The sequence below is a fragment of the Vidua chalybeata genome, chromosome 6 (genome assembly GCF_026979565.1).
Source record: "Vidua chalybeata isolate OUT-0048 chromosome 6, bVidCha1 merged haplotype, whole genome shotgun sequence".
Taxonomy (NCBI): domain Eukaryota; kingdom Metazoa; phylum Chordata; class Aves; order Passeriformes; family Viduidae; genus Vidua; species Vidua chalybeata.
In genome coordinates, this window is record NC_071535.1 from 34,776,366 (window position 1) to 34,914,235 (window position 137,870).

General features: G+C 39.4%; 1 protein-coding gene across 11 annotated transcripts; it reads left to right on the forward strand.

Annotated features, from left to right (window-relative positions):
* The first annotated feature begins 15,944 nt into the window (after nucleotides 1-15,944).
* Nucleotides 15,945-105,458, forward strand: PCNX1 (pecanex 1). 11 transcript variants are annotated; one of them, XR_008431659.1, is made up of 38 exons: nucleotides 15,945-16,211; nucleotides 23,935-24,143; nucleotides 30,047-30,152; nucleotides 32,791-32,836; nucleotides 33,682-33,771; nucleotides 35,174-36,874; nucleotides 47,341-47,473; nucleotides 52,031-52,215; nucleotides 59,329-59,419; nucleotides 61,087-61,144; nucleotides 63,300-63,517; nucleotides 64,599-64,752; nucleotides 65,500-65,532; nucleotides 66,581-66,752; nucleotides 70,289-70,399; nucleotides 70,884-70,975; nucleotides 72,248-72,357; nucleotides 74,006-74,111; nucleotides 75,911-76,003; nucleotides 77,524-77,674; nucleotides 79,270-79,411; nucleotides 80,764-80,941; nucleotides 81,337-81,445; nucleotides 82,040-82,169; nucleotides 83,245-83,303; nucleotides 84,102-84,317; nucleotides 84,702-84,955; nucleotides 85,926-86,156; nucleotides 87,110-87,210; nucleotides 88,424-88,574; nucleotides 90,264-90,494; nucleotides 90,868-91,142; nucleotides 93,299-93,540; nucleotides 94,530-94,966; nucleotides 95,797-95,862; nucleotides 96,334-96,474; nucleotides 99,868-101,750; nucleotides 102,372-105,458. XR_008431659.1 is itself a non-coding variant. In XM_053946763.1 (37 exons), exons 1-37 carry the CDS (start codon nucleotides 16,059-16,061, stop codon nucleotides 100,006-100,008), a joined length of 7,116 nt encoding a protein of 2,371 aa, XP_053802738.1. In that variant the 5' UTR covers nucleotides 15,945-16,058; the 3' UTR covers nucleotides 100,009-105,458. The 11 variants fall into 11 exon arrangements, 8 of the variants coding, with proteins under 8 accessions (XP_053802738.1, XP_053802739.1, XP_053802740.1 ...); XR_008431660.1 differs by having other exon boundaries at nucleotides 102,692-105,458; XR_008431661.1 differs by lacking the exon at nucleotides 102,372-105,458 and adding an exon at nucleotides 97,133-97,366 and having other exon boundaries at nucleotides 99,868-99,952.
* Nucleotides 105,459-137,870: the final 32,412 nt, after the last annotated feature.

A 137,870-nucleotide genomic window follows, 5' to 3' on the forward strand; every position in this document is an offset into this window, starting at 1 on the left:
AAAAATTTCAGGTGAGAAATTATAATGCTTTACATGTTGTAATACAAAAAAAATGTGAGTGAAATAAGAAAATAGAGGCCTCCTATCTTTCAGCTGTTCACCACTTATTTTGATCACTGCTATAGAGCACTGATAGGTTTAAAGTAGAGAGTTATATTACTGATTGTGAAAACTATGACAGGAAAAAATTTGCTACTGCAGAGGCTCAGGTTGCTTACTGTAGTGACCTGCCAAGACAGAACCCTGCCATCTTGTGGAATGCTATGATATCAAAATACACTGCTTTGCTTCTCAAAAGACACCTTCTTTTTATTTTTTTCTTTTCTTTTCTTTATTTTTTATTTCCTGTGATTATATGTTTGTTTCTACAGAAGTGGTGTGACTAGCTCAGGAAGCTGTTTGTGCCTGGAGTGTCCAGGGAAATACTCTGAAGATCCATCATAGGATTTTCCCACTCTCATAGACTTCTCTTGGCATCTTTTACCAGTCATGTCAGAGACTGGTTCTGAATTAAAAGATCTGGCCAGATTGAGTAGGCTGTTCTTAACATCAAGGTAAATAGAACTGTCAGTAAATGTTAAATTCATATTCCAGTAACTGGCAAAAGATGAAAAGAACGTTAAAGACTGTCTGCATGCAGTCTTTGAAGGATGACATTCTAGCATTGGCAAGATACAGACAGATTTTTGAAATGGTGCGTGCCTCTCTGGTGAACATATAGCCCAAATGCTACATTGAAAGTTTTTTCTCATGCATTTTCTAATAAGACTGTATCTGTTCCCGTTATTATTCAGCAGATCTGAATAATGGGAATTAGATTATAGATATTACCAATCCGGTTCCTAAAGTCTGTATTTGAATACACACTCTGTGCTTCTTAAAGTTTGGACATGGATTTTGCTATAATGTGTTTCAAAGGAATAGTCTAACCAGCAAAATGCAGATGATACTCTGATTTTAGTTCAAACTTTCTTCAAACTGAGAACTTTGAACCAAAGTTTTTAATGCAGGTTCATTTTTGCATCTACATTTTAAAAGTACCAACAAATTATAAGATGGCAAACAAAAAGGCCAGTCTATTCCCAGTCTTGGTTTTAAGAAGCAATGGAAATTATTCTGCTTATTCCGTATCATTATCAATACAAATTTAGGATTATGATCTCAGCTTTTGTCCTGTGTTTTCTAGAGGCTTGTGCAGACTACCACTGGACTTAGCAGCTCTATAACATATGAAAACATGGCAGTCCATAGTTATAAATCTAACTGGATATCAAAATATTGGCAGTCTAGGCTCCTAGTATCTGTGTTCTGTAAAGGAAAAAAAAAAAAACAGAATAGTATTAAAAAACAAAAGGAAGAGGAATGTCCAGAAAAGAAGGAAAGACTGCGGGCACAGTCCAACTACACTGCAGTACTAGAAACATACTGTAATTCCAACTATAGCTACAATGACAGCACGTCTCTCTCCACACAGTAAGAAAGTATAAAAGATTAAGAAGAAGCCCCTTGGCACATCTTATTGCAGCTCGCTCCTTTTACATCCTGTGGTAATTTATATTGCATAATAAATTAACACAGCACTCTCATTTGGCTTTTATACATTTCAGAGGATATACCACAGATCTTTTCCATGCCTATATCCCCAGATATAACCATATATACCACTCTGGAGATGAATCTCACTCCAGTAGCCAGATTTGTTTGATCAATTGCTGATAATTTCTACTCAAACAATGTAAACTTTACTGACAAATGGATTTTTCTATCATTAAAAATTGCCTCACTACATGGCTGTAAAGCTGGACTGGAGGTTTTTTCCCCACTTCAGAACAGTACTGCTTTTCCAACATCACTTTAGTGTAGGTTTGTTCTTGACTTGATGAGGGGGAGAGGGGTAAGCCACTGGCAACAGAAGCTTTATGAACTGTGCTGTGCTAGCTAGGAGGCAGGATGCAAATCTGGGTCTTGAGCATCTGAGTCAGTAGAGAGAGCTCTACTCTGCTTCATAAAATATATATGCTAATCTCCCAGATGGCTATATGTTCTTTCTCCATAAAACAGATGACCTGGAAAAATAAAAGATAAAAACACTGGAGAGTGGGAATTCTGGGCCAAAATCTGGAAGTTTGCAGTAGATTTTACAGACAGACTTGGATTTTAAATTTAGTTTGGACCTGGTTTCATAACAAAATATAGCAATGGCTATTATTATAGGTCACAGCATAATTTCACATACAACATGAATCATTCATACATCTGCATCCCTCTAAGAAAAATATAACAAAGGAACAGTTTCAAGTGAGATTTCTGTCTGCACTAGAAGATATACACATAACAGAAATAATGGTTAACTTTGGCTTAGTAATGATTAACATTTGCACACTGTGTATTACCTCAATCCAAGCCACACATACAGCTCTCGTTTGATTAGTCAGAGGTTGAGTTGCTGCTCCTGTAAGGGAATATCAAAACCATGCTGCCACACTGGCAACATTGTGCCACAGTTTCGCAAATGTGTGGAACAAATATTTAACTTATTTGCAGAACTGTGATTAGCGCAATGCAAATGCTCTCACCAGAGTTCAGGAGAGACACTACAGAAAACTTTTCAGGTTTCTGAAATCTTCATAGGTGCTGGTAGCCTTGATCTTTGTTTTCATGCTTCATGTGAAAAATAAAGCAGCAGCAGCAGACTACCCTGCAGTGTCACGGCCAGCATATGGTGCAGCACTTACTCAGAGCACTCTGTACTGCCTCCAGCACCTCGTCTCCTATTCAAGGCTTTATGCCCATGTCTCTTTGTTTGTGAGGGAAAATAAGATTTTGTTTGGAAATAACAAAACCAAGAAGGAAAACAAGGTATTTTGTTTAGGTTTTAAGTTTGTCAAACAAAGCCTTTGAGACAGTTTTCAGATCACCAAAGCCATCCTTGAATAGCTTCAGAAAGACAACACAAAAAATGAAGCATCTGAGTTCAAACCATACAGATGCAAACTTCATTTCTAAACATACAGAGACACAACATTCATTAGATAACAACATTCATATGCAAACCATAGCCTCATAGCCAAATCATCACTCTGCTAAATCTGCTATTATAAAGTTATGGATATAGAATAGATAACCTTTCATTTGGAGTAGCATAATCCTTTTGTTGATTGGGGCTGATGTATTTTTTCTCTTAATTTGTATTTACTGAGTTAACATACTATTCAGAATAATAAACCTCAATCTAAAATGAGACCAACTAGGTCAGTGCAGTAGTAATTATCATAGAATTATATAATGGCTTGGGTGGGAAGAGACTTTAAAGATACTCTCATTTCAACCCCCTGCCTTGTTCCAGCCCCCCTGTCCCCTGTCCCAAGGGTAGGGACATCTTTCACTAGACCAGATGACTCAGAGCCCCATCCAACCTGGTGCTGAACACTTCCAGGGATGGAGCAGCCACAGCTTTCCTGAGCAACCTGTTCCAGTGTCTTATCACCCTCACCTTCCTAGGAAATTCCTACTAAAGAATTTCTTCCTAATATCTAATCCAGACATACCCTTTGTCAGTTTAAAGCCATTACCCCTTGTCCTGTCACTACTTGCCCTTGTCAATTGACCCTCTGATGCTCTCCTGAAGCCCCCTTTATGTACTAGAAGGCTTCAAGAATGTCCATCCCCCAGCCTTCTCTTCTGTCTCAGTCTTCATTGTAATTTTTTTGACACATTGTCTTGAGATAATAGGTGACATTTGCCTGGTGTTTACTTTTATTTACAATCCCAGTTTAAATCCTTAGCATGATTAGTTAGAGGAGCCTCTTTTAAAAAATGGATTACTACTGGAAAATTTTCTGTCTTGATTTCCCCTTACAGTGTCTACTCTATGCCTGGTGACTAAGCTCAGATATGATACTGTATCCATTCTATATTTTGTGAGGCAACTAGAACGAGATTTCCTCATACTTATATGAAAATAGACTTAAGTCTGTTTTGATCTTTTAGTTAAGTGTGGGCAGAGAGACACATCATGTTTTTATTGTGATGTTATCTCAGTACTGGCAGCACCAGATCCACAGACAGCCAAAGACATGCACTGAGCAGGGATTTCATGTTACAGGGTTGAAGCCATGTCAAGAACTCTGCCTTTACAATCCAGAATTAATTCGTGTTATCTCTTTACATTATTTCCTTTCTCAAATTGGTGATCTTAATTAGTGGGCTTGGTCGTGCGCACCATCAAGGCACTGTACAGTTCACTGTACAGCTGAAGCTTTTGTAGGACAAGGGAAACGTAATTAATGGAGTGAGCCTAGACAGTCCAGTCCCGGACTACAGACTGGTCAGTGTCATTGAGTCTAATTGGTACCTGAGCAGTTTTCAAAAGATTACATTAAACATAACTAACTTACGAGGGATACATGCCGCCTTCTTTCTCGTGGTGTCATATTTCCCATTCAAATGATGCTGCTAAAAGAGCCGGTAAGAATAAGATTGGTTAGCGGATGAATGACAGAATTTTTGCACGTAGGTGTTGCTTGACCATAACTCTTCCTGCTCCGCTGCTGGTAGGACCTAAAATTTTGCCCGGTGTGGTGGCGGTGAAGCCCCTGGAGCCCTGCGGGGGGCGCCGGGAGCCCGCGGTCCCTCCCGCCGTCGCCCCGCAGCGTCTCCGGCCGCTCCGCGCTACAAAACGGAGGGATTCTCGTCCGGTCTATTTTTGGCCCTGCTGGAGCCTTGCGCTGTTTCCTCAGCGCTCAGAGCTCATTGTTTTTGTTCACTTAGATGAACCAATTGTAGTCTACAGGGGATGTATTTGTTTTTCAGCTCCTCAAACCATTATTACCTTTTTCCTGATCCTCTTGAGAAAATGTACTTTTGACACCCTGCCAGGCTGCATTACTGAATTCCCTTGCCTGTTTCAGGGTGAAATCGTGATAAAGGCAGGAACTTTTACTGAAAGAAAAAAAAAATCACATTTAAAAAATGTGGAAGAAAACCTTACTGTGGGAAAAAAAGCAAGTTGTGTAATAGTGAAGAAATGCGGTAGTGTGAGTCATCCCGCTCATGAGCACTTCATCTGGTGAAGTTAGCACCATCCAGGAGGGAATTTGCCAGGCCCTGCTTACATCCCACAACCAGTAAGCCTTGCCAGAGGTACAGCACTGGAAATAGAACTGTATCAAGTAATTCCCTAGCATATATGAGAAACCATATCACAGTTGTCTTCAGTAGAAGCATCAACTCTCCTTACCTTCATTTTATTATGAATAACACCACCAGGCTCATCTGGGTCCACAAGGTATTCTGGAAGACTTAGGTCCACAGGCTCCCCTAAACACCCATTTTGTCCTTGGAAGACCCCTTTTTATGCTCCATGCTTCATATTACTCTTATTATATTTTTCTCCAGCTTCACCCTCAAACAAGGTCTTTTATGTTCAGAAACGGGTTGATTTCAGTTCTTTTCTGTTCTCCAGTTTATCCCTTTTAACCTTCTGTGGATTTTAGGGCTGCCATTGCAAATACTAAGAGTGATGTAAGAGTGAGAGGAAAGAAAGAAACACATGCATTTTGGATGTAATCTTGTTTCCATTTCTTAAAAACTCTGCAGGAGGTAAGGCAGGTTAACTAACTTTCACTTGAGCTTTGAATAGTCTTAATTAAATTGTAACTGTACATGCACAGCTAGGACTTCTGTCTTTTTCCTCAGCTCTGCTACTGATGGATTCAGAGAGTGTGACAGGTGTTCAGGTTTGTACACTCAAAGACTGACTAATTCTCGGCTCACTTCTATCCATTATATTGTATAGAGAGTGTTAGAAAGAAAAATGAGTCACAAACACAATGGCCATTGCTATCTCATTGGTGGGGAAAAGATGAGGTGTTACTATAAAAGACAAGATTTCAGTAATAAAATCTCTCCTTTTCCTGAAGACTACACAAGGCCACACATGCAGACTGTGCAGCCACTTCCTACTGAATTTCTTTGAAGGTCGCTCTAGTTAATTGAATTTGATGCATTTTCTGGAGGCATCAGTCCCCTTCCTTCTAAACATTTCTAGCCTGGAGCTGATATTCATCCATCACTCCATTAAACTCAGTCCCTCATAATTTCTCTGTTGTATTTATGAGCAAATCTGACAACTTAATCACTTGTCTCAAAGTTTGTGATATGATGAGGTACACAGAACCAGGAGATGAAATTAGCTAGTGAGAATAGCATCTGACAGAAGATCCTACCAGGCCTGCCAGTCACAAAAAGTATTTTTGAGAAAGTATGTGTTGTTTAGACAGTTCTAAGAAGTAATACAGAAGGGAGGCCAGTGAAAAGCTGGATAATTGTAAGTTCTAAATCCTCTACTTGAAAGATTCACATCCTAGGCACTTTCTGCATTAAAAGAAAAACAGAGATATGCACAGTTTTCCTGATGTCAGTAGAAGTAATTGTTGTGAATAAAGATGTTTTTCAATCTAGAGCATTCAAAATTACACCTGAAGCTTTGACTTTAAAAAAATCTAAAATGTTTTGCTTGTTTTCCATCATATGTCATTTAAAGATTTACAAGAAAGCATTTAGTTGCATTGCTACAAGCTAACTGTGAAAAAAATTCAAAATGCAGTCCAAGAGTCAAATTACTTTAGCTACCTGTACTTCTCTTGTTACACAGTGAAACTAGTTTTCCTATGATTTATGTAATGCTCAATAGTGAATAAATCTTTGGAACACTTGTCCTACTGCAAAATATCTTTTTGTGGTTAAAATATTTTTTGTAACAAAACTTCCTCTTTTCATGTCACAGCACATGCTGAAACAATGGCAAAAAGATAAATTACTGCAAAACTAATTTTAACTGTTGTAAATTTTGTAATGGGTTGTAATAGGGATGCTGCAACAGCAGCCTTAATTTCTATAACATTTAGAACACTACGTAACAGCTATAGGCATATGGCTTACAGATTTCTGACACAACCTTCACTGGCATTTCTGGGTTCTGTGAGGAGCACAAAACAGAGTATAAGTCTCTCCAAAAGGGTTGCTTACTCCACCCTTCCTTTGTTTCAAAGCAGCTTCTGATTTTTTTTTTTTTTCTTTTTGCCTCTAGAGTTATTTTTAATGTTAGATCATTTCCATTGTTTTTCTCCAGAAAAGTGTTTCCAGACCATTTTGCAGTCACCACTGTTCTGGAAAGTCCTATGAAAAACGGAAAGTTATATGTTTCCCTGGCAGATGTGGTCAGAAATATACAACTACCATCAGCATCCTACACCTACAACTAATTCCTTTGCTTTCTAATAGTTTTCTCCCTGACAATTTTTCATTGCTTAATCCATCAAACATTTCCCAAAGGATTGAATATATCTTTCCATGCTGCAGACCAATAAAGAATGCACCAAGAGTAGTGCTATTAATATGGACTGTGTTCTGGAGTGAAGAACACAGCAGCTGCACAAGGCAGCCATGCAAGCGGTGTTGGGAAATACAGGCATCTCTGGATGCCTGTGGATTCCTAAGGATCTGTCATGAGGGCTGCTCCATGATGGGTAAATTCCCTCATTTCTGAGCAAAAGATCATGAAGAAACTCTTCAAAGGCTTGCACCTTCTCACAGAGTATCCTGTGGGTTTTTCCACAGAAGGGATGGACATATGAGCAATGTTTGTAGAAAACTCTTTAGACTGGCTGAGAGCTGGAATTCATCCACCTGCAATTCCCTGACCTATGAACTTCACCACTTCTGTGCTGGTCATTATCTATTCTTGATACGAGCTAGGGAACACTCTTATGGGATTAATAGGTATAGGGGAAAGAATGGCCTTACTTTCGTCCCACTGCCTTTCTCTGAACCAAGAAAAATCTCACTTGTCTACCACTGACTTTGCAGAAGCTGTGACAGTTTGTGAAGATTTTATGTAAAACCTAACTCTGTTTAATGGATCAGGAGATCTACATGCTGGATTTGCCTATGATTTACATCATGAGCCAGAGCAGATTACTCTATTTGTAACAGTATTAACATCTGTACAAAGCAATTAAGGATACCTTCTTTGCAGGTTGCCTTCATCCAGATTTAAAAAATATATCCAACATGCATTAGTATCAGTGCCACTTAACAGATAACTTTGAGTTGCAAAGAGTTCATCTATTTCTAAGTCCACTTTTCTTGGCTGCACATAGTTCTCTAATCAATCTGGTGCTACCATGACACTGCTCATGATGAGTATCATCAGGCTTTACTTGTGTGGCAAAGAATTCTGATATCAGACCTCATGGACACAAGGATAAATATAAAAAGTGAAACCCAGTGTGATGTAAGAAGAGGGTGAAGAATATCAGGTCATGCAGCTGAAAGAAGATTCACATGAAAAATTATGCTGTCTCAGAACCTGTGGTGTAAATACACCTGTGCATGAACACACGGGTCCATATATACAGGTACATGTGCTCTGAGTTACAGGGATTGCTTTATTGGGTTACAGCAGAGAGCTGGCTGAAGGCAGAGGCTGCAAAGAGGGACAAGTCAAACGTGCAGGTGCTTCTCTATAGCTATGGGTTTCTTTTGCACTAAGAGCTCCCTCCCACATCAGTTTAACATGAAAGGCTGTTTTTGGAGGCCGGCCAAAACCAGTTGCCCATTGAATGGCTGTAACAAACATAGTCAATCAGCTGAGGAAGGAGAAGACCTTTGTTGCTGCTGTTTCCTTGATGAATACTTGTGCCATCTCCAACTGGCTGCCAAAGGCCCTTTCTTTAGAGGCTGTATGTCTCCTCTAAGAAATCTCTAATCACACCTCCTTCAGGCTTCCATCATTCTGCTGTACTTATGCTTGATTACATTAATTCATGAAGCAATGCAACTGTAGGAAGGATGGTGGCTTTCTTCAGCTTGTGCTCAGAGAGAACATGGCCTAGGGAAGAAGAAACAATTGTCTGGTAGCAAATGTTACTGGTAGCTCATATGGATTTTCTTTCTAAATAGCTCTTTAAAGGGCTACTGGAACACAAGTTATTTTAGTTCTGCAATAAAGTGGCAGTGTTTCGGGGCACCCCCCCCCCGATTAATAATTTTCACATTCTGAAATCTGTCAACTATACCTCCAGGCACTGCCAATTCAAGCAAATACAAAAAAGAGTATTCAGAACACCTCAGGGCATATTTCATCTGTTCTTCTACACTAAGCAGGTCTGACCTGCTCAGAATTATCTGGGAGACCTCCAGAGAACAGAAAGAAGAGTACAGGAATGGGCAGACCTTGTGAGGCAGCTGAGATTTCTTGCCAATATAAATCATGCAACATCTCTGGGAATTCAAACCTTGGTTGTTTAAAAAATAGCACAGTTTCTTCTGCGATCAACCTATATTGGCACTGAAGCACTGTATGACTAGAGATACTACCTTCCAAAAGGGATTTAAAACTGAGATTCTGCAGTTCTTTGCTCAAATTCAGGTTGTTAACTATGGCCACATTCCATCTCAAGGCAATGAATTACATACTGTTTCCAATAGTCTTGAATGTCAAAATTATTCTTCACACCTCCTACTGAAGCACACAGTCACTGCCATGTTCCACTTCAGACAAGGCTGTATTCAGTGAGGAGTCTTGCATACACACTTAGCAAAGGAGTTGAAATCAGACAGAAGTATGAAGTTACTTTTCTAATTATTCAGAATGAACTTAAAATCCAAGAAAGTTCTAGGGAAACTGTTAAGACTTGCAGGACCTCTCAACTAATTTTCCCAAGCAAATCCTTGTAAGAAATGCAATTACATGAAATTGTAACTTATATTCACTTCCACACTCTCACCTTGCACCTTGCCACTAGTTATTCCACAAATTTCCACAGCTCCCTGTTGACAAGCCAGTTGTCTTAACACTATTCTACAAATTCTGCCCATATTTCCTCCTCAGAGTTTGTAATTCTTGCCTCTTTTCAGTACAGTATTTCAAGTGAAATTGATAAGCATTTAATATATGTTGTAATTCTGCCTCTGGCAGTGTACTTTAAACCAGAACAGTTTCCTAGGTAGGGGCTGACAAATACAAAAGGCTGAACTTTCTTAGAAAAATGGCTAAGAGGAACCATAACAGAGAGAAAATCCTTCAAAACTGAGAAGATGCTCTTGGGGGCTCATTATCATACTATGGGAGATTTGTACTTCAGACAGAGAGTTTTAACTGCAAAGATCTTAAATTGCAATTTATCCCAGTGACATCATGAATCATTGTTTTGTAGAAATCTCTTACAGTGAGGCACCACTCTGCTGTACTTTAAAGAATGTGGTATAAATGCTGCTAAAATACTGTCAGCTGAGTGTTTGGATATTCTAATTTTAGCCTTGTTTATTATGTTTCATCTCCATGGCATTTTTAGGCAATTCATGTACCAGCAATGCTAGCAAATTCTTCTTTTTCAGAGAGACCTCATGGTCAGTAGGACATTGAGGATGCTTCTCGTGATTTCTGTATGGACACATTCAGACAATTAGGTCCTTTAATGTAAAAGTGCATGATGCCCTTACAATTTTCTTGTAAGAAACACTGACAGAAGTATTTTTAGGAGGAAAATCCATGTTAAAACTCCACTCTTCCTCCAGCAATGGGACTATTAAGCCATTCTGATTGATTTTTCAACCATGCTGAAGCAGCTACAAGAAGTTAGGACAGGGAGACTGTGGCCTACATAGCTGTTAAAACTGTGGAGCAGAAAGATGCATAAATACAAATTCTAACATTAAATAAAAGGAATGGAATTGAAGATACTATTGTTCCAGTGGCAACTTACAGAAAGCTGCTATCAACACATTGGTAAGAATTTGTTTTTATTAGCTGTCACGGGACTTCTTTGTCTGTGTGGATCTATTTTAAACAGTTTTCCCCTTTCAGCACTCCCTGATAATAAGAAACTTATGTAAGTGCTCTTATTTGGAAAGACTCTTGCTTTGGTCTTCTTATTTTGTCTTGTGAAAACCAAAGGGCTCAGACAGTGTAGGAACAGAGCTTACATACTCAAAAGGTGCAGCAGGCAGCTGAAATAAACTGCAAGGGCAGGATTAGTGGGACTGTAGACGCCACAGTTCAGCTGTTTGCAGATGAGTAATTAGAATCCTCCACCCAGTAGCACCAGTATCTCCTCCTCAGGAGCACTCTGAGGTAATTTGAAGAGTTGCATTAGTCATAGTGATAGTTGAAAAAAACAAACAAACAAACAAAAAACCCAAAACCAAACGTAAACCTTTTTATCCCTTTCTTCTATTGTGACAGTAAGAACAATATCCTCCCACACTGAGAGGGAATAGTTTGGCCTTTCCTACAAGGTGCTGGGAAGGGTGTATCCTGAGAGCACAGGTGGATCTGGGAATGTGATTGGTGGTGTGGCTTTCTGCAATAAAGGTGGGTGTGGAGAGTAGCCTGCTATATAGCTGGGGCTGCTGGATGCAACGTTTGTGGCAAGCCTGCTAACACAGTATGGAGAGGCTGTCTCCTAATCTCGGAGCTTTCTGCTAGTAAATCCCTTTCTGGTCTGTACTAAAACACTAAAGGCTAAGCTTATTATTTGTGTTGTTTCTAAAGGCTGTAATCTAGTTGGGAGTCAGGATAGTATATAAGGCTAGATTTTGTGAGGTAATTTCATAACAATCTCTTAATGTGCAAGGCTGAATCTGCTGTGACTTCTAGAAATGAAGTGGGGTCTGTGAGAGGATCTGGTTTATGCTTAGAAGTTTGTTTAAAACCTGTGCAAATAGCAGTCAGCTGCTGATGTCATGGCAACATGTTAAGTCCTGTAGTTGCTAAAAACCACTCTACTGTAATTAAAAGTTAACCTAGAACAACTTCCTGATAGGCTTTATAAGAAAATTAGCTATCTTACAGAGAAGCTAGGTTAGCAAATATGATTGTAGAATGACTTCCTGCTTTCTCTCACCCTTGGAAATAAGTTTGCTTCTTAACTCTCATAAAAGATCAGAGAATAAAACGTATTGCTGCTCTTTATGGCAATGTTTCAAATTCAGATAAAACATTTTCTAACTTGGTTGCAATTATAGGGAATGGTGGGGGGAAAAAAAGTGAAGACATAAAATTACACAAAGGTTTAATTCCTTAGTAGCAAGTATACATTTTACTACTGTTTCTTCAGAAAAGCAAAAAGTAGGTGCACTTTTCTCCTAGCCTAATCAATTAGATACAAAACTGACTTTTGCCTTTTTTTTTTTTTTTTTTTTTTGAGCCAAAGTTGTTGCTTTGGGTACTGTATGCAATTCACATAGAGTAGTCTGTGTCAGCAGGATGCAAAAACTGGGGTTGAAATGCTTCTGCTGCCTCATTACAGATCCCAAGTCAAGAATCAATAGGAAGACATATATAAAAGTTGGCAGTGAGCTACCAAGGTTTAGTTTGTCAGGCTTCATCTGAGAATAAATACTTTATCCAGCACTGAGACAAGTGCTAGCCCTTAGATCTATAAAGAGAGTAAATTGGTGTTTTTCTTGTTTTCTGCTGACTATGTTATTAGCTGTTCACAGTTTGGTATTATACAGTGATGATTTACTGTAACAAAAATTTCCAAGTCATAAGCTTTTTTCCTGGACATTAATAAGTTTTGTCCAATTTAGGCAAAATATTCTTTTAAATTTTCTGTTTCACTTCTTGTCCTAATTATAAGTTATGTTCTCATAAAACTTAGTAATTCTCTTGATAATTAATTTAAAAATTATAACTTTGGGTATACCGTGAAAGATGTCTGGAGGGAAAGTGTAGAACCTCGTTCCCCTGAATGAGAAGATGAGAGAATAATGTACATCTAATGGTGCAAAGCATGCCGCAATATTATTCTTAGAAATAGCAATGTGTTGAAGCATTTTTGTGACAAGTTTCAGTGTTTTATTACTATTTTGGATAACTTCCTCTTGTTGCAATAGCACACATTGGTTGGCCTCCAATCACTTGATTTAATGCCCACTCTCTGTTTTTTCTAGAGCAAACTATTTTTCCTGTACTGATCCTGAAGAAAAACTGTAAGGCACAGTGCAGACAATTAGCTCCCTATTCGTATGTCTACAACTGGAATTGTTATCAATTTAACCTTTGGGCATGGATGGATTCAAAAATATTATTTCCCCCTCTTGTGTCCTAATGTTTTCAGTCTGTCTGCATTTAAATAGCTAAACAATGAAATCTCAATTTTCCTCTCAAGCATGTGATAATCTCTTCCTTATTTTACTGGTTGCAGACTAGATTCTCCCATGATGAATCATGCATTTGAACATAGGTTATGCTGGTTTGGATCAGGGTTGTGTCTATAATTTTACTTGTATTTGATGTAAAAAAAAAAAATATATATATACACATACACATGTATTAATTATGTTTTGTTTCTTATGTATATTTTTTGTTTTTAACTTCCACACCCCTGTGTGCCCCTGCCCCTCCCCATACAATACCCCCCAAGCCTTTATAACATCATGGCTGGCCTCATGGTCCAACAACTTCTAGGAGTGGGGCTGGAGAAACAGCTAGAATCTTCTATAACATTCAGCTTCTTGCACAGGGGCACTGTTTAATATGAATCATTACTAGGACGCTGAGGCTAATCTGTCCAGATTTAATCAAAGGCTCCTAAACAGGAGCATAAAGGTTTCTAAAGCATTTACTGTAGCCTTCAGACATGTTATTAATGAATGTTATCCCTCTTGCCTCCCTTTGTGAAGGGAGCTGAAAGCTGCTGAAAGAACTAACACTTCATAATCCTGATCATCACAGTATCAAAGTATATGTATGGATAACACAATCTAACAAGTACATATTTTAACAACTGTATTTATAATTTTAGTTTTTTAATGGTATTTTGGCAAATATTGCAGTTGAAACAGTTTGGGTTTTTTTTCTGAGCGTACTATAACTGGTGAGGCTTGGCTTTAATGCATAAAGAAAAAGGGAATCCCCCCTCCTCATCCATGATAATCCTCTGTAGTTTTTCACTGTTGGCCTTTTCCCTTCCCCCATCTTTATTTCCTTTAATATCTCAATCCTGTTTGACAGAGTGAAAAAAATGCTCTTTTGTAAAATACTGCTCCTAGTTTTGTATTTGAAAATGCACTATCCTAAAAAGGTTTATTTTTTTATACTGGGGAGAAAGCCATTGTGTTTGAGGCTTTGTGTCCATCCCTTTTCCCTACTTTCTCACTGAGGAAACAAAAAATACATGAAATACATTTGCTTTGAGTCAGTAACTTCTGTCTTCTGGTTTTCCAAGAATAGCCAAATGCTGCCATTGGCTCACTAACTGTCAGGGAGACAGTGGAGACTGAGAAATTAATGCAGCCTCTTGAAAATACCAGCCCAAATGCATGCTCATCATGACTCATGGCTGAGTGCTTGGGTTATTTCACTCCTGCAGTTTTTCTGCAGCAGAGACCCAGAGTCACAGAATGGGGCAGGTTGGAAGGGACCCCTGTAATGGGTCATCTGGTCCAACCTCCCTGCTCAATCAGGGACCTCCTAGAGCATGTGGCAGAGGATTGCATCCAGACATATCTTGAATATCACCTATCAGGGAGACTCTGCAACCTCTCTGGACAGTGTGTTCCAGTGTGTTGTGACCTGTACAGTAAAGAAGTTCTTCCTCACGTTCCACTGGAACTTCCTGTACATTGTTGCCTCTTGTCCTATTGCTTGGCACTGCAGAGAAGAACCTGATTCTTTTCTCTGACATTCTCCCTTCAGATACTTACGGAAAATACTCTCCCCTCTCAGTCATCTCTTCTCAAGGCTGAACAGGCTCAGTTCCCTCACCCTTTCCTTGAGAGATGCTCCAGTCCCCTCATCATCTTTGGAGCCCATAGCATTTGTAGGAAATGGACTCTTCTTGACCCTTCTTGAGAGCACTGTCTGAACTCCCTCCCTAATCTGTCCCTTTCTAATTAACGTGCGACTTTTGGGATGTGCATGTCAAAGGGGAAAGCTTGAAAAGCCAGCACTTGATGAGAACCGATGACCTATAAAAATAGGTGAATGTAGAAGTCAAAATTTAAATCTGTGCGAGATTCGTGGTGCACCAATGGCTTGCTGTGTTGTTTTCTCTCTGTAAACCCCAATGGTTCTTGGTTTTCGGGTGTTGCAACCTATAACAAATCCTGTGGTGGGGATAGACATGCCAGGGGTTGGGTAACAATGTATTGAAAGTAAATGGGGGGTGGGGGCGGCTCAATAAATGGTGAGGTTGTTATCTTGCTGTAAGTTTGGAGCCTTAAAAAAAGTGTATGCTGGACAAATTTCTTCCTGTCCCGCTGCAAGGAGAGGATGCAGCACTTCGCTAGGAGTCAGGCGCTGGGAGAAGGGAAGAAAGGAGGTTGGAAGGGGAAAGGACCTTGGACCAGGCTCCTTAGAGGTGAGCCTGGAGATGGCATGCCCGAGTCAGGAGCAGTGTCGGTAGCCCAGCAGAAGTGCCTCTACACCACTGCCTGGGGCATTTAGGTTCAGGTTGGGCATCAGGAAGAGTTTCTTCACAGAAAGGGCGATTAGACATTGGAATGGGGCGCCCAGGGCGGTGGTGGAGTCACCACGCCTGGAGGCCTTCAAGGAAAGACTGGATGTGGTAGTGCCATGGTGTGGTTGATACGGTGGTGTTTGGTCATAGCTTGGACTCGATGATCTCGGAGCGTTTTCTACCCAGACGGAACAACCCCTTTGCGAGGGCCGCGTCCCCACGCTCCACAGCACCCGCAGCGGGCGGCAGCCCCGCGCGCCGCTGGGGGCGGGACCTACGCGCGGGGCCGAGCCGGGCCGCCAGGGGGCGCCGTGCCGTGCAGGCGGGGGCGGGGCTGCGGGCAGGCCGCGCGCAGGCGCAGCGCTGCCCCCCCGGCGGCGGCGGCGCGCGTCCCCTGCCGCAAGGGCCGCCGGTCCGTCGGCGGCGCGGGGGCGGGCGGGCGGCCCGGGCCCGGACATAAGATGGCGGCGGCGTTGCTGGGGCGGCGGCGGCGGCGGTTGCGGCTGTCGCGGAGCGCGGGCGGTGCGCGGCTCTGCCCGGGCTCGCAGGGCGGATAGAGCGGGGCCGGCGCGGCGGAGCGGGGCCGCCATGGGCTCCCAGGTGCTGCAGATCCTGCGCCAGGGCGTGTGGGCGGCGCTGAGCGGCGGCTGGTACCAGGACCCGCACCAGGGCGCGGGGGTCAACGCGCTGCACCTCTACCTGTGGCTCTTCCTGCTCGGCTTCCCCTTCACCCTGTACATGGTGAGCGCAGACCCGGCCTGTGCCGGGGGTCGGCCGGCCCTTGCGGGGCCCGGAGCGGGGGGGAGGGCCGGGAGGGGCCGCCGCGCGCGCGCCCCCTGCCCGCGGCGCGGCCCCGGGAACGGCCCCGGGCCCCTGCGGCCGGGCCCCCTCCGCTGGGAGCGGGCCCGCACCCCGCCATCGGGGCTGCGGCCTTTCGGGAGCATCGACCCGTTACTGGCGATCTGTGGGTGGGCGCTATCGGAGCGCGGCGGGGCTATACGCGCTGGCACTTTGCCTTCGTTTTTCTGTTTACTTTCCTTCAAAATTGGAAATACCTCTGTCAGCTTCCGCTGCTGATCTCCTGGTAGGTCAGTAAAAAGCAGTTTCTACAGGAGCTGTCAGATTTAGCCAGTGTTTCTGGCTGGCAGCAGTATCAGTTTCTGACTTTTGAGTCTGATGGAGGGATGTGGTTCCATAACCTAGAAGTTTTGTTTGGATGTAGTGTGGTGTGTTGGCTGGCAGTGTATCTGGATTGTGTGTTATCGACAAGAAGTTAGTCTGGCTTTTTTGTTTGTGTCCAGATTTCAGTGTACTGGGTTTGTAAGAATTCCTGTCCTATATATCTTCGTAACTGGTGCTTCAGTCAAAGCTGTTAAAATACTAACCTTTAAACCTAGAAACTTTCTTGACATTTGGACTTGAGAGCACGTAGAGGAGAGGTGTGATCAGATGCAAGAAAAGGGGGCGGTTTCCTGTTGGCCAGTAGTTTTTTTCCCTGTGTAAGCTCTGTTTAACTTATGAAATGCTAACATTTTACTTCGGATTTTTCAATAGAAGGGTGTGATCATAATAGTGTGTTGTGACCAATTTTGTTCAGATGAGGTAGAACATCATTTGCAAGACTGCCAGATGCTGCGACAACCTAAAGTGGATGCTGCCTTGTAAAAATGTAGTTAGTGAATAAAATGTTGGAGATAAAATCATATGCAAGTGCAGTTGCAGAAATTGAGAGCTCTGAGGTCAGGCATTTGCTTTGTTTAAAAGCAATTTGTAAGGTTGCAGTATGAGATACTTCATACTAAGAAATAGCTAGTGTGGAAAAGGAGGTTACGCCTCTATGGTTTTTAATTCATATTACAGTGTCTTGAAAAAGGCAGCTCTAACGCTTTTTGTTTGAAAACTTCTGGGCTGCTGGCAGGGAAACAAAAGGCTGAGACAAATTGCATTTAAAACTGAAGTTACATGAGAACAGCTAGATAAAACTTTTAACTAAGCAGATATTTTGTATGAGAACTATGAATCTGTATCTATTGAAAGTTCTGCACAATATGGGAAGAGGAGACACCTTTTGGTTTCAAATATAGCTTTACAATTTTTAAAATAAAACTACTGCATTTCTGATTTGACAAAAGTCTATTTAATTAGTACTGCCTTGCTGAGAAAGCTGACCACACCTCTAAGAACAGCTTTATCCTGCATGCACAGGAGGCTTTTGAAAGGGGACTGATCTATATTGCGCATAGGTCTTTTGACAAATGGTAAATCTGGGCCAGCATTTGAGTCTCCTGCTGCTCTTAAAGCAGTAGGTAAGCTTCAGTTACTCGTACAAAGGGGTAAACTTCAGTATTGCCTAAACACTTTTTCCTGTGTAAAGGGAAAAGACAGACAGCAGCAAGCTGCTTTGGGTTTTGTTGAGGTCAGAGAAATTCTCTTGCTTCATAGCTCTGGACAAGTTAAAGATGCAACAAGTGCCAACTTCCCTGAGAATAAGTAGGGAGATTAGTCACAAGTTAAAGGAGGTTGAATCATATTTGGCCATTTTCCCTCTTTCCACCCTCTACCGTTTAAGTGTTGTCTAGACATAAACTAAACAGGCAGAACTGTGTTGGTCACCTTAGCTCTTTAGCATCTCGTAAGCTCTTTTTCAGAATAAAAAACAGTAAGTGTTGCATTGCTGTAGGACATACATAAATAAGCAGAACTTGCTTAAAAAGTCTTAGGTAATTGTAATCTGAATTCTGAGCATGGCTCACTGGTGTGTAGGAGGGAGTTTCTAAGCTGGCTTCAAGTGACTTGTTGCTGGCAGACAACCCTGTGTGTTTAAAAAATCAAGGTGTATAGAAAGACTGCTGACAGGCTTTATATTACTTATAAAACTTCCCCGTGTAAAGAATTACAAGATTATAGCATTGCTTTTATACATTGGATCAGTAATAACTGTAGTTATTTCCAAGCTGTTTTTTAGCAACAAAGACAAAAGTATCCCCTAAGAACTTTGCTTGTAGCTGGCTCTCAAGGCTGAATGCATTTAACAGTAGGCTAATCACTTTTCCCCCCCAAATGTTATTTAACCTCCAACAGAAATAATAATAAGTAATTCCTAGGATATGGGAATTCAGGTGCACTTACTGCTTTAAGACTTGGTTTAGTGCACCCAACATTGCTGCTCTTTTTTCTGTGCATTTGTTTTGTTGATCTGGTATTTTCAGAATGGAATCTGGTAATGGTTGTGGTCAGTAAGTAATGCCATAAATCTGTGTGTTCCTTTGTATGTGTATGCCTGTGCTGTTAGGGTTGATGGATTTAATGTGTGGTACAAACCTACTTTAAAAAATTAACATTAGAATTCACTAACCAAACTTTCTTCCTTGGTCCCTCATCTGCCTTCTGAGCTTAAGCAGGTGCAAGTGAGTGTTGTACTTGTGTGAAGATACCTAAATGTATCTATTTTGCCAATCTGGATACTTTTTTCTTGTGTATTTATACAGTTAAACTGCACTTGTTGGAAGTGTGGCAAAAATAAACATGTAGATAATGAAGGAACTGGGGTCTAGAGTAAGATGTGCCTGCTTTAGGGAAGCTGCTTGAATCTGTGTTCTTGCATTTGTGGCTTGGCAGTACATGTACAAAAATTCTGCTTTCTAGACTAGTTAAGTCTATCCTGTTTGTGTACTTGTATTCAGTAACAGACTCAACTGTGCTTCTTGATGTGCCTTTCCATTGTAAGAGCTGATCCCTGCTTTTACTCTAATGCAAAATTGAAACTGGGAGAAGAAAATGTGCTTTTTATATGGGGAAGCTGTCCAATCACTTTGTAAAATCTAGTGGTAGAGTTGAAAAAAATACCCTGAATGCAGAGGCCAATGTGATGCATCAGTGTTGCAGGGGGGAGGGGAAAGAGAGGAGGCTGCCAAAGCACTTCCCCTAGTCGGAATGCTGTTTCAGCCCCACCACGTGTGCATGAGGGGGTGAAGTCTTGGCTCTGGCAGTTGTGGAATTTTGCCAGTGACTGAAGAGGAGCCAGGACTGTACCTTGCTTGGGGTGATGGGCTCACGTGTACCTACAGAACTTGTCTGTCAAAGTCGAGCTCGTTTAGTCAACAGTTCACTTAATTTCATGACTTGTGTACATAGTTATAGAAGTAGGTCATATAAATGTAGCTTCACATGGAAGTTTGTTCCACTGAAGTTTTTTAAATATGTCCTGTTACTTAAACTAAGATGTTAAATAATTGAAATCCAATTTGTGATAGTGATCCCTGGTATGCCATATTGTACTAAAACACTTGTAGTTTCTTGGCTACTCAAGTTTTGGTTGTATGCTTTGAGGTTTTGGTCAAAAACTAGATAATGTGTAACTGAACTTTCTTCCAGATAATGGCAGTTCTTAAGGGCTCTGTCCCTAAACAAGAATTGAGGACAAAACAGTGTCTGTTTCCTAATTTTTCTTCTTTTCCAGGAAAACTCTTTCTATAAAATACTGGATTCAAAATACTTGTACTTTCAAGTCTTTTTACCAGATGACTTACTTCTTAATGTTTAGGTGGTAACACCTTTTTTGTAGGGATCTGCAATCTGGTTTGATTTTGAAGACTTAGCTGTTAAAAACACTCATACTAATGCATTTCTTTTTTGAAAATAATATGGAATTTTTGTTACAACTTTGGGGCCTAGCTAAAGCTAGGTAATCAGATTAGGTGGGATCCACATAGTATTAGTTTCTTCATAAGGATGTTGTACAGCCTGTGATCAATGAAGTTTTCTCTGGTTCCTGGCACATATGTGCTGGAAACATTCGAGATACAGTGACCTTCTGTAGTTTGAATGGAAATATTTTAGTGCTGGAACTGATGGTGGGAGGTTTCTTTTCTAATTTGATCATTGGAATCTAGGGGTGCTTAAACCTTTCTCTAACTACTCTTTTAGAAGAGGTGTGTTGTGATACAAGTGAGCTAATTTTACAGCCAGGAGGTTTCAGAAGAGATAGTCCTCCTTAACTATGCTTTGCTGTATCTTACCTTTGTCCATATGTATACCTTGCATTTGTTAAGTTGACTTGAAAGATTTAAATTTGGAAAGTGACTTGTGGGAAGAGTGGTAGAAAACCAGTGTCCTTCCCTCTTCCCCCCATATTTGAGACAACTACTTAGCTTCTCTTTAAGACTCGGAGAAATAATCTCGGGTAGGAGTTTATCTAATAGTTGGGTTTGTTCACTCATTAGATAACTGAAGTTTTCTACAGAACATAATTAAAAGCACACAGTTTTTATTTGGTTCTGTGTAGCTCTTTATATTGTACAAGAGCTTCTGTTGTGATGACTGCTGTGGAGTATGTGTTCTTTTGGTGCTAATGCAAGTGAGTAGAAATGTGCAGTAAAAATGAGTGTTCTCTGAAATACTGTTCCATCTGTAGCCTTGTGGCCAAGTGGTGTCTAGTAACAACTCTAGCCTGAGGGTTTTAGTGTGCTGGGCTCAATTAAAATACTTTAGTATCTGAAATTATTTAGATTTTAAGATGTAATCTAGTGGGGAATTTGTATGACTTAGATTTGTATTCCAGTCTTGAAGGTGGTATCACATGGGATGCTGGTATGAAACATGTCTCTCCTCCAATGTGGTAAAATGCTGAGCACAGTTGGAAATGGTAATCTCACTTTAATTTGCTTTGTTTTGTGGGGAGAAGACCCCAAATTTATGTTGAATGCTTCTAAGTTTGGCTAAGAAAAACAGAAGTTGCAAGTGGTTTAGCTTAGGCTGCAGTAAGTTTCCTCTTGAAGCTTTGCTGCAGACAAGTTGCTGGTACCATGGGTGGCAGTGCTGCACCACAGCATGATAGATGATGTCATGTGTGTTCATATGGTAGACTAAGCTAGCTAAAGTGTCTTCTATTCCCAGAATATATACCCTATTCTGAGATGAGGACCTACTACAAATATGAAGAAGAAAAGGTAGTCAGTTACCTTAGCTTTTTTTAAATTTTTCTGCAATCCTGTGAAAACAGGATATGAGGAAAAAGTTTGAATTCCCTGTTAGGTTTGCTGCAAGTTACGTGAGGTGTTTTGCTTTTTTTCTTGTGCTTGTTCTTAAAGCTTTCATTTGAAAAACTGGATGTGTAGATGCAAGATAAACTGGATATACTGTGACCTCACTGCTGACGGAGTAGAGGGGAGAAATTGATGAGCTCTCTAGACAGAAGAGTACAGGCATGTGTTTTATGGAGTAACTCTAGCTTTTGTTATCTAGCGTTAGTCTGATGCTTCTGAACACTGAGTATTGTAAAGGAGAGGAAAGGTGAAGCTGTGTGTGATGGGGTAGCAGACTGCCTAGCAGGTACAGGAGGCTCATGTGTTTTTCCAAAATTAACAGGCTAGCCCTTGCCTGCAGGGAGCCGACTGAAATTTTTGGAAGTAGAAGCACCTCATTTCTTGAGGAAACCATCCTAGCATGGCTTCAGGGGTTGTAGGGATGCCATATCATTGTGGATCCTGTTTGCTTATTGATGCTGGTTTTAAGTAGCTTGTTTCCTCTTTCTCCTCCTTAGCTGGTGCTTGGTGAGTGAATCTCTGTTCATCATGATGATGTCCAGCTCAGCATACAAAATGAAACTTAGCAAACTTCAGCTTAGTTTGCCTGGCCTACTTCAAATGTTATATTCAGTATTGACTTAACTTGTTTTGGAGGAAAAGGTAGGTGTTGATGATAATTGTCAGACTTGACTTGTTTTGGAGGAATACCTTGCTAGGTTATAAAGAGTCATCGTGGTGATCAAAGTTCCAGGGGGCATCTTGAAGAGTCAAAGGGGAAAATGAGTAGAGAAAAGGAAAAGGAGGCCTCTCTATTCAGCACATATGACCAGGTTGAGTCCTGTAAAATTGTTTGACTGCCTACTGTGGTTAAGTTATGCTACTTAAAATCCTTCTAAGACTCAGGGGAATAGTTTGAAGTAAGAGATTGTTACATTGCCTAATGTTATGCTATGTTGTCAGCCAGTCAATTTAAAATAGCTCAAAATGTTTCTATGCACTGGTTAGAGAGGCATTGCTGTCTTCTACTCTGAGCATTGTTTTGACTCTGCAAGATGTTCCTGAGGCTTTTTTATCAATGATGACTCCTCTTTTCCCATGGTCTCTCTACTGAGGTATGAAAATAAGCTGGAATTGTCCTTCAGCCATGAGGTCTAAAAAGACAGTTCATTTGTTCTACTCATTTACTGCATTAATGTTCAAGCTGGATATCAGATGTTTAATTCTGATTGTCATCTGTCTGTGTGTATTTTTATATTTTGGAGGCATATGTCAAACTACACCGTGAGCAGGGTGAAGTGGTGCAGTGAAATACTTCACAACCTAAACTTTTGTTGCTTTTGTAAATGAAATTGTCAATTTTGGGATGAATACTGAGACTTAATATCTCATTTTGTTTAATCACTGCCTAGGGAAATGGCAAAATTTAAAAACACAAGTACAGCATGTTTTAGAAGGATAAATACATTGAAGTGAAATCTGAAGTTTAACCAGTACTTCGAACACGTCTCCTGAATAGCTGTCAGGCTGGACTTCATCAGTACCTATTGCTGAAGTGATTGATTTGCAAAAGCCTTATTTACCTCTGCAAGAGCTGCATGCATTCCACTCTTAGCTTTGAGTGGAATTTCAAGTGTTGCATTCAGGACTGAGGGTTTTTTTTAATGTGGCTTCTGGTGGCCTTTCATACAGATGAAAAATTTTCTTCAGAACATGTGTTGGCTACCTTTTCATGGGTGTACAATGATCTAGTACAAATCTTTGCTGCCTGTGGTCTTGCAGGTTGTGTTCTGCTGTGCAGTGTGTGAGTCACACATGTGAGCAACCTCTTTATGTATGCAAGTAGGAAACAGTTTGGCTTTTATGACTGATCAGTGTCTTGTCATGCAGCAGTAGCTGTTGGAAGCTGACAAGTGAAGTCAAAACACCAATGTTTGATATCTAAGCAGGTTTTCTGCCATCCAGCCATGCTGTCAAACTTGCATCAAGTTTTTCTGAAATGGACTTGGTGCTGTGTACTAGCCCTGAAATAAGATCTCACCCCATGCTTGGTTGGTTTTTCATGTGCTTAAAGTCTTCCCTTTTTTTTCTACTCATAACAATGAAAAATATTTGTCTCACACCTGCTAGCTCTAAGTTTCCTAGTCTAGGTCTTCCATTGCAAAAGCATGGAAGAAGAGAGTGAGAGTTGAACTTGGTTCTCAAGGTTCAGTCAAACAAGTTTATTTAGTGCAATGCTGTGGTGGTTTAGTATCTTTGGTAGTGCAACCGTTTCTTCTGTGTTGCTAGACTTCTAACATTTTTCACATGAAGACTGGCTGTAGGTGGTGTAACTTTCAGAATTATCATATTTTCTCCATTAAACAGTTATAATCTAGGGAGTGTTCTTATGGCTATCCAACCTTGTGTTCATTAACTTTTTCTTACTCTTTTTTTGAAAGGCTCTTCCTTCTTCCATGATGATAGTAGCTGTCTACTGCCCAGTGATAGCAGCTCTCTTTATCGTTTTGAAGATGGTGAATTACCGTTTGCACAGGGCGCTGGATGAGGGAGAAATTGTGGAGAGGAATGCCAATGACCATATGGACAGAGGTGCAAAAACAGAACAAAGCATTGTTTCAGCCAAGAGGAAAGACAGCAATGGGCCCAGGTAAGTTGTCTGCTGAATTTTGCATACTGCTTCAAATGACTAACAGTCCTGTCTTCATCAGCTGTGTAACTGGAATGGTGATTGAGAGTAAACACTGGGGCATATAGATACAGACCTCTGGTTCTGAAAGATGGTTTTAAGTCTGGTCTTGAAAAGTAGACTTATTTATGTGTTAGGTTTGAAATTATGCATTCACAATAGTTTCCTAGTTCCTTCCCCAAAGGAGTTCAAGAACAGTATTGAACATGCTGGAAACAATAGCATGGGAAATGTAAGCTGATTAGGTCACTAAATACTTAATGAGCATAATTAGTACAAGTAATCTAATTTCAGTAGTAGATGTAGTATTAAAAATCTAGCTGTCAAAGACCACATACTACATGCTAATTATTTCCTCACTAGGAGGAGCCTCTGATTGTGTTTCAATTTTAGTGTTGCAAAACCAGGAGTTGGATACAATGCTTGACTCCAGTCATAGTCTTTTCAAGGAGAATGCTGTCCTGTGAATTTGGAAATTCTGGAATTGCTCTGCTCAGAAATGACAATAATGATTCTGAAGTACTGTCAATAGGAGATGATTCCTTTCCAGAGATCTCCTTTGTAGCCAGAGGAAACCAGTGCCAGAGGTTTTTCTCCTCTGACCAGACTATTTGGAGAAAGAAGAGTAAAAGATGACTCATCAGCAAGGCCAGCATAACCAGTTTGATCAGACTGTGGATGTTACAAGCTCTAATATCAAAGCCTCTGCCTGCCTTAGATAATTGTGACCATCTTAAAAGTTAAACTGCATTAAATAAATCAACCTTGAATTGTTAGCTTTTAGCGATGACCTTTCTCTTGTCTTTGAGTTTCCGGTACTAGTAGCCTGAGTAGTTTTCAAAGTGAGATGATTTGTATGCTGTCCTGACTCTTAAAAGATTGTGTGTCTTACTAAGGAAGCGTGGTTGAAAGAAGCCTCTTGAGTGTGTTTATTGTGATGCTTTTAAAGAAAGGAAGTGTTAAGCTGCTGCTCTTTAGAATGATAAGCCTAGAAGTTAAAGGACATTCCTGTGCATATATGGGGTAGCTTCTCATGGTCCTGAGTTCTTGTGTATCTTCTCTCAGCTCAGGTATTGTTGGCAAAAACGGTGTCTTAGATTCCTCTAAAGCTGATATACAGTGACTTCTTGTATCAATCTTTTATAAACCTGACCCGTTTTCCATGATGTGTTTGGCAACTGAAGCTGCTGATTTTAATTGTGACTCTGTTTAGATCACCCTATACCTTACCAACACTGTACTGAGGTATTTTGGCAGACTGCTTCCCTAATTGTATCTTAATGCTTACTCTGCTTAATAAAATTCATGAAAGTAAACTAGTGGTCTGTTCTTTCTCATGCAACCTTGGTAATGCATATTTTAGGTGTGACCTATAGGTGTTTTGTCTGAGTTGTTTTTGGTGGGGTTTTTCTTTTTGTTTGGTGTTTTTGCCATGTAGCTTTTGCTTCCAAAACAGGGGCCCAAAGTTGGTAAGGGAATTTCTACTAGTGTTGTAAATTACTTCTGGGTGTTTCAGTTCTGTTTTGTCTACGGAGCAGTTGACATGGGACGAGATACTACATTATAAGCATTGTGAGCTCAGAAGTAGAGGTTAGTTTAATGCTGTGTGTCCTCCTTGCCAACTAAAGTTTCATTAACTTTTATATGATCCTTGTTCCCACTTTCAGGTCTCTTAACTAGAACTGGGAACAAGGTCAATGCAGAAATTACGGAGTTACTTTTTGGTAAGTGGGATGTACAGTATACACTAATCTTTGCCTGGAAGCTTACAAGAACTCTGGGGTAGCATTCAAACCAGTAGATGGGATGTAGAATGAGTATTTAATATTGAGCTGTAACCTTTTTAGTAAGTTAAATTGGAACACTAATAAAAACCCAAACTGGTCTGGGAAGAGAACGTATGTGTAGGGTTTTCTGATTTTTACACTATGCTCCCCTAAAACAAGGTGGATATAGGGGAGATCTGAGCAGAGATACTATCTTAAATATTTGCAGAATCAGAATATTAGTTTTGGTAGCTTAGGCTACAGGATGTGATACTGAGTAAACATGCATATAGTATAGTTTGCAAAGCCATCCTTGAGTTTTTACCCTGCCACGTAAACAGTCACGGAGAGCACTTCAGATACAAATCCTAGTATATTTTTTTGCAGGATTAAGCAGTGGTTGTGTTCAGGATTCTGTTTAGCTTCTAAAAACTGCTGCTCTTTTTTTCTGAAGATGTTTTATCATCCAAGTGGTGCTTTCAGGTATCTAACAAATTATATGCTGTCATTTGTGTGCTTGCTCAAACTGCTTATTTATCTTCAGTTAATTGTGGTTTGTGGATGGGGGTTTCTTTCCATGAAACTTCAGCATGTTTGAGCAAAGAACAACTTACCATTCCTTTAGAAATGCCTTGTTTATTTTTTTGCTGTCCTCTTTCTAAAGCTGAAATTCTCTAGTTCATGTTTTTGAAAGAAAGTCTTAATTTAGAGAAAGGAATGTGAGTTGCTGTTTTCATACTTCAGGTGTTAGTATAGTAATGTTCGTGTGAGGTTTCATGAAAGCAAGTAAAGGGGATACAGGCTCCTGGTCTTGTAGAAATACAGAAGAAGCAGTGCAAGCATGATCTTTGCTGGGTATCAGTGTACCCACATAAATAATTTAAAACATTTAAGTTAATTCTTCTTTTGGATACATGAATATAGCTTCTTGCCAGTGGCTGTTATGGTTCAAAGTATCATAAGGTGTTCATCTAGTGACATTGCTGTTTCTCATCTCCATCAGCATGGGGGAACTGTAATAATGATGCTACATAAATTTCACATTTTCTTCTACCAAGTAAAGCTAGTAGCTGGAGAATGTTGCATCTTTGAAATATTTACAATCTACTTAAATATGAGCAAATATTAAAAAATATGATCTCTAAGACTGTTACCTTGCCTTTACTGTTTATTCTCCTTGCAGTTTTCTGTGGCTGGCAGACCTGTTCTTGAGTTTGGAGTTAGTTTTTATTTTTGACTATCATTAGTGACTCAAACTTGGAAGAAAATTTCTCTTAATACTTGAATCTGTTGTGATCTAGGATTTGCAGTACATGCAGTGGTTCTTATGTATTTTGACAGCAGCCTCCTGACTAGTTATCCTACTCTTTTATTGGACACTAAGGACAGATGATGATTTTGAAAAGAAAACAATAAAACTCTTCCTCTGCTTTGTCCAGAAATCAAAGTAACTTATTTCTGATTACCCCTTGAAGTTCTGGTCTGAATGCCAGATTTCTGTAGTCAGTCAGCCTAAGTCAGATTTTAAACTTGAATTCATGTAGACTTAATGCTTCTTCATGCTTTTGATTAGTCTCTGACATGAGATATACCTGCAGATAGTAATTTTTGTTCAGAGTTACTAATAATTAGAAATAGTAGTTTTAATTTGCTTTATGTAATTTTTGAGTGCCTCTTTCACAGCAGTCTCTTGCTGGATGTAATTTTTTCAATCTTCTTGATTTGTGTTGTAACTTCACTGCAGTTACTTTGTTTGCAAACTGTAAAGTGTAACACTTGTCCAAGGAATGAAAACAGGAAACTGTAAGAAACAGATTGTAGAATTTCTTATCAGGAAGGCCTGGCTACAGCACTAGCGTCATGTAACTCCTAAAGAGCTCTGGATGTTGAGAAAGTCCAGGTACTTAGGCGTAAAGTGGTCAATCCTAGAAATCTGTTTCCTGCTTCTTCCTATAGACTTTATTTGCTGATGGTTGTTACTAGCTTTTGTTCATCCATTCATTTGTGTGTGCTGTCACAGAATATAGAAGCTGTGAATAGAACGGTGATGGATTTTGTTGTTGCTTATGCTGTATCCGATGGTTCCATTTTAGACAAAATTGCCACCTTCTTTGGCTAACTACCTGGTTCTATGCATGAAAGCTTATTTGCAATGACTTATTTTTCTACTTCATAGGATGTACTTCAATCACATACAGTGTTTCTCAATGAATTATTCAATCAGGAAAGGAATTCCATCTTTTTGTGAAAGGCATTCTTTGTTATATCTTCAGTTAACATTGTAATATATGCTGAACTTAAGCATTGTGAGAATTTTTCAGTTTAGTCTTCAAATTCATGTTATGTACTTACGTATTCTTAAAATGCTTACAGAAGGAATGCTTTGGCTGAAGCTGGTGCTGTATCTTTTAAAATTCATTTTCCTTACCTGCCCTAGTGTAGTTGATAATACTAGGTCAGAGAGGGCTCTGTAAACAGCCATCTCTATGAGTATGCCTGTCTCATTGCTGAACTGTAACAAAATGATGGCTTCTCACTTATTTTTTTAATTTGCTGGAGTTGGACCACAGTTGTTCTGCTAACTAATGGCTGGTTGTCTTTTAACTTATTTTAACTGAAGGAATATATTCATAACTTCAAACTGTACTTTTTTGTCACCTCTAATGCAGGAAGAATCACGTGCTTCTTATATTATCTAGAGTGATTCTCAAGGTTGTGCCTTTACACCTCTCCAAGATGACAACAGCTTAATATGTCATGCTGTAGGATGAATCATGTGTCTGGTCCTTTAGTGTATAGACAGTTTGTTTACAATATCCTTGATTGATGTCAATGTATTTCAAAAACTATTAGAATCGTAGAATATACTGAGATGCAAGAGACCCATCAGGATCATCGATTTCAATTCCTGGCCCTGTGCAGGCCACCCTATTAAGTGTTGTTCTTCTTGCATAAGACTTTCCTATAGGACTAGTGGTCTATTAAGTCTCGCAGTGCTTCTGTCCACTTCCGTTCCCTTCCTCAGAGGGCCTTTGTCTTGGTGTGTATTTGGTCTGGCTGGACGAGCGGTGTGCGTGTGTACTTTGTTAAGCAAAACACTGGAATCTGATTGTTGAGAAGCTGTTGTTCATATTTGGGAAGAAGCAGAGAGGATCAGTGTCAAATTACCCTGCAGATACTTCTGTTTATAAGTCTCCTGGATCAAGGTGCTTGAAGAGAACTTTAATGGGATAGGAAAAAGAGTGCCTCAACTGCTTCCTCTTCACAATTAACAATCAGTGCTAGGTTGGATCCTTGTGTTCTGGTCCTCAACTGACTTCAGACCCCATTGTCTAATGGACAAATCCAACTTGCTTTTGTTTCATAAAATATCTGCCTTTGACAAGCTGAATTCTGTGGAATTGCAATTTGATGCTGTTGCTCTAGGAAATACTTTCAAACCAATAGTTATGAATCCTGAAAGGGTGAAATCACTAGGATGCAATGGTGTATATGTTGTACCTCAAAATATTTCTTGGTAGGGACTGTAAAGTATCTGAAGGGAAGTTATTTTTGAGTAGAAAGATGTGGTTTGCATCCCTGGGAGAGATACTATGGCCCTATATGTCTTTGCATGTGTAAAAGCATGTGGCTTTCTTCATTAGTCATCCTTGCTTTTGCTCCCAGATTCAGTCTAAGGAAAGGACCAGGAGTCCTTTCCATGCTCTCAGTTCTATGTAGTATTTTTTTCTATTGGTAAATTTCTGGGTGTTATAGTTGAACAGCTGATCCAAAAGTAACATGTGTGCTCATAAAGACAGGGAGAATTTAATATGTCAGCATTTTGGAATGCCTTGTAGGGCCTAAGTCTTCACAGTTTATGTTGGCTGGTGACAGTAGACTTGTAGCAGCAGTTTCTGTGATGAGTTATGGAGTGCTCTGGCTCGGACTTGAGCTTCCTGTGTCAAACAGCCAGTGTTCATCCAAGATATTGGGATGTATTTGAGCCCCTGATTTTTGAGAAGGGAAAACTTGTTTTGAATATGCGCTCAACATAGAAAAAATTTCGTTTAACTGATGGGGATAATGTGTTGATTTTTTTTTTAATGTTTCTCTCAGTGACCCTGGTGGAGGGATTGAGATGTCAGAGTTCATACGAGAAGCAACTCCCCCTGTTGGCTGTAGTTCACGCAATTCTTATGCTGGGATAGATCCAAACAACCAGGTAAGAATTAAAGCTACAGTTGTTGCTTTAGTATTGCTGGCTTTGCAGTCCATAGACAACCTCTTCCTATTATTTTATGGGGTTTTGGGGTAATTTTTATTAGATAAAACATCTTTCTTTTCTGTATGTAACTGCTTTTTTAGGAAGGTATTGCATTCTCCCAGCAGTGTACCTCTCAACCCATCTTGTATTTAAATTAGGAATAGCTGGATTTTGAAAGGGAACCTACTGTCCCATCAGAAAGTATTCCCTCTTCCTCAGTTAGCTTTCTTCTGATTTAAGAAATCAAAATGGCTCAGAGTATGGTGAGCTAAGTACTAAGAACGCACTGTGGTGGGATTCCCCTGTCTCTTTGGGTAGCTCAAGCTGTATCTTCATGCTTATGTTCTAACTTCGTCTTCTTCCCTTACTTTTGTTTGCTCTGCCATTTAAAGCTTAATTGGTAAATTTAAATGCTGTATTTGAGGAGGCTTCTGTTAAGTTATCTTAGAATGTTTCCACTGTTGATTATCTCTTGCAGCTGTGAATGGCTTTCTGCAGGTTATGATTCTTGATAGGTCAGATTTTGCTGTCAAAAAAGTTAGTTTGCTAAAAAGTATAAAGATAAACTGCTAGGAATGGGAAGACTAACACTGTTTTTTTTTTTTTTTTTTGATGTCCTCTGCAAAATCTTCACTTCCTTGATTGTTCAGCATGGTTGGGAAGAAAGCAATAAATAGGGCATCTTGCTAGATGGAAGTGCTGAAGAACATGGCTTTATTACATTTTAATGTAACTTCATTATGTTCTAGTTGCCTTGTATTTCACTGGGGAAGTTGCTCAGTTCCTGTATTATGTCTGCTACATTTATGTGTTCAAATTCCATAGCATTGGATTTGCTATTCCTTCCGTTTGGCTTGTGACATTTAGCTGGTTGTGGCTAGTTTTTATCAACCCTTCATGAGTACAAGTAGATGAAGTGGTCAGGCTGTACAATTATGTTGATAATGAACAATGCAGGATCATGGTAAAGACACAGAACCTGTCTTCAAATGACATGGAAGTCCTTGGCATGGTATTACAGTATCGTGTTCTTCTAATTAGCTCTCTGAGCAAGCAGTAGATAATAAAGTGCAGTGGTATGCTAATGTTGGTGTTTTTATCTGAATCATGCTCAGTTATGCAGCATAGATACTCTTAAGAGATTTTTCTTCAAGAGAGAAGGCTTTTGCTGGTGCAAAGGAATAGGAAGTAATGGGCCATGTAGGAAGGTAGAACCATGATGCCCAGACTAGTTCTTTGACTGGTCTTTGGAAAAAATATGTTCCAAACATAACAGTTTTAATATTAAAGCATGTGAAGAAGTTCAAGCTACTGCGAAAGAAAGTATAGTGTTCAGAATCTATTTGTCCTAATAAAATTAGTATTCACTGGTCCTCTGTGATTGAATGTGCAGCATCAAAAGGGAACATGAACAGTAAGCATCTGAGTTCTGTTCAATTTTTCTGTGTGAAATAGCTTTCCTGTGATTATGCATTTGTATTCACTGACAGCCTTCATCAAAGCATATTATTGAATGGAAAAATGTTGAAGCATGACAAAATGTGTAACTAAAAGTGTGTGTGACAATGTTGTAAAGAAAATGTATTGAACAAGCTCTTAGCTGCTTTTTCAGACTATAAACCCATTGTTCTTCTCTACTATGGCTGAATAGGATCTGCATACATCTTCAGGTTACCTGAAATTGCTGTGCTTACAGAAAATAATTAGTAGAATTATGCTCTTTTCCCCAGAGTAATTTTAACTAGGAATTTTTTTGAAAACAGCATTCCAGTAAGTATACATCTACCAATCAAATGGCCATCATATTTATGTATTATAGGTTCATATTTTGTCTGAGTGCTCTTCCTCTATCTTATTTCTGAGTGATTTAATTATCTGACACCTGCATCGTTGTATGCTATTTATAGTTGAGAGGTTGTATTGAAAATGTTATTAAAGGTAAGACCAAATTCTCTTTAGCATTTCTGCAAAGTAATCTCCAATGGATTATAGGATATATTTAGAAAGGTAGATTGCAAACCTAAATGGTGAAATTTTTTGTATGAGCAGATACCATGCCTGCTGGTTTGCCATTGAATGTGAAATTAACTGGAAAAATATGTATCTTTTCACATGGGAGCAGTTTTTGGATTTAGCTTGGTGTTTACTGTGTTGAACAGATAAGTTTTATACTAAAATTGAGACATTTTATACTAAGATGGTGTTTTCTTTAAGCATTTTAGACAACCAAAATCACAGCATTAAATGTTAAGTTTTACAGCAGCAGTTATTAGTGTAGCTCTGCACTTGTACTTTGTTGCCACATTAAGTAAGGAGAATTCCTAGATTAGGAACTTTTTAAAATCAGCATAGTAAAGTCTCCATGAACACTGGCTTTTGAATGGAATAGCGCTGTGATGTAGTTGGATGCTTAATTACATGACTTTTCATCTCTTTGCAGTGGAAACATAGTCAGAATTTTACAGCACTGTGCTGCTGGATTCTTTTGTGCCTTTAAAAACCTCTCCTAGGCAAATGCTTGTGTTGGAGTAATAGGAAATAACAGTTGTTTATTTTCTGAAAGTGTACAGCTTTTTACATAATTTCCTGTTTCTAGGTTGGATCTGGGTTATCTCGTCTGGGAACAGCAGCAACCATCAAAGGTGAGATTTTTAGCTACTTAAATTACCTTGCAGGAGCACTTCAAATCACTATTGTTTACTGTGTTTCCAAATACTGTCTACTTTAGTCATCTTGACTTTTTTTTTTTTTTTTCTTTTTTTGAGTGAAATACAGCATTTTCTAGTTGGGGGAAGTCTTCTTTGGACATGCAAATGATATGACCAAAACATGAGGAGAGAATATTCTGGGGCCTGTATTCTACTTCCCATGGAATGACAGGTTTTCCATTTGCCTATAAAATACAAAGCCAAAGACTTGGTTAGAGTAGACTTCTCTCTACTATTTTGAGTTTAGTGCAACCAATTACCCTTCTGGTATTGTATATCAATGACTTGATTACTTCTTGTTGTTTGACTTTTGGCTGAAGTAATTTCCAGCCCTTGTGAACTCCTCTAAGATGAAAAGATAACAATTTTGCATATTATGAGTATTTTCTTATAAATTTATCCAGCCAATAATAAGGCAAAAAAATTGAATGCAAATTTTTGTCATCTTGATTTTGTTTTTTTCCTTGCTTTTCTGACTATTACAGGTATTTTCTTAGTCTACTCCTCTTTTTTTATGGACAAGCATGCAAAAAGAAATATTCCAATAGATACACCTTTAAGGGGGAAAAAAAAAAATCTTGATTGCCATTGAGTTCTGTGGAAGATAATAGAAATAGAGTAGACAATACTAGTATCTAAAAGAAAGCTTGTGTTATTGTAGTTATGTAACTATTGTTACTTACCTATAAATGAAGAAAGACAAGTAACACTTTCATGACAATTAAGAATGTAGGTGTAATACTTTGAGCACTAGTACTCTTTTTTCTTAAAACTTGCAGGTGATACTGACACTGCCAAGACCTCTGATGATATCAGTTTAAGTCTTGGCCAGAGTTCTAGCCTATGTAAAGAAGGGAGTGAAGAACAAGGTAAAATTTCTTCTTCTCCATATTTAAACATGGTATTTTGTTACTGAAGACCCTTTGCTTAATATGCTAAATAAATTCCTGGAGTTTATTGATACCCTTTCTTAGAGTCTATCTTGAAGTTCCCTGTTTCCTTTCTTAATTACTCAAGCTTCTGAGAAGTGTAATTTGAATGCTTATAACTTTATTTTTTGAATGTGTGTTCCTTGTTCTGACATCTTCCAGCAGGTAATAAATATTTACTGTCACCTTGCTGCTGAAAGGTAGCTAACTTACATTTCTTTAGACAGTGTCTCTTCGACTACAGGTAGCCTGTGGTTAATGGACTTCATTGTAGATTAATTTGCTTTCCTTGTGAGTACAGACAAATGTAAATGTGGCAGGCTTTACTATAAAGTAAATAACCCTATACAGAGCTCTATGTTCTTAGAGCTATAGGCCGCTTCCAAGATGCAAGTTACCAGAGCTTGGTGAATTTTTAAGTTTTTTTCTACTATGTAAGGAAACTGTTAGCTTGTGTTCTTAAACTAAACAGGACAATTTTTTATTTGGCTTCATTGCCAGGAAAAGACCTGCTCAGACTAAAACAGAGCATAAAACCAAAGGGAAATCCTTGTTGATTTTGCTGGTTTGTTTGCTGGTGATTAGGAGGAAGTTAACTCTGATAATACCACCATTCATTTTTGCCAGTCTAATCACTAATGGGTGATTAGAGCTATTAGATGGATGATTCAATCATTACCGTGTGATTCAGTGCAAAAAGTGTGTTTGAAATGGAGCATCATAGGTGGCCATGCTGTTGTAATAGGCAGCAGGGTTCTGCGACTTTCAGCTGAGTAATGTAACTGTGAAGTCTCTTAAGGTGCATGCATTCAAATATACTCTACGGGAATTTAACAACTGTAGAAACTTAACTTGGCCTCCAGATCTTCTATTTTTAGTGTCAGTAGCAAAAGGGAAAGTAGCCTGACTTTTAGTACTGCCTGCAGATGGACACTTACAGGAGACTGCTTGTGATGGGTAACAGGAATGATTGTTTTAACCAAGCGCTAACAGTAAATCTTCATGATTTGCTTTAACAGCAAAAAACAACTTTGGGATATGTGAAAATATTAAGTCTGAGACACATAAGCAGTAGAGGAGGTTGGAGTCTTGTCAGAATTGCCTTATCTTGTAGTTGCTAGGGATAAACTGGTATTGATGGTTTCTTTTTTTATTAAAAAAAGGCCTGTCAGATTTGCCCAAATGTAATAATATATTTTTAAATGGAAATGTGATGAATTCATAGTACTTGCCATTGGATTTTTAAGTTCATTTACTTTGTCTGATATAAACAGTTTTAAAGCAAGTTGTATAACTTACATGAACATTCTACATGAATATTTCTAAATATGTACTTAAACAGATCTGGCAACTGATCGGAAGCTTTTTCGTCTGGTGTCGAACGACTCATTTGTCTCCATCCAACCATCATTGTCCTCTGGACAGGATTTGCAAAGGGACAGCGGTGACAAAGTGTGCCTCTCGAACAACCAGCTTGTGGACCAGTCTAAAAACAGTGCATGTGACACAGAAGTAGCTTCACTGGTAACTCTGCATTCTCACTCCTATAGGAAGGATCATAGACCTCGAGGTGTACCAAGGACTTCTAGCTCTGCTGTTGCTTTTCCAGATGCTTCACTAAATGACTTCCCCCTCTATCAGCAAAAACGAGGACTAGATCCTGTCAGTGAGTTAGAAGCTTCCAAGCCCCCTTCTGGATCCCGAGAGTCTTTGGGTGAGAACTCTTGCATTTCAGGAGTTTTTCAGTTAGATGACATTCTGAAAAGTAGCAGCCCTCAACCATTGACTAAGAGTGGGAAGAGCAAATCCTTGAAAGCAGACAAAAGTATGGACAGTCTGAGAAGCCTGAGTACTAGAAGCAGTGGTTCAACGGAAAGCTACTGCAGCGGGACTGATCGTGACACCAACAGTACCATCAGTAGCTATAAAAGTGAACATACTAGCTCAACGCATATAGAAAGTGTATTGTCAGAGCATGAGGAGGAGTCTCCAAGAGAAGAGAAAAAGGATGGTAAGAAAAAAGACTGTGGTGTCGACTCAGAGGATGACAGTAGTTCCACTACTGACAAAAGGACTAGTAGTGAAAGGACTGCTGTGGAAGTGAGTCCTCTGGGTGGTGTTCAAGAGGTAAAGGGTTCTAATGCATCTGATGAGATGCACAGCCAGAAAGGTCTTGGTGCCTCTGCATCAGAAGAGGCCAATAAGAACCCACATGCCAATGAATTGACTACACAAGCTGACAGGCCGCATGGGAAGCCTGCTGAACAAAGAGATGAGCAGAGTGAGAAACTAGCTGTGTTAGTAGATTCAAGAGCTGCTAAAGAAACTAGTGGAAAACAAAAAGAAGGAGATGTTCGACCAAAATCTTCTAGTTTAATACATCGAACAGCCTCTACCCACAAGTCCAGCCGGAGAAGGACAGGAAAAAAGCGGGCTAGTAGTTTTGATTCAAGTCGGCACAGGGAATATGTTTCCTTCCGAGGTGTATCTGGTACTAAACCTCACAGTGCTGTGTTTTGTCATGATGAGGACTCCAGTGATCAAAGTGACTTGAGCAGGACATCAAGCATGCAGTCAGCTCACCAGTTCAGCAGTGATAGCTCTTCCAGCACCACCTCCCATTCATGCCAGTCTCCTGAGGGAAAATACAGTGCTTTAAAGACCAAATATGTTTCTAAAGACCGTGGGGGCACAGACTCTGAAAATGCTCACAAAACCCACGTAAGCTCTGAAGGAATTAGCAAAAAAAGATCTACACGACGGACTTCTAGCACAAACAGTGCCAAGAATCGTGCCAGAGTATTAAGCCTGGACAGTGGTACTGTAGCTTGTTTAAATGACCCAAATAGTTTAATGGCACCAGGTAACATAAAACAGTTAACCACTTCAAAATCTGATTTGGAAGCCAAAGAAGGAGAGGTGCTAGATGAGCTATCTCTGTTGGGAAGGGCTTCACACTTAGAGTCAGTCACTCGTTCTAGGAATAGCTTACCAAGCCAGGCTACATTTCCTGAAGGGGAAGAGCAAGAATCAGCAAGTGGAGGTAAGTAAATGACCTACCAGAAGTACCTTGTCATATTTTGTTAATGAGACTGGTATCTATGACTTAAATTAAAACTATACTTAAGCATCCTCCCTTCTCTACTCTTGCCCAGTAAAACTGAAAAACCGTTTCTTTCGTAATATCTTGAAAGATCTACTGAAATGGGTTTGAATCCAAGCAGGTTTTACAAAATCTATAAGTAGAGATGTTAGGGGTTTGTTACCAGCAGTCCTCATTAATTAAAGCTGTATCTTAAAACTACTATTTGTGATCAAATCAAACCTGCTCTATTATATTGAGTAATACAAATGACTGCAGCCTCTCTGGCATGGCTTGAGGTAGTATCGAGAAATAAAACCAGTCCCAGATTCTTACCATGCTGCCTTTAATTGTGGATTCTTATAATGGTCTTGTTACTAACCTTAATTCTCCTAGGGATTTAATTTTTGCTTAGTCTTGTTGCTGCTGGCTAGACAGTCTTGTTTACTTTGGGTTTTTCGGTTTTTTTGTCTTCATTATGTGAACACAATAGCCTTCCAGTGCTGGAGAGGAATGTAGTTTCCTCTTATTTTCCCTAACTATTGTTTTGCTTGGTGTATTGTGAAAAATAAGCTACCTGGAGTAGCTGTTATTAAATGCCACTACTCATCTGTATTAAAACAAAATTTGGAGCTCTTAATATTTTTTTGTTTATTGCTTATTATAATGTTTATTTCTTTTCTTGGTTAACTATATTGGCTGCCTTAACTGGAAGGCTTTTTGTGTCAAGGTAGATAAGTGTCTTTACAATACATTTTCAGAACAGTATGAGGTTGGTAATTAACTCCGTCTGACTTCTGGAATTTTCAAAGGCCAACACCTACCAGATAATCTGGATCTTTACAGCTAGGTGGACAAACCCTTCATAAAATAGTATTTTAGATAAAGACAGGTATTTTTAACAAACTATAGCAAATTTGACTGTTCCTAATATGTAGACTGCCTAAACAGAATATAGTGATTTGTCTTAAAAAGAGGTTTCCAGCCCACCGTGAGATAAGATGTATGACCAATAGTGGGGTTTTCTTTTGGTTTTGTTTGGGGCTTTTCATGGAGTTGTTTTTGTGGTGTGTCCCCCACTATTAACAAAACAGCAATAAAAATCAATACAATTGATTTCTGGGGAGGAAAAGAAAGCGTGCCACACTGAAGTTCAGCTGTGTATTGATTACTGATGAATTTTGACTGGTTTACAATTAGTTCAGACCTATTTATATGGCTTTATTTTACCAGTGTATGCTGTTCTTGGTTTGTCTTTTTTTTTTTTTTTTTTTTACTTTCTCTGTTATTCCTAGTTACAGATTTTTGCAGAGGCTTTTATTAAAGAGTCAGGCTTGCTCTTCTAGTACTGACTGTAGAAGCTAAACACTTAACACATATTCTTCCTAAGATCTTGTTAAAGTGACAGCTCTTCATGTCCACTGAGAGTAATTTGACTAATAAAAGGTCTCCTTTATGTATTTACCATTTTGACTCTATGCCTTCTTTAGCACAAAACTTGATTTCATTTTGTGTTATTACTGCTTAAAGCTAATAGGATTCTCCCTTTATGTGCAAAGGAGGATTAACATAGCTTACATTCTAGAACATGTCAGACTTTGTATGTGCTTACTACTTGTTAGTAGTCTGAAAGAATTGATGGAACATAGATGCTGAATATTGTGGAATATTTTGATTGCTCTTTTGAAAAAGTTTGTCTTCCCCACCATTTCACTCCACACATTTCAAAGCAATCTTAAAGGTACAAATCTGTAGCAGCTTGAGCAGGAAAGGCATGCTGTCATTCTTGCTGGCCTGATTCATTTCCAGTTTAAAATTTTACATGAGGGTCGTTTGAAGTTGATAGTGTTTTTAATCAGAGGCAAATACCCAAGCAGTACTTCTCTGTGGATTGCAGAAGAAGCAATCTGGAATCGAGTTCTCCAGATCTGGTGACATGATATGGTTAATAACACTGGCTGTATATTGTTTCTTCCTACCAAGAGAAAAGGAAGTATTTGCTTTATGATTGTAAGAAATGAATGCTATTCTGCCCTTTTTTTTTTTTTTAAGCAGAACAAAATTATGACTTAATTTTTCTTTAGCACTACTTAAACATTTATTCAGTCTTGTCTAGCACCAAGGCAGTAATTACATTGCATTTATCTGTTCATGATCAATCTGACTAATTCTTTCATAGTGTCCTTCTTTACTGGTTTTTCTCTTGTGTGGGTTTGTTGGGTTGTTTTACCCACAATTTATAGCTTATATTACAAGTTTTGTAACATCTCTATCTTTAATTGTGGATTTCTTCTTTAGGCTTACCCATGACTAATATTGATGAGAGAAAATGTTTTAACTCTTTAGAATCTAAGTGCTTTATAGCCAGTATTTCTTACTACTGAGATGTATTCACCTTTTGGGAGGTTTTTTAAAGACATACATGTGTAATATTAATACATGTCATGTGTATATATGTATAGCATTTTTTGGAGAAAATTAAGAAATTATTTTATTGTTGCAAATGAATTACAGAATCAACTTGGTTTGGATTTTCATGAGATCAAGGAATATTGGTTGGATGTGATTTTTAGAAGTAGTCTGATTCAGCCTCCTGCTGAAAGGATTATTTTATAATTTTATATAAATATTTTTAAATGTCTGTGATTGCTTATGATAACTTTCTGAAACAACTAATTAACAGAAGCACACAAGATAACTAAAAGACTGATATTAATACCACCTGCTCTTTTCCAGTCAGCAGCTTTTAGTTCCTGTTTTTCAAATATTATTTAAATCAGTAATTATAACTTCATTTTATCCTTCAATCTTCAGAGACTAGAACTACATTCTTGTTTGTGTAACTGCTAAAATGTGTATCTTAATGGATATATTCTTTACTAATCTTCTACTAAGCAGGATGTTGTACAAACTTGTACATATTTCACTTCTGCAGATACAACTTAGTAGTTTCATTTCTGTATTATTATGCCAGGAAGTGGTGAATGACTCACTTGCTGTGAGATAGTATGTGCATTTGAATAGAATTTGCAATTCATTAAAATGAAGAGAAACAGCATGTGAAAATTCTGAAATCAAGTGTATGTGGTGAATGTATAATAAAAAAATGGAAGGCGTCTTATGGTAGTTGTTATCCTTGTTCAACTATTCAGACTCCAAAAGTAGCTAGTGAATTGATGAGTCATGGGTTAGTTGTAGTTGCTCCACTGTCTAGTGATATTCTGGAAATACCCTCTTTGCACTGTCTTGTGCCTGGTTTCTGTCAGATGTGTTTCTGGATTGCTGTTTGTAACCATTTAAATAACCACCATAATGCTGTATGTAACACAGTGATGTTTTGTAAAACTTGAGCTGGCCTGAAAAGTCAAGTGTTCTCTCCAGTTCTATATTAATTGTAAAAGATGTGCTCTTTAAGTTGCTGCTCTGTTTTACAGCTTGCTGCAATTTAAGGTTTATTTACTTTAAGTTTTTGAGATGCATACCCTTTTGTAAATAAAACTGCATGCAGTGTGACACATTTTTCCTTCTGTACATTGCAGTGTGACACATTTTTCCTTCTGTACATTGCAATATTGAAGTAACAGCTCATACTGTTTCTGTCTTTTGAGGTCTGCAGTACATCTCTATAGGCAGGCAAAATAGTGCTTTGTGAATTTGGATTAGTCTTGTGTTTCGTATGACACACAGAAACCTGTTCACCTCTTCAGTCTGTATGTATTTGTACATATATATTTAGCGTGTCTGCCTGCAATTATTACAATGCAGTTCTCTGTTACTCAGCCAATGGTCATGGCAGCTGCCAGCAGCATATAACTTTTCCCTTCTATGCTGATGTTGCACATGGTCTATGTCATGACTTGATTTGCCTGTTTTGCAGAGCTGTTCCATGCTTCTGATGGCTTTAGTTCTTGCTACTTTTTCCTGCAGATGGAATGAATGTAATTACAGAAGATGGGGCTTCTGATCTTGTTTTCTGTGCGTCTGCCAGTTCATGCTCAAACTACTAAACCAAACAGTTCTGCATGAGAAAGTGGAGTTTAGAAATGGTAGAAAGTGAAAAATGTGTAAAGTTCCTGTGATTGGGTTGTGTGTATGTTGGCTGTCTCTATTCATGTATTCAGCAGAACCGTGCTGTAACTGGACCCAGGTAAGCAGATCAGCAGTAGAAAGGGCTCTCTTATAAGCATGTTACTGTACAGCTTTTGTGTGTGAAGGTTGAGTTTTACAGAATTCCCTCTGATGTTGGATATCTTGTCATCTCAGTAGAGATCAGATTGCTACCTTTAAGAACTTAAAGATGTAGACAGTGTTAGGAATGATATATGAGGCTACTGTAGAATTTCTGCAGTTTTGGAACTTACCAATGAAATAACATTTGGAATGTGTCTTGCATCTATTAATTGTTAACCACTTCCTAGTAAAGCAGAATTTTAGTATGTTTTGTGGGGACTCAGCCTGTGTTTTTTGCCTTTATGGATAATACGGAGGCTTTCGTTAGATGACTTTTGCTTGACTTGGGAAAAGTGGTTCCATTTTGTTGACGTGTGTTGTTCATATATTTGCTTAACAGGAGTTGAATAGGAATTTTTGGTATTAGATAAAAATGAAGCTGCATCTTCATGCTGGCTTGTAGAGAGTTACCTGGGTTCATTGGTATGCATATAAGCAAGAAAGTTCTAAAAGCTCTATCAGCTGTGATGGAATTGCTCACATAGCTGCAATATGTAGCTGTGAGATAAAACCCATTCATTTATTGAAGTTGGCCACTAATTAATGTTTGGGGGTTTAGTTAAGGCTATGTAATGCAAACATGACTTTCTGTGTATGATACGCTAACATAGTATGCCGCATATGCTGGTAACGCTGTATTTTGAAAATTTACAGCATCTTTTCCTTAAGGTGAATAAATCTAAACACAAAGTCAGAACTAACTTTATTGAAGATTAATGTCAATTATGAACATTTGTCTGCTACATGAATATAATACTAGGTATTGATACCTGAACCCTGGGATATAAGGTCTGTATTGGGCAGGGGGTCAGATGGGGTTTAGCTTTAGTTCTTTGACCCAAAATACATCAGCATTATATTCAAGAGGTCTATCTGAGTAGCCGAATGTTTTTAAAAGTGGAATAATTCAAGTAGGAAGTTCAATGAAGTAGAATAATTAAGACTCCTGGTTTTATCTTTGGCCTTAATATAAAAATTTTACTGTCAAGCTGGTCTGTAAAAATGTTTGGTTCAGTATTCAAACCAGATGGTTTTATTGTCCTGCTTTGTTCCCTCCTTGATAGTGTTTTGCTTTTCAGGTTGTTGGAGTGACTGTTTTGACATAATTGTAAATATTTCTTAAGGCTAGTTTCAGACTTATTTTTTTCTTTTTTATAAATGCAACCACAAAATTGAAGTCCTGGGCTTTACTTTCTTTCCTGAATTGTGTGTTGTTTTCTTCTGCACTATTTTCTGGCAAAAGTTTGTAACTTGGAGATAGCACGCTGTTCTTCATTGTTTCTCCTTTGCTATGCACATGTCTGTTCTTCAGAAATAGTCATTAGTGATCTTTTTCATTAAATATCCACAGTAAGCTATAATACTTTGAACCAATATTTTGATTTTTTTATCAGAGAAGTATAAGTAATCCCTGCAGCTGTAGGTTTTATTAAGGTGCATAATAATATGGTGATTAACAATTGCATACTGAAGATATGGACTGAACACGTTGCTTCTTTCTACTTGGGTATCTTTCAAGTATGGTTTTTAACATAGTGCTAGGGCATGGTGAAATAAACTATAAATGCCTCAACCATGAGGAGAACGGTAGTGCTAACTCATAAAGGCATGTGAAATACATCTCTCAGGTTTTGAACACAAATGAGATATAGATGCTTAATAGAGAAGAATAGCATTTCAGTTTTTTGGTTTGGCAAAGTACATCCTGCCTTTGAAGAATTTAATTGCTCACTTGCATTTGCAAATTTCATTGCTTATGTGAGTACATGAGCCATAAACTATTCATTCCAGCTCTTGCTGAGAACGTGTAGGCTTAGTAATTAGTGATTGAAAATAAATCTGTTTCCCATTTGATTGGGTGAGAAAGGGCATGTCCAAGCATCACTCAGGTTCGGTGCACACCTTAACCTGACTAATGTTCAAAACCATCTAGGCTTAACCTGACTAATGTTCAAAACCATCTAGGCTTTAAGTGATGGGGGAGGGGTGTTGGATTTTTTTTTTTTTTTTAGCTGTGTTTTTTTTCTTTTTTTCCTTTTTTTCTTAAGAGTGAGGGAGACTTTTTGCTTTGATAGGTTTTTTTCTTGCTTGCTTTCTAGTTAGACTGATTGCAATTTTTATCCTAAAAACTTTATGGTTTTCCACATGGATGTTTCACCCTTCTATTAGTTTCATACCACATTTTTCCAGGAATCTTCTTATGAAAAAATTTCTGTCTTTCAGAATTTATCTAAGGCACTGGGTTCAGCATTTGTTTGTAGCAAAATGAAATGGTCTTCTTGATGCAATAAAATTTTGTCAGTTCTGCTTTTTCATGTTGTTCTTAAGCTTCTGTCTTCTAAGGTTTGGTTAAAAGCAGTGTTAAGTAGGTGCAGGGAGATGTTGTAAATGTTCTGGCTTGTTTTTATATAAATGGTCCTGTTCAAAGGAAAATATTTGTACTTTGTTTCTTAAAGCTAGGTGTCTTATACAACAGTTGCATAGTTGTAGAGTAAAACTGAGTCTTCGGGTTCTGTTGAAAACTTAGTAAAACTACAGAAGTGAGTGTAAAAAGCATCTTTCCAAGATGATGAGATGTTAAGCATCTTTCTAAGTGTCTGATGACAAAATGATACCCTCATGATGTTTTAAGAGTGTAGCTGCTTATTTGGCTCTTTTCCAATCAGAAGTGTTAAACAAGTTAATTTTAATGCAACTGTGTGTGCAAACACATATTCCTTAACAGATACAAGTGTCATTATTTCTTCTTTGAAAATAGTTGTATTATATTTGGGAATAGGCATATGAGGGGTTAAGTTGGCTACAAGGTTGTCACTAGGTCTCCACTTCCTATATTAATGATCTCTAGGGTGTAGGCTTGCATTTTTAATTTGTGCATCTTGAATTTCAAACATGGTTTTTGTGTTCTTGAGGATAGATAGTGCTGGGGATTTACATGCAAATGGCAACATGAAGAGGAAATGCTTGAATTTCTTGATATTAAATGTAGTGATTCCGCATGGAAGCATAGAATAAAAAAACATAGAGCACCTTTTAACAAACATTGTGTAAGCTGAAAAGCTTGTCTTCCTCTACTGATTAAACTGAAGTAAGCATGAACTTCAGAAGTATTACTTGTGTTATCTCTTCCTGTTACATCTAGACTTTGTACATGACTAGATGTTGGATCTTACATTTCTGGAGTCTAGGATAAGTTGTAAGCAGTATTGGAGAAGTGTAAGTGACATTGTAAATATTAAAGCTTATTTATATTCAAGCGTGGTAGAACTGCTCTCAGATCATGGTAGAGGGTAAGTTAGGAACTTTGTGGTACTTCCTACTGGTGAACTCACATGCAATTGCACTGCTCCTTCTCATTAAAGGCAAGTAGAAACACAAACAATACAAAGTAACATAAAGAGCTTTCCATACTGATATGTGTATTTTAAATTGTATGTCTTCTGTAAAATTATATTAAAAACAATAACTCGCTAAAAAGTCTTCCCCAAGACTGAGCAAACCCAAGGGGCCAGTACAATAAACAAAACCAAACCCCTCTGGTTTTCCTTTTCAACCAAAAGCAAACTTCGAGCCGTTTGGCTTTCCACACTTTATGCTAATCCTCTCTGCTCAGCTAGCATTTTTTAAACTTTGGTCATGTTTTCCACATGTAGCTTCTTGCAGTGTTGCATAATGTTAGGAGACTTGGAGCTTGTTGGTCTGAACAGCCCTGCAGTCTTTTCAAAAGAACTTGTAGACTTGTGTAGTGACCCTGAATGGCACCATCTGTATTCACGAAGAATATGTATAAAAGATGTGCATTGAACAAAAGTTTCAAGATCATAAATCAAGAATCTCGTGGTACAACAGGTAGAAAGCTACGCCAAAATCTACTTTGACTTTTAAAAGTTTAAAATGAAATAATAAATGGTTAGAAAATGCCAAAGCTGTTTGCCTGTACAGCTTTGAATTTAATCCCCAAGTATATATTAGGTTTTTTAATTTTCTTTTTTTCTTATTTTCAAGCATGTTTGTATATCTAGTTTGCTCACAGGACACTGCCTCTGTTATTTCTTGAGACTTGCTTTAGTGTTAAATTGGAGCCATATAGGGAGGACCTATTGTGTTTTCATAGTCTGTTTTAGTTATTGCAGAACATGATGGGTAATCTGTCAGTGTTAAGTATGCTACCTTAAAGAATTGCACTTGAATGGTGCTTTTGCTAAGTAGTTGCAAGTGGTAATTAAGATACAATGCTGATGTCTACCATCTTAATGGTAATTCAGATATTTACATTTCAGTTAAGACTAGTCACTGTTCCTTATTTTGTGGTGCTTAGCTATGGTCTGATTACCAGAATTGCTTTTGCATCTGAACTCAGTGGAAGCTGTGTTGTAAATATGAATTTTTATATGCTGATGTGTATCCTAGAAAAATGAGCTTTATAAATTGTAATGGGTGGTTTTGACCTTGTGTGTTCAGGATTCAGTCTGTCTTGTTTAGTGTGGTTCACTTGCTTTGTACTTCAAGTGTGAGAGCTGCAAAGAAATGCTTAAAGAAATTAGGCAGTGTATTAAAATAAAGCTGTATATTAAACCACAGGAGAAACTTACTGAATTCTTGCTCAAATACCCTGAAAAGGTAGTATAATCTATTGATGTTTAGAATTGTAAAAACACTTGTGGAGGAATGAGGAGAGAATGAGCAAACCTCTGGTTTTTCTGAAAGTACAGGAAAAGACTGAATTAGTGTTGCCCTTGAAATCTGTAGTTTTGATAATGAAATACTTGTAGTTTGAATGTTGGTGTTAAAGTAAATCTCTTTATGTAGCTTCTTTTGTTTTAAAGCAAGCTATAAAAGCTATAAATTGAAGCTTCAGAGAGAGAATTCATTTGGTAACCTGTGGTTCATGAGTGAATTAAACTCTTGTTTCAGCCTTTTTTGCTTGAGCTATGGCAGTAGTACACAGCAGTAGTAGGTTGCTATAGGTTGTTGTTCCCTGTAGACCAGCTTTAGAGTCTTTGCTGGTAAGTGTTGAAAACTTAATAGCAGCAGTGTTGTAACTTGAAATGTGCTGAAGTGCATATGGGCTGCTCTGCCTATTCCTGCCATTGCTCTGTGTTTTGTATTTTTTTTTTTTTTTTTTTGCGGGGGGGGGGGAGAGGGAGTGTTTGTTTTTTGTTTGATACAATTCTTGGTTTTCTCACTGTAGTAACAGGCTTCTTGGCCACCAAATTGTGACTTCCCTGTCAGGATTGTGATTTTCCTCTTGCACTGACTTCATGTCAATTTTTTTTTCTCCTCCACTTGCCTGCCAAGCCCTATTTTCTCTGCGGCCCATTCATTTGAGCTCTTTAGTGCTCTGCATTCAAATTGGCTAGGAGCTTCCTTGGCTCAGGAGGAAGACTTGTCAGATTGTAGACACACCATGAAGCAGTCCAAATCTGAAATTGTTCAGATTATAGAGTTTAAGGAGCACAGGTGGATTTTGGGGGATAATGTATGGATAAATATTTTTATCCCTTGAGTACATACAAACTGCTTTTACAATATTGGTTTATAAATTTGAACCAAACGTTTTGTTTGGAAGCCTGAAATAACAAAACCATCAGTCCTTAAAAATAAATTATTCTCTTACTTATTCTCAACCTCCTGCCTCTGTAAATGACATTGTAATGAGTTTAGAAGGAGCAACATGTAACCCTTGATGCTTATGAGAAAAATAAAGCTACTCTTGTTTTGTCCCCTTAAAGAGTTGTGATGAGGTTAACCTCAACCCTATTTGGCAGAAGTTAGAAAATTGAGAAAATTATGGTGAGAAGTAGTAGACAACTTTGCTAGGTAGCTCTTAAGGCTTCTTAATTTATCTGTTCAGATAAAGGGGGAGATCAAACATCTCTTCCTGCCATGCCTAAACGGAAAGCGTTTGGGATATCTGACTTCTTTTGCAACCTGGCTATTTGGATCTGGGGGTAAAAAAAAGTAAGCTGTATATTCAAGAGCATTCCCCCAGCCACCCAGGTTTTTGCTAATAACTGTGTGTTGTGATCCTGTCTTGAAGCAGCTTGTTTGAACGGTTAGGAGGACATAAGCTACTTTTGTTGTTGTGAGTCAAGTTCGTTAACTTGGGGAGGGTCAGAGGGAAGAAAGGAGTCTTAAGTTACTGTTTACGTAACTAGGATGGGTTCTTATTTGACCTAAAGTCTGTCTTGATGCAGCAGCACAAGCCAGCGAGGAGACTGTCACATTTCGCCGTGAACGCAGCACATTTAGGCGTCAGGCAGTACGACGCCGGCACAATGCAGGGAGTAACCCTACCCCTCCTACATTGCTCATCGGATCACCCCTCAGGTAGGGTATCTAAATGTTCCACCATATTTAGCATGCATGCAGCAGACCACTTCCCCACACCCACCAGTGTTGCCAGAAAAGCACTTTTTACTTCCTTCCCCACCATAACCTCCTTGAGCTGTCACTGCATGTCACTGTGGGCTTGTTGAATTGTGCATGTATATGTGGCACTATTTTAAAAAAGGTCAGGATAGCCAGTCTCTAACATGTTATAGCTGTTTTCAGATTGATATAAAAATTAACTAATGCTAACAAACTTAGCCTCGGTAGTTTTTATCAAAAGTTTAGAAACTTTTACTTTGAATCAAGAAGAGAAACCCAAAAAAATAATATCAGTACTCCCCATTTTGGTTTTCATCTCTTGAAGAATGTAAGCATTAGGGACTAGTACTGTGATCACTTTTCACATGTGTAGATCGTGAGAGATAAGCAAAATGACAAAACTTGTATAAAGACCCAAATACATACTCCAAAAGAGACTCCAAATCTAAAATACAGGTAAACCTTCATGAAGATCTTGCAGCTTTTTACAGCAAAAGAGAAATAATGAAGTGAATAGAATGCCCACTATTGCTTAGTATTAAATCCAATTGTGTGGCACTTTGCATGCCTTGGCGATGTTTAAAATGTACTGTGTACATGTGTCTCAGGAGTCCCCCAACCTTTACTGGCCCTTTGTTTACAATGCTGAGCCTAGTGATTTGTTACATACAGCAGCTCTGATTAATCCATCAGCCTGAACAGTAGAAACAGCAGCCACAATAAGTTTTTGAATGTGTGTTTTAAGTCTTTCAATTTCTTGGTTGCTTATGGAATTGGAGAATCTAGTGAGGAGAACGTGGCCTGTAGAAGAAGGAACAGTCCCCTATAAGTATGGAAGTAATTCTTCCTTCAGTTACATGATAAATATGTAGGAGTAATTGCATATGTTATATATTCTTAGTGATCTTCCTTCATATGCTAAACTGTTGTTGTGTTTTGGGAATATTTATGTAATTTTTTGAACTAGGAAAACCTGTAGAAATGGAACAAATAAAAAGAAAATACCTTACAATAGAGGATGGCGGAGGAATTGTGCCATTTTTGTCACACCACTAAAATATTTGAGGACTACTTTTGCAAATTTTCCTCATGCAGGGGGAGTGCAAGAATGGTACCTAGAAATCTAACAGGTTTGACTTCTAACAGATTGACTTCTATCATCAAGGACTGAAACTATTTGTGTGTGGTTTTAGTGGCTAGTGCAGTATGATGTAGTAATCATGTAATTTTAGATTTTTCTGTGTTAAGCTTTTGGTCTTCCTGAATGTAGGGTGTTCAGCTTCAAGCCAGTGATTTACTTCATAGTGAAGGATGATAAAACTTTGTCTTCTTTCAGATCACTTTTGCTTTACCTGGTTGCTTTCACTTGCCTCTGAGTTTGTTTTCCTTTTTTCTTTTTTTTTTTTTGTAAAGGAGGGTAGTGCAGTTTTGTATATTGCAGCATAAGAGGCTGTGCAGACTAATGAAAGCTCCTTAACTGTGTATTAGTTAGAAAACAGTGTTTTCTTTCTTGTAGGTATAGAGTAAGGAAACTTTTGTTCTAAACTATGGTTGACAGCAGACTCGTTTCCATATGCTAGTGCAGCCATTAAGGTTCCCATGTCTCAAGCTTGACTTCTGTGAGAGACTATGAAGTAACTTTGTGAATCATGAATTTTGCATTGTGAAGTGGGAGTAACTCTTTAATCAGACAAGATTTTCAAGGGTAAAAAAGCAGATTAAACATTCTTGCCTTGTATTTCCTCTAAGCATCTTTATCTAAATTTGTTCCATTCTAAATTAAAAACCACCCAAAACTGCTCGCTGTACTTTGTCTAACATAGTGACATACATTATCAAAAATGCTTTATAATATAAACATATTTAAACATATTCAGAATTGAATACTTTTTGAGGATAATTTACTCAAAGTACTTTTCATGATGCTAAATGACTGTCCCTTGGAGTGGAATTAAATTGCCAGCCAAACACCAAAGTTCTTTCATATTTGTTTGACACAAATTCCATTTGAGCTGTCAACTCTGGAATGTGTCTGGAAAAAAAACCAAGTATTAATGTTCTAATTTCTAGGTGAACAGTCTAAAAATACCCTTTCCTTTACATGGGTAGCTTAATTTTAGTGTAAATTCTGTGTTACTGGAAAGAGGCAACCCTTAAGAAATATTTAAAAGAAATCATGCCTAAGGGGCAAATGTGAAGAAATATAAAGACATTTTTAGCCAGTTACCACTAAGAAGTTTTCAAAATATCGCTGCAGTTGTACTGATATAACGCCTGTATGCTGTTGGTGAGCTGCCCCAGTCTAGATTCTGATATTGCTAATCCATGACTTCAGATACTAAACTTCTAAGAGTATTATATTTACTAATCTTTAGTTGCCCTGATGTTGTGTGTTTCTTATTCTTGCCAGCAAACCTTTAATCTCTAATCTTCTAACTTTGTCATAAAATTGGATGTTGGGGGAATATTCTCTAGGACCTGTTGAATTAAACCTGATTTCTTTTTCAATTTTCTATCCATGATTGCGATTAGTTTTCGCTTCCTCTGTGAAATACTTAGTAAAAGAGACAATGGCATTATATATGTGTGTCTTTGGCAATGGTAGACAAGTCAAATCTGGTCTAGTTAAGTTCTGCTAGTTTGGTGCTAAGTTAGACACAAGATTATTTTGCCCTGTAACCTAAAAAAAACAAAACCAAAATGCACCATAAAACACCATCCTTTTTGTCCTGCTTTTTGTCCTGTCTAAATGTCAGTAGTGTTTTGGGCACTTCAAAAATAAATGTTCATTGGTATCCCATGTAGTCAATCATGTATGCATGTATGTAAGTGACTGTATGAAGCAGAATTTTATTCTTATAATAATCAGGGAGAGAATAAGCCTGTTTGTTTTGCAATTGGTTGACATCAATATTTTGGTAGGATTTTTTAATTGTGACAGATGTGGATAACTATTCAAAGGGCAGCTGTGTCTATACCTCTTGAGATGTACCTGCTGTTTATGGAAAAGCAGTATTGTTTAGCATTGGTTTGGTGTTGCTTAAGGAAGGCAGTGAAAGTTGGCACATCCCTGAACTTCCCTAGGGCTTTTTTGTTGCTGCATAGCTCACTGAAAGCCTTGTGTACTGCAGAAAAACACTGAATTTAAATTTCAGATTAAAATGTTAGAACACAGTAAATAATGTGTTGCAGTTCTTTACTTCTGAGCTGTGTGCATGTCTTCATTATTTTGCATGAGCTTTTCTTAATACCTATTCTTATATCCATATTTTGTTTTCCAGTGATGCTCTAACAAAAGAACTGAAAATTAGATGATGTAGAAAATACTGTTAAAAGCAAGTACATCAGATATAACCCTTCAACTCTTAGTAAGATCTTGTTTTTTTAGTTGCCTCATTTGCCAACTCTAGCATGATGCTGTAAACAGTGAGGTGTTAAAAGCAACAGATGATACATATTGTTTTTCAAAAGAGAGTGTTAAAGCTATTTTCCAGTCTTTAAAATACAAAATCTTTTATCTAAGATAATGCATCTGCTAGTGACTGTATAATGTAACTTCTTTAAATCCACAAAATGAAAGATGATAAAACCACAGCTCTTGCAAAGATGGTATGATATCAACTGTAAACATAATGTACTCTGACACTTCATCATACCTAATATTAAACAAATTATTAAAAAAATCTAACTTTTGTAAATAGCTTTATAAAATTAATTTTGCAGTTTAAGTCTGTGAAGAGGAGAATTAACATTTTCAAACATTGTCTTGTCATGGCTATGAGAAATGTACAAATTTCTCTGAAAGCCAAGTTGACTTTTAAAACCTCTGTTTTGGTGAGTAATAAAGCTTTTGCTGTAACTTCAGAATAACTTGAGAATCAACTTAACTTTTGCCAATTAATAACTTTGTATAGAGAGTCTTAATATGTTCAAAATAATTCCAAATCCAAACATATTACTTCAGTTATCTACAAGGTCTGTGGTATCATATCGCTATTAACAAAGCTTGAAGACATTTTCTCGTTACCGTGGATTAATAATAAGAAAGGTGATGTTTCTGTGACTAAGAAAAAAGCCCTAAACAGTTGATCAGGTCATACTTGAATAATAAAAAAGGACCCCAGTGATTGTGAGAAGACTGGAATAGTCGGTAGTAAATATAGGTGATACCTCAGGTTAATCTGTAGTTAAACTAACTGCCAGTAATTTGCTTTTACACCCACAAATTAAGACACGGAAGACTATACCTGTTGGGTGACTTGGGGAAATCTTAGAAAGTAATACTACTTCTAAGAAGTTGACATGAACAGTGTCTCTAGATTACTGCTGTTACTAGGGCCTAAATACTCGCTTACACAGAACGTAGGGGTTACTTTAACCCTAACTGTTGGCTGCTTAATGCTACTATTTTAAAAAAAGTTTTCCTCTTTAAACTGAAAAATCTTGTTTTGCTTCACTTCTGGCTCTTTTTCACTTCTTCTTGGTAATGTGTCCCCAATGCGTGTTTTCTCGTAGCCTTCAAGATGGTCAGCAAGGCCAGCAGTGCTCCTCCCAGGTCAGAGTGCAGTCCTGCCCCCCTTCCCAGGCAGCTGTGCCCGGCGCTAGCGCCTCCTTGCTGGTGAGAAATGGGAGTGTCCACTTAGAAGCATCACATGCCACTGCATCTGCTGTAGGCGGTAGCAGTTTGCACGATGAACTTGGTATGCAGGCCTTATGTAACCTTGGTAACATGGAAGTTTTAATAGGGCAGATTTATTGGTAATAATGCAGTGAAAATCAGCTAACCTGAGTGTTGTTTCTCAATCTAATAGGTGTGTTTCTAGGAAGGCTATATTGCTCAATCACCTTGCCAGGCAGTTTCTCTAACAAATGTGTGATGGGAAATAAGGAGTCGTAGATACAAGTAATGATGGCATGAGAGCTTTCTTGATTTGAACAATGTAACACATTTAATAAATCCTTCCTACGGTCCTACAGGCAGTTGAGCAGAGATGGAGACTTTGGGGATCTTCTGGTTCCTAAAAAAAAAACCCAACTTGTTATGGCTTCTAAGAATTCTTGATCTCACCTTTTTTAGATGAATTGTTTCTTTGCTTTGACTGTACAAATTCAGTGTTAATTTAGGAGCTTGGTATTGGAAGTAAATCTGGACTCTTTTGTATATCAAATGTCATGATTTTACAGAGCTTTATAGTATCTTCTTAGTTCTTCATGGTCCATTTTATGTGGTATTCTTGATTATTAACTTCTTAATTAACTTCTGTGCAGCTAATAAAATTGCTAGGAAGAAGTTAAGATGGTCTTAATAAATGACTGATCTGCCACATAGTGAAGGGGCTGGTTTGGAAAAATTCCCGGCAGGGCTCTTTACAGCTATCTATACATGGCCTGAATTACTTATGGCTTCATCATTAATATGTAACTCTTCCTTGAATTATTAAAATGGCCATCTTGAGCACTGACAATTATTAGTGATGGAATTTTGAGCAGCAGTCAGCTCTAATAACCTAAAAGTACAGTTTTGATCAGAACACTGACAAAACATGTGTTTCAGACCTTTGTGTAATCCAGGACTAAAAGATAAATGAGTTGTCTCTTACCCCACTAGAGGGGAAGACTCCATGAATTGAGAGTCTGTGGTAACCCTTTAAATGTGAATTTGACTGAGTCTTAATTCTTCTGCATCATCTAGTGCAGTATAAGGAAAAATGGAATATAAGCAAAACTGAAAACCACCTTTACCTACTCTGAGATGTTTTATAAGACTTAACTACAAATGTAACAAATACACATGATCTAGTTATCTAATAATTTTTGTTGTAGATTCTGTTCCATTACTGTTTTCTAGATAGAAGTGTTATTGTTTCAATCTCCGTGCTTGTGTCTCTCAACTATGAAAGCTTGTTACATGAAACCCATTTTTTAATTTAATTTGGACTCTTTATTTCATATTTGAAAAGAAGATATTTGAAATATAACTCTGAAATTGTTATACTGCTTATTTCTATCCAAGTTTAACGTTGAGCTATATTCTTGTGGCTGCCATTATTTATTTGAAGGATTTGGTTCATCTTACCCAAAAGATGGTGAGTGGTGGTTGAGTTCTGTAGGATTTGTCATTTAATATGCAATCTAGGTCTATGTTATTTAAGAGCTTTTATTATTTGCTCTAGCAGCAATCAAAGTAGATCATATATAAAATTCAACATGGCATTGACTCTCTAAAAAGGCATATTCATTGTATTTTTTTGAGCACTGGAGTCTTCAGAAATTAATGAGACTTAATTTTTCTGAAACTTTACCTGTACTGTGCTTACAATTATATGGCACATCACGTTGCCTTTGGGAGGCACAAAACTTCTGGCATCTGCTGTATAGAAATCTGATGTATAACAGGGATTTCTTTCCTGCTGTGAGACTCCGAGCATCTAGTTTAGAATCCTTTGAAAGAAAACAGCTATTGTGGGCAGGATCTTCTTATGTTATTTTAGGAAAATCAAATTTTCTAGTTTGTGTAGCAGGTTTTGTGGAACAGGTGCTATCTTTTGTTAAGAGTAAAATAGTTGGCAAAATGGTGCAAGCTTTTGTGTTTGTGATTCCTTTATTGGGCGTGACAAGAAAGTCTCTTTCCTTATAAGTGGTATGTAGTTAGTTTGTTTGGGTTTTTTCTGGTGTTTTGTTTTTGTTTTTTTTTTAACCCTCAGTCAGGTATGAAGTAACACTATTTTTCTCTTTCCATTGAGTCTAAAGCTCTTGGTTTTGCTATGCCATCCCAAAATATCTTACAGTGAAAAATGACCCTGTACTTTAGTTTGTCTGTGGTTTGGGTTGGGAGAAGGTTGTAGTTTGTTTTTTCTTTGATCAGCATCAGAATAAAAATAAAAGCGATAAAGGAGCTATGACCAATTCTTTGTTGCTGTGGAAATCATTGTGACTGCCCAGGGCAAAAAGGAAAAAATAGTGGCTGGGGAAATACATGGGAGCAAAACCTGGTTTACTCCAACTGCAAATACCAGTGCCAAACATAGATGGGGTTATATATCTCTGTACAGTGCATAGAAGAGTTTCTTTTCTTAATTCAAATCCTCTTGGAAAGGCAAACAGGGCACATATTTATTTACTGTAAAAGTCCTTACATATAGGGCTCATGTTTTCATTTACCAGTACACTATCTACTTCTACTTTTTTTTCTGTTTGTGTTGATGTCAAGCTGCAGCACTTAACAAGACACACAGTTTTTGGTTTCGTTTACTTTGATGTTTCTGGTCTGTTAATTTGATTCTGGTGGCTTATTTTACCTAGGATGAGCCTCACTCTATTATACCTGCCCCACACCCAGTCTGGTGATGATACAGTTATCTTTAACTGGGCATTGCCCTGGGAGTAAGGCAAGAGATGCTTTGAGGCATTATCTTCAGTCTTCCAGGTTCAAAGTAGGAAGATTTTTATCAGTTACACTGTTGTAAGGTTGAGGAAGGACTAACTTGAAAGGATGGAAAAAGGGCTTGATGTGGAGTGATAACCATTAAGTAAATCATAGAAGGAGTGTAAAATGGAAAGGTGGCAAACTAAATGCCATGATTGATGCAGGATTGATATAATACAAATATCAAAAGCAACAAAACACGTGCCATGACTTAAGTGAATGACAGTTTTCAGAGCAGAGTGTGGCAATACTGATTATTTTTGTTTGCACTAATAACTGATTATTTAGACAGGTAGGTGGGATTTTTCAGCCCTTGCAGTGAAGATTGATTAAATTCAAATTAGAATTTGTCAAGTAGTTAGGAATCCAAGTACTGAGTTAGTAGAACAGATGCCCAGTGTCTGAAGCTGGGGTGAAATAACAGACTCTTGTCCTTGGCTAGACGATTTTTTAAAATTGCTTTTGTGCTTAAAGAGAACTGCTCATCTAGAACTTTACAAGACAATTATGGTGGTATGGTGGACCTCTGGTTGTATTGTTTATATAAAAAGCAATAATCTTTCAGATTAAAATATTATAATTTATGAAGGCAGTTGAATGGTTTTGAATATCAAAACTTTTATGTAAGGATAGACATATACACTGGTTACTTACTAGATTAAAACCAATTTAGAAGCAGTTGCTCAGTACCTTTTGATAATTAAACAGATGTCATTTATTTGGGATGGATATGGGAGCATGTTCAAAGGTCTATGTAGAAAATAAATATTCACTTTCCATTATTTCTATGGAAAATATCCATGCTGTAGTCTGGAATTTGGGGTAATAGGTAAGTTACTATTTTGACAAACTTCATATAGGAACAAAAAATTAACTACTTTGAAGTGTTCTAACTGAAAACATGTACACCTTCATACCATAGCTAATGGTAAAATTTTGCCCTTTGGCAATAAATCTCCTAGCAGTCTACCAAGTAGTCAAATTCTGATGATGTTTTGCTAACTGGGATTTTAAAAATCCTGACTGAAGCAGTAACAAATATATCTTGATCTAATGATGATGTAATTTCATCATGTTGGTAAGCCTTTGCATGTGAACTACTCTGAGCGGTTTGAAAAAAAGTTGTATGTATTGGATGTAAAACTGGGAAGCACACTGAAGATAACTTAGCTGAGGAAACCATCAGAGCACCATTTTAGTTAAATCCTGAGCCACTTAAGTTTTCCAAGTTTTGTCTGTGTAAGCTCATCAGCCTGTTGCTGTTGTCTGTTGATTCCCTTAACTACTGTGGGAATATGAGTTTGTACAGTGTGAACTGTTACATGGTTGTCTCTGGATGTGGTGATGAGATATTTTGGTCTTTTGGAACAGGGAAACTTGCTTCAAAGAACACACATTTATCTTCTCTCCATGTCAGAATGAAGATGTATTTTGGATTTGTGTGCTTGAGTATCACTGTGTCTTTGTTTGTTACTGTAACCTGGTCCAAATAGAATATTTGGGTGACTTTATTTTGTGAAGAACTTACTAGTCTCTTTTTGTGTGTGTGTGCAGAGAAGTTAGACATTTATGTTGAGTGGGCAGACATGCTATTGATCATATTTCTTGATTTGCAGCATAATCTTTGGAGTCTCCCATTTGTTCACAGCTTGATAAAACTGCAGGTTTTAGAGAGAGCAAATACATTCTTAAGCTTATTCAATGTGGTGCTGTTCCAAGTATCCCACAGAGAATGCTGTGGGAGACAGGAATGGGAGAGAGTCACTGGAGTAAATAAAAATGCTAGGTATATACATATGTATTGAATCTTGAGTATTGAAATTCTTTGTTAGCATTTATGTACTGTGAGGAAGCTGTTCCTGTCTCGCAGAGTTTAAAAATTAGGATTTTGGAGTTCAGACGTATTATCTCCAGTCACACTTTGGAGTTTGTGTCACCAACAGCAATGAACAGTTCTGTCAAGTTTTCTACTGAGATGAGTTGAGGCTTTTCTGAAAGATTTTTTAATTTAAACCAACCAACCAAAAAAACCCAACAAAAAAGACAACAACAAAACCAAATCAAATCAAAAACTGCAAAAGAAAAAGAAAAGAAGGGGGCAGAAAAAGATTTTGTATTAATGAGAAGCTGTGCTGTGCTTGCCAGGGAGCTAACTTTCAATGGAGACCCTCTTTAAATAAGTGGGTGAATTGCAAGCATGACGTATCCTGTGTCCATTTTGTAGTTTGTGTATAAACAATGGGAATTAAGTGTTCTGTTTGTTTGCAACCTCTGTTAATCAGTTTTGTTGTATCCCACTGCAGCAGTGCAGTACTTACAGCAGCAATATAAATGCAGTAAGTTTTGATAGATTCAACGATAAGTTGGGTGGCAGGGAACTGTAGATATGAAAAAGTGTAGTAGTTCAGTAAACTTCCCCTGAAATAAATTCCTGATGTGTTTTCCTCAGCCCAAGGAAGCAGAAGTTGTATGTCCAAGTAGTATATTTTAACTTCTGTGACTAGAATTTCGTAAGTTAAAAATTAAAAAGTTTAGTTTCCAGGATCTCTATTCAGTAATGCAAAACCATGAAGAATTTAACCCATTTAATTTTTTTTTTTAAGAGCTGCTTGCCCAGGAGATTTTTCCCTAATAGTTAATGCACATTTTTTTCCTGAATAGAACCTGAAGTGTATTTGTATTGTCCAGTATCTCCATGCTTGCTCCTGAAACTTTTTTATTGATGCAGTTAATAAATACACCTTTAACCAAGGGTTTTTATTAGTTGTGGGAAGATTCCCCGTGTTATCTACTAGTTTAAATTTTAAGCTTCAGTATTAACTGTGTACTACACATTGCATTGAAAAACCAAAAGATAATCAGCTAAAGCACTTCATTAAAATCTTATCCAGTGAGGAAAAAGCCCTGACAAGTGAGCTTTGTACTTAAGCCTGGGGCAGATGTAAATGAGTATTGAGAGAGAGCTGCTGTGCATGCTGTTTGTGCCTCCTGAGCTATGTTGGGGACTGTCTTGTCACAATGGTGGCTCTCAGCACAGCTGTGGTATTTCCCTGGATGGTCTGAAGTGGTTCCTCTGAGGGTAGAGAGCTTTGTGAAGATATTTTCAACATACCAGTTTTTTTTTTTTTTTCTTTGTTTCACTAGTTTTAAGCATCTAGTTTGAGGGATTTAACTTGCGAAGATCCAAATGCAGTCAAACTTAAAGTTCTGTGAGTCTGAAGAGAAGCTGCTGCAGGATTATATTGTGTTAAAAAAATATCAAAATCCATGGTATTAGCAGGTTGTGCTCTCACAGAAATGGCAAAGTTTGGAAGCTCTGATCTTGTTAGTTATTTCTGAGGGGATTGCTTGTTACCTTGTATCAGCAGAAAGCAAAGCTGCAAGACATACAGCTGAGAGGTGTATATAGTTTTTCTTCACATGCTCCAAAGTGGGATTTTTCTTTTGTTTCTATAAGCTAATATTGGAATATTGCATGTTTTGCATCATGACTTAAGAAGGGTTATAAGCTAGAAGAGATGGAGAAAACTGACAGATCATTTCATATGAGATCAGTTTCAAAATCAGGTTCCTTGCATTCAGAGCTGAAATATATTGAACCTGGCCTTCAGGAAAAATTACAATGCTTATCTCTCTGATCAGGCCAATGTTGGGAGGAGGGTATGTGAAAACATCTTATATTAGTATCATTTGAATTATAATCTTTGGCTACTTTTTAAAATTATGTATTTTGGAAGTAAGTCCAAATGGTTTATCTAAGAAGTTAGTTTGCAGTCCTTTGTTCTTACACTGAAGCATTTGTTTCTAGCTTGTAGAATAAATCTCTGCCTCACATTCCTTTTTTGAGTTTCCTAAGTTAACTTAGAAGTTTCCTTAGTTAACTCTGGCCACTTCTTTCAGTCTTTGTGTTTCTTTTCAAATAGACATGGGCGTCTCAAAATAATTTTATTCCGATACTTGGGTTCTCTCTGCTGTAGCTAAATGTTCTTAGATGCTGATAGTGAGTGATTTACTGATGGTTCTGTTGGGGGTGGGGAAGAACTGAAGAAGCTGGTCACTGCAAATTTTTCATGTGGTTATTCTCTAAGGGGAAAAAAGGCTTACACTGTCCTTCTGTTGTGTCAATGGTGGCATCTTGTAAATACAGACTCTTTAATTCAGTACTCCAGTTACAGTATATATGCTATGTAAAATGGTACTAAAGACAGCTGTGTAGCTAATGTCTGCACTGGTGACACATTCATGAGTAATCACGTTTTATATTTTGACACTGATGTCAATTCAGATGTCTGAATTGATCTCTATGATAAGTTAATGAATAGAAGCTGCTGCCAATGGGATGAAACATGAGGAAATTTTGACCTGCTTTTGACCTTTTCTTTAATAGGTAAGTTCAGTTCTACACTCTACGAGACAGGGGGCTGCGACATGTCGCTTGTGAACTTTGAGCCAGCTGCAAGAAGAGCATCCAACATCTGGTGTGTGTGAAGGCCAGTCAAGAGTGATGATTCTTGTCTTACTGCAATCCAATATTTTATTTTAATTTTAAAAGCTTATTTAGTATGGACTACCAAAAAAATCAATGCCGTCTATTAATCATATACTTTTACTTTTGTGACCCAAGTGATTTTTACTAGAAGATGACATTAAGTTAAATATTATCTCAGAAAATGAGTACTACTATTAGCTTAAGCAATACACTTCCAAACTGAGAACTTGACAAATGTATTTTTTGTTGGCTTACAGAAAGTCTTTGTTAAAGAATTTAACCCATTTTTGAGAAAGTTAGGTGGCTGTTGACCATAATGGCTATTGAACTTCCAGTTGTGAAGCCATTGTAAACTGATAAATTTATTCTCAAGTTCATAGATGGCATCAAACAGTAAATGGAAGTGTGAACATGCCTGAGATTAAAATTTGACTTGCAGCTGAAATAGCCAGCTACATACTGGAAAGTTCATCTGCTGTTGGAAAGATGCCCTTTCTTTCTCTGAAGGGATAGGCGGCAGAAGAAAGAAAAGCAACCCAAAACCTCCTGTGGCTTCCCACCTGCCCCCAATCTACTTCACTATGTAGAATTTCTCTGAAGCTATTGCGCCATGCTGAATGCTGTAATTCCTACCACATGTAGGTGGAATAGCTCTTGGAATTGTGGAGTAATGAATATGAAACATCCCATCTTCAAATCTTTCTTGCAAATGCCTTTCGTAGAATTGAACTTTGACAAAAAGTTCTGCATTCCTTCCACAAAGCTGCCAATCCCTGCCTTTACTGCTTGCATGTTCCAGATGCAGTGGCTTTTCTGATGGCTGCTGTTTTGAAGTTGAATGTGCTAATGGAAGGAACAAACTGGACACTTCAGATAATCAGATCTCGGCTGTAGAGAATACTTGAGTTTGAGTAAAGTAAAGTTGATAACAAAGAATGTTTTTATCTTAAGGCAAGGATCTGAAGGAAAGTTGCATAAATTTGATACAAGTCTTACAACCATGTGATTTACATGGAAAACAAACATCCAAAAGCTATCCAAAATTGGGGAAAAAAGCAATGGTTGGATATGGACTCTCATACAGTAAGAGAAATTTCTCTTCATCTCTAATGAATGGAAATTGCAAAGTAATTTTGCTCATCTTACCAGAAGTTTAAGTTAAGTTTTTCAAAAGTAGTTTAAGTAGCTCACTTTACTTGTGCTAAGTATGTACTGTTTTTGGCAGTTTTGGGATCTTGATAAAAACAGTATAGAATTATGCAAAACTGCATGTGAGCACCTAACGGCCTCTGCACTTCTTTAGAGAGGTGATGTATCTTTACAAATCACTAGCTAACAGCTTATAAAATTTTTGTTTTTCAAGTGGAATGATGGCTATCATTGTAGTTCTTTTTAGATGATTTAGGCACTGAGTGTTGAGAAAATGTTAAGTGTAAGATTAAACAGTCTCCTGGCTTACTATAGCTGTGGAATATACCACAATACATGAGACTAAGTAAATACTTGCATTTATAGTAAGTGACTGAAAGAAAAACTGAAAGATATTTAGATAAGATTCACAAGGTATCAAAATTAATTTGGGACACTAGAAAATTAGAGTGACCTGATGAAATAAAATGTAGTTTATAATCTGAAGTATTTTCCCTATTCTTATAGTGACACGGACTCTCACGTATCGAGTTCTACCTCAGTTCGCTTTTATCCACATGATCTAGTAAGTTTTTCTTACTTACTTTTAAAGCATGCAAAGAATCAGAAGACTAGCCAACTTCATAGCACTGATTAATCATTTGTGTGGTAGTTCTCTGTTCTTATGAAAGAATTTTGTCTGGATTAATGAAGAGAAAGTATTTCGTATTGTAGTGTCTTCATATATACATGCAAATTAATTTTCTTGCATAACACTTTAAAACTTAGTTGGTTTCCTCTGGTCTAAAACCCAGTGATTTAAAAACACTCATAGAAATTGTTCTAAGATACCTTGTAGAAGTTTCCAAAGATAGTGTGTACAATTTGGACAGTTTTCCTTCTGTGCGTTACTGAGGTACCTGCTACTGCAGGTAGCAGAAAGACTAAATATTCTGACCAAAAGGAACTTCACTTGAGTAATCTCCCTGAAAGGAATTTAGAAATCTGTCATTGTAGTCTGCTGTACAAAATTTAAATTTATATGCAAGGAGTGACTTGGAAAACAAGGCAGAAACTTACACTTACTGTTTAGTAAGTGCAAATAGCTTTATAATTCCTTAGTTTTATGTTCTGAAACCTTTGGTGTTATTGTCAAGTCCAGACATACCTGTACTTTTAATTCTGAAGTCATATATTATGTTCTGAAAACAGTGCAAATGGTCATGATTCTTAAGCTGGCAAACCAAAGAGAAGTATGTTGAAGTACCTAGTGATAGGTATCACGAGGGAATAGAGGTAGAAGAATCACTAGGGAAAATGAAATACAGCTTTAGGATTTGGCAGAGGAGCAAGAGACTTCCGTTTGCCTGACCATGCTTTTGATCAAGAACGTGCTTTTTAAACATGATGTCTCCTAGAGGAACTTGCTTTGCTTTTCACAGTCCCCCTCAAGCAAGTAGCCTTTAGAAAAGAGGCTGCATTACCTCTTCGGTACTTTTGGTTTGCCAGTGTAGTTCCATTGGAGGGAATGGCAAATTTGTGACTGTAAAAGCTCAGCCCGCACACCTAAATGGAAATTTCCACTGAAATTTATTATTAGTGCCATGAATGTTATGCTGATTCTACCTTTGAAGAAACAAAGTTTTAAAAAAAATTGTCAAAAAAGGATCTGTTTTCTGACACAGCTTACCTTAAATAGTATGGTTTATGTTTTTGAAATGCCTTTAGAAAGGGAGTGTTCCTCATTGTTTTTTCATTAGTATTTTTCTAGGAAAGAGAAGCTGGCTAAGCATAGTTAAGTACACTGATGATTTAAGGAGTGATGAATAAAATTTTCTAAATCAAGAAATTGAATGTTAAACTTAGATGATTGTAGGGAAAAAGCCCCTTTAAACACTAAATCTGTAGTTTTGACACTTGAAGGTGGCATGAGTATTGAAATTTTACTCTTTGCCTTACACATTTGTGAAACTTTTTCATTAAAGGACATTTTAACAATTATATTGCCTAAGAATAAAGGGCAGTAGATCAAGATGTTTCTCAGCCTGTTAGAAACTGGATTAGACTATACATAGGTACTATAGTATCTTATTAGCATCGAGTACTCTCCTTTAGTATCTTTCATGGTTGTTAGGATTACTGTGATTTTCATGAGAACGCTAAACAAACGACAAAATAAGTAATAGTCGTAAATAGTACTTGACTGTTTAGGGCACAGCTTCATTTCTGAGTGTATTCTGGATTCAGTGAGTTTGAATTTGACTGCTGGTGCACAAGTATATTGCTTTCTCATGCAAAAAGAACCATTCAGCATGGGTTTGCATGCAGATTAGCTGACTGTAAGAAATGTGTTGTAATTTATTTAAATTAATAATTGAATTATTCTTGTAGTGTATGTTGTCCATGTATCAGTTTACTTGTCTTCAAATCTGAAGTTTTCAGAGTAAATGGGATGATGTGCTTGGAAGATGCTTTCATTTGAAATAAGGCATATGCTGAAATGCCAAAGAGTTGTATGCAAACTGTTATTGCTGCTAGTGCTATTCATGTGCTGTGATAAGGACAGAAAAAGTAAAGCCTGTGACAGTGCTTAACATGTAATTCCTCAAAAGTGAAACTGAAAAGTTCTAGCAATTTTCTTCAAAGCAATTTTCAGTATCTATACAGTGTATACAGTGTATACAGTATCTATACTCCTTTTTATATAAAGGAGTTTTTTGTTAATACTAACTTTCTTTTAGCTTTCTCTTCCCCAGATCAGGTTGAACAGGCTGCTAACAATGGATACAGATCTGTTGGAGCAGCAAGATATTGACCTGAGCCCTGACCTTCAGGACCACATGCAGCCTCAAGAGGAAGCAGCTCAAAAAGTCAAGCAGTACTATCGCTTTTGGATCTTGCCTAAACTTTGGATTAGCATCAATTTTGATAGATTAACTCTTCTGGCTTTATTTGATAGGTGAGATCCTTGTGTGTTGCCAGACCTCAGAAAGCAAAGATGAAAACAGTTATTAAACTGTAATATAGATAAAACTATCCTTAGAGAACTATACTTATTTACTGTACTCTGAAAAATGAAAGAATAATACCGAATGTAGTTTTTCTAAAATCATGGAGGCTACTCTCATTTTTTTCCTGTAGCAAAAAAAAAAAAAAAAGGAAACAGACCCTCACTTTGCCTGTGTGGGGCAGTAACATATTTGAATGATCAAGTAGAAAGATTCATTGCCAATGTTTAAAGCTAGAGTATAGCCTTCTCCAAAAATGAATTGAAAGGTTCTGCAACCTGGCATGCACTTAGTCTTTTGGTAAACAGAAAGAATTTGCCTGCTGTTCCAAAGCTTTTTTTCAAAGAGTCGTTTAATACTGTGACTTCTTGTCCTTGCTACGTTGACCTAGAAGAATAAAATTAAGGTTATCCCCCTGTTGCCAGCTTTTGGAATATGTAGAGTATTTATATTTTGGTAATGAACATCCTTGAAATAAACAGGATAGTAGTGATTCTGTCCAGGGAGGAATACTCATAACTCTGTTCCAAAGCACAGGCAATATCGTAGGGAATTATCTGTATTCCACTTGGCATATCTTACTCAAGCGAGAGTAATTTTAGTTTCTTCATTAGAAAATCATGAGTGACAGATTATATACACAGGTAAGTTATCATGCTTGTGTTTTTTTCTTAGGCTTATCATCATTTTGGATGGCTTTGAATATAGATTTCTGTTACAGACCGTGCTTCTGGTGGAACATTTGAATTATTTCTAAAATTATCTGCTGAAGTTATCTTCTGCTGTTTAAAGTAAAATTCCATACAATACTAACTGCTTTCAGCTGTAATTGAAATTCTGGTAGCTCCTAGCTTTGATAAAGGACAGTGTGCTAGTAGACTATAGAAGTTCAAATTTATTCTTAGCTACTTTGCTACCAGTAGCATAATCCTTGTTGATTTTTGACTCTAACTGCTCTTTTGCAGCATTTTCTAGACATAGTTAGCTTTAAATTCCTTTTTTTTTTCTTTTTTTTCTCTCCCTTTAAAACAGGAATCGTGAGATCCTTGAAAATGTATTAGCTGTCATCCTAGCTATTCTAGTTGCATTTCTGGGCTCTGTACTTCTTATAGAGGGCTTTTTCAAGGATATTTGGGTCTTCCAGTTCTGCCTGGTAATAGCCAGTTGCCAGTATTCACTGTTAAAGGTACTTTAATTTCTCTTTACTTTCTACAAACAACAGATAAAAGTCCAGTTGGGTGTTACAGGTTAGTTAGGGCTTTAATGTGCATGCTTATCATTTATAAAGAAATTAGTAAACTTGGCCTCATGGGAAGTTTGATAGATAGTAATGCAAGGTCACATCAATAGAATTCTTCTGCATATGCTTGTTAAACAATCCTTTATTTATTGTTCTCATGCATTTTTTTGATTCACGAAGAGGAGCACATTCTTACTTGTTGAAAACCAACTACAACCTGAACTTGAAGTTTTAATGGTTTGGGTTTTAATTTTCTGTAGTGTCTACACCTCAGAGCATTCATATGGGGCAATTATATCTAAACATCTTTTTAATCAGATAATTAATTTTTGTTAGACTGATAATGATTTATTGTAATCTAAGAATGACTGATTATTTTTTGATTTGACTATTCGGATGGAAATTTGATTTAAAATTAAAGCTCCTAAGTTTTCCTGTTGAAAAACAGTAAAAGTCCTGAAAATAAGGGGCTTCGGGATTTTTTTTAGAGTTTTGGTTTTAGACATCTACTCTTTAAGTAGATTTAATGTTTTACAACATTGTTCTATTTAAAGGCTGTAATGTGGCTTGACAACTGTAAAGTTAATAATAGATATTGTTAAAAGAACCTCGACCAAGAAGGTGTGTGTGTAGGGAGGTAAACACACTTATCTGTAGATTGGGTAACTTTCCTTTTTTTTATTTTGGTTTCAGAGCGTTCAGCCAGATTCTTCTTCCCCCCGACATGTAAGTCATGGGCATGTGCCACTGTACTAACCCTGCAGATGCAGAACTCCACAGAGAATTGATCATTTTGGTTTGATTTTTCTGGCATTTCTCCTATGTTCCTTCTTACAGGGCACAATAGGCTTGTAGTTGTCTTAGTGTGTGAGAAGGGAATTGATATTGTTTCCCCCCGCTGTACTCTTTGTATTTTGCAAATCATGTCCTCCTGTTCTGAGCCTAGCTTTTGCTAGGGAGCCATGTCATGATAAGCTTTTTGAAGAATCTTTATTATTCTAGCAGTTATACTGAGAAGTATTCTTAATGTTGTAATTTGCTCTGCTAGTGTGAACTGACACAGCTTTGATGTTCTGTTTTAGTCATGTAGATCATTCAGTTGTCCTAGTGTGCACACTGCTTTATTTTTTCACTCTAATAAGCTGAGTTTGCAATGCTGTAGTGAAGACTAATGTTTGAGCATGGAAATGTTAATTTCTAGTATTTAACAATATGTTTGTGCATCTGCTAGATTGCAAAGACAAAGTACTGCCTTTATGTCCTAGATAAGATGTAGAAAAGCATTATTCCTCTGCAGCAAGTCATTAATTTTGTGTAAGAAGTTGTATTTTGATAAACACTGATAGAGATTCTGTCCTCCCATCCAGCAGAAGCAGTATCTTGAGTAATAAACTTTAATCCCTTTTTCCTTAAAATTGATTTATTCTCAGTTGCTTACATAGCCTAGTCAGAGCTTCTCTAGCATTTAGTACTGCAAGCAACATAGCATAAAATATAGCTGAGACTAAGGTGTATATATAGCTTAGTCTAACTTAATCTAACTGTTGTGTCTTTGTTGCATCAAAGCCACAAAAAGCACACACTGGTCCCACTCCAAGGCAATGCTTTAAGAGTTTTATGAAGAAAACTTTAGGATATGGTGAGGTGACAGTATATTAGTTGATGACCAGTGATTAATTTGGATTCTGAAGCTATCTGTAGCAGAAGAGTAAAAGTTACTTTATCTACCAAAAATGAACAAATGTTGGTGTTTTTGTGGTTTCTTTTTAAACAGGGTCACAATCGTATCATAGCCTATAGTAGGCCTGTATATTTCTGTTTGTGTTGTGGTCTGATTTGGCTGTTGGATTATGGCAGCAGAAACATATCTACAACAAGATTCAGGTTGTACGGAATGGCTTTCACCAACCCATTGCTGCTGCTGTCAGCCAGGGACTTAGTTATAGGTGAGTGGATTTTTCATGGATTTGAGTTGTTTGCTTTACAACAGTGGAACTTTAGGGGAACATTTTCTCCTTCTGTAGCTTTCCTGTAACAAATGGCAGAGCTGCCCTCTACTAAAATTTTTCATTATCCAATATCTTAACCCTTATCCTTGAACTTGCTTATCTAACTTGGACCTGCATATACTACCCTTTGCTAGGACCTAGCTACTTAGTAGTTAAAAAAACATTTTGATTTGGACTCTTCCACACTCTCTGGAGGGGCTTGTGGCAAATGAGTAGGAGTTCTCTTAAGTCAGGTTATTTGTATTTAGCAATTGGCAGAACAGTACAGACACAATTTTAAAAAACATTCTACACAGATTAAATCTTATTTAATGTGCTTCTTCTCAGAACAGGCCTATCAGCAATACCAAAAATACAGTATTAGAGCTGCATTTCCATTTTGAGGTAATCTTATTGTTTTCTGAGCAGCACAGTGCATTCAGAATACTGCTGACATTTAACTCCATTACCCCCCTGAACCTAATGCAAAAAAGCAAACAACGTAAACCCCAAAACAACAATCCTTTCTCCTGTTAGGAGAATAATAACAGCCCTGTAGTCTCAATCAGAGCCCATAGAAAGGAGAGAGAGACATAAACATTTGAAGGCTATCTTATCATGGCAACTTTGTGCATTGCTTTAATGGAGCAAAGTTATTTGGGTGATCTTCTATGGATCCCTGCTTCGGGTGGGGTAAGAAAATCTGTGAGAATTCATCTGAACTGAATGCAGTTGCTTTTCTGTTGTATCAAAATACCTGTGTGTGAAAGACAATAGCAGTTAAATGTTACATCTGCGTGCCCCCAGACCATTTTCTGTCCAAGTAAAATGAAAACTTGGTCTCAGTGTGGGTTTTTAAAAAATTTAATTGATTAATAAGAATTCCAGAGTCAAACATTTTGGGTATTAGTTCTTAATACTTGATTTTAGGAACATCCTGTATTTTATGCCTTATACTGCTTCCCCCTTCAATTTTCTCTGCTAATAACTCTGTATTTAAATGCCCAGAGGGAAAATGTCTAAACTGCATATTTACAAACATAAATTGTCCAGACATTTTCAAAGGTGCTTTTTTGAACAAATTCTGTGGTTCTCTTCATGTACTGGTATACTTGATTCTGTATGAGTAATAATAAAAGAAGCTAGAAGATACTTTTGACTCATTCACGATACAAAACTAGCTTCATTTCTCTTGATAATGCTTGGTCAGTTTTGGAAGTATTTTCTTCCGTTTTCTACCATGTGGAGTCATTGCTATAATGTATACCCATATCCCCATAAGATAATGTATAAATATACATGTAGGTGGTGTGTCCTCCTGTGGAAGTAAGCTACTTTTAAAAAGTACTGAAGAGTGAGTCTTTACCAGTTTTAAAAGATGTGGTGGCATTTTTACCAGGCCATGTCCATCTTGGCATTAGCTTTTAAGACTACTTAGTTAAGAGTTCTAAGTGGGTTTTGATCCTTATGTTTTACTGTTCTTCTGAGGTATCTTGCAGCAGCATATGTAGTTTATAGTTCTTAGCAGTTCTTGCAATTAAAAAAATTGGATTACCAGAACAGCTTACTCTACTTAAAAAAAAACCCAAAAAACAAAACAACCCCACCCAACAACAAAAAACACAAATCAAACCCAAAACAAAACCCCAAAAAACAACATGATAAAACACCAAACAAAAATACCACCTCACCAACCACTGTGCATCCCACCCCACCCCCCTTGGTGATACACTTGCCCTTGGAGCATCTCTTAGTGTTGCTGAAGCACTGTTTCAAAAATCTTTGTGTGTACTGCAGACCAGGCTGGCTGCTGGCAAACCTACTCTGTGAGTTAAAAATCTTAGCTGCCTTTTTTCCTGTTTCCGGACAAAGCTACTGGAAGAAACAGGTACAGGGCAAGGTGAACTTTGTGTTGTGATAATACAAATGTTGTCTCCTTGCCAACAGACAAGTGAGGACTAGGATAAATGCTTTATTTTGTGTCCCACCTACTGCACTCGATCAATTGCTCTAAATCTATTCCACATTTATAATAATTATTTTATCTTTTTGACCAGTTGGTCACTGTTACAAAACAATGATGTTACGGATTGTAAAAGCATCATAAATATTGGCTTTTTGCTCGACTAGTCTTTAAAAATTGTGTTCCCACATCTGTGTAGTAATTTCATTTCTAATGGGCCCAAGATAGTTTGACTTACAAACTTTTGGGAAACAACTTTTTAACCTGTCAGTGACAGAACGCTTTATTTGCCTTCTGTGTTGGCTTCCTTGAGTAATGATTTGAAATAGATGTTTGACTTGAGAATTCTGATGAAGTATTTTCTTCAGGTATTGAGGAGCTGCTCTGTAGTCCTATATTTCCTAATTAGTGTCAGTAAAAAATACAGGATTCAGTGTATTTCCCAGGCTTGCAACCTGCATGTTTTTAAATTATATTGCTGTTTAGCATTACTATGGAGTAGGGAATAAAGTCAGATTCTCCTTATTCATCTCACTATTGATATTTCTCATGTCATGTCCTTCAGTGTCCAATCATTCTGTGCATTTAAAATTAGAAAATTAAATTTGAGACTTGCGCTGCTTTACAAGATTCTTTAAAGTCTGTTTCTTCTTTTGGTCACTGAAGCTACAAGTCAATAAGATGGTAGAAAATCCTCCCTAAACTGCCAGATTGTGTCTGCTGGCGTTATTTTTGTTATTTGATCCTTCAATCCTTCAGAACTTAAAACTTAAAATATGCTGTTGCATGTGAGTTAGACCTGAACTACTGTATCTGAACATGCACAGAAGATGATTTCTGCATCTTTTATTCTTTAATATGGAAAGTAAATTATATGTACAGGTGGAGACATAACCATTTTCTGCGTTGAAATTAGGTGACATTCATTTATCTTTGTGTTCTGAAATCCTGTAATTTGCAGGTGTTTTCATGATTCATTCAGTTGTCCTCATTAAAAAAACCCAAACAAACAGAAAACCCAGTCATTTAGGATTAGAATGTTTAGAAGTGGTGTGGGGAAAAGAGTAAAATTGTCAGATACTATTAGTAGCAGAAAACCTGGAGGAGGAGTGCTTGCCCTCCCTTATGTCAGAGTGGCTGGTGTTAGGTTACTCCTACAACTCCAGACAGGCAGTTAGGCTCGGATAAGTCTCACTTACAATGAGCAAAAACTTACAAGTCTGTCAACGCTTCTGGCTGATCTTTGCTAAATAAAAATGAAAAGCCTGAATTGGTTTGTGTCCATGTCTACAGCAATTAAAAGGAAAGTACTATTGATTTGTTTGACCTATGTATTCAGTCAGTTCCGAGCCACTGAGGTAGGACTTTACATAATGTATATTTTCCTTAGAAATTTATAATAGAAATACTTCAGTGATGTTGAGTTAAAATGGGGTGTGTGATACCCTAGAACATAAACTGAAAAATATCTTACCCTGTTGGTTTTTTAATAGTCACTACTTTTTCAACTCTTTTTTTTTTTTCCCTGTAGTGTTTACACTATGTTTCCCTATAGTATTCTTCATTGGTCTCCTGCCTCAGGTGAATACATTTGTGATGTATCTTTGTGAACAGCTGGACATTCATGTCTTTGGTGGCAATGGTGAGTGTTGTGTTTTTTCAGTGGCAAAAGTATGAGAGTTGGAGCAGCCAAGAGCAGTATGTTAGCTAAAAAATTTAGTGGTTACACTGTTTTTATTCCTACCCTCTAAATATAGAATACTTTAATTGTGTTTTTTAAAAGCCTAGAAGTCTTCTGATTTATTGTGATTCTGATTCTATTGACAAATAGAATTACTGTCCCAGTAAGTCTTTCACTTCTTCCTCAGCTGGTTTCTATTGCAGTTAACTATTCCCATGGTAAAGCTGTTCAATAACTGAGGAGATTTAAAAAGCCACATAAAATGTTCTTAATAAAAATTACTTGTAGGGGAAGATACAGTTAGCTGCTCTGGTTTGAATTGCCTTTTTTTTTTCCATCAGAGGAAACTAGGGGGCTGATACCTTAAACAGACTGAAGTATTTTGTATTCTAACTTAAGATGATAACAATGTTTTTTCTTTTCTTTCCATTTCTGTGATCTTCAGCTACCACAAGCCTGCTTGCAGCACTTTACAGTTTTATCTGTAGTATTGTGGCAGTAGCATTGTTGTATGGACTGTGCTATGGTGCCCTGAAGGTGAGAAAAACTTTATGTACAGTAAACGTTCATGTTTTGGGGTTTGTTCTCTGCTTCCTTCTGTATTAAGTAACTAAAGTATGCAACTACTGAACTAGAAATATTAGTTTGATTTACTAGGGTTTTATTCTTGCTCAGCTGTGATGTCAATAGAGGACATGCAATGCAGGAACAAAGCAGATTTGTTTTTGCTTTTAAAAGGTGTGTGATTTGTGCTGGTTCTAATGGGGCTTTTTTTGGTTGAAAACACATGACATTTAGCTTCATTTCCATTCTACATCAGTTCTTGAAAATATCATGCAAGTGACTTGTTACTAGCAGAGTCTGCATGTACTTGTATGTTAATCTCTCAAAATGGCTCGTTAGTATTTTTTTCTGGTGTTACAAAAATAAAATAGTATTTTCTAATTAATATTTATTTGAGAAGAAACCAAGAAATAGGTTGTAGTGTCAAAGTGAAGATGTGTGCCTATCTGAAGGGGAGAGTTAGAGTTAGCTGGCCAAGGCACACACATACACACCCTCCACATACCCTGTTTTCCTTGCTTGAAATGCTGTTTGAAAACAGTATGGAGTGTGATGCTGGTTCTGTTTATTCATTTCAGGTGTGTGTCAATAACCAGACATGCTCAGATTACAATGAATTGTAGCATGTGTGGGTCCAGTTCAGACTTGGCTGGCATTTCCACTTTATCACAGAGAGTAGAAAGTTCCTAGAGGAGTTATCTCATGATGCTATCACCTGCAGGATATCATTAGCTTTCTGTGAATTTGTGCACTTCTCATTAGCCTTTTGTAAACACATCCATTTAAGACAAACAAGCTTTAGCAAAGAATAACTCTTTCATCTTTGTAGATCCAGTACAGATCAGGAAAACACAAATAAAGCCACTGTTTAATCTGCTGCATTCAGCACATTAGGAAAAATCTTGAGTCAAATACATGTAATGTTCAAAATTAAGAAGTGACTAAATACAGCTCTTAACTGTGGTCTCAGGGAATGCAGGAAATGCTTCATAAGGGTTATGAGAAAATGACTGTTTAATGATTAAGATGGTGTAGACTTGAGGGATGTACACTGTTAGAGTTTCTGATCTGTGGTTAAACGTAGGTAAAGATAGAACAATATTTTTGTACAAAAAGCCCTGGCTTATTTTTGTGGAATTGTAGTTAATTTCTCTGTTCTCTGTGATATATATATAGTTCTTGTATGTCAGGTAAAGTGGTGTGTACTTTGTCTCCTTTTTATTAACATTTTGTTTCTGTCTCCAGGATTCCTGGGATGGGCAGCATATTCCAGTTCTCTTCTCCATATTTTGTGGTTTGTTAGTGGCAATATCGTATCATCTCAGCAGACAAAGCAGTGACCCTTCTGTACTTTTGTAAGTGACTCAGTTTGTATCTCTTCCCCAATGAAGAAGCAAGTTGCAAGGAAAAACTACAAATAATGTTACTACTTAGTACTGTTTGAACTTGTACTCACCAACACTAATCAAAAATAGTATATTCTTGGTTCAATAGTTAGAAATCCTCAAATTTTGCATCTACTTGCTTCTCTAACAATGATCTTTTTTGTGACTTCTGGTAAATCACTTATGGTAAATGCCGAAATCTGATTTAACTGCCTGCTGATGTTCTCCAGAATGTCAGTCAGGTGCCATCTTTCTGCTGCTGGTTTTTTGGGAATAACATGTACCCTTTTTGTGTTTAAAGAGGTGTTCAAGGCACTGGTTTAAGCTGAAGTCCACAGGGGGACTTCTTGAATACTTCCACTTCTCTTGTTGATATATTCTTATATTGAATGTGTGCTCCAAGCACTTGTTCAAAAAATTATGCTAAGTTATAAAGATCTGGTTTTGTGATGAGTATTTCCATTAGCACGGGGAAACAGGCATTCATGTTATTCTTAGTTGGAGTAGAGATCTGATGCTGAAGGTGTCTGATTCAGTTAATAATGATACATGTAAAACAAAATAGTTCCAGTAGGAGAAACACCTCCCCAGAATAGCCAATAAAAGCTCAGCCACATACCTAGATGAGGCAGAGCTTGAACTTGGATTTAATGTAGCCATAAGGTTGGATGAATTTGATAAATAGTGTGCTGGGGTAGATAGGGAAGGACCTCCTCTGTGAACAGCAAAGCTAATGATGCATGAGTGTTTACACCAGAGGAAATTTATTATCTTTGGGTTGACCACTAAACCTTGTCCAGTTACTGTTAGTTCAGTTTATATGAGGTTCTTTTCCCTAGATACTTGTTCTCTTGTTCTTTCCAAAAACTAAAGCCTGGATGCTCATTTTTGACTGTGGCACAGTTAAGCATTGTAATACATTGCAGTATGCAATTTCCTTTGAAGATCTAGGGCTCATTCTGTAGTGATCTTCCTGTACATAAAATGAAATAATATTTCTGCATTATGTAGGATATTGTAAGAAAAATCACACTGAGATGTTGCGAGACAATTTGTTATGGCTAGTAACATTGCACATGGGCTTCTAAAAGCTTAAGTGTAAGGTTTTGGAGCTTTAATATCAGCAAGGCCTGCTAAGAATTTAGAAGTTTGGTCAGCATAGCTAATTCATTAATCAGGCTGGAATAGGTTTCTTTCGTTGTTGTTGTTGAATTATACCAAAGAATTTAAGGTTTTTTAAATGGTGCTGCCAAATAGACTGCTTTTAAATTTTGCACATGTCTTTTCAGTTATTTATGAGTTCAAGTTTTGTTTCATGAATGCTAAATTTCACTTAAAATTTAGTTTTTGTTTAATTACTCCTGTGTTGCTACCAGAGAAACTGTAGTTTGAATATCTGGCTGCTGCTCTTTAATAGTCAGTGTTCTGTACAACAGAGAACTAATTCTTTTATAAAGTTGAGGTCTCTGTAAATTTGCTCAGCTGTGTGAAAGCACTGATGTGCCAAAATTAACTTTTTGTGGTCAATATTTAGTAGAACTTCTGACTTTGTTATTCTTATAAAACTACATAGAACAATACATGCTTTTCAGTGGGATTTTTTGGTCTTTCTTTTAAGCTCTTTAGTGCAATCAAAATTTTTTCCTAATTCTGAAGACAAAAACCCTGAGGATCCTCTGTCTGAAGTAAAAGATCCTTTACCTGAGAAGCTTAGAAATTCTGTGGTAAGTAGGCTTTTTTATTATTATTTTTTAAATTTCATTTAAGCATTTGCTTTGTGTTTGGTTTATTTAGTATCCATCCAGATCTTGCTTAGATCACACTTGTCACTTAGCATGGTTCTAGAATGGATATCACAGCACTTCCTTTCAATCTGCAGCTGAACTCATGTGCTACAGCTAGGAGTATAATGCTGATATTGCAATTTTAAGTTATTTAAAAGCAGAGAAAGTTTGGAATTCCCTAATGTGGATTCATTGAAGTAGCACTGAGTATCTTTTGTCTCATGAATAATAATAGATTGCTTTTGCATAGAAGTTAGTGAGAAAGAGTTAAAGGTGGCAAAACTATGTGAACTCAGTGTTCCTAATAATTATGAGGAAGAGCTTTGTGCTTGTTGTTCCACAAGTGGAAATTAAAAATGATGGCAAATATTTCGGAGCTTTTTGTGGTTTGTTTGAGTGATCTAAGTTGTTTTGTTGTTTGCTTCCTTTGGAAGCAGATGTAACATTTCCATTTATTTAAACACTACTTTGAATTTTTAGTACAAAGTCACTTAAAATATTTATGGAAGTAGTAATATTTAAACATTATTCTTTTTGACACAATGTAGCAATAAGTAAGAGAGTTAAGAAGCTTAGTGTATTTAACTTGTGCAAAAGAAGGCTGAATATTGATTTAGCTTTGTGTAGGGCTCAGCTTTAGACTAAACTGTATAGCTGGGTTTTTCATAATACAGCACTTACAAGCTTTGAAGTGCAGTGTGTGGAAACTGCAAATAAATATTTAGAGCAGAGAAACTGTAATTCTTTTAACATTTAGCAGGAAAGAGTTAACATAGGAGCTGCAAGCTCCTCTTTAGCTCTCAAACTGTGGTGTTAGTCTCCAAGGGGGCAGAGGAGCTGAGGATTTTGATAGTCTTTCTTACAGAGGTTTTCAGAATCAGGACAACTGATTAAAAAAAAAAAAGTAACCTGTAGCCAAAGACGTTAAGGCTTTGCAGTAATAATTGCTGTGTGTAATTATTTGGCCAATTTTGGAGTAGGCAATCCTTTAACGATTTTCTGGGCTGTAAATATTGATGCTGTTTTTACAGAGTGGGAACAAGCCTACACTTGAGGCTTCGAGTTGCAACGGCCCTAAGTACGCATTGCCCCCTTGTGGCTGAGTCTGGCATTACTAGTCTTGAGGCGGGGCTTGCCCGTTATCAATGGCTTGTTCTCATTAGGCTTGTTTTCAATGGCTTGTTTTCATTTCATAGGCTTGGGAGTAATGGAAAATTGAGACTCGTTCCTCGGTGTCATTCCAAAGTTATCCTGTACCCTTCTGCAAAGAAAGCAGAAAAGGGTTTTTTTTCACCTGGTTGGTAGCTGAGCCTCGGCAGCACTCTTCCAGGGCTCTTAATTGCCCTGTAGTTTAAACGCTTCTTAGATCATAAAGAGGAAATTTGATTGTGCTTTTATCAGGGCATCCTTACACCACCTCACAGGCCAGGATTACAGAATATATTTGATATATTGATTTGTCGTGCCCCACTATGAGTCTTTCCCTTTCACTTAGCTGAACTGATACTCTTAGCTGTAAGGTTTGTCTTGTGAAATTTCAAATAACTTCAGTGGAAGTAGTAAACACCGGCATAATTAAAAAATCTTTAATCAGTTTCAGTGTTACTGCATTTGTGTGTTAAGGAGGTATTGAAAGTTTGCACTCTATCTTGGCAATATTTTCCAACTTTATATTTAATGATTCTAAGAGGTCAATCAAAGCTGGTATTTTCTAAAATTATTTTATTTTGACTCCACAGAGTGAACGATTGCAGTCTGACCTGATCGTGTGTATAGTCATTGGTGTCCTCTATTTTGCAATTCATGTCAGTACAGTATTTACAGTTTTACAGGTAAGATGTTACCTGGTATCTTCAATTTGCCTTCTGTATGCAAATAATCTGGTATGATATAAAGTGTATTCTAGTAGTTCACTGAGTCTTCTGGCTAATTTTAGATGGTATTTAAACATATAGCATGATAAGTACATGACTGACTGAAGGTCTTCACTTTTATGTGCTCAAAAGATCATCTTCCTTAGCTCTTTCTTGGTTTCTTCTTATGTTATAGACTTTCATTATAGCCTCTGACACAAAACACCCTATTTTGAGTCATTGATCTCAGATAGTGTCAGAATTGTTTTGAAATAAGGAAAAGTGAAACTTTAAAAAAAATGTTTAAAATGTTTAGTGCTTAAGGTTTGAGGGGCTCAACCTTGACTCAGCAGTTCCATGCTGGAATGGCTCTTTGTAGACTATAGTATAGGGCAGTAGGGCTTTACTAGAATGATTATTTACACGACTTTAAAGATCATTTGAGTTTCAAGTTTTTGACTTGTCAATGTAGCTAGTGCTTTGGATGCTTTTAATGTGTATATGTGGGTCTTGATGATAATGGCATGGGACTAGATCCTGTGCTTGAATTGAAGTAAAATGTTTCCCTCAAGAGCTGCAGTTATTGAGTTTCTTATTTTGGAACTATTGACTAGCTTATGAATAGCCTTATGTAAGGCAAATGAAAATTTCTGGCATGTATTTTAGAATACATGCTGCTTAAAGTAAGAAACTAATTTTAAAAAGCATACGCATTTAAGTAATTTCATTTCTTCATGGTGAAGTACATTACTTAAGCATGTGTACCTGCATATTCTGAGGAAAATATCCCTTCTACTATTGTATGGCTAGATTTCAGCACTCCACCTGAATGTTGCTTTCCCTCATGTTTGAGAGACTTGGCTGTATGCTCTTCACCAGTTGTATATTTCAATAGGCTTGGGCTTCACGGAATTCAAAGAGCGTATGACAAGATAATGCAATCCCAGTTTTACAGTTATCTAGACTTATGTAGAAATTTAGAGAAAATTTTAATGTGTAGAAAGCTTTATTGTGAAATCCAACCATCATCCATTGTTAATTTTACAGTATTTTGTGACTTCTGTGGAAGGAATTGGTCTTGTGGGAGTCTTCTTACCTTCTCAAGTGAATGTGAAACTAATGATTTGCTTATACCTCCTTTTATCCAGCAGATGGAAATGTAAATTGGGTTCAGCGTTTAGAGAATAATACCTTTATAAAATGAAATGCATATGGGTCAGAAGCAATGGACTGTAAAAGAAGATTGGTGTACTGTTTTTAATTGAAAGTACATTTCAGCTCAGAAAATTTGTTAGATACGAAGGGTTTTTTTTCTCACAGGGTTTCTTGTTTTATATTAAAATTGGTAGTACAGTTTCTCATGAAGAGATACATTAGTGTTGCAGGAGCACCTGCCCATATGCTGGAAAAGAAGCATTTGCTGGAAAATACACTAGCAAAGTGATATTTCATTTTGTTTATGAAACACAAATCTTAATTTCTTCAATTCTTCTTTTTAGCCTATTTTAAGTTATGTTCTCTATGCATTGGTGGGTACGGTGGGCTTTGTGACCCATTATGTTCTGCCTCAACTCCGAAAGCAGCTTCCTTGGCATTGCTTTTCTCACCCGCTGCTGAAAACCAAGGAATACCATCAGTTTGAAGTCCGGAGTAAGTATTGTTTGAAACACTTTCTTGAACTTGCTGTAGCTGCTGACCAACTTGTGTTACCTATTGATATACTTATTCTCTTTACTATTCTCATCACTGGAATTTCATTACATCTGATCTATAAATGTATTTGTTTCTCTGTTCCTCATGCTTTGATTCCGTGACATTTTATATATCTCTTAACTGATGATGGTAATGAGTGTTAATATTGTCTCAGAGCAGTTCCATTAAAACATAGTCTTCAAAATCTTAAGTGGCAGAGTTTGTGCTTATGATTGCCTCAAGAATTTTTCATAAAGATCAAGTGCGTTTCATTCTGTACTTGCTCAGCGTAGCAAGTTTTCAGATGTTTTAGAGGATTAGCTGTGGTGAATGCTGGTGGAATCTTCATCATGGCACTGATTTAGTTTTTAATAGTATTGTTGACATGTTTAACAACAGAAAATAGTGCGAGTGGCCCACTGATGGATGAATACACCAAGGGTATATACAAGAATATACATCTTACAACTTGATCTGCACAGATACGTGCTTGCAGCTTGTGCTAAAACCTATGTTTTCATGGAATCTTTCCCCAGAGATGTAGAAAAGATGAAGTTGCACTGCTTATCAATTTTCCATAATGGATAAATGTTGTGGTAGATTGTGGGGACTTCACTGTTGGAATGTTTTTATTGATAACAGCAGACTTAAGAAATTCCAGTCTAAATTGACTTGAAAACAAATTATTTTGGTTTTTCTTTTCAAATAGTTGTCAAAACAAGAGAGTATTCTGCTGCTTTCAGGAGCAAAGAATTATCAGAATTGATTAGCAAACTTTCTACTTTGTAGCAGCCATTCAATGTGGTCTTTTTGTTGATGTCTAACTTGTCGGATTTTTTTTCCCAGTGACTGCATGTAAAGATGGATAAATATGAATAGCAATTGTAGTATGATGTCAGACTTTATCTGGAAGAAGTGAAAAGTGCAACTGTATGCCTTGAGTCTTTAATCTCTAAAACTAGAAAACCTAGAGTTGTTGCCTTTTATGTATGCATCAATGTTTACCATAACTTTTGACATTAAATCTTCTAGCTTGTATTGTAGAAAAAAAAATCTATTGTAATTTGCAGTAATTTGAAGCATACCTTACAATTCTTGTAGAAGTTTAAAAGAAGTTGCTCAAGTGACAGACATTTGTGTTGGCAAGTTACATAGGCTGTTCTGTATTGTAGAGTTGTAAACCAGGAGTCCTTCAGATTAAATAGGGCTGAAAACCAATATTTTTGCGTGACATTAAAATGCATTATTTCAAACAGCTTCATCAATAGCAATGTTGAAATTATTGAAGAGGTGGAACCCAGTTTGTTTCCTTCTGTGTACAGTAAGCAAGTAGCTTACCTACCAACTGTTCTGTTGTTGTGTGAACACTGCAAAAACTCTTAACAGGGCTACTGAGAGGAACTTCTCTTCATTTTGCTTAAATAAAACTACCAAAGTCCATTGTGAGAAAACGGTTATTCCAAGTTAATTGGATGAAGAGTCTTTATTTTGTAACCAGAGATTTTTGATTTCACAGTGCCATCTGATTGCTTCTTTTTAATATATCTTGACAGATGCTGCACATGTTATGTGGTTTGAGAAACTTCACATTTGGCTCCTTTTTGTAGAGAAGAATGTTATCTATCCACTGATAGTCCTCAATGAGCTTAGTAGCAGCGCTAAGAATATTGCTAGTCCAAAGAAACTGGATACTGAGTAAGTAGAAAAGGCTATTAAGTGCTCTTGAGTATGTCTGCTGTGGTGGGAAATTAAATAATGACTTCTGGTGTCAATGGGAAGACAGAACACCTTAATGGTATTGTCTTAAGCGTAAGGCAAGGAATAAATAAAGCTTTTCTTTATTTGAAAGCCTGTATAAAGCTGACTTGAACTGATGGGACTATTACACTGTTAAACTGGACACTCCTGCAAAGATAAATCATTCAACTTGCAGCATACACTGTGAAGATGGAATGTTGTGGAATTACCTAGTAGTGTGATGTTTGCTTGTTGAGCTACAGAATCTATAATTATCCAGATGGCAAGTTCAAGATAGTGTTGATATATGTTCTGGTATTTTATCAGGTGTAAATTTCAGACTTGTTCCCTGAGTTGGTGTGCCAGCATGCTGCCTCTCTGCCCCTTTCTTCTCTCACCAAGAAATTCCCCAGGCTTCCTAGGCCCTAAGTATAATCCATATCCAGATGGAATTGCACACTGCTTCTTAAATTGAGTTGTAGTTATAATCCCTTGAGCAGTGTACCTGATTGTCTCAGCAAACGATAGCTCAGTAATAGGCACTGCATTTTTTGCCTCCAAGAAACAGTAACCAGGTTTCTTTTTTGGATTTGAAGTTCTATTAATTTAGAACAAAAGAGTATAAGTATTGAAACTAAACAGAAAATATTTTGGGGGACAAGTTGTTTAATTAATTTTGTGGGGTGGTGTGTGGCTTTTTTGGCTTTCTTATTTTAATCCCTGCATCTAGTAAGTTCTTGCTTTGGGTTCATTATCACAGTCACTATGAGACCTTTGGGAGAAATGTTGCCATTATGTTACTTTTAATTCTTGTTTTAATAACCCTTTGCTATGTCAGTTGCTACATCTGAAAAAAATTGCTGTTCCCTCAATAGAAATTAGAGCAGTATAGTCACGCAGGAAATAATAATCCAGTGTTCATTAACATCCTCTTGATGATTAATCTAGCATTTTTTATTTTAGTATTCATAACCTAAATTAAAGATCAGGTTTCTCTTCAGACTACAAGGATATTTCATCTCCGAATTTTTTTTTTTCTTTTTTAGTGGCATGCTTAAAAATAATCTTGAACATTGATTGGCTTGAGAGTACGGATGAAAATATTTAGATAGTAACCTTAAAAAAAAAAAAAAATCAGAAGTTGTCTTTAAAAAACCAACAAATCATTAACACCCCCTGCCCCCAGTTCCAAAAGCAAATCCAAATCAAAGTTTGAAGAGATTGGTATTGCATGACAGCACAACTTAAGTGGTCTTTAAACCCCTTTCAGATAACAGGTAATAACTGTTTTGTGTGACTTCCTTACACAGGTTGGGTGCTTTAATGATCACAATAGCTGGCTTGAAGTTACTGCGTTCATCATTCAGTAGCCCAACGTGCCAGTATGTCACTGTTATTTTCACAGTGCTCTTCTTTACTTTTGATTACAAAAGTTTTACTGAGACCATGCTGCTAGATCTCTTCTTCATGTCCATACTCTTCAGCAAGGTAACTTTTAACTCTATTTTTAGGTGTTTCAGTTCATCCAAAGGGGAAAACAGATGGATAGTCCTATCTGATAGGTAATCTTGCAGATTCTTGGTCTTTTGTACTGTAATAGATACTCTGTAAGACAGCTAAGGCTTCTCTTTCCAAAGCATTTATGTTGGCTTGAGAAACCATATCTAACTTTCTAAACATCTCCTGAGTTTGTACATAGAACAATCAAGTGCATCTTATGTTACTTGCTTTTAAAATTACATCTTTTTTTGAGGTATCAAAACTTCTGGTAGATCAGTAAGAACTCTAGGATGACCAGTAAATTCCTCAGCATGTAAGACATGTTGATTATTAGTGAAAATACTGAATTGTTTTTCTCTTTTTTTTTTTTTTTTTCCCTATAGCTTTGGGAACTCTTTTATAAATTGAGATTTGTATATACCTACATTGCTCCCTGGCAGATCACATGGGGGTCTGCCTTCCATGCTTTTGCCCAGCCCTTTGCTGTGCCACGTATCCTTTGAAAATGCAAACCTTCTTCTGAAGTTATGTGTTTATAACTTGTGAGTACTGCATTATAATGGATTCTGTGTTATGGACTAAAACTGCTGAAAGAGCAGGTTTGTCTAGTGAGTATTTACAAAGAAGCTGTGCACACTTTCTGCCTTGTTACAATGCTATAAATGATATAGTAATGGTAGGAATAGCATCTTGAGGTAAAAGAAACATGGACCAGAAATCTGAAAAATCACATGATTTTTCTTTTGATAGTCATTCCCTTTTACAGGAGTCACTCATTATGGTTTTAGACTTGACTTTTGCATTTTAAACTTCTGTAGGCTGGTTTGAATGGAGTGTTGAGTTAGTATTTTCAACTGAATTTTTGGGAATGACTGTCATGTCTAGTGCCAGATTTCCATCTATTTCTGTTTTTAAAAACAAAAAGAATCCCCTTATTGCTGGAAATACATCTTTGCTGCATAGAAATTCATAGAGATCTTGTTTTGCTCTTCATTGGTGTTATTGTCTGTATTGAACACAATCACAGAAGGTAAAAAAAAGTAGTTGTTGCTTTGCTTTCCTTTCCTTAATTCTCTTATCCTACAGATTCTGCCATGTTGTTTGTCCAAGCAGTAGTGTCAGCTTTCTTCTCTACTCCACTGAATCCTTTTCTGGGAAGTGCAATATTCATCACTTCATATGCCAGGCCTGTCAAATTCTGGGAAAGAGACTACAAGTAGGTGAAATAATAAAGTTTTAAGTCATTTGTTTTTAATAGACTAGATATGTCTGAAGTGTTGGTTTGCAGTGTTTGTTTGTTTGTTTCTTTTTTAACTTGTGAATTTCTGCTACTTTTTTCTGTCAGAGAAAACTAGTATAAAGCACTGTGGGTTTTCACTGAACTTGTTTCTGAAATACTGTAGCAGGTGTTTTTTACACTAGGATCATTTGCCACAGCTGCTTAAGTAATTTCTGCTTAGTGATATGCCATCCTGGTGTTTTTAAACATGGAATTTATGGTATTGTGAAGTGCAATTTTAATCAAAAAGTAAGCTTATGTATAAGAAAGTTTTGGGGACCAGTTCATAGGTGTATTTTACCTGTGTTCGTTATTGTTCTGCTCACAGCAAAACTGGCTGAACTTAATACAAAAATCTTTCAAAGTAAGTATTTTTTTGTTCAAGGTGGGATCAGTAGTAAAAGAACCTTCAGGTCAGAATGTGTTTGTTGTTTTATTTCTCTTAAGCTCCCTATTGGTGATAGTGTATCAGACCAGTAAAATATTATATAAACATCATAGGGCAAGTGGATATTTCTGGTGGATATTTGAGCGGATATTTCTGGTGTTTCTTATTTCCCTTTTAACATTAGAACAATTTAAATGAAATGTTCCAAATCTTAGATTAAAGTGTTATAGTTGTAATTTCACGTAATGAAAGAACTGTCTAAAAAATTAATCTTTCAATAAAGTCTACTGAAATGTTAGCTGGGCTGATTAATTGGTCTTAATTTTTTCTCACATGTAAAACTTTGATACCTAAGAAAATATATGCACTTTCATCTAAAGTGCAAGATTATTCTATGGCTATTTACTGTGGACAAACCATATTAGGCATTATAATGCTATCATACACAAAAAAATACTTTTACATATGAGAAGAGCAGAAAAGATGCATCTAAAATTATTTTAAAATAACTTTTTGAAACTATTTCATTGTGAATATTGAACACAATATTAGTAGTTTCTTTTCTTAGACATTCTTACAGTTATATGTTTTGTATTAAGTACGCTTTATTTTATTTTATTTCAGCACGAAACGTGTGGATCATTCAAATACTAGACTGGCTTCACAGCTGGATCGGAATCCAGGTAGCTCTCCTAGCTGGATTTGGGTAGTTGGTTTGGAGTTTTTGGGTGTTGGTTTATTTGAGGGGTAGGGGGCCATTTGGGAAGTGGGTTGGTGGGTTTTTTGTTTTGTTTTTTTTCTTTTTTTTAGGGGTGGGTTTTCTTATAGTGGCGCTTTTTTTTTTCAAATGTAAATTACTTTTATTGGATTTTTATAGGATTCATGGTCACTTTGCCCTCTGATCTTGTCCAACCATGCCCAACATCTGTCGCTCAGTCTACTGTTAGTTTTTCTTCTGTCATCTCTCTTGCTTTATTCTTTAGGCTCTCCCATAAGTTTTTTTTATTTCACTTTTAAGTTTGTGTTCCTGCTTTACCTTTTTATTTATAATTGTAGCAGACATTAAACTATTTTGCTTTTTATTCTTGAGTGATTTAAAAAGTACCAAGTATTATTTGAGAGTGTCTCAATGTCATGGTAATGAGATGAGTACAACAGACATTGCTGAGATGTCTGTGCTCTTTGCTTTTGCACTTTATTATCTTGAATAGGTTGATGGGGAGGTTCATGAGTGGAACTGAAGGAATAATTTGGAAAATGGAGGAGTGACTAAGAAAAAATTTGATTCAAACTATAAATGTTACTTGGCATTCATTTGGAGTAGTTGTCCCATAAAAAAGGGGAAGTGGGGGGTAGACCATGACCTTGAAAAACAGCATTGTGGTTAAGAAAAAGATAGGATTCAATGTGAAGTAATAATTGACATTCAAGCTTTATGTTTTTCTGCAGTTTTAGATAACCTAAATTCAATCTTCCTGCAGGTTCAGATGATAACAATCTGAATTCTATCTTCTATGAGCATTTAACCCGTTCCCTTCAGCACAGCTTATGTGGAGACTTGTTGCTGGGTCGCTGGGGAAACTACAGTACTGGGGACTGCTTCATCCTAGCCTCTGACTACCTCAATGCACTAGTACACCTTATAGAGATAGGAAATGGCTTGGTCACCTTCCAGCTGAGGGGGCTTGAGTTCAGAGGTGAGTATCTTAGATGTCCTTAGCTGTCTGCACTAAAAAGTAGGCTTCTGCTTTGGAAACTGAAGTTATTTGCAGTTCTATCCTGTTAAGAAATTGCTTTGAAAATGGGCTGCAGGGCCTTCTGATGTTCCTGTCACTTGATGCTAAGTCCCTCTTTCCATTTTAGTGTAACATAGATACTTCTTAGTGAAACCTAACTAAAATGGGATCCTAGAGTGATAAATTAAGCTAAATCTTTTGTGTTTATTGGTGGATAGTTCACTTAGTGTTAAAAGAATTTAATTGGAAATAGGCTGAATTTTAAAGTCTTCCAAACACAAGTTCACATTAAAGCAGTCATATAAAGCATTAAACTCTTTCTTCTTTCCTCTGCTTTCTCCTAAGGAACTTACTGTCAGCAACGAGAAGTAGAGGCCATCACTGAAGGTGTAGAGGAAGATGAAGGTTTTTGTTGCTGTGAGCCAGGCCATCTTCCTCACATGCTTTCCTTTAATGCTGCCTTTGGGCAGCGTTGGCTGGCTTGGGAAGTGCTTGTAACAAAGTATGTTCTGGAGGGTTACAGCATCACTGACAACAGTGCAGCTTCCATGCTTCAAGTCTTTGATCTCCGGAAAATTCTCACCACTTACTATGTGAAGGTGTGGTTCTGCTCAGTGCAGCCTGTGGGGGGAGGCCGGCTGGGCTGCACTTGGGAACTGCTCAATGTCTTGAACCCATAATGTCTGTCACATGAGGATCAAAGGGTGAGGTGATAATTGCAGCTGTATGAACACCTTCTGCAAAGGAGGACAGTTTGTTGTACTGATTGGTGACTCAGTAGTCTGGCACATGAACAGGACAATGACCCTGCACTCCAGATCAGAGAGAGGACACCTCCTAGCTGGAGCTGGAATAGATACTTTTAAACTGTTACTCAAACACAATAGCTCTGTTGTAAGAGAAGAGTTAGTTAGTTAGTTTCTTTAGAGAAAGCCAAGCTGCTTTAGTCTTCATAAGCTGTCCAAACCCATATTTGGTTCTTATAAAAGAAACAAGCCCTCTCTTCCAGTTTTAAGACAACTGTAGCCTCAGATCCTTTCTGGTAATCAGTGTACTAATTGAGATTTTTCATAAGCTACTCTCTTACTGAGAGCTGAAAATTTTCAGGTTAATATATTTCCAAGATAATTATTCACACATGCGCACAAGTGGTGTTCCCTAGCACAGGGATCTTAAACTGTTTTGTGTTTTAGCTTTTTTTAAAATTTAGAATTCTTTAGAAATTCTGTATGTAAGCTTCTATGTTAAGTAAATAAAAATTTCTATGTATGTGTTTTCTGCAAGAATTACAGTGAGGATCTTACCGCATCCTTTTTTTCCTTTCCTTATTCCTTCAGTGTAGGCTTCAGAACTCCTGACAGTCTTTAAAAAATACTCCTATACGCCACCTGTATTGTGTTTTCTATGCAAATCTCTTGTACCTGTGAGCAATATAAATGCTACTGTGTATCAGTTCTGTTCATTTTCACAAAAAAAAAAAAAAAATTCAAATAAGTTGAAACATTGAGATTGACTGGGTTTTTTTTAAATTGCAGTATTGACTCATATTTTTAACTGCTACTGTTTCAGGGAATCATCTATTATGTCACAACATCCCCCAAGCTAGAGGAATGGTTAGCTAACGAGACAATGCAGGAGGGACTGCGGCTGTGCACAGACCGCAATTATGTGGATGTAGACCCAACATTTAACCCCAATATTGATGAGGATTATGACCACCGTCTGGCAGGGATCTCACGAGAGAGCTTCTGTATGATATATTTGAACTGGATAGAATATTGCTGCTCTCGAAGAGAAAAGGTAAGCATGTGAGGAAAGCCATTCACTAGAATGGTGTCACTTTTTTCCTGTTGGTTTGACTTACAGATGGCTTTAATGCTAATTTTTAAAATAAGTATGTATAATTAAAGTCTTTCGATTGAAATGGTTTTGATCTTCCAGTTCTGAGATGTGAATTTAATAGATTCTGTAAGTAGTGTGCAGTTTAACCGGTTCATTAATAAATTTTATTTGCCAGCTCAAATCAACCAGTTGAATCTTCATATACATTTCATACACATTTATCTACATGCAGAAGGGTATATCTGCAGAATTGATGTTTTGCACTTAAGGTTGATTAGTGAACACTGATATCTAACTTAAACAAAAAAACTCCAAAACAAAAATCCCTAAACCCCAAGATACCTATTTCCAGCTCAGGCTCACTCCTTCTTTCTCAGTGATCACATTATACCATTTCCTTGGAGCACTGGAATTGTTGGCTTGTGAAAACAATCATCCTACATTCAATCTTTTCTTCTTTCCACAATCCTTTCACCTTTTAAATAGGAGTGTTAGTATGTTTGTAGAGGAATGCCTTGACTTCTTACTGTTTACAAAATAACTGTGTCAAATTAGTGTTGCCTTTGAGAATAAGCAGAAATCGATTGAGATTAAAGGGACAGGAATATAATTGGAATTTATGTGTTTAATGAGGGACCCAAAACTTAAGGGTTCAGTTTTGCTTTGGAAGTAAAAGATCAGTTAAAGCCCATTGTAACAGGGTAAGACTTAGTGTCTTATGGTCAAAGGACAAACAACAACCAAAGAACATTATTTCCCTCCAAAGAGTGACTGCTGTGGTAGGTACATACATACACTTGAGAACAGCTATGTTTGGATCTTTCTGCTCCTTCTGGCAGAATCTTCCTTTTCAGTGGCCATTTCTTTATTCCATTCACCTAATTTATTATTTTTTCTTTTGTTATTACAAGCCACTGGATTCAAGTAAAGACTCACCCCTAGTGACATTGTGTTATGGACTGTGTGTTCTGGGGCGGAGAGCATTGGGAACAGCTTCACATCATATGTCTAGGTAATAAAATGTTGTTGCTGTAAGTTTCCTGTCCTCAAAATCCCTCTGAGTTCTTAGATTAGGTTTTAGATGAGTATCTTTTCATAGAAGGAATAGATAATGAATGTCATCTTGCCTTAAACTGGGCAGATTTGCTATGTAACCTGTCTTCATTACAACAGCCAATGAAATGTAACTAAAGAAGAGCAGATGAGGGCAAACTTGCAGCTAAGCATATTGTTTTATTGAACTAATTCAAGATGGGAGTTCTGGTATGGGTAAGGACTAGTTATAACCAGTTTAGAATTGACTGAGTTCTAAAATTAAGCTCCATTTCCTGCACCAACTAGATATCCTATATGGAAGTAAGGGGGAAAAGAGGAAAGTTTCTTAAAATGAAAAACTGTTAAGTCTTGGTGGATGTTAGATGAGACCATTGTGGTAAATATCACAGTTTAGGTGATACCACAGTTTAGGTGGCTCTGTGGCAAGCAGTTGTGTTTTGTACAAATCTTAAGCTCAAATCTGTTGTCATATGGCAACTTTCTTGCAGACTGACAGCCTCAATTTTAGAAAACAAATGTAAAATACAGCTATAAGATTCAGGAAATCACAAGGTGATGGCTTAAAAAGAAGCATAATTGGATGTGGAAGCTATTGGTCAGCTGGATGCTGACCATAAAACCTGTTCTACTTCAATTTCAGGGCAACTGTTAATTACTCTAAGTACCAGCCAATTGCCTCTTGAAGGTTGTGTATATATGGATTTCCAAGACTCATCAGAGCATATTTGATTCTTCACTCTTAAGTTAGCTTAGTAATTGAAAACAGTGCCTTTTAAGCATGAAAAGTTAACGTTTTTATTTTGTAATAAAGCATGGAGAACTGAAGTTGGATACCCCCTTTAACTGCTGTGTTACCCTGAAAAGTTTTGCCTTTAAAAATCTTTAGAGTAAAATCAAGCACTCCTCATGGTATTTGTTTGCTTTAGTTCATATAAATAGTCAGTTGCATGTAGTTTGTTCATTACCTGTTCATTGCAGGTAGACATCTGATGCACCAAGTTTTTTTACACAGACATCTTTTCCCTCTTTTATCCTGTAGCTTACCTTGGTAGAGAAGAATTATGTGCCTTTCTGTGCAGCTCAGTAGTTTATTTGCAGTGATGATAACTGTGGATATGTTTGTACTTCTGTTAATATTTGGGTTGTTTTCATTTTTTCCCCCTCAACAGTAACCTGGAATCCTTCTTGTATGGCCTGCATGCCCTATTTAAGGGTGACTTCCGTATATCTTCAATTAGAGATGAATGGATCTTTGCTGACATGGAATTGCTGAGGAAAGTAGTGGTCCCTGGAATACGGATGTCACTGAAGCTACATCAAGTGAGAGATTACACAGAAAGATGTGTCCAGTTTTCTATTTTTGTGCATTTTTTCTTTTAAAAATTAGTGTCTGGGAGAAAGGGAAAATAGGATGAGAATAAAAGGACTGTGATAGAAATTGACTACTGAAAACAAGGGACTATTGTGTCTTGTCCTTGGATTTATTACAGCTTTTGTGGAAGGTGATACAGAGGAAAAGGGAATGCTGTTTATGCTCAGAGCTTGAAAATTACAATAACTGTAGATCAGAGAACGTGTCAAGCCCTGTTTCATACCTATCTAGAGATTTCCCTTATGAATAGCTTCTTTGATATTTTCCCTCTTCTCTCCCTACACATGTGTAGTTGGTTTAAAAGGTTATGCGTTCAAAGCTGCATAGTCCTCTCCTCCAGTGGGAGTTGTTTTTCTTGTTCTGTTTACTTTGATGTGTTGTAATCACAGTTTTCAGGTGAGAATGAGAAGGTTGCTTTTCCATAAGTTGAATTAGAGTTTGTCTTTGTAGCGAAGTGTGGGTGAAGAGGAATGATCTCAAATTCTGTCCAGTGCATGTATTAACTCAGCAAGTACACAAAAATGTACTTAGCGATAAGCACTCTGTAAGGGGGCAGAAGTGTTGGTATTTACAAAGAATAGATTGCTTGAAAAGCAGTAAATAAACAAATCTTAGTTGCATTTTAAAAATTAATAATAAAGGTTGGTTTTTTAGCCGTCATTGCAGTCTGGAGTCTCCCAAAACTAGCAGTGGTTGAATTAACTTATTCATGTAACACAAACTCTCTGCATCTAGGAGAATGTGTGTGATAGGAGTACATACAGCAAAGCAGAATAATTACCAAGTCATTGTTGAAACCAGCAGAAGTACCACTTCAACAACACTCTAAGCCTTCTCAAAGGGTTGCTGTGCAAAACGGGTTTGATTGAAGTCAAAGAATGAAGAGGGAGAGAAAACCAGATCATACTAACAGTGAAAAAATTCTGTTAATCTGTGAAAGATGATTTAATTCACTTGCAGTGCATCAACATACTCAGGCTTCAGTCAGTGTGGAAATTTAGCTATTAACCAAAGCTAAATCCTTTTTTACCCAGAAAGTAATGTTACGCAATACCGAATTGAACTTGCAGGTTTTGTGTTTTGTTTGTGTTGTGTTTTGCAGTTTTAATTTGACTGGCAGTAATGTAAGTTGTCTTCATAGTAATATAAGTTGTTTTGATGCTGGAGAAGTTTGTAATCAAGTATTAATGTGAACTTTTTAATAGTAAATATTGTTTTTCTTCTTATTGCTGTTTTTATATAGTACAATCTCAGTGTATAATCAGTGCTTTACTTAAGTGTTTTACAGTTGGAGGCTTATGAATAAGAAGAGAAGCTAAAACTAAAAAGCTTCTTCCAACATTAAAAATAGATATAAATCTAGTATAAAATTCACCTAGAAATTTACTTGAATCTGTGATAGGCAGGTCCTTCCAATCATTTTGGTTTTAAGTTGAAAAAAGAGCAAACAGAACCAATCTGTTGTAAAAGAAGTCATCTTTAACAGTGTTCTAGAGTAGGTATTTGATAATTTGATGGCTAACTTTGTGTAATGCACTGATCATTTAAAAAGTTTGAGGTGTGAAATGTTCTATTTTTATATGTAGTTGCATCTGAAATGTTAATCATACCTTAATGAACATGTATTATTGGAACAGGATCACTTCACTTCTCCAGATGAATATGATGATCCTTCTGTCCTTTATGAAGCTATAACAACTCATGAAGAAAATCTAGTTATAGCACATGAAGGGGACCCTGCTTGGCGAAGTGCAGTTCTTTCCAATTCTCCGTCCCTTCTTGCTCTGCGCCACGTAATGGATGATGGCACCAATGAATATAAAATCATTATGCTCAATAAGCGCTATCTCAGTTTCAGGGTCATTAAGGTAAGCTTTGTGTCCATTTCATAATGTGACAGCAAGTTGGGGTGTATTTTAATAACTATACCAAACTGCTCCCTCGACTGAAATCTTTACTGTTTTGTTATTAATAGGGCTGGTTCTTCTCATACAGTGCAAGTATTGTATCAGAAAATCAGTTCCTTCTCACTTAATTTCTCATCCCCTTCTTAAATTTCTTTATCCTCGCTGTTGCAGCCTGTGTCCTGAAGTTCAGCCTGTAAAAGAGCTGCGTGTTAATGCTGGCAGTTCTGCAGTGCAACACTGAATGTGCTCATGAAGGCTTTGGTGTAACACAGCAGTCACCACATGCTCTCGTTGTTTCACTTTGTGACACAGCCTCTCTTCTTGGCTTTTGCAGGTCAATAAGGAGTGTGTACGTGGCCTGTGGGCAGGACAACAGCAGGAGCTTGTCTTCCTGCGTAATCGTAATCCCGAAAGAGGAAGTATCCAAAATGCTAAACAAGCTCTGAGGAACATGATCAACTCTTCTTGTGACCAGCCAATTGGATACCCAATCTATGTCTCACCTTTGACTACTTCCTATTCAGATAGTCATGAACAGCTAAAGGACATTCTTGGGGGAGCCATCAGCTTAGGAAACATCAGAAACTTCATCGTGTCTACATGGCACAGGTGAGCTGAGAAAGGGGTTCCCATAATATGTGTTCATGCTCTCATATTCCATTAACTAGTCTTGCACACGCCCAACACAGCATAATTTATAACATTCAATCACATTAAAATAAATCTTGACTGTTAATTTAGGCATATCAGTAACATATGGCAACTGCTTTGGTACAGGATTAATCTCCAGGGCTGAGTAATATAGCACAAACTATGTAAATGAGAGCTCAGAGAAAAGAAGACAAAGTCTAGATGCAGGAACTGCAACTTCAGATCTAATGCTCGGTCTGGTAATGAGAGACATGTGTACTGTACTGTGTTTTTTCAGTATGATGGCTTTTCAATCTATAATACCATCTTTACAGAATCAGGACTGTTTGGTAGGATTCCTGTCTGGCAGATATTTAGCATGAGGGTGCCTATATTAATGGTTTAGAGCATGCTCATCCATAGTTATGCAAGCTTTAGCTGTTGTTCAAAATCTCACAAGTGCTTTATGTTACTAACATATATCATTATATGTTATATATTGCTGTATGTTGGTGCCAGAACAAGTAACTGGAATGATGTAATGGTTGCTCCATGTGACCCCTGGGCAATCCAGTACAAACTCTTGCTGTGCTGTGTTTTATTGGCCGTGAGAACTTTTACTGCACTTCTGGCCCTCTATGACTGTGGCTCCAAAAGCAGCAGTGGCAGTTGTGTGGCATTCAGAAATGTGCACCCCAGTTCTTAGTAATTCCAGGAGCTTGTGCCGTGGTCTGAACAGTCCTGTAGCTGTTCTGATGGTTGTATTTATCTTAGACATCTACAGCATATCAGAACAGAACATGCTGCTTCACCCAGAGTGCCAAAAATGCCACATTTAATGCAGTCTGTGATGTTTGTCTCCTATTGCCATCAGCTTGTCCAACTTGATAGAATAACTGGTGAAAGCATGATACACGGCAGTATTTGAATCCAACCTTTATGCTTCAGGATTCTGTGTCCTGGGACAAAAAAATTGGAAAGGGGTGCTCAGTGTACTTGAGTGTGACAGAAAAGAAAATTAAAAGTAGGAATTGAAGGGAGGAGAAAATGTGCTGTGGTTTTTGTGTCCATTTGAAGTTTGTTAGCGTAAACGATGTGTTGAAAAAGCTGTGTGGTTATGTATACTGGAAAACGGTGGCTAACCTACTGTCTGAATGTTCAGTATGTGCTTCAAACAATCGTGAGTGCAATTCTGAAGATAACAGAAACCAAATATATTAAAAATCTAGTAAATATTGTTTCCTTGCTAGTCTGTGTAGACAGAGATTTTGCAGTGTAATAGTTATATATGACTAGTGTGTTAAGTAGCATAAGTTTTACTAAACTTTCCCAAAATAACCAGGATGTTCTATGAGCATTTGAGTTGGAATTTCATCACTTTATTGTACTTTAGAGTGTGAGAAATGACTGCTCACTTTAAAAGTTTTAAAAGGTGTATTCAACCTTAACAAAAAGTACAAAAGGACTAAATAAGGAAAAACAGCGCTGGAAGCCTCCTGTGGCTGCCTACCACGTGGCTGGTTCATCTTCAAGATGGATGCTTTGCCTTTCATACCCCTGGGGTATGAAACCCAAGCCAACCTTGACCCCTCCCAAAGTCTGTCAGTCAACTCTTCTTCCCAACTGCCCCATGCAAGGGGTATATGTACATGCCTTCTTTCTACTTGTCCTAGACAACCCAGGGTGTCTGGTGGCAACAATACAGAGGAGCAGGGGGAAGGGGGCTTCCTGGAGAAGAACAGAGGACATCTAAACAACAAACCACAATAACATAACTGTACATCAATAAAGCTTCTCTTAATATACACCCAATATTCATCCCTTAATTGCGAGAGCAAGTAATCTCATTATCTATCTATAACAAGAGGCGGTATAATTTTTAAAAAGCTAATTTTTATGAGCACTTGTCTTGTCATAAATAATGCTATTGAATAGCTGTCATAAAAAAAAATTGCAGTCTCTTAGAAAGCGGTGTTTATATTTGCAAAGCATATTCTGAGAAAATAAAGTCAAGTTTTAACGATTTTAGGAAATGCTGTGGATTGTGCTGATCCTTTTGCATGTCATGAAACATTTTTTAGAATACTAATGATTAGGAGCTGTGCCTTAATGTATCACTTGCACTATGTTTCCAGACTAAGGAAAGGCTGTGGAGCTGGCTGCAATAGTGGTGGAAATATTGAAGATTCAGATGCTGGAGGTGGAGCTTCTTGCACAAGTAACAATGCTACTATCAATGAGTCACAGAGCAGCATGTCACAAGGAGGAGGGAATGCAACTACAGGGCAGGGACCTGGAGCAGTACAGCACCCTCCTGTTGCATCTCATCCCACAACTTTTCCTGCAGCTCATCCACCAACTCATCTCTCCACTCTGGGTAAAGTTGAAACAAAGAAACAACTTCATACGAGTTTGGTCCTATAGCCAGAACAGGCCTTTCAGCTCTTTGGCCTAAGTTAAAAGAAAAAGCAAGCTAAAGTGATGTGATTTTATGTTGTGTTAAGAGCTGCTGGATTCATCTCAAACTACAGTACTGCTTTATGCAATACAAGGTTCCCAAACAGATCTGATAAATAGGGGTATAGTTGTGCTGACAAAATAGATCAAATAACTTTTTATAACAGGTTTCTACAGACTGGATCTTTTCACTTCTGTTGTTAGCAAATACTGAACTCATCATTTTTTGGGAGTGTTTATATTTCTTATACAGTGAAACAAGTTCTCTTATTTGCACAATATTCTAGCTGAATCTATTCAAGGGTCAAACATTGCCTTTACTCACAAACAAACTACAGATATACATAGTTGTAGGAACATAATTAGATCTATCAGCTGAGGAGGTATCTGCAAATATTTAGTATAGGAAAAGCAATTACACCAATGCTCATGAACTGCAATCTCTGTTTTTAACTTTAAGTGTATTAAATTTGAACTTGTTTTAAAATAGCTTTTGTTCTAACAAATTTTCTGTCCCAAATTTTGCATGTGTAATCAAGCGTATTATTTTGAAACACGGGCATCTGTACCTCTCTTATTGCCTTAAGTATGGTAAACTGAAGTGCTAATATTAAGTAGGAAATTGTTAATGCAAAAAGTGCAAGACTGAAGCATTTTTCAAGGTACTTGTCTGATAGGGATTGTGAATTGAACAGAATATGCAATTGTGAGATAAGATGAATGGAATGTATTGAAATGTTCTGCTATGTGAGATGCAGCAGAGACCTTCCGCAAAACATCCATTTCAGATGGCGTTGGTTAGACCAATCAATTTTGTTTATCTGTGCACTAAAACATTTGTGTGTTGGCAATCTGTTGTGTGGGGGAGGCTTTATCAAACTTTCCTGATTCTGTATCTTTTACTTTTAGGCACCAGTCACAGCTCTCACTCTGTGCAGTCCAGCCTTGTCAGACATTCCCCTGCCCGTGCCTCAGTAGCAAGCCATTCATCCTACTGCTATGGCAGCCGTCATTCATCTCTTCGCACATCCACAACAGGCTTTGTGCCTTGCCGGCGCTCTTCCACCAGTCAGATATCCCTTCGGAACCTCCCATCATCCATCCAGTCCCGCCTATCTATGGTGAACCAAATGGAACCTACTGGCCAGACTGGGGTCAGCGTGCAGCATGGACTGCCCTCTTCTAGCAGCTCCAGCCAAAGCATCCCAGCCTGTAAACAGCATGCCCTTGTGGGCTTTCTAGGGACAGAAGGAGGGAGTAATGCAGCTGAAACTCAGTCAGGTGGCAGTGCAAGCCCTGCAAACCAAATGCAAGCCAAAAAGGATGACGTTATTTACAGAATCCAGGTGAATAGTCTAGAAGAACAAGTTATGTTTCCACATGCTTTTATTACTTTTCCTTTGTATGTTGTTGAAATTGCTAATTACAAATACACGTTCTGGAATATCTGGTATGCAGTTTCTGTGCAGTTATGTTTGGAGAATTAATGGAAAGAAAAGGTTTTCTGGACAAGCAGCCTTCCTGTATGTTCCTTGTTTACATTATTTTTCTGTTTTGCTCTAGTGCAGCTCTGAGAATGTCAGTGGAACTCAGATCCACTTCATATTTAGTTTACCTTTTATACTTTACAGCAGGTAAAGCTAAACAGCTTCATTTGCAGGATAGAAGGCTTTTTTCTTTGAAGCCAAGTAGATTTTCCACAAAAGTAAGTGTAAAATACTTGCTTTCACTTTCATATGTATTTATTCTTTGGTTATATCCACTTCAGGGTTTACTGAGCAGCAAGCATTTCACTATTGACTAAGTTAATCATGGCAGCCTTACTTGTTTTGTGAAAATCCAGGAATGTGTATTCTTGCTTTCTTAGCTTTTATTAGCCCCACCTACATATCATTGGCATTATACTTGTGGGAAACCTCAAGAAGTCTTTTTAAGAGGTTAGATCATAATAAACATGATTTCATTGGGGATACCACCTCAGTTTAGAGTAATCCTTAGTAAATTGCATCATAGTGGGCAAAGTTAAATTGATTTTTCAGGTCTGTGCTTAATAGCTTTTGTTTGCAGGCAAGGGCCCTTTTATGAAGCTGCTTACTAATCCTTTGTGTGAGGAGGATAAAGTGGATATGTGCCCTTGGATAGTGGACATAATGGAGTTCTCTCTGTCCTTAAATAGGAAGAATTTTTCAGGAGTTTTCTCTTGCTTGCCCTGTGGAAAGTCCAGTTTACTTCAAAACACGGGGTGGGTCTCAACTAACCATGCTAGTAGATAAATACTTCTGCCTAACATTGAATTCCCCAAGTTTCTTAAGGTATTCTGTAAGAAGTAATGAGCCTATTGTAACAGCTCATACCACTTAACTTTTCCCTGCTACTAGACTGTGTGCTGCCAATGCTTTTGTTGTGCCAGCTCCCCAACCCTGCCATGAGCTAGTATAACTGAAAGAGGTGGGGAATGGAACCAGAGCTGTTGCTTCAGTGAATTGGCATACTCACCATATTCACTGGTGTCTGAAACCACAGCATCATTTCCAAATTCAGTGCTGTTTGGGCTTGGAGAGCCTGGAGCTCAAGTTTCCAACCTTGAAATTGGTCAGAAATCAATTTCAGTGGGTTAAAGTCAGTTATCTGGAATTATGCAAAAGGTTACAGTTTATCTGTTTCTTTTAAATTTTGGCTGAGCTAACAGTCAAAACTCAATTCCTACTTGTAGCTAATGGATCCCAGTCAAGTACTGGAAGGGATCAACGTGTCAAAAAGGAAAGAGCTGCAGTGGCCAGATGAGGTGATACGGCTAAAAGCTGGAAGAAACAGCTGGAAAGACTGGAGTCCTCAGGAAGGCATGGAAGGCCATGTAAGTTTTGCTTGGAAGTTGGCAAGCTAACCTTAAAAAAGGCAGTGTCTTGATTCTGCAGCAGTCTGCCTATATGTCAATGCAAAGATTGATGTAGTAGGTAGGTCACTGTCCTCAAAGTCACTGTTGCTGGAAGAGCAGATCTAGAATCCTAATTTGAGGCAGAGAGCTATTTCTGCATCTCTGTGCAGAAGATGCAGGATGATGTTTCAAATGTTGTAAGCCACCACTCCTTCCTTGCCTTCTTTCAACTGGTCATGATTTCTCAGGCATTGCTCTCATTCATCCAACATTAATTTTCCTTTCTTTAAACTGTCAATCCCTGAACAGATTTACTAACAAGTAATTGAAAGATTAAATTATTCTCATCAAAATAGAGCCAAATAAGATTGTCTTTAAATGTCTCTTTATTATATAATAGATACGTGGTAGGTGTTTACTTTTCTTTAAGAAGGAAATCTGTTCTACCTAAAACTTGTGAAAGCCCATGACTTGAAATTGTGTATTGCTTTTCCGTATGTTACATCTGCAATTTATAAAAATTTACTGCATTGGCTAGAAAACTTATCTCCCAAGTTAGGCTCCTTTTGTGAGCAAAAAACCCAGTGGTCTTTGAAACCTTTTGATTTTTACTGAGACATACTTTTTTTTTTTTAAGATCTTGATGTCTGTAAAGATGCTCCAGTATTCTCTCAGTGATAGACGAAAGAGTTACTGACATGGTCTACAACTGTTCTTCAATACAACTGTATTTTCATTTGGAATAGATCAGTTTTGAAGAAATTTCTTTGACTGCTTACCTCAATTGGAGACGTTATTTATAAATTGCTTTTAGGGATAGATTTTGCCATTTGAAAGTCCACATCACTGTGGATATATGTGCAAACTTCAGGTAAGAAATGGAGATATGCCAGTAACACAGTGTACACTGTATCTACCTTGCTGTTGCATCAACATTAAGAAAAGGCACTGGAAACACAATTATTCATGGAAGCAATCTACCAGAGTTGACAGCCCACTCTTAGGACAGTAAGGTTACGTTGTAGGTAACACCTGTGAGTAGAATGCTGTTGTAAATGTTCTCAATTATCTTGGGTTTAGACATACTATTGCAGATCAAGAATGTGGTAAAGATGGTGAATGTAAAGGGTTATATTGAAACGTGTCCTCTTGCCTGGTGTCACGGGACAATTTTTTTCAGGAGTTTGCGAGTGTGTTCTGTGAATTGCAGCATGCTGACATGTACAGTGATTGATGCTATAGAAAGATTAAAACAAGAGGATTTAAAGGTCCGAGTAAGCTGTTTTTCTGAATGCTTCTCATCTATTTTTGGTACAGCATATAGGCAGTTTTTTTTAGAAGAGCATCTTTTAACCTTACAAGAAAGGGGGAAAGCACCAGATTATCCTGAGTGTATTTAGGAGGAAGGGATTTAACTTGATGACATGGTTTCCACTGCCTGCTTCAGCTGCCTGTAGTTAAACATACTAGTATCGGTAAGGCACTTAGGACAGTCTTCCTTTTCTGATCCTGTGAAAGGACTGTGGTCCTTTCTGCAAATAGGCAGAAATTGTTCTTACCTGCTGAGTTGCTGCTCATTAAGCAGTTTACCTTATGTCTGCTCTCAGTATGAAGTTCAGCACTTAGTAGTTTAAAACTTTGCTGCTGCTGAAAAAAGCCTTTTTCCTAATTTAGTTTATCTTACTGAGTATGCAGTGCAATGTGTGTATAAGGCAGAAAGACATTATAAGGTTTCTTCAAAGAAATTACATTCAGCAGTCCTCTTTGGAATGTAGCTGCTTTTTCCAGGTTTTAAGAGGGTATGCCCAGCATTATCTTTCTATGATACATGATGCTGGGGTTAAGAGGAACCCTTTTCCTCCAAAAGATTATTACCACCTCTTGACTACCTAGTGACAGCATTTCACATGTACCAAATAAATGCCAGTCATTATAGAAGAGATGGTAAAACTGAGTTTGGCAGTATGGCAGTGATAAGTTTTAATCTGTGTACAGCTTTTTGCATATGCACAGTTTTTAAGGAGCCATGGTATTGTCTGCAGCAATCTCAAAGGTACCAGTGTTAAATTGGACAGCAGGGATGTAGTACTTGGGACTTCATTGGAAAACTCTTTACTGTGTCTGGGGACAGGATATTCCTCTTCTCATTCCATACAACAGTATAAAAACTATATGAGCACACTTTGGAGTCAGACTTGAACAGACACTTAAATATCATACTGTTGCGTGAGAGGAACTAAAGATGCTGTGCTTCCCTGGCTGAACTGTTCTCCCTGCAGCATCGATCTCATGGAATGGACAAAGCTAAATTTCCTTCACCCAGTGTTAAGAGAAATTGCCAGCTGTGTATAATGAAGATTAAGTGAGTCTCTTGGATTTGATCTTGGAAGATTGTGGTTTTCTGTAATTTTTTTCCCTTTATATCTTTAGGACTCTTGAAAACTTCACTGCTGTGGAATTTGTAAAAATTAGTTTCACTTGTTTTTTGACTTACTTTGTCTTAAATTAAGGGTTGTTTTCCCACCGTTGGGAAATTTGAGATAATTCTATTTCTGTGAAGTTGATGATACTTATACCTGCATTAATGGAGCATCCTTACGGTTCCTTTGGGGCACCCAGAAGTTAAGTGTGTGTTTTTAAGGAGGCAGATGAACAGAGACATACAAGGTATGAAAAAGGGACCTTCTGGCAGTCAGTACCAGGCAGGATCCTTGGAAGTAGCAGATCAAAGTACTGGAGTTCTGTAGATCCAAGGAAGTATGGTACAATAATTTGTAGCACTGTTTCTGAACCCCTTCTTCTTTGTAATATTTTTAATTTAAAATTATCTTTGATTAACTTGGTTTAGAAGATCAACCTTGAATTCACAGTGCATAGGTAACAAAATCACGGCAAGAGCTGTAACTTGCAAGAGACAGTAGTTTAGCCCTGACTCCTGGTGAGCTGCGGTTCTGCACTGTACAACACTGAGGTGTTTTAAGATTATTACAAACTGAGCATCAGAATATCCCAAATCTCCATGTGTGCCCTTTTGTCAGTTGCTACTCACTTTGGATGAACTGTTTGGTTCTGATTTGGGTCAAGTTGTTCCTACTCAAATCTAAATCAGACTGGCTGCTCTCATGGTTGTAAAAGACCTGTGATTTTAAGAAGCAGATCTTCAGCAAGACTTCAACACGCAGCTTATCTGTGGGTATGCTGTCATTGAAAAATGAGCAACTAAGTCATATAACTCCTGTATTTTTGCTCCTTTGGCCCTGTAAGGGTCTTGAGTTGTCAGCCACAACTTCGATATGACAGCTGTCCCTGTGGAGCTTACAGTTTATTATACTTTGGTTTTGTTGTTTTTTGTTTTTTTTTTTTTTTTTCCAGGTGATTCACCGCTGGGTGCCTTGCAGCAGAGATCCAAGTAGTCGGTCGCATATAGATAAAACCATCCTGCTGGTTCAAATTGAAGATAAATATGTTGCTGTTGTTGAAACTGGAGTCCTTGAACTTGGGGCTGAAGTGTAAATCTCTTTGAGACTGAAACTTCCCCTTCTCCAATGATTCAGAAGAGAGAAGGGTCCAGAAGAAGCAGCTCCCAGGACACAAAACTTTGGTCTGGTTGTAGGAAAGGACTTGAAACACAGATTTGTCTAAGTCCCTTTCCCAAATAAACAAGTGTAAGAAATTTTTTTAAGTTGTTAGCTGCTGAAGAAACACTTGCATGAAGGATAGATTTGTTGAGACATATCTTTTGTTTATAAATTTTGTTATGCATTGCGTAATGCTTTAAATCAACAAACTTTTCAGTTCTAAGATCAGAGCACCTCATATTTTTCTAATTGTTTTGCCAAAAATTGCCATGTCTTGTCACAGAGTGTGTGGAATTCATCCACCTTATTTTAATGAAATTGACTACAAACCTTCCGTTTGGTGAAACAGTGTAAGGGTTTCAGGTGTGGCAAGAAGAGACTGAACAGATGTATAGATTCTTATTCCTTATGAGCTAAACATTAATGAGAACTGCACTAATTTTTTACAGCAATGCACTAAAAACAACCCTGAGATTGCTGAGAACATTTATTTATATATATAAATATAAGTATATAAAATACCATTATTTAAATTGCCTTTGGGATTAATCCCCTCCCTCTCCATATACATGTTGATGGTAAGGGCTGTGCCATGGGTTTGGTTCTATGTTCTGTATTTCGTACAAGTGCATTTGCTGCATCCTCTTCACAATAAATGGTAAAATAACAAATGTGTAGAAAAGCACCTGAGTATCCCTGTACTGCATCAGACTTTATTGTGGTAGCAGTGGTACCTCAAGCCTGTACAACACAACTAGCTTTAAAGTGGGCCTCAATATGACTTTCCATCTGTCTTTCCTTCACTAGCCATGGCTACTTTGCTTCTTTACACCCAGAGCTGGCTGTGTTGTTTCATTGGCTCTTTGGCAAACACAGTAGTTTTAGTTTTGTAGTGGGAGGTGCAGGTCCATGATTACTTCACAGATGCTTGAAGTTTTTTTTTTAATTCTATCCACTTTAAAAAGAAAAAACAGTAACAACTCTCCAAACAAAACAAAAAAAGAACCCAGCAAAACTTGATTTCTGCTTTCAACGATCTTTTATAGAAGGCACAGCCCTAAACTTGTATCACTTTTACCACCTTGCCTTTTCTTTCCCTTTAGTCTTCATTCTTTTCTATGACTTGAATTTTATTTTCTGTGATTATATATTCTATGTAAGTGTAATTTGAGTATTTATAACTGTGAAGTTGAATTATTCATGTGTTACATATCCTAGGTTTTATTGTATTTTTTAAAAGTGTGTATTCAGGGAAACAAGTAACTCAGAACTATCATGGGAGTGTGAGAGGGAAACTGGTTTGTTCTTGACTTGCAGTTCCTATGACTCACTTTTCTTAATCCGTAAGAAAGAAATGTACCTGTTGCGATTGTTTCCTGTTTCTGACCTGTAACTATATAGGACTCTGTGGGGAATTTGCATACAAGTTCTAGCTTTTGGGAGCAGCCATCTTCTTCCCAGTCACCTCCACTTCTTTATATGTGTTGTAATTAGATGAGACTTCTGATATACCACAGAGGTTATTATAATTAATTCTCTGACATCAGAGAAACATTGTCCATTATGTAACTAATGTAAGAATGAAATTACATGGGATAAGAAAAAAGGAAGAAACAGCTACCTAAGAAACACTGGTTTTCCAGCTCAAGTCACTGTGTGCCATCTGGCCATGAAAGGGTAAGTCTGTGTGTCTGGTAGCTACTCAATTCCAGTTACCTTTCCCAGTGAATGATACTGGGACCTTGCTTGCATCATAGACTATGCAAACTTGTCCTTGAAATGCTGTGCATCTTAAAGTTGCATATTACTATTCACTTTATTCATACACAGTCCCATTTAATCATGGTATAAATGCACAGATCTGCCACCCTTGAAACTATGTGGAACAGCAAAATTATTTATCACATGTATCACATTATAGGGTAGTTGAATTAATCTCCTGCATATATGAAAATGTAGTACAGAAAACAAAACTTCTGTAGTGGTCTGGTAATGCTGCTATCAGAAATGAAGAAAATGTGTAAGTTTTGAACTGAAGGCCTTTTAGTGAAGGTTTTATTCTATGTCCTCCCTTCAGGTAAATACTTTTAATTAATTAATACCTTTAATTAATTAACCTTACAGGTTTTCTGTTATCACTAGGAACATTGCTTCATTTAAAAGGGAGAAGTTTGTTTGAAAATAAGCCCCTATTTGATATCATTTGCACAGGGTTGGGTTTTTTCCCTTGGACTGAAGCCTTGAGGTAAACAAATTACTGAAAACCAAAATAAATTTTTGCTTTGTTTTTTTTTAAAGCTGACTGAAACAACTTTCAGTATGTTAACCCTGACTGAACAATCTCTTGCTCTCTTTGGGGCAAGGTAAGGACAATGTCCATTGCTGGTAAAAGATGTGATAGGAATTAATGGCTTGTTAATGTGGAAATTATAGCGCATATGTGTATCTGCCTGGAATTACATTGACAAACAGCAGATAGGGAAAGAGAGAGAATTTTTTTAAGGGCAAAGAGAATTAATGAATATTTCTATTTTTTATAAAACATAAGGCTTTTGGTATGCTGACTTCAGGAAATGAATTTTAATGTGCAGAGCTAACAGGTTAACACTTCCTTTCAGGTACTTGTCTAACATCTGTTGTGAAGCCGTTCACATAGCGCTCATATGTATTCGGATCTGCTCAACAGAAGCCACCTAGTTGAAATTTCACTCTTCCATAAGGCTTTGGAAATGTAACTCTAAAGTTAATTCCTGGACTCATTAAGATTCATATGATTGTATGTTGGTTTGTACATAGTTTATCTTTGGTTTCTACTGTGCAAGTGACAGAAATGTTTTTCTTCTGACTCAGAATCACACAGAATTAACTAGGTTGAAAAAGACCTTTGAGGTCACAGAGTCTAACCGATGACCGAACTAACCACCTTGACAACTACTGGACCATGGTACAAAGTGCCACATCCAGTCTTTTCTTAAATGCCTCCAGGGATGGTGACTCAACCACTTCCCTGGGCAGCCCATTCCAATGCCCAGTCACTCTTTCTGTGAAGAATTTCTTCCTAATGTCCAGCCTAAACTTCCTCTTAAGACTGGGGAAGTCTTAACTTCCAGCTTAAGACTAGTCCTCTTGTCCTGGCACTGGTTACCTGGGAGAAGAGATCAGTCCCCACTTGTCTTCACCCTCCTTTCAGGGAGTTGTGGAGAGTGATAAGGTTTCTCCTGAACCTCCTCTTCTCCAGGCTGCACAACCCCAGCTCCCTCAGCCTCCTCATGGTATTTGTGCTCCAGACCCTTCACCAGCCTTGTTGCCCTTGTCTGGATGCATTTGAGCATCTCAATGTCCTTCCTTAACTGGGGGGCCCAGAACAGGACACAGCACTCAAGGTGCAGCCTCACCAGTGCTGAGTACAGGGGCATGATCTCAACCCTGGTCCTGCTGGCCACACAGGCCAGGATACCATTGGCCTTCTTGGCCATGTGGGCACACCTCCCCACAGGATAGACCTGCCTGTGGAAAGCTCTGTTCTAGATGGAAATTATTTCATCTTTTGTTTTATTTTCTTGGCCTTTGTCTTGATGTGTAATATTTTTCTGCTGTTGTAAGGATGGAAAAGATGGGTATTTTCAAATTAGTCCTGTCAGTCGAAATCGAACCTTACCATAGAGCAGAATTTTTTAGATCTTTCTAGACTTTTATGAAAACCCTTACAGATGTTTGCTTTTACTCTATCCTCTTGCATTGTGATATTCTCTTGGCATAAGAACATTCCAGTTAAGTCCTACTGTTGTAGCTTCCAGGTAGATCCCAATCTATTTTCTTTCAGATTTCTTTGGAGGTTGTATCTATGTGTACCTATGTAAGGACTTCTCCCTAAAACACTCAGTTGCAGAAAAGGGCTTTAAAACCCCATTAAGCAGATAATGTCATTAGTAAAAATGGCTACTACGTGATGTTTTAAAACCTTTTCTCATTTCACTTCTCTGTGAAATCTTTTAAAATGTTCTGATTAAAAAAACCAAAAACCTAGAACTGTGTATGTGACACCACTGATGACACCTAGACTTGTGTGCTACTTTAAATGGATGATACTAGTGCTGGATTCTGGGGATCTCTCTCATGATCCAGCATGTGTGAACTGGTTTCAGAGTTTGGGGAAGATGACGGTGATGATTATTTCTTGAGGTAATTCCATGTAGGCTGAATGGTCCTACAGCCACTTTGCATGGGACATCTGGCATATTTGAGTGGTGATGTCAGTTTTCCAGTCAAGAGTTATCACCAGTCATTCCTCATCCCGTGGTCACAATGCCTTTGGGAACTGAAGAACTCTTTGAGAAGCCTGGATGACTGGTGAGATGACAGATGAAGACGTGGCACGGGTCTATGCCTTTGGCAAGAGGCTATAAAGCTTTGTCTGGATTTGGGCAAGGGGTGAAGAGATGCCTTATGATTGATTCAACCTTCTCTGATAATGCACACACCACCATGCAACCTAGGAGTGTAGATAACAAAGACACTGCTTTAAAGACCTTTCTCAATTCAAGAACTCTTAATTTACGAAATAGAGCTGGATAAATTGCATTTTTTACCATTAACAATATTATTCAACTTATATTGGATTTGGGGTTGTACCACCGCAGGTTTTATGTACTTAATTTTATTAAGGAATTTTATACCTATTATATAGGCATCTATTATTTTCTTGTCTGGCTTGCTATTTGATATTCTAATGCAGTACATTCAGTGGCGCTGGACTCTTTCAGAAATTATACTGGTAATTCCTGGTGCCTTAGTAAAAAAGTGGGTACATAACACCTTGGTGGAAGGTAAAGCATGTGACTTGTTTCACCCCAGCATGATATACATATTTCTATAAAGGTGATTAAGATGGCTGCCCCAAAAGATTTTGGGAGTATACCTACATCACTTGGTCATGAACATTTGAATATGAGCAATTTTTATGACTTCTGGTATGTACAGTTTGACTAGATAAGCCCAGTACACTTAGGCCACAACTTTGAAAGATGGCAATCAAATAGCTGGATATGTAACTTCTGACACAGATGCCCTTGAAAGCCTGACAATAGCTGCTGGTTAGGAAATGGAGAGGGGAATAGAGCATAAACGAGAGGATGGCTTTGGTTTTTAATGGACAATGAAAATATATATTTCCTCTACCAGCAAAAGGTTACCTTGCCAGGGATAGGGATATATGTACCTGCGTGTCTGTGAGTGTGTATGTGTCTGCGTGTGTTATTGGAAACAGCCTGTAAATATTGTAGCTGTTTAAAATGGAAAAGGCAGAGAGTTTTTTTGCAACGTGTTGCAGCAAAAGGACAGTATTGACAGTGGAGAAACACTGATAAATAAAAGAACCTTTTTTCACTTGTTGTCATTTATTACAAGATTACAGTTTCTTAAGATGTCATTCTCACAAATTCCCTATAAGGACTGTTTTAAGTTTACTCAAATCATCCTTTAATGAAGGATTCTCTTGTTTAAAAATTGTCTTTTGTAGCTATGCAAAGAATAACCTCACCTATTGCTGTTTTACTGCCAGCATCATCCCTGTTTTCATGCTTTTGCATAAATAAGTGCCACATACCCTCTCTTCTACAGTTAAAATGTTTTGTCTTTGTTGAAGCATTTTCTCTGTCAGTGATTTCCCTTCTCTTGGATGTTTTTTAAAGCCCAGAACACTCTTGTACTGTCTTTGTCCTCAGTAATTTTTCATTCATCATACTTTGCTGGGAAATACCTTACCTAGCATGGTTTAATCAGTCATTTCTAATTTTCTGCCATCCTTGATCTGATAGTCAAGTGCAGCATTGGATGGAGTCCTCCTGATGACTGTGTTTACATTAAACACTTTTTGATACAGTGATGCTAGTTTAAGAATACTCAGTTGCTGTCTGTCCAGTGTCTCAAATATTTCACACTTGTACAGAGGCAACATTATCTTGCACCTTACAGTTTAAAAGATAACTTCTAACATAAACAATGGTGATTGGAGAGCTCTGTGTCTTTAAAGATTGGATGTTTCTTTTGTATAAAACCTAAACAAAGCATCTGCAATTTCAATTTAAGAATGAGAGAGAACACAAATAGAACAAGTGTTCCTAAAGAAAAACAACTTGTATTTTTTAACGTGAGCAAGTGAGTCTCAGTAAAAAGATTAAAAGTTCTCTAACTGTTGTGTTTATAAGAAGCAGCTGAGCTTTCAGCTGACAATATCAAAAAAGGAGGAGCAGCGCTTCCAGACTTATGTAGGGGTGGCAAAGGGTAAGATTGTTGCTGTAGTCCACTGTTTCTTGCTGTTAGTGTCAGCCGAAGGCCTGCAACTGGTAAAAATTGGGGAACGTGAGCCCTGGTTACTGGCTGGAGGCTATTTCTTAGGGTAGTTTGCCCTTAGAGAAATCCAGTTCGCTTACTCCAAGACAATGTATCCCTGTGAGCCTATCAAGTATCTGGGACCAGTGTCTTTGCTTCTACAACACACACCTGGTCTGGTGACTGGATTGCCTATTGCATGGCTTCCTTGTATTGCCAAAGATGGTCCTCTATCCTATTTTTACCCGGACTTCCTATGACCCATAATTCTTGTGTAGAAAGATGGTACTTGGGTAGTGGCACTTTACAGATCTGCTTGGTTGAATCAGTTTATGTGGATTTTCCTCTGTTCATCAGAAAGTGGTTTGCGTTTCTCTCCGAGCTCTTGGGGCAGAACACCGTGTCTTCGTAGGGCGCTGCTGCTGCGGTGGCTCGCGGAGCTCCCGGTGCGAACCCGCGGCACGCGAGTGCTGCTCTGCCGGCTTGGAGCTGCTCCTGCGGGGGCCGGGCCGTGTCCCGGGGGCCGGGCCGTGTCCCGGGGGCCGGGCCGTGTCCCGGGGGCCGGGCCGTGTCCCGGGGGCCGGGCCGTGTCCCGGGGGCCGGGCCGTGTCCCGGGGGCCGGGCCGTGTCCCGGGGGCCGGGCCGTGTCCCGGGGGCCGGGCCGTGTCCCGGGGGCCGGGCCGTGTCCCGGGGGCCGGGCCGTGTCCCGGGGGCCGGGCCGTGTCCCGGGGGCCGGGCCGTGTCCCGGGGGCCGGGCCGTGTCCCGGGGGCCGCGCCGCGGAAGCCGGCCCGGCGGGGTCGCGGCGGGGTGGCCGCGGCCGGCAGGGGGCGCCGGAGGCCGGCGGGCGCTGGGCCTGTGAGGGCAGCGAGCGCCGTGGGAGCCGCAGCTGCCTTTCCGCCCGCTCCTCTGCTCCGGCCTTGCCTTGGCCTTGTGCTCCCAGAGATGCCGCTTTGATTCCCATCCTCACCGCAGCATCCAGCTGTTCCTGCTAAACCGACCGGTGAGTCCGCGCTGCTGGGCCGCCCCGGGAACCTGCGCGGCCCGTGCCCTGCCCTCTGCACAGGAGGGAGCGATGGATGAATTAATTTGTCTGATTTTTTTTTTTTCTTCTTTTGCACTATTTCATAATGCCTATTAAGATATCACAAAGAAAGGAAGACACCCACCCACCTAATTATTTTCTTTTGCATCAGTGATCCCATGACCAGGGGAGTAAGAAGAAGAGGGGAACAAGTAGCAAGAAAAAGGAAGACAAAGATATTGGGGAAAATATACATAAGGAAAGAGAAAGACCACTTTTGTCTTTCCAGAAGCTGAAGGAGATGGAGTAGGCAGCCCCAATATAATTTTTCAGCCTCTTTCTGGTAATCCCCCTATGTCAAAGTGAACCAGAGATGAACTCCTCAAAAGTGCAAATTAATTCTGAATGTAATTCTGATTTAGCAGATGTCAATCTTACAAACTACTAAAAAAGTCATAATAGGCACCTTTCTTTTACTCAGTGTATTGTATATATTATGGTGCATTGTCACATTCAGGTAAAATTACAAATTAAACCTTGGTTTAAAGGGCACAGTGTTCTTGCCCCTTTGTGATGCTGGGAATGAAATGGCTGCTGTTTCCCCATGTGGGTCTTAAGAATGCATGTCTAAATCCTGCAACCCAAATAAGTATCCATACTGCAGCTGCAGTAGAAATGTCAGCTGATCTGAATAGCCTCTCCTCCTTGTTTGGACCCCACATCCGTTCTGCTGTGGCAGGCATTACAGGATGGCTCGGGACAGTGTAATGTGACCTTGCACAGAATTCAGTATCTCTTTTTTACTTCATCTTGGGACCTGGGCACTTGTGAAGCTCTCCTGTGAGCCTACCTGTGCTGTCTGATGCAGGTGCCAGAAAAGGCAGGCAGGAAATTGTTGCCGGGTAGTCAATGCTGTCTTTATAGAAAACAATTTTTACCTTGCTAGTGGAGCACATTTTAAATGTCCCAGCAGTGGCTGACAGGGACAGAGAGACCTTAGCAATGTTCCCCAGCAACAGGAACTGTTCCAGTTCTCATTTTCTCATCGTGGGAGTATCAGAGGTTTGGAACAGACCAGCTCCCCCTCCCCTGCACTGTCATTGCTGTGGTAGATTAATTTTTTTCTTTCTTGTTTATGTTTACCTGGAGCAGTCAGACCTCTGTGCTCCCTGACTTCCTCTGGGGGAAAAAGCCAGTGCCCTTTGCATCCTCTGTCTTTGTTGGCACATTTGCAATTTCTGCCCATCACTCAGAGGTGTGGAAAGCAAAATTGGTAGCTCATCCCTCTGCAGGCAACAAGACAGCAGCTGTCTCTGGAGAAAGCAGTGCTCAGATATATTTAGGGCAATTATATACCACAGCTTCATGCTTCTTGTCATCCTTGTTGTTTGCTACTAATGGAGAGTTTTGGTCCATCAGTGTTGTGTACATCTACAGCAAGACTGGGCTTGTTTCATCCCCTTGATCTGCAAAGGCCTCCCTCTCAAGCTCTCTTTCGCAGCCATGGTAGAGCCTGGAGTTTCTATTTCTTACCTTCTCAGGACCTTTCCTGTGAATAACAAGATGACCTTCTTGCTACACGCTGGTTTTAGTGCACTTCACTTACTTGTGCCTAAGGCTTGGAAACCTCTGGGTGGTAGCTTCCTGCAGCACTCTTGTCTTTTGTCACTGAATCTATTAAAATGATCCCTGAAAATGATTCTTGACTGTGGCCTGGGTGATCTGCTTTCCTGATACCTTACATGAGTTTAAAAAAAAAAAAAAAAAAAAAAAGTTGTATTTGGAAAATGCCTTGTACTTCAAGGTAGGCTAGTTGCTATCAGGGAAGAACCTGGGTAAGGTACAGCTCACTGCCATCCAGGGAGCCTGCTGCTGTCCCACCCCACTGCTGCACATGCTGTAACCACCTCCCCCTGGACCCCTCTGCTTGTCCTGCCCATCAACACACTTGGCCACAGTGCCTGCCAGCCCATTTGCCTGCTGCCAGCTCACAGGGAGCCATGTCTGAGGTCTGAGACATTCTTGTTTTTCAGTTTGGCATGATGCAGAGTGCATTAGGATCAAGGAAGCCAGCACCCGTGAGAAGACACAGCCCTAACATCATATGAAAGTGTCTCTACTGGTGATATTTGAGTCAAGTGGGCACCCTGTGCATGGGCAGGTCTTCCATCTGTTGTGTGGACCCTCCAGTCCAGGTAAGGATTAGATGCCACCTGAGACCTTGCACCTGGATAACTTGTGCTGGTTGGGTACATGTGTGGGGTAACATCATAGGATGGCTTGGGCTGGAAAGGACCTTCAAAGATTATCTAATCCAACACCCCTTCCACAAGGCCGGGTTGCTCAGAGCTCAGTCCAGCCTGGCACTGAACAGTGCCAGGGATGGGGTATCTGCAACTTCTCTAGGCAACCTGTTTGAGTGCCTCACTACCTTCATAGTAAAGAATTTCTTCCTAATATCTAATCTAAACCTATTGTCTTTTAACTTAAAATTGCTGCTCTTCCTCCTTTCATTAGGGACCTTGGTAAAATGTCTCTGTCTTTCTCATAAGCCCCATTAATACAATGAAAGGTGAGGTACCTGCTGGATGTGAGAAATCAGGTGCTCTAGACATCAAAAACAGCAGAGCTGATCATCAACTGATTTCAAACAGCCAAGCAGGGCCCGCCTGAGGGGTGATTCAGTGAAAGCCCTGTACATCTCTGCCTGAGCCTCACCACCACTTCAGCCTTGCTGTTGTAGCCCCTTGGAGCCCTCAGTGTGTGCTGGATGATCCCTGTGAGCACCCAGCCGCTCCACGGCCTTGCCTTGCGCTGTGCAGCACGTAATGAGAGCTGCAAGTGACCCGTGTAATGAGTAACTGGCTCGGAGCGTGGCACTGCCCGCGATTACAAGTTTATCTGTACGTGATGTTACACTGCACAGCTCCCTAACTATTTTCAACACAATTGATTTCCATTATGGAAAACGCGTTCCCCGAAGGAAACGGCAGCAGTGATGCGCAGTGGCACAGCAGAGCTGGGCTTCATCTTGGCCGTGAAACACACCATGTAAATACATATCAGTGTCAAATCCAGGGGAAGTGGTGTTTTTTCCACTGCTGTTCCAAGCTCAAAAACCCACGGTCACCCTTCTCTATGGCCAAGGAACTGTCAGCACCAGGGGAAAAAGGAGGGAGGGGAACAGCCCCTTACTTCTCTCATCCCTGGTTACTACAGCTCCTCAGGGGTGGGAGCAGATGGGCCCCCCTGAGCTCATTGCCACCCTCTTCCATGCCTGGTACCTCCACTGCAGGAATGGGAGTGAACACTGTAATGCTGCCCCTGTGAGTCCTTGGCATGTTCATGTCTGGAAAGCTGTATGGGGATCATTCTCCAGCTACCAGCTCAGGTTTTGGAGGCACACCATGACTTACTGCTAAGGTATTCTCTTTTTTATTAAGTATTTAGTGGCTGTTCTAGAGATTAGTGGAGAATGACAGGGAAAGAAAACCCAAACCCCACAGATGACTTTTACAGTCAGGTTTGGTGTACCAGTACTCCTACACCCGCGTTTTTCTCCCAACAGGAGCCAAATTGCACAGCCTTATGTAACCAGCTATATAAAGAGTGCCTTGAAGGAAGCCTAAAATGCCACCTAGTCCCCACCACCAGCACCCTCACCCCCAGCACCTCCTGCCCTCCTCCAGGTGGGTGGGCTGCCCATGGCCATCTGCCTCCCCAAAGGGACCTGCAGCCTGAGTGCTCCTGTTTAAATATGCCCAAGTGCCATCTCCATGCATGATGTAGCCAAGGTGCATCTGTCCCTCTCTGTGCCTGGGAAACTGCCTCTAGCTCTAATGTGTCACTGGCTGAGGTGCTTCCATGGTTAGGGGTGGCGGGATGGAGGACAAGGAGAGGAAGTTTACACACATCATGAAAAGCATAATCTGGTCAGTGTGTTCAAGCTGAGAGCCTTTGCTTGCCCAGCTGCAGAAAGCATTTGGGACAGGGTGAACGATCATTCAGCCTTATGGTTTGTCTCTTGGAACTTTCAGGGGCAGTCCCAGGTTTGCTAAAGTGTTCCCAGGGCCTACTATTTTGCATAAGTGTGTGCATATGTATCTATACAGACACTCCTGAAATGAAGGCTGCCTTACAGAGCTACGACCTGGGATGTCTGCAGCAAACTAGGCATCACACAGAGATTTAGGCACAAAGCACGTGGGTTGCATGACCAGAAAGCTGAAAGAAAATTGTAGCTGTAACTCAGCGTTCCCGCCTGGCCCAGCTTGAGGATTTGGTACAGGGTGCTCACACCTGCACTGCAACTGCCTTTTCCTTTTCATCCTGAAAAGGTTTTGCAAACAATGCCTGGGGACAAGCATGGCTTTACCAGGTCTCTCTCTCTCTTTCATAAACATGCAGATGGCTCACCTTTCCTAAACTGTTCTCTAAATGTTTTCCTCGCAGCTCTAAATGACACTTGGGAGGATGTGAAAGGCACAGTGAAGGGAGCTGTGCCTTCGTTGTGTAGATACTTCCAAAACAGTCAAGTAAAACACATAACTGCTTGAGCAAGAACTGCCTAAAATATGAATTCTAACTCAGCTCACAGCTGCTGTAGCAGGGGCCGAGAATGCTGTGGGAGAACATGTCTGTGCAGAGGTTGAAGCAGGAGCAGCAGGGCACAGGGTGCAGGATTGCTGTCAAAACTCTGCTGCTATGGGGACTTTTGGTTAATTTTAATTTTTTCCATCTCCCTTTTCATGCCTTCTCATAGAGGAAAACAGTTTTATCCACCTCATCAGAGAGAAGTGTTGTGGGAGGCAATTCACATATATACATATATATGTATGTACATATATGTTGTGCTATAAGATTTTTCTAATACTGATGTAGATGGAGGCTTCAGATTTTTCTCATATTTGGGGGGAGACAGGATTTATGAATTAGCTCAGTCAACACTGAGCTAGAAGCCAGCCAGGAAAGCAGCCCAGCTCCATGAATGCTGCCATGCCCAAAGAAAATCCAAACTGCAGTTGTAGCACCTTTCCCTACAGTAGCAGAACCACAGCTCTGAGGTGGAGGCCTCTTTGTAGCCCACAGGATTCAGGAGAAAAGCCTTTGGAGTGATATAATCATCACATGCACCAGCATAAGTCAGGTTGCCTGTGGCAGGGCTGGAGACAGGAAAAGGGTTTTCTGTGAGAAATACCTGCCCAGGGGAAGGAGAGATACTTAGGCTGTTTTCACCACAGGAGCACTGCCTCATGAACTCTTTGCTCTGGACCTCCTTCCCTGTATCACTGCTTCTCATTTTTTCCTTCACCTCCCTTATTTTACTTTCCCATAGGCTACATTCAGCGCACAAATCTGGTTTTTTATGTTTGTACAGCTCCTTAGACAATATGGCCATTGAACACTTACGGTAACATGATTATTTTAGGGCATTGACAGCTGTTCAGATTTCCTTTATAGTATTGTTTAGATCCTTTTCATTTAAATGTGAAAGTAGTGCTAATGCAGGCCATGCTGGTAATGCAGACTCAAGCTAGTTTATTTCAATATGTGTGCGATTTCTTCCTGTGCAATACAGGAACATTCCTGAAGTAGAAATGAGTCATTACTCCTTCATAAATCCACTGCAGACAGTCCCCTCCACTGGCAGCAGCTCAGAGCCATCTCCGTGTTATGCCACTTGCAAAGAAATGGCTCTGTGTGTGTGTCTGTTTTAATTCCTCTCCCCACACTTTTCTTGGCTTTCCAGTAATTGCCATTCTCTTCCATTCCCACAAGTACAGGGAGAGCTACAGGAAATTATATTGCTAATTAAGCTATAGAAGAGAATACAAAAGCCCTAAACTATAAATACTCCATCTGTGTTAAAAATACGAGTGACATGTATTGTCCTTGCTGGTTGGAAGCCAGTGCAGCCAAAGAGCTAGGCAGAGACTTTGGGAGCAGGCAGTGCAAGCAGCATGCTCCCAGAGAGCCTCTGACTGCTGCCCCCAGACTCAAGTCGCAGCATCACTGCAGCAAGAAATCAGGATCACAAGCAAAGCCACGATTCCATGTTATCTGGCTTTTCTAACTACAAGCTGCACCAAAGTACAGGTGATGCCTGTCAGGATTTTTATATAGTGTCAGGCTTAGAGCAGCAGCTTTCTAGCAGCAGCGTGCTCCGTGGTGATGGGATGAAGCTGGAAGGTCGCTTGCAGCCCTGCTGCAGCACCCCCAGTGAAGGCGTGCACTGGTGCACTATCACTGCACCCCCGCACATGTGAACCTGCTGCACCTGCCTGGAGAATTGCCCAGGGCACAGCCTGCTGGTGCCTGTAGCAGCTGTCTGGTGCCCAGCTCATCCACAGCCAGTGCCTGCAGGTCTTGCCCGGCTGGTGGGGCTGTGGGGCCTTCCAGAAGGACAATTCCTCAGGGTAAGGGTATGGGACAGGTGCCTTGCTGGGTGCCATTCATTGCCTCTGAACACCCACTTTCTGCCTGGCACTGTCATGCCACGATGTGCCTGCACGAATCTGTACTTCCTGTCATCGGCCAAGTTCCTGCCTCTAAATCCTGGATTTGTGCAGAGGTGTTAAAACCACTTTGTGTTATTTGGTACTGAGGCTGAAGAGGGAGAGCAGGCACTGGAAATGGTCCCTTGTACTACTGCACCCACAGGCTGCACCTCAGCTACCAGTTTTTCTTTACAACCAAACCAAGTTAGGTTTGGAATAATCCACACTTTTTTTGTTTTGATGGAATTTAAGATGTTCCTAGTCTTCACAGGCAAGACATTTAAGAAAAATACCAAATAGTCAGAAAAAGACAATGAACCTTGATACTCAGTAATGCTGTGTGTGCACAAAACTCTTGTTTTCTAGGTCATAGAAATAGGAACAGGAGCAGAGATCTGATCCACAAAAGTACTTACATGATGCTACTGGTCACTACAAGTGTTTCAGTTCAAAGTCTCAGGCCTCAAGAACTGTGCCAAGATGCTGAGTTGGCACATGTGCAGAAATTCATACCCATTAATCAGAGCTACAGGAGGTGCTGGCAGCACTCCTTGGCCCTAAAGTGGTGCACAAGATCAATTAGCTAAAACACCCGGCTATTTATCAGACCGAGGGGGCCACGGTGATGCACTCTCATATAGACTTGTGCACAACTGGGCATTGGTTTGGTTTTGTAAATCATTTTTTTTGAGGCAGTTTCTCATAGTAAAACCAAAATTACACTAAGAGCTACATGCAAAAGGACATATTTCCTGGTGGAAGCAATCCAAATTCAAGCACTTATAAAGTTGTGCTTTCCTCCTTAACTTTGACAGTCGATGCCTGTTTGTTACAATGGTGGTTCATTACTTACTTATATGTCTCTTTGGCCCATGTTTCTTGCCTAACATGCTTCATGTTGTGCAGTGAATGAAACAGAGTTTTGGACAGCCCATTCTGCCTAGAGAATGAGGCAACTGTCCTGCAGGACAATAATGCCATAAACAGCTTTACTGTAATTTGTATGCCAAGAAGCCAGATCAGTGTTTTAAGCAGGTTTCATCTCACCTCTGTTTAGCACCAAACAGAAATTTGCGCCTTAGAGCCAATGTGATCGAACAGCTCTCTGCTCCCTCTGCCATGGCTCCCAGTCAAGGGGTCCTCTTGCTCCCAGTTTCTGTTCCCCTGGGACTTAAAGAGGTTGCCTCTGACAGCTCAGGGAGCAGAGCCAGCTCAGAGGACTGCCAGGGCTAGTGTCAATGCAAGGAGGGATATATAGGACTTCTCTCCTTGGCAGCAGGCTGTTAGATCAATGCAAGCCATAAATAATATCAACCGCCCTTTCTAAGGAACAAGCACATTGCCCCAGGAAAGTGCTCTCAGTTCTTAATTAACTGTCCAAGCTACAACACACAAACTCTCTTCTGCACAAAATGAAGTGCCTGCAGAATGAACTGCCCTGCTTACCATGGCCTGTTCTGGGTGAGAAAATTATTTGCCAACAGGGCTTCTGTGTGCAGTCTTGGGGCAGCAGGATAGAAACTCACCAGGCACTGATGAAGAGCAGAAAAACCTGCTCACTAGGCAGTTGTTTCTCTCTGAATGCCCCCTCCTTCCCCAAGTAAGGGACAGCTACAGAAGGCTTTCAAAACACAAACCCTCTGGAGAAAATCCAGTGACTGCATTGAATAGTGCAGGCTCTTCCTCAGTGACATTAGAGGGACCCTTCTTCCCCCACACACCACAGGCACCAACATGTTTTTTCTGGGTAGCAGTAGCTGGTTATCTGGTTACCCAGTGAAGCTCAAAGCTTAGCATGACTGTCATGAGCCACTAGATTGCTGCAGTGAGCAGTGATCTGTGGTTCTGTAGGGTTCCTCTGCAGTCAGTGGTGGGAGACAAGCAGAGCAAAGTCATAGAATCACAGGATAGTTTGGGTTAGAAGAGACCTTTAAAGGTCATCTAGTCCAGCCCCCCTGCAATAAGCAGGGACATCAACTAGATCAGATTGCTCAGATACCCATCCAACCTGACTGAATATTTGCAGGGATAGGACATCTACCATGTCTCTGGGCAACCTCTTCCAGTGTCTTACCACCTTCATTGTAAAAAAAACTTCTTTGTTGCATCTAGCCTAAATCTACCCTCCTTTGGTTTAAAACCATTAGTCCTTCCTATTGGTACAAGCTTTAGTATAAAGTGTGTCCCCATCTTTTTCATAAGCCCTGTTGAGCCACTGAAAGGCCACAATGAGGTCTCCCTAGAGCATTGTCTTCTCCAGGCTTTCCTCACAGGAAAAGGGCCCCACCCCTTTGATCATTTTTGTGGCCCTCTTCTGAAACTATTGCAACAGGTCCTTGTCCTTCCTGGGCTGGAAACCCCAGAGCTGGATGCAGCACTGCAGGTGGGGTCTTCACCACACTGCAGCACCTCAATGTCTTTCTTGTCGGGAGGGGCCCAGAACTGAACACAGGATTTGAGATGCAGCCCCACCAGTGCTGAGTACAGGAGGACGATCACTGCCCTGGTCCTACTGGATGCACTGTTGTCCATGATGTCCAGCTTTTCTTCCATCAGGACCCCGAAGTCCTCCTCTACAGGGCTGCTCTCCAACCCTTCACCCCAGCCTTGATGCTGGGGGTTGCCCCAGTCCAAATGCAGGACTTTGCACTTAACCTTATTATTCAGCCTCATTGAACCTCATGAGGTTGACATGGGCCCATCTTGAGCTTATCCAGGTCCCTCTGGATGGCATCCTGCCCCTCAGGCATCATCCTCTTTACCTTCCCACAGATGCAATTTATTTGAATATGCATTTGCTGAGCCCTGTGTACTTTGCTGCCATGGCCCTTTAGCACTTTTGGAATATAACCAATATTTCCTTAGTGTAGTGCTGTAAGATACTTTCCCCTTTTTATATGATGGCTTGTAAATGAGTTTTAACTAAGCTGAATATCAGAAGGATGGGTGTTCAGTCTCATGACAGCCTCCATGCTCAGGATGCCTTAATTTTCACTACAAACCATTCTTGTAATTTCTCTCTTTGAGAAGCTCCCAGCTGTGCTGTGGAAGTATGAACAAGCCCTCACCTGACCCATGCAATTCTGCTTTGGTAGACTGAGCTTGTTAACTGCTTCCCTGCTTTTCTTTGCATATCTTAGAAAAAATATGGTCTCCTACAGAACCAACTGTGCTTTCTGAGGGTAGGGAAACATCCTCTCTAAAGCAAATGCTGTACACACTGGAGGAAAAACTAGGGGCTTCCTAATGCAATTGTTAAAACTTTCTCCTCTCTCTGGAGCAGCAGAGCACCAGTAGCTCAAATCTCAACCCACCATGAGCTCAATGCTGAACAGAAAGCATGTCAACATGAGCAACTTTATCAGTCAGAGCCTCGCCCAGCAATTCTCTGCAATCCAGTTTGAGGGATCCACCCGTATCTTGACAGCCATCCCCAGGCAGGGAGATGAGAATGGTTCTCATGACCATCCTCAAACTCTCATTTTCTTAGAGAAGGGCCATTTGGCTGCTGGCTAACAGCTGGTCTTGCAAGGCACATGGTGTTAGTCCAGGCTGGATGGCTGTCAGGACTGGATTATACATGTTGTCTGTGCACCAAGACATCGCATTTTTAATGATACAGTTAGAGATGTTTAGGGGTTTTTTTTCCCCCCATTTGATCTTTGTTTCTTTAAGAGTCCCCCTAGACACACATTAGGAGAAAGAATTACAGCACCACAGAAAGCTGTCAGTTTGTTCCTATGCAATTTTCAGATGCATGCTCCTCTATGAACTAACCTGTGTCAGCAATGCTGCATCTGCATATACATCTGCATACATACCTATATGTGCGTACATTTTGTATAAAGTGCTTATATCACAAGGCAAAGGGTGGAAATACGTGCTTCTTGTGCATGAGGATGCTTATACTGTTCTGTTAATGGAGAAGGATTTGCATGAGTTTGGACATACTGTATTAGGATTAGTAAATCATTTATATGCATTTTGTCAATTTAAACTAAATACTATATCTAATACCTTACAGGTGGAGTCATTAGGCTTTATAAGGCTAACTCAGACATGATGTAAGCATAATGCAAGGTGTTCATCAAAAGAATAAGGACTCTGTTCCCTCGGACTGGGCTGTAAATGAGACTTATGCAAGCATGTATTTGTTTCATTTGATGGGAAGATTTAAACCTATTTAAATGTCCAGGGTCTTTTAAATGGTCTTTTATCCTTGTTGTCATGTTTTGTACTAGAACAAAATGCCAATGAGTAAGAAAAACAGACACCATGTGGATATGTCAGGATGAACCCCTCCAGTGAGTAAGTGTGTATGTCTGTCAGTCTGGGTGTGAGAGGTTTTTCTTTCCCTTGCTCCAAGGTGACAGCTTATTTGGAAAGTTGGGCTAATGACTTCCATGTGGATAAATGCTGAAGGTGTCATTTCACAGCTGTGCTCTCCTGAAAGCTGAGGTTGGAAAGGGATGATTTATTTCCACCTGTAAAATTCCTGGGTTTGCTAACTGAGATTGTGCTTCTTCTCACTGGTGACTGAAATACTTTTGCCACTTGTGGGTGACATAATGATGTTACCACACATACCTGTGTGATTGTGTGATTCATATCTCAAATCATAAAAAAATCATTTCAAAAACCCCAAAGAGTAAGTTGTCAGGCTGATACGCAGTGCAGGTACTCTTAGAGAGACACTGTTGCCAAGGGCTGGATCAAACGCTGGTGACAGTTTCTGATAAACTGATGTTTACAGCATGTTAATACCAAGAAAAAAGGAAAGCATTTGGCAGTAAATCTTTTGGGAAAGGACGTGGCACAGCTAGACAGGAAGAGGTGGTATCATGCTGCCATAATTTATGCCACAAGGTGCAGTGAGAAGTGTAAGACTGGAGTCCATATATTCATTACTCCACACAGACAGCCCAGTGGAGCTGAAGAGATGAGCTGGAGCTGCACTGGCACAACCCAGGATGAGGCAATCCAAGAGCTGAGGGGCAGCAGGTGAAAGCAGCAGTGCAGGGTTGCTGTGCTGCAGGGTGAGCTTCACCCCCTGCATTCTTTTGTATAGGAATAGCAGGAAATGCTCTGCTCTCCTTGCAAAGGGCAATGAAGATTGCATTTAGTGAGTTTTCATCATAACCTTATCATCGAACCTGTCACACAATTTAAGGTTCTCCCACAAAATGACAATTTTTTGAATGGATGGGAATCTTATCCTGAGATTTTACAAAGCAATTACTGAAATTTGGGAACTGTTTGTTCTCTGGATGACATTATTAAAATGCATTGACCTTCATGACAATCTTGCTGATGAACTAAAATGGGCAGGAAGCAGGCAGAAGTGCAACGTTCCAGCATTCCAGTGTTGCTGGCCAGTTTTTGTGTCAGATGTACTTCCTTTATTGCTCTAAAGTGGTGCAAGGAAATAGATTTTTTTTTTTTTTTTTTTTTTTACTGCTTTAGATATCCATCCATCACCTGAGTTTTCCTTGATATCATTGCATTGCTCCTGGGGGCATCTGGCATCTGTTTATTTGTGTGCTGAGAGCTTGTTTCAGTGAACTGCTGATGGAAGAGTTCAGCATTTCTCTGCTCATCAGAGCTGGTTTATTTGTTTAATCAGCAACTCTGTGCTCTTGGTTGTCTGTGCCCTGTGAAGCTGGGACTGTGCTTTCACATCAGTATTAGAGAAGGATTACATTGCAATTCAGCTTGATCTTTCCATTCAACATGCAGCTATGCTTACTTTTTCATTTGTGTTAGGCCAGACCATCACATTGCAACAAAGCTACATCTGTTTATGCTGGGTGAGGGGACCTGCAAATGCTGTGTGCTTCAAAGTACTGTCAAAATAAGCCCCTGAGAGATTAATTGCCCACAGCTGTCAATGATCAATGCAATCACTCTCAGGTGAGTCTGTGAAGAGAAAGAGGGGGAAGCCACTGACCACACCATTGCTTGAAAGAATAATATGCATGCTTCTTCCTTTGCCTTGTTGCTGTCTTCCGGGTAAGCACTCATCCCTGGAAACTTGTTTTTGTAATGGCAGAAAATTGGATAGGGAGTGTAAAAAGATTTACTGCCTACCCTGCATTGTTTACTTGCTGTATTTTCCAGAAGAGATAGAAGGAGGTGATGGTTAAGAGTGCTAAGACAGAATGAAGAAAGAGGTCTGTTACTACCAGTGAGGATGCATTTTTAATGGATCTTGTAGCAGATATATTAAAAGCGATACATTAATAAAAGGCAGTAACTGCTGTTTTGTCTTTGTAGGAAGAACAGGAAGAAAATTACTTTCAAGAAACTGTTGAATGTAGAATTTTTAAAGGTCTAGAGAGGTTATGTCAGACAGGACTGGCAATGCCATGCAGCCATAATGGATGCACCCTTCTAGATGAAAAGAAATAGGTCAGGCTACTTGGAGTGAATATAGAAAGGTTGGCAGATTAAGTAGAAATAAGACAAAGAAGGCTGAGGTACATCTGGAATTAATTGTGACCATGGATATCAAGGACAACAGGAAAGATATGTCAATAACTAAAGGAAAATTAAGGATAACATGGGCCTGTTGGCAAATGAAGGGTGGGTCCTGATAACAGAGGCACTGAATGCCTTTTTTGCATTGGTCTTCACTGACAAAACCAGCTATCAGGAAACCCTGATCTGGGAGCCCAGAGTAAAGAAATGTTGGAAGACTTTCCCTTGGCTGAAGAGGATTGGGCTAGAGGATATCCACAAGTCCATGAGCCCAGGCAGGATATATCCGTGAGTGCTGAGAGAGCTGGCAGATACTCACCATCATCTTTGTGGCAATCAGGAGAGGTGCCTAAAGGACTGGAAGAAAGTGAATGTCACCTCAGCCTTCAAAAATGGCAAGAAGGAGAACCCAAGGAACTACTGGCCATTCAGCTTCACCTGAGACCCTGGAAAGGGAAAGAGTTCTAGAGGCCTGCTGGAAAGCATCGCTGTAGAGAAGGATCCGAGAGCCCTGATGGCCAACGAGATGTCCATGAGCCAGCAGTGCCCTTATGAACAATAAGGACAATGGGATCCTGTGCTGGATTAGGAAGAGCACTGCCAGCAGGTCAAGGGAGGGGATCTTGCCCCTCTGCTCAGCCCTGGTGAGGCCACGTGTCGAGTCCTGCATTGACTTCTGGGCTCCTCAGTACAAGACAGACATGGAGCTCCTGACGTGAGTCCAGCAAAGGGCTACGAAGATGAAGAGGCGATTGAGACATCTCTCTTACAAGGAAAGACTGAGGGAGCTGGGCCTGTTCAGCCTCAAGAAGAGACAACTGAGAGGAGTTTCATCAATGTATTTAAGTATCTGAAGAGGATGGAGCCAGGCTCTTCTCTAGGGTGCCAAAGCAATAGGACAAGAGGCAATGGGCAGAAACTGATGCACGGCAAGTTCCAGCAGAACAAAAGGAGAAAAACTTCTTTACTCTGTGGGTGAGTGTGCAGTTGTCAGAGAGGTTGCAGAATCTTGCTCGCTGGAGATATTTAAGAACTGCCTGGATGCAATCCCATGCCATGTACTCTAGGATGATCCTGCTTGACCATTAAGGTCGGACCGAATGATCCATTGTGGTCCCTTGCAACCTGACCCATTCTGTGACTCTGAAATTATTCATGCACCATTAATAATTCTCACATAGATATTTGATGTCTGATCATTTTATTCTCTGATATTTTACTGATTCATTTTGTTCCTAATTGAGGCTTTCTATTGTCCTAGAGGAAGGCTAGGGGACACGGCATAAGTAACAGGCCGATCCACTGGGTTTTCTGTATTCATGAGCCTCCAATTCCATGAAGAGGACTGGAAATCCTTTTCACCAGGGGTTAATGTACGAGGCTCAGAGTGGATGAAGTTTGTGTGCTCTTTTTAATAAGCGCTGCTTTTCTTTGCATAGACACTCAAACTGCCTGAATTAGAGCACTGCCTGAAGGGACAGGTATTATGAAGAGCTGCCAAAGCCTCTCTGTGTAAGTGGGAAGCCACTGATTATCATAAGAGGATCTAAATGGAAAGGTGACATTCGAAAGACCATTAAGATAAAAGCCAGGATAGATTTCCTTCCAACCTCACTTAATATAAACTTTAGTTTAAAATCCCCTTTCCTGAGAGAATGTGTGATTTCATAGACACAGCTTATTCCTTAATTGGGTACAGTCAGCTGCTTTAGAAAGCAATTGCTTAGCCAGGAGAGGTAGTGAGATTAATTGCAGAGGTAATAAGAATGCCAATATATATGACAAATATGTATTTCTAATCTTTCAGCCATGAAAGCCAAGTGGAAAACACAGTACCAGCTTCTTCCAGATGGTTTTCCAGGAGAACGAGCACAGATATGGTATGGACAAAATTGCCTCTACTGCCTAAACCAGGTTTCCTCATGCATGGTTTTGTGGAACTTTAGGAGATTGAAATGAAGGGTGTATATGGTGAATTTTTGTTGCTCTATTTGCTTGTCCTCTGAACTCCCTTCAAGACTGTTGCCTACAGTGTGCTCTCCAAGGCTCTACATAACCTGGTTTTGAATGAAGCATGAAACTGGGATCTGTCCTTTCTGCCTGAAAACTGTCCCATAATTTCACAGTTCTCCCTGCTTGCCAGAGCTTGTAGCTGAGAAATGTTTCAGTACTGTCCCATTTTCCCTGTTACAACTGTGTGACTTTTCCCAGAAAATACATAGGAGTGTGTGTGCGTGTGACTGGTTCTCCCTTCTGAGCATTAACCAGATTGCAATATGAGCCTGAGACTTGGAAGTGTGGATTGAGGAAAAAGTGATGACAATTGCTGTTAGTAGTTACCATTTGTCAAGCATAAAATATACTTCCATTTTGCCAGTCTTTTTCCCTGTAAAGCCAGTGATGCTGTCAGCCTGGCTGGTCCCTGGGAGTTGCTGCTGATCAAAAGCTGCTGCTTTATCCTGCAGCTTTGGGATGACTCTGACCAAGATCTCAAGACCCAGACTAGTATCTAAACAATGCATCTCCTGTGATAACAGTCATTGGCAGCAGCACAAATCCAACTTGCTGTGTCTTTTCCCTCCCATTATCTCCTACCCATGTGCACGTCCCAGTATTAGCAGAAACAGGCAGTAAATGGACTGCCTTATTTGCTGAAGTCAGATCTCTGAGTATCACTTGGCTGTATGATGGTGTGCTGGTGCTGCATAGCTGGGCCTTGAAGTTCTCAGCTATTGTTGAAGGAAATGCATGAAATGAGTAGGTCAGTTCTGTGTGCCAGTTCAAAAGCCTGCTGTCTTCAGGAGTTATGGCAGGCTTTTTCAACAATTTCCTTTTTTCCTGAGGGTTGTCTATGTCTTGCAATGCAGGATCAAGGATCCACCAAACCTGCAACAGGTACAGAGCCAGACCCACAGCAGACCACAGACTTCAATCGGATCCTGCTGTGAGTGGTTGTAGAGAGCTGCCCTTGACCCTGCCTCCCACCCAACTTCTTGGCTCACCACCGTGTTAAGGCTACCTGAAACTCAGCACCTGGCTGAGAAGCTTTGCAAAAGAGCTGTTTTAGCCTTCAGGAGTTTAAATACTTACATTAAATTCTCACTATAGTAGGCTTTGATTTTGCTGACCACATATTAGCGAAGTCCCTGTTTCTGTGCATGATTAATATTTAGCCCAGATGGAAGAGGTTTGTCTTCAGAGTGATTTGAGCAAGAAGCATAAGATGAAGCAAATTTGGTGAACAGTCCCATCCACTGTCATGTTATCAGGGTTGCTTTGGGGAAGGTAGAGGAGGTGACTTTGGGTTTTGCAGGAAATCAGTGGTAGAATCCATCCCAGCCCAGCCCTGACTTCTATTGCCACAAGAATGCAGCTTTTTTTCATCATCTCCTGTAATAAATTGCCTCATTTAGTCTGGCTCCAGAAAATAGATATTGATGACGCATCTCTTTTACAAGGCAAACTAAAAAAGTACTTTTAAATTTCTTTCACACACTCTTTATTTCAGAATTTTGTTTTGTGTTTGATATTTCTGGATTTAGCATAGAGTTCAAAAGCAGTCCTCATGTTTTTTCCTGTTCTTCATAGATCTGTCTCCAAACTCCTAAAATTGCCAGAGATGGTAGTAGAGAAAGCCATAGCTCTCTGCTACCTGCTATTCTGTGAAGACTTTTAGTTTCCTTCTTGGAAACAATATTGCTAACAGCCAGCTCCAAGGAGTTGAGGATGAGAATAGCCTGAGTCTGCCTTCCTGCTAGATCAGAACTGTTATCTCTCATTCAGTCACTATTGCTTTGTCCAACTTAATTTTAAATGTACCAAGCAGTAGAGCTTCTGTCACATTAATTTTGAGAGGCAATTTTTGTATACCTCGCTGCCAAGAAGTCCTTCTCAAACTCCACATTTTTCCTTCCTACCTTTACCCCTGAATGCTAAGTCTATCCTGGTGTATTGTGCTGATTGTGTCCTTGCTCTTTATAATATATAAACCCTCTCAGGTATTTCCTGTCATCACTTGACTGTGCTACAAGCATTAGCCCCTTGAGTCTTAGTCTTCTGTTTGTAAGTGATTCAAGTTTTGCCAACAGCTTAGGAGACAACACCACAAATCTTCAAACCTGCCTCATAGGCAGAGTGGTGGAAATTACTCTTTGAACCACCCCAGAAAAAAAAAAAAATCAGCACAAACCAAGAAAATCAATGTTAGTTTTGATGAGAAATTGCAAAATAAAGCTGCTTTGTTTTTAGCAGTCCACCTGAACATTTTTTCCAGTCGTTCATTGCATTGTGTTTAGTTTGTTCATCTACCTCCACTAAGCTACATCTCCTCCTTCCAGCTACATTAGTTAATGAAAGCGTGTTTAGCCAGGCAGATCTTTAAATGCTTGCAGCATCCAAAAGTAAGAAGGTTAATAGTCCGGATGCTCTAGTGTTTGAAGATGCTTACAGCATAAAAGCTTTCTTTTGCATTTTTATTGCTTTAGAAGCCACAGTAGATGATTGGAAAATACTTTGAGGACACACTTCTGGCATGTGTAGAAAGACACATCCCTGCAGTGGTGCATGGGCTGTGTTTCTTGGGTAGGGGTGAAGGGCACCAGGGGTCTCAGGATCCAGGAGTTCCTGTTAAACGCTCGCTGCAGTAGCTGGTTGGGACAGTTGGTCTTTACTTACGAATCTGCTTATTCAAACAGAATCCCCTGAATTGCTGTAGGGGAAGAACAGAGTACTTGGGGGTATTTAAAAGGTCATTTTCCATGACTGACTGTGGTACATCACAGTTGCTGTCTGCATGGACACAGATTCCTTTTGTCACTGATTGTTCACCCTTACCCTGTTCTGAATCTGAGTATTTTGTGATCTGCTCTTCTCTATCAATAAAACACCTTCCCTTCTGCAACCCTCTCAGTCTTTCTATTGCCTCCCAACTAGGATACCCATATTCTTGACAAACCCTGACCTTGCATGGTACAGAGATACCTGCTTCAGGAAAATCTGCAAATGTGGATACTGGCACATGGAATAGATTACAAAGGTCAGGGATCAAACACAATTGTGTCGATCAGGAATCTGCAAGGTGAGGGAAGCACAGCGCAAGCAAATACTTCTCATCTTGTGGGGTGTGCAGCTGCCACTTGAACATGCATGTACTCATGGCCAGCCACCCCTGAGCTAGGACCTACCATGTGTTTTGATAATGCACTGTTTATATAGCCTAAGTCATCCATTATTCCTGTCTGTTCTGGGATTTCTTTACATCTAGAGAGGTTTTTGAATTGGGCTACACCCTGAATAATAGATATATTAAAAAAAAAAAAAAGATAAAAAAAGCCCAAAGTCTTCAGCAAGGCTGAATAATTCATATTTTGCACATATTTACAGACAGTCCAAAGCTTTTTCCTAAGTTCTTGGACTGTTTTTTCCTGCCTCAAGCACTTAAAGAAAACAATGCATGACTTCTTTGTCATCAGATGAATATACTAGAAAACTGTCCAGGGAAATCTGTAGCCTAGTCTATATCCCACAAAGCAGCGTCCTCTGGATGCTGCCCATCTGCCTGAATTGAGCTCCACAGTAATTTCCAGGGCTGGGAAGAAATCAGATATTCCTGCAGGACTCTGGCAAGGGGGGTACTGGGGCTGGGAGCTTGCTATCACAATTGACTGATCACAGAAAAGGAGCAGAAGACAAGAGTCTGTAACACGCCTGTGACCCATAAGAAGGCAGCATAAAGTTGGAGACTGAGATGAAATCTCTTCTAATGAGTGAACCACTGCAGGGGCTGGGTGTGAACTAAACCCTTTTGGACTTTGGTCTTCAGACTTCCCAGCAGCAAAAGCTTGCCTAAAAGGCAGTTTCCTCCAAATATAGGATAAGCAGTCTAGCAAATGTACATATGCCTCAGCAAAATGAATTTTAAATGAGTCTACCATGTAGAATTGCAAGTGAAGTAGATTCAAGGAGCATGTGATAAGGTGGAATAAATTTGGGTCTCAGTAAAGCATTTAAAAAGAGTTCATCAAAGATGATTCAAATTGCCTTGGTTCTGACACAGCCTTAGCCATTTTTAAAACTGCCCAAGATTCTGCTAATATAGGATAGCTGGCAACAAGGTATCAGTGGAGAGCACAAGGGAATCAGGGAGCGATGATGAGATATGCAATGTTAAATAGTCTGAAATCTGTATTCAGAAAAACCCCCACGCAGGAACCAAATGAGGGCATAGGCATTACCTGGAAGCTGTTCCTGGAGAGTACTGGACAGCAAGGAGCTGTAGGTTCAGGAAAAGGAAAGATAGTTAGAAACAATATGATGGTGAAATCTGTGGAAAGTGCAAAATGGTCGCAAAATATGTCAACCTACTGGGGCAAGCCTGGGGGAAGAGACCCCAAGAGATTTTTAATCTTGGCAACAGTAAATGATACATAAAGCTGCAGTGCAGAAGGCTCACTATGATATTATTCTTTACTAATTTCCATGGTATCTGAGCACTGCAGAGATTATCTAAATAGACACTTTCTTCAGAAGAAACTCCTCCCTGCTAGGATACATTAGGAATTTTATTTACCAGCTTTTGCATTTTGCAGTGATGGGATGGGTTATATTGAGAAGAGGGGCTTGAATTCAGGCTTGGTTACAGTAAGATCATCCTGTTCCTGCGAGAGAAAAAAGAAGCTGTACTTGTAATATTACTGGTGACACTCTTCTGTTCTGATCTCCTGCAGGGTTTACCCTGATGCAGAAAGGACCACTACCCCTGATAAATGTTGCTGGTGTGAGTGCCTGTCTCTGCAGCACACTTGTGCTCGGCAGAGTTGGAGCCTGAATCTAATCTGCTCCCAAAGCAACAGCCCAAGGACTGCCCAAAGCACTGATATGGTACCTTCATAGCAGCGTGTGTGGGAGAACATGTGGGCTGCTGAATCTTCAGGCAGATGACATGATATTTTATTTCACTCTATTTCTAGAAACCCCAAACCTTCGTTCCTAAGTGGTGTATGGTGCATTAGTGGTGGTGGGAGGTGGCAAATGCGTGATTCAGCGGTGCCTAGGTCTTTATCCTTCAGTACAAGCCCATCATAAACAGTGGGAAGAGCTTCTAGCTGAGGGCTGGAATAGACTATTTGGCTGTGAAGGCAGTCCTAAAGGATGCCCCAGAGAGAGGGCATGTTCTGCTGCACATGCTCTGTCTCTGTCTTGTAAACCTGCCCTGCTTCCTAACACAGCACACTCCACCTAATTTTAGGTATGTTTTAGACCTGTTTCTTATGGAACTTTCATGGGAATCTTGTGGACTACCCTCTTTGTCACCCTTATGATTAAACTTGTTAGCCAATTTCAGCCAGAAAAGGGCTCCAAAAATAGTACTGGTCCTCTAAATTTCACAAAAAAAATGTTGCAGAAGAAAAAGAGAAATTGTTCCCAGGATTTCCTCTGAGAGTCACCAATGCTGCAGCACATAGCAGCTTGCATGTTGTCACCAAAGTATGCTTCTGGGGAGAGCTGTAAGGCAGAAAAAGCTGAAGGGTTAGGAGAGAAGAGTGAATTGTACTGTGATTCACTTAGAAAGCCAGTTAACCCCAAGGCACAAACCCAGAGAGAGCATGGCTGGTCACTTCTGTTATTCACTGACTGTTCCATCCTTGCTCTGGACTTGGCCCAGCCCCAGGCAGCTGGACAGTGCTGGCCATGTAGGGTCAGGGACTGAGGTTAGGGACAGTGGAACAAACCCTGTGTTTTTGCACAAAGAGATCTTAGTGCAAGGAGGAGAAGGCATCAGCTGTGTCCAGGGTGTCCCCACACAGTGCACTAATGTCCACGAATCATAAGTTGCTCTGCAATCACAAGGCTGAGTCCTGTCCTTTTCCCCCAGTATAATCCTATTAAAGATCACAGGGTTACTGCTCATCGTTGAAAAAGAATTTGACCTGTGCTTCCCCCCAAGCTGCCAAATGAGGGTTAGTCCATGGTGGGGGTTGTTGCTATGCTGAGGGGAAGGCAAACGAGGCAGGTGTTCGGGCAAGACATGGTGTTTTTTTTTGTTTTTAACTGTTAATAAGCCAGCAGAGGAGAACAGCACATTGATTGATTCAGTGTGTCTTGGGACTGGAAACACCCTCATTTGCAGCTGCAGGAGCTGCTCAGCTCTGTTAGCTGGAAAAAACACAGGACATCAGCTGGAGAAGTGCAGCTTCTGCATGTTTCCTTTCACATAAAATTACAGTGGTGGGCTTACTCCATGCTCCCTTAGTCTAGCTACAGCATAAGTGCCTCAGACCCCCACCCTGGAAGAGGTTGAACTGGAGCTGAAACACGAACATTTAATGGCATAGCAATAAAATTACACTCTAAGGTGTGATGGCCCTTCACAGGCACAGGCTCCTCTCAGAAGGAGCACAGTCTGCAAGCCAAGATCCCAGCAGAGGGAGTTTTTGTCAGAGAGAACTGTGCAAATTACAGCACATCAGTCCAAGAACATTAGAGGTCAGATAATACTGAAGGGCATTTTACCCCCAAAGGTCCTCAAGCTTCCAGCCTCACAGTCAGATGCCTGCAAGGGTGTCATGCTTCATGGACACTGCCATCTGTGGAGCAGGAAAAAGAGAGAGGAATCTGCCAAATGATTTGCAACCACAATAACCTAGAGATGATAAATGATGAGCAACAGCAGTGTCATCAGCTCTATCCAAACCAAGCATTAACTGTTCCTGCGAGTGTCCGTAAAGGAAAAAAGATAATATTTTATACTGCCCAGGGACATTCTGTTTGCTCTTTATAAACACTGAATTTCACCTGACTTCCCTGTGCGAGGCAACTTGTGCTATTGCTAATTCACTGCCCGAGAGCCTGGCAGGCAACATCGTAGTGCTTTGGCTAGGGTTGTGCAACCAGCCTCCAAAAGGAGGGTCTTCTGAACAGGGGCTGTGCCCTGGCCCTGCAGTGGCCTCTGGTTCCCTCCTGGATACTCAGGAAGGCCACCAGTTCATGGCATTCTCAGGGGATTTCAAACAAGTATGAAGCCCTTTGAAGCACACCTCAGCCTCTTAGAGCAGCACAACTCACGGCCACTGGGAAAACAATGCTGTGCTCATAGAAAGATGTAGCTGAGTTATTCCTCGTACATTTGTCTTAGGTGCATTAAAAAGTCATTGAAAATATTTTACTTTTACCCCTTCCTGTATAGCTCCCACCCCCCTGGAGAAGTGCTAGTGTTTAAGCTGGATTGAGAATATCCCCCTCCAGCCTGGCTAGGCAGGCAGCATAAAGCATGGCAGGGAACATGTATGTGCATGTGCAAAGGGCTTCTTGAAACTTGGGGATTACTGTTTGTATTAAGCCCTTGTTCTAGGTTTTTTTCCAATGCATAAATGAAGATAACATTTCCAGAATTCCCCAAGAACCAGAAATAACCAGAAACATGATGGCAGACATAGCTACTTTTTTGCATTCCCTGTGGTGAGACACAATTCACAGACCTGGGGTAGCTGCTGCTTTGAAGTGATGGGATCTCTGCTGTTATAGTAGAGAGGTCTGAGTGCACATACTCGGCTGCAGAGAGTAGTAGAGATGACAAGGACTATACCAATTTTAGTCAGCAGTTGTCAAGGGCTTCCTGAGTCCATATCTCCCAGGAAACACTTTATCAGGGAGTGTAAAAGCCCTGCATTCCCAGCTATCACAGCTATTTCAGTGAAGGGCTGGTGAAGCGTGGTCAATTCTGGTGGGCTCCTGAGGAGCAGGAAACTTGTGGGGAAAATCCATGTGTGGTGCTGATGCAATACTACTTGCCAAGCACCTTTGGAAATCTTCCTTCATGTTTGAAATTCCATGGAAAATAAGGTTTGAGAGTTATTAGCAACTTAGTATTTTTCCACTGGAAAAATTTTTCTTGCAAAATTAACTACTGTTTCCCCTTATGTCTCTAGGGCCTTTATTTGGTGGAAATGCATCTTGCCCAGATGTTTGTCTCTCAAGTGGTGACAAACAGCACGTAGGTGTCTTCTTAACATAACCTAAGGTTGAAATCCTAGGTCACTGTGGGTACAGAAAATTCCTGTTCAGGACAGACCCTTGCACATGGCAGCATTTGCAGACAAAGCAATTTCAGGCTCTCAAACCAGTCACCAGCACAGAGGTGAGAGTTGTCCTTCTGCTTTTGTACTCAACTTGCTGTCTTACTGAATAACTTGGCTGCAGCTACACTTGGCTCTGCTACCCGGACTTCTTTTAATAAACTTAAGTCTGTCAGAGTGCTCAGGAAAGTTTGATACGACATCACTGCTGAATCAACAGAAACCAGTGTTGAGTGGATTTGCTTGCAAATGCATTCAAGACCTCAGCTATAATGCCAGAGTTTGGAGTCATTCAAAACACCACAGATCCCTTGTGATTTATAACCATCTAATTAGTACTTTAAAGCAGTTATGGGCAGAGAAAGCAAGAGTGACATCCCACAAGTATTATTTGCTCATGAGAATAGGAAGAAACTAGAATGAGATCACACCAATTCTGGAAGCAATTTAAAGGCCTGATGTGCCTCTAGATACCATTCTGAAAAGAGATGCCCCATAGCCCCAGACGTATGGGAATATTTGTATTCATTTTGATGGAATGGGCTCCAAAGCAAGCACTCTCCTGTGTAGCCCTTCCTGCAGCACTAACTTTGACCAGAACCAAGACAAGTAATTCGTAATTAACTGCATCACTCTTTCTCCCCTTCACTGCTACCATGTGCTAGCCTCTACTCCCCCTCCAGCTCCAGATGATGTGGGCAACACAAGGCCAGTTGTTGTTTAAGTGTTTCTAGGCTGTCCACAGGGGGGAAAAGTTAATCGTCGTCTGAAAGAGGAAGCTGTATTTTGTGGTTGAAACAGTATTTCCCAACATTGTGGTTACCAGAGTAGTCTCAGAGGGCCCACAGACCAGAGGAAAAGTGCATGGCAAGTGCAAATGGGTAGGGGAAGCTGTGTCTGATGATTATATGCTTCTGCTGCTTGGATGATAAAAGGATCTTTCTTCTTTTTCTGCCTCTAACACATGTAGATACAGGGTTATCACAGCAGGCTGCTGCCAAGCAGATCCCTGAGACAGCACTGTAGGTGACTGTCTTCCAAGCTGCCTTCAGTGGGAGTGTAGGAAAAGATACCACTGGAGAAAACATCAGCAATGGAGGAAGAAAAAGAAACAAGCTGGGGTGGGGAGGACCAAAAAATAAAGGAAAAAATGCTGGAAGGTAAAAGAAAATAGAGGGGGCATTAACAGGAAACAATAGCTGAGGAAGGAGAAAATGAACACAAGACATAAGCCAAGTAGCCAGTGGTGAGGTGCTCCAGCTGAGTGCAAAAATGGAATGGCACTATAGGACAGAGGTGGATGCCTGCGAGGTGTGGGAGCTTACATTTGGTCTCTAGGGTGTGTTGGAGCAGTAGACAGAGAGGAGCTCCCCGAGCAAGCTGTAAAAGCAGCAGAGGCAGGTAAGCAGCTGGGTGTCCAGTCCTGCTGTGTCCTGCACTGACACAGCTGCCACATGTGCCAGGTCTGCTGGCAGCTCTGATAACAGCAGGGATCTTCTTTAGCTCAGGCTCTGACCAGGTGCTCTCCTCGTGTTGCTTATCCCAGCACCAATAACTGGCTACAGCCCCAGAGCACCTGAACACTGCACGACTTCTTGCTCCAGTGAGGCAGAAAAGAGTTAACTCCTCCTCAGTTCTCATCCAGAAGAGAGAAGATGGAAATGTTTCATACTGTGCTATTTTTAAATCGTTCAAGAAACATATTACTAACAGAAGAACAGCATAACTGACATTTCCCAGAATCAGCTGATGAAAGTGCACAGCACAGCTCCTCTTGGGCAGTCCAGGGAAGGTAGAACAACTTAAAATAACTTCCAAATAGAAGAAAAATGCAGGAAACCATTTTAGAGCTCTGTAGGCAACACCCTGAAGTCCACTTTAGCTATTAGCCATTGTACTTAAGGCAATAGAGAGAAATTAAGCAATGAGACCACTGGAAGGTTTGTTTCCCCATAGAATCCTAAAATAGCTTCAACTGATTGTTAGTGAAAAGCATCACAGTGACAGGCCAAGGACCAGAGGCATCTACCCAGATGTTACATAAACCTCTGTAACAAGGGTCTTGTTTAAAGGAGGGGTCTCCAGCCCTTTAGACTGTGGGATGAACATTCAGGAGTGACCTGTGGCATTGACATCTCTCCTCTGTGGCCTGATCTGAGACCCAGAACTGGCTTTAGATGACTTGCCAGATGACTCACATTTTCCTTATGGAAGCTCATTCAGAAACAGGGGCAGGTAGGACAACTCATAACAGCTATATATGCAAGGATCTGAAATGTCCCATGTGATCAAATAATTACTGCTACGCTGAAGCAGCAGAACAGTGTCTTTCTGAAAGCTTTTTACTTCTGAGGGCAGGTAAAGATAAAATTTGCAGTGGCTAGTCCAGACTAATTTTCATGTATAATAAATTCAGATATGAAAGAACTTGAACTCTTGTGTGGTCTGCAGGAGGAAGGAGGTCAGGCCTCTTCTGAGTTTATAGTGTCAGAAGGAACACGGTTCCTTGTCAAAACACACCAATGAGCAATAGTAGCAACACTGCTGGGAGGTGTGCTGCAGTGAAAAGCAGGTGTCTTAAAGAGCCTGTGAGGAAATGCTCTTCCTGTTGGAGTGGATAGTAAAATGTTGACCCAGGTAATAAATGTGGCTTCCCCACTTCCCCTTTGTTTTCATTGTAGGTTACAAAAAACCCCAAGCCTTTCTTCCTTTGTTTTAAGGAAGCAAAAATGAAATGCAGTTGTTGTGCTGCAGCTGGCTGTGCTCTCATCCTGAGGAGTGAACAGACTCTAAGGTGATCGTCTTCTTCCAGCTGAGGAACACAATCCTTTGACAGTGCAGGATGCCCCAAAATGCTTTTGGTGCTACCTTCAAACCTGGCATATGCAGCAGTCCCCAGAGCAGTGCTGTGCTTGTAATGTCCTGAGCCCAAGCCGGGCTTGCATCATCTCTGTGCTCTGCTGCTGCTGCTGCTGCGGTGGATGCTGGAGAGAGTATCCCCAGCCTTTGAAGAGTTTGCAGAGGAGAGCAAGCTAACAAGCCTGGGAGCAGTACAAGCATATCTAACGTGTGACTAGTTGTGCCTTCCTCACTTACAAACCATCATTTGTAAATATTTGTGGAGGTACCTAGCAGGAGGCAGGCAAAATGCACAGAAATAGGGAATTTTTTTTTCTGTCATAAAGAAGATATAATAGCAGCTATGAGTGGTAGCATAGACATGCCCTTGGACAAAATACAGGCACTAGGAACTGCCTGGGGACCTGGTACGGGTTATTCTCTGAACAGCTACTGTGCACAAAGTCACAGTTTTGTTTTGATTCAATCTTTTCACTGCAGGGCACCTTTTAGATACAAGGAGCTTATCTTACTGCAGAGCAAGCGCTGCGAGTTAGTTAGAGACGGCTGGTAAAAGATCACTAACAGGCTTTTTTCTCTGGTAGAAAGGTTGCATTCATCTCATGAAAGAGATCCAGGCCCAGTGGTTACATTTTCAGTCTGGCTGTGATGGTACTGCATGTGGAGAAAAAAAGTACTCCTTCAAGAAGGTTTAAGATTTGATACTCTCCTTTCAGGAGGCTTCTCTGTGCAAACCCCAAGTTTTCTTTTATGGTGAGATTCTTTAAAATGTCAGGCAAATTTGTACAAAAGCACTGGGTCTGTTTTCCTGTGGTCTCTTGTCCTTCTACACGGACTCTGCCAATGCAGGCCACCAGTGGCTCCCTGGTATGGTCCTACACCTTCAATCAGGTGGTGGGGTCATCCTGTTTGCAGTTCCCCTAAGGCAGCGGTTTCAGAGCTGTCCTATCCAGGAAACAGACCCGCAGGGCTCTGACCTGAACAAACTTAGTCCTTTTCTATCTAATGTCTCCTACTAAAGGAGGTCTAAACTGCTCTGTGAACAATTAACCAGCGAGAAGAGTGATGGGGTGGAAGGACACTGTTTGTCTCCTGGCCATATAGATGCAGAAGCTGTCTCAAAGAGGGGTGAAGGTATTTATCTGGAGCTGCAAAACAAGTAGGCAGTAGAGCTAGAAGCTGACTCTCACACTTCTCTGACCCAGTCACTAGAGTAATCTTCCTGGTGAAAAACCTCCAGGAAGGATAGCTCAGAAGGAGTGAAGGAGGGAGGGAGGGAGGGAGGGAGTGTGAAACTCTGTGTGTAGGGTAAAAATGAGCATATCCATTGTTATTCTATGTTTTGTGTGTGCAAAGTGGAAGAGATGGTGCAACTTGCCCAGAGGATTGTCTCCACAACTGGAAATATTTAATTAATCAAATTACTTTCCTAGTAGTAGTTTAAATGGCATTAGACCTAGCCTGAGCCTCATTTTGATATGCTCAGTGGACTGTGAGGAATTTACTGTCAGATTAAGAGAGACAAAAAAGGTAGAAGTCAAATTGGTGGCAAAATGCAGTTTTTGGCTCCTTGTCAAGGCACCCACATGCCTCATTACCTTGGTTTAAAGCCAACAGACTAGCTTAACAGGGCTGTTTATTACTCCCTCCCCTTCCATCTATACCAAAAATGGGGTTTCAGCTACAAATCCTCCTTTTGCTAAGTTGCACTTTGCTTTTATTTTTTGGATATATACACTTAGAGTGCCTCACGGAAGCATGGTGTTTGCATACAGCTGATAAATGCCACCTGCTGAGGACGCCTCTCAGGCCATTTCAAACAATATCCTGTCTCCCTACCAGCTGTTTCTGCTGGGAACATTATTGTACCCTGCTGCCAGTCTTGGAGCCAAATGATCTTGGGGAGGAGGGGAGAGAGTGTTAATGAGATAATAAAAGTATACACTCACTATTTTCTACTGCAGCTTTTTCTTGACTTTAAGTCTGTTTAGCCATTGGAACGTGGCTCTGTCAAAAAGAAATGTTGATTCCTCTTTTTATTGCAGCCCTCACAGCACTGCGCCACATGAATTGTCAGCCTTTGCTTTCCCGTTTAACCAGAAAGCATCTGTCCCGTTTTCCTTCATGTCCCACGTAGCACAGACACCCAAGTGTGGTGCTCATTTCCTTTGCACCAACCAACCTGCCATAAAGACACCCCCAGGAGATGGATATAAATGAGGGACATAAATGCTTCTGCTACAGCAGTGTCCCTTATTGCTGAGGGGATGGGACCAGATGAGAATCTCCAGAGGAAAACATAGCTTCAGGAAAGGAATTAGCTGTAACCTGTCCTAAAATTGTCTACCCATATTAGGTACAGTAAATATTCAACAGGGAAAAAAAAGCACAAGTGCCACAGCTGGTGCTGGAGCTGCTCAACCACAGCCCCACTCCCATCCCTTTGTACACTGCAAGGGCAGTTCCACACATGGGAAGGGGTCAGAAAATGGGTGCAGACACACAAGTGGCCTTTTTTTCCTGCTCATCACTCACTCACTGAGAGCTGGACTTGCACCTCCAAACTGCCCACAGATCCATTAGCCCTTGACCTCTGGATCTATATCCAGCTAAGTGGTTTCTCTTGTAAGGCTGTGCCAGGTCCCCATGGCCAAAGCTTCTCCCTTCTTTTTCTGCAAGCTCTGCTGAGGAACATGTTACCTAGCCTGTATCTACACCCTACTACACAGTGCTTCACAGTGATTGAGCTCCTGGTGTGCTGAGACCACTGCCTGCTGTACAGACAGTACAGTCTCAGCAGTTTGTTGCAGCCTCATTCATATCTGTATCTTTCTTTTCTTCCTATCTTATCCCCAGTGTGTCAGCTGTTTGCAGCAGGAATCTTCCATGTAGCTGTCAGTCACCTCCATCATCAATGGCTCCTTAATCACAAAATACTAAAAGTTAGCAATAACAGGGATAGTCATCTTAGGTCAGCAGTGTTTAAAAAGTCAGGGGGTGAATAAGCATATGATTTTGTATTCAGTTAACCTAAATTTTAACAAAGCTTTAGTCTGACCAATCATGCTGTTCTTACTTATCTTATAGTCTTTCCTATACTGCATGATCCTCCATACAAATGCAAGCAGAGCTCCCAGAGAACCAGCCTGTAGACTTAGCTAATTAGTCAGCTTGCTTGGGGGGAGCACAGATAACACCTGGCTTCATCTCTGCTGATGAGCTGTCTTCAAAAACCTGTTTAGGAGGCAGGGGAGCCCTTCACTGAAAGGAGGTTTTAATAAAGTCTCTGCATGCTCACCCAGAGCGAAGAGATTAAGATTTTGCTCAGCACCTGTACTGCCAACTATGTTCAAGCAAGGATGTGCAGAGTGGGATGGGGTGACGGGTTCCAGCATCCAGCATCCATTGTTGCCTGGCAGAGCAAGCAGCACACATAGGTTGCTTTTCCATCCTCACCTACTTCCCCTTTGGTTTTAATAGGGATTTGTTGCAGCTGTAAGCACTACTCCAGTTCTTCTGAGGCATTGTGAAAGAATGTGATGATGTAGCTTTATTATTTTTAGCCTATGTTGCAAAGTGAATTATGCTTACACAACTACGTCTCTGCAGCCCTACCCTCCCTGCCCCTCAGATGCAAGCACTCGTAGCTTTTACATTCATATGCTAATTTTAAACAAATTTGAGAGGGAGCAGAGGTCTCAGAGCTGTGAAGGATAACTCCCAGCACTGGCATGTGGGCAGGAGAGAGACACACACATGGCTCATGAGCTTGCTTGCTGGCAGGTAGGCTGGAATAGCTTGGTCCGGGACTGTGTCGCAGGTGGCTCCCAGCCAGCCTGACCTCACAGGGTGTGGAAAAGACCGGGAGGGGTCAGGCATAGGACACAGGGGAAATTGCGGGGAAGGCTAAAGGATATATATAGGATGTAAATCTGTGGCAGATCAGACCTCAGCAGTGCTGGCACTGAGGAGCTTCCTGCTTTGTCCGAGAGTGATTGGTACCCTCGGCACAAATCTAAAGAAGTTTGTCTACAGTGTTCCTCAGTAGGACTAAATTCTGCTTGAATGGATTAAGGAAACAGTGGTAGAACCTGCCTCGACATGTTTGCTGATTCTGGTTCTAGCTTAGGATAAAAAACAACCTTAGCTGAGGGGGAAATGACTGGAGGATGGGAGTGTGTGTCATTCACTCTTCCTATGAAGAGCAGCCTGAAGATGTAAAAGGAAATCTCAAGTTTAATCCCAGGCTTTACCCTTCCAGGTGAAGGTCATTCTCCCCTAATGTACAAGGGAGAAAAAGCTCCGATGTTTGTTAAAACCCATACAAAGGCCCATCCAGGTGAGAAATAATTTGCACAGTACTTGTAAAAGGGGTTGTGTGAGAGTGTGTGGGAGCTGCTGCCCTGCTGGGCAGGGACTCCTAAGCCCTCTATGGTACTAGGCCAGCCTGGCAAAGCCGAGATGCTGCTGTATGTAAAATACCTCCCAGGGATGTCAACAATCTGTTTATGGTTTCTGAGGCTTCACAAGCTGAGGTGA

Bases quoted from the DNA above. Each gene is read 5' to 3' on its own strand.
- PCNX1 (XM_053946763.1), top strand. From the start codon at position 16,059: ATGGGCTCCCAGGTGCTGCAGATCCTGCGCCAGGGCGTGTGGGCGGCG. The intron at 52,216-59,328 runs GTATGCAGGCCT...TTTCTTTAATAG, and splicing joins CAGTTTGCACGATGAACTTG to GTAAGTTCAGTTCTACACTC. The intron at 83,304-84,101 runs GTAGCTCTCCTA...ATCTTCCTGCAG, and splicing joins ACAGCTGGATCGGAATCCAG to GTTCAGATGATAACAATCTG.